Source organism: Moschus berezovskii, chromosome 20 (assembly GCF_049115385.1).
Source record: "Moschus berezovskii isolate FMDL1 chromosome 20, NW_MosBer_1.0, whole genome shotgun sequence".
In the NCBI taxonomy this organism is placed as follows: domain Eukaryota; kingdom Metazoa; phylum Chordata; class Mammalia; order Artiodactyla; family Moschidae; genus Moschus; species Moschus berezovskii.
Window position 1 is genome coordinate 62184586 of NC_142479.1, and position 135076 is coordinate 62319661.

General features: G+C 54.4%; 11 protein-coding genes and 1 long non-coding RNA gene across 20 annotated transcripts in view; 7 read left to right on the forward strand and 5 right to left on the reverse strand.

Annotated features, from left to right (window-relative positions):
* The window catches only part of DUS1L (dihydrouridine synthase 1 like), a 6940-nt gene extending 6676 nt beyond the window's left edge, over positions 1 to 264 (forward strand). The window contains exon 14 of the mRNA XM_055408293.2: positions 1 to 264. This exon is cut by the window's left edge and continues 183 nt beyond it. The gene's annotated coding sequence lies outside the window, so the exon portion shown is untranslated.
* GPS1 (G protein pathway suppressor 1) lies at positions 222 to 5643 on the reverse strand. 4 transcript variants are annotated; one of them, XM_055408290.2, is made up of 14 exons: positions 5557 to 5643; positions 4584 to 4676; positions 3844 to 4025; positions 3249 to 3413; positions 2992 to 3127; positions 2826 to 2903; positions 2585 to 2645; positions 2063 to 2148; positions 1756 to 1850; positions 1541 to 1646; positions 1378 to 1458; positions 1157 to 1294; positions 952 to 1086; positions 222 to 868 (listed from the first exon to the last, which is right to left on the reverse strand). In XM_055408290.2, exons 1-14 carry the CDS (start codon positions 5587 to 5589, stop codon positions 794 to 796), a joined length of 1464 nt encoding a protein of 487 aa, XP_055264265.2. In that variant the 5' UTR covers positions 5590 to 5643; the 3' UTR covers positions 222 to 793. The 4 variants fall into 4 exon arrangements, with proteins under 4 accessions (XP_055264265.2, XP_055264263.2, XP_055264264.1 ...); XM_055408288.2 differs by having other exon boundaries at positions 3249 to 3539; XM_055408289.2 differs by lacking the exon at positions 5557 to 5643 and adding an exon at positions 5186 to 5535 and having other exon boundaries at positions 3249 to 3539.
* Positions 5644 to 5665: 22 nt separating this feature from the next.
* On the forward strand, positions 5666 to 11702 carry RFNG (RFNG O-fucosylpeptide 3-beta-N-acetylglucosaminyltransferase). 2 transcript variants are annotated; one of them, XM_088829243.1, is made up of 8 exons: positions 5666 to 6016; positions 6567 to 6615; positions 7150 to 7252; positions 7364 to 7517; positions 7789 to 7877; positions 7984 to 8149; positions 8720 to 8805; positions 10821 to 11702. In XM_088829243.1, exons 1-8 carry the CDS (start codon positions 5729 to 5731, stop codon positions 10846 to 10848), a joined length of 963 nt encoding a protein of 320 aa, XP_088685369.1. In that variant the 5' UTR covers positions 5666 to 5728; the 3' UTR covers positions 10849 to 11702. The 2 variants fall into 2 exon arrangements, with proteins under 2 accessions (XP_088685369.1, XP_055264269.1); XM_055408294.2 differs by lacking the exon at positions 10821 to 11702 and adding an exon at positions 8879 to 9777 and having other exon boundaries at positions 5667 to 6016.
* A 28172-nt stretch (positions 11703 to 39874) lies between these two features.
* LOC129537984 (carbonyl reductase [NADPH] 2) lies at positions 39875 to 42169 on the forward strand. The gene is made up of 8 exons (XM_055397903.2): positions 39875 to 40115; positions 40633 to 40730; positions 40835 to 40989; positions 41076 to 41118; positions 41211 to 41310; positions 41433 to 41497; positions 41707 to 41824; positions 41921 to 42169. Exons 1-8 carry the CDS (start codon positions 40064 to 40066, stop codon positions 42022 to 42024), a joined length of 735 nt encoding a protein of 244 aa, XP_055253878.1. The 5' UTR covers positions 39875 to 40063; the 3' UTR covers positions 42025 to 42169.
* LOC129538587 (L-xylulose reductase-like) lies at positions 42051 to 48223 on the forward strand. Its single transcript, XM_055398806.2, has 8 exons — positions 42051 to 42206; positions 45653 to 45898; positions 46338 to 46492; positions 46590 to 46632; positions 46709 to 46808; positions 46911 to 46975; positions 47067 to 47184; positions 47304 to 48223. Exons 1-8 carry the CDS (start codon positions 42051 to 42053, stop codon positions 47405 to 47407), a joined length of 987 nt encoding a protein of 328 aa, XP_055254781.2. The 3' UTR covers positions 47408 to 48223.
* A 4015-nt stretch (positions 48224 to 52238) lies between these two features.
* Positions 52239 to 54142, reverse strand: LOC129544594 (uncharacterized). The gene is made up of 3 exons (XR_008683487.2): positions 53836 to 54142; positions 53135 to 53294; positions 52239 to 52491 (listed from the first exon to the last, which is right to left on the reverse strand). It is a non-coding gene; the product is annotated as an uncharacterized LOC129544594 (long non-coding RNA).
* Positions 54143 to 59544: 5402 nt separating this feature from the next.
* LOC129544590 (L-xylulose reductase) lies at positions 59545 to 62165 on the forward strand. The gene is made up of 8 exons (XM_055408296.2): positions 59545 to 59666; positions 59743 to 59840; positions 60280 to 60434; positions 60532 to 60574; positions 60651 to 60750; positions 60853 to 60917; positions 61009 to 61126; positions 61246 to 62165. Exons 1-8 carry the CDS (start codon positions 59615 to 59617, stop codon positions 61347 to 61349), a joined length of 735 nt encoding a protein of 244 aa, XP_055264271.1. The 5' UTR covers positions 59545 to 59614; the 3' UTR covers positions 61350 to 62165.
* A 971-nt stretch (positions 62166 to 63136) lies between these two features.
* RAC3 (Rac family small GTPase 3) lies at positions 63137 to 65352 on the reverse strand. Its single transcript, XM_055408297.2, has 6 exons — positions 65222 to 65352; positions 64558 to 64629; positions 64248 to 64365; positions 64037 to 64099; positions 63472 to 63631; positions 63137 to 63340 (listed from the first exon to the last, which is right to left on the reverse strand). The coding sequence occupies exons 1-6, from the start codon at positions 65254 to 65256 to the stop codon at positions 63210 to 63212; spliced, it is 579 nt and encodes a 192-aa protein (XP_055264272.1). The 5' UTR covers positions 65257 to 65352; the 3' UTR covers positions 63137 to 63209.
* Positions 65353 to 65810: 458 nt separating this feature from the next.
* LRRC45 (leucine rich repeat containing 45) lies at positions 65811 to 73813 on the reverse strand. The gene is made up of 17 exons (XM_055408295.2): positions 73063 to 73813; positions 72488 to 72549; positions 72038 to 72108; positions 71602 to 71780; positions 71254 to 71382; positions 70287 to 70399; positions 69882 to 69940; positions 69514 to 69591; positions 68920 to 69055; positions 68762 to 68839; positions 68555 to 68666; positions 68398 to 68468; positions 67886 to 67978; positions 67696 to 67788; positions 66996 to 67169; positions 66751 to 66898; positions 65811 to 66512 (listed from the first exon to the last, which is right to left on the reverse strand). Exons 1-17 carry the CDS (start codon positions 73280 to 73282, stop codon positions 66316 to 66318), a joined length of 2013 nt encoding a protein of 670 aa, XP_055264270.1. The 5' UTR covers positions 73283 to 73813; the 3' UTR covers positions 65811 to 66315.
* Positions 73814 to 73948: 135 nt separating this feature from the next.
* On the forward strand, positions 73949 to 77630 carry CENPX (centromere protein X). Its single transcript, XM_055408298.2, has 5 exons — positions 73949 to 74013; positions 76387 to 76438; positions 76639 to 76692; positions 76977 to 77065; positions 77154 to 77630. Exons 1-5 carry the CDS (start codon positions 73984 to 73986, stop codon positions 77166 to 77168), a joined length of 240 nt encoding a protein of 79 aa, XP_055264273.1. The 5' UTR covers positions 73949 to 73983; the 3' UTR covers positions 77169 to 77630.
* A 1171-nt stretch (positions 77631 to 78801) lies between these two features.
* Positions 78802 to 106537, reverse strand: ASPSCR1 (ASPSCR1 tether for SLC2A4, UBX domain containing). Of its 5 annotated transcripts, none has more exons than XM_055408301.2 (16): positions 106419 to 106537; positions 105448 to 105503; positions 102393 to 102507; positions 100983 to 101083; positions 95394 to 95451; positions 94322 to 94395; positions 93539 to 93974; positions 84652 to 84791; positions 84358 to 84439; positions 83930 to 83996; positions 83443 to 83505; positions 82892 to 82944; positions 79531 to 79582; positions 79238 to 79307; positions 78980 to 79155; positions 78802 to 78896 (listed from the first exon to the last, which is right to left on the reverse strand). In XM_055408301.2, the coding sequence occupies exons 1-16, from the start codon at positions 106518 to 106520 to the stop codon at positions 78883 to 78885; spliced, it is 1659 nt and encodes a 552-aa protein (XP_055264276.1). In that variant the 5' UTR covers positions 106521 to 106537; the 3' UTR covers positions 78802 to 78882. The 5 variants fall into 5 exon arrangements, 4 of the variants coding, with proteins under 4 accessions (XP_055264276.1, XP_055264274.1, XP_055264275.1 ...); XM_055408299.2 differs by having other exon boundaries at positions 84652 to 84857; XM_055408300.2 differs by lacking the exon at positions 106419 to 106537 and adding an exon at positions 105953 to 106234 and having other exon boundaries at positions 84652 to 84857.
* Positions 106538 to 121199: 14662 nt separating this feature from the next.
* NOTUM (notum, palmitoleoyl-protein carboxylesterase) lies at positions 121200 to 128115 on the forward strand. Its single transcript, XM_055397918.2, has 11 exons — positions 121200 to 121686; positions 122821 to 122873; positions 122956 to 123051; positions 123568 to 123628; positions 123884 to 123942; positions 124358 to 124460; positions 124853 to 125044; positions 125152 to 125252; positions 125803 to 125950; positions 127173 to 127220; positions 127452 to 128115. Exons 1-11 carry the CDS (start codon positions 121355 to 121357, stop codon positions 127756 to 127758), a joined length of 1500 nt encoding a protein of 499 aa, XP_055253893.1. The 5' UTR covers positions 121200 to 121354; the 3' UTR covers positions 127759 to 128115.
* Positions 128116 to 135076: the final 6961 nt, after the last annotated feature.

Consider the following 135076-nt stretch of genomic DNA (forward strand, 5'->3'; position numbering starts at 1 on the left):
CTGCTGAAGCCTCAACCCACGTCCCACTTAAGGAAACGCCTTTACTCAGGGAACCTCCTGCTACTTCACACGGAAGGACAAGCTGGTCTTCCCTTCGGCCCATGCTGGGGGCCCGGAGATGCTGCACCGAGGAGCAGGCTCCCAGGCTGGACCTGCCCATCCTCACAGCCCGCGTGTGTTCAAGATGAACGATAAACCAGTTCAAAGATGGGACATTCCCGGGCTTTTTGATACCTGAGTATTATTGGGGCCAATAGGGGCCAACCTTAGAACAGGGGAATCTTCTTAGCCATGGAGACCTGCCTAAGGGAGGGACACACGCTGACCTCAGTCCTGCAAAGCCAAGTAGAGTGTGAGGAAGGGGGCCCCACAGAGACAGGAAGGAGTGGTGCCAGGGGCTGTTCTCAGGCTGCCCTTTAATGGACTAAGATTCAACAACGCTGCAACCTCAAACGGTGCATCAATATGGAGGCTGGGAGGCAGTGCTGCCTGGTGGGGACCCCAGGTGCCATGTGGGTGGGCCCTGTTGGCTTCTCCTTCAAGGAAAGCCCACCTCCTCCCCAGGGCCCCGGCACAAGGTGCAGCAAGGGGGAGGGGGCACAAGAGTCTGGGCACATGGAACCCCAGGCGGGGGCACCGAGGACTAGCATCAGTCAGCAGCCAGCCCCCTGCAAGTGGGCCACAGGCAACACCTCCGGAGGTGCCGATGGAGCAGATGAGAGGCCCAGGAGTCCGAGGGTGGGGGGTGGGCAGGGTGGGGGTGCGCAGACCATCCTGGAGACGGAGGTTGCTCTTACATGTTGGTGCTCATCCGGGACTGGCTGTTGGCCGGTGTCAGCTCCCCTTGGCTCCCTTCCCGGGGAGGGGACTGCAGTGCAGACAAAGGCTCAGACCAGGAAGGTGTGTGTGCCCGTCCCAACCCCCAGTCCCCAGGGCTGTCCCTGCCCACACCTTGACATGGATCTGGTTGCGCAGAACGGCTGCCCGTAGGATCATGGCTTTGGCACGCCGCTGGAACTCCTTGCCCATCAGCAGAGACTTCTCAAAGGTGGTGCTGCGTTGATCTACGTCCCGGGCATACAGGATCTGTGGAGGGGCAAGGTTCAGTGGGGCCCAAGGTCCCCCTCCCACACCCCATGGCCCTGTGTCCGGCCACCTTGCTGTGGGAGTCGATGCGGGCATTGATGAGCCCCTCCAGGATGAGCTGCGTCAACTCATCCTCCAGTGCCGCCACTGTGGTGTTGAAGGCTGTGGCCATCTTGCGCATGTCAGCTGACACGTAGGGGCTAAAGTACTGCAGAGCAGAGGGCACATGAGTTACCCGAAGATGCCTTTGTAGTGCCCTGCCTCGGCCTCAGCCTCCACCAAAAAGCTTACCTGAATGAGGGCCCGGTTGCGAATCTGCGTGTACAGGGTCCTGACGTGGGGAGCCAGGTACATGTCTAGCAGCAGGTTGTCCTGGCAAGGACAGCCAGTCAGGGACAGCTTGCCCCAGGCCTTCTGAACTTGCCCGCCCTCCCGGCCAGGCCAGGCCCCTCACCTTCATCTCATCCAGCATCTTCAGGCATGAGGCATACTTGGACTCGTAGAATTTGAAGATAATGTCCCGAACCTGTGGCTCCAGCTCCAAGAACAACTTGAAGGAGCTGCAGATGCCAGATTCCTCAGAGCTGACCCTGCCCACCCACCTGCCCTGGAGGCAACCAGGGGCACAGGAGCACGGCTGCAGGGCCCAGCACCCCACCCTCCACCCACCTGCTAGAGATGACGTTGCGCTGCAGCTCCTGCCGGTCAAAGGTGGCCAAAGCGCACAAGCCGCCGTACACGGCCACGTTGCTGGGGGAGAGAAGCTGAGGAACAAGAAGGGAGGTGATCAGAGACCTGGGGTCAATGGCAGGCAGCACAGAAGTCTGGGCCAGGCCCACCGTATCTCACCCATTGTCCCCTCAGAATGCCTAGGACCTCATGAGGATGAGCCCCCAACAGACAGCCCAACTCTTGAGCCCTCAGCCTGCTTCCCAAGTCCCAGTGAGGTCTCCCCAGAGACCCTCATGCCCCTCACCTCGGGGAAGTCGCAGTGGTCGAAGGAAGCCAGCAGAAAGCACTTGGCAGCCTGCTTGTACTTGCGTGCTGCCAACTCAGCCAAGCCTGGGGGGCAGCAGGGGGAGAAAGGATGAAGCCCAGAGGAAGCTGCCCATCAACAGGCGCACCTGGACAGAAACGCTGGCGAGGAAGAGGTAACCTCATCGGCCAGCATCAGCAGCTTTCTGGGAGAGCCAGGCACCCAAGGAGGCCAAGCAGCTGCTGTTACTACTGCAAAGGGCACCCGAGCTGTTCAGCTGACGCAGTGGGAATAGGGGTGAAGGTGGGGACGGGGATGGAAATGGGGGTAACCAGCCAGGATGGCAGTTATCAGAAGGCAATGCCTCTACCCCCAACCATGGGTTACTACCCCCTGACCTCCCCAAGAAGGACATGAGTTGGGCAAGTGTCAGGTGCATGCAGCACAGGTTTGGGGCTTGTGCACTTCCTGGGCTGGGGTCAGTTGGGGTGCCCTGCTGCCCCTATGCCCCAGGGTCCTTACCTGCTGCACACTTGAGCTTGGTGAGGATGGCCTGAGTCTGGGTGTCACGCTCCCCACGCTGCTGCAGGAGAAGGTGGCACAAGTGAGCGACCCATGCCCTCCATACCTGCATCAACTCCCAGGCACCCAGCTCCAGCCTAAGAGGAGCAGAGGCAGATTCCAGGAGGATGGGACCCACCAGGGTCAGTAGTGGTCAGGGCTCCTGGATCAGGGTTTGAGGGGTGGAGAGCTATCTTTTTACCTCGGCGATTTCCGGGGTGGACTCTGCCTTGCTGACGTAGCTCAGCACATGAGACCAATTCTGCAAGTAGACGCTGACCTGGCAGGCAGGTGGGATGCACTCAGCCTGGGTGCCCCCTCCTGGTCCACTGGCACTGCTGCCCCGTGGCCACCCACCCTGGGCCCACCTTGATGACGTTGAGGCACATGTTAATGACATGCTTGGCGCTAGTGCAGTAGTCCCGGGCCCGGGAGTAACACTTGAGGGCGTTGCTGAGATCCCCACAGTCCAGATAGTGGTCACCCAGGTCATCATGTCCACGCCTGTGGGTCCGCGCACAAGTGGTCATTGGCTGGGCCATAGGACTGGCTATCCAACCCCAACTCCAAGGGCACACCTGAAGCTCTCTTGATGAAGCCCACTCCCCAGCCCCCCTGGGCATACCTGATGCTCTCCTTTATAGAATTGCCCTTGTAGTTCTTCAGATCTGTGTCCAACTTCTCCAGCTTCAGCAAGGCCTTCTTTCTCGTGGCCTCCACCCAAGCTGTGTCCAAGGGTGGGGGCTCCACGCCACTCTCAGGGATGGCATCAGGTGCGTTCTGCAGCTCCCTGAGGGAGGATCTGGCCATCAGGGGCCCACGTGCAGGGGGGGCGGGTGCCTCCCAGCGGCCCTCACCCCCATCGGGAGAGCGCCCAGTTGGCACAGGGGCAGCTGTGACAGCAGGAGCCCGCAGCCTGGCGGGAAAGCCCAGCAAGAAATAAGTCACACAGCTGTGCTGAGAAGCAAGAAGTTGCCGTCTCCACAGGCTCTGCCCGGTGTCAGAACTGCACACGCACACACACGCGTGCAGGTGTGCAGAGAGCCTGAACACTCAGCAGGGAGAGTGAGAATTTCGCCCACTGAGCCATTCCCCACCCCTTCCTGGCTTTTCAACAAGAAAGCCAGATCACTGTTCTGGAGCCAAATGCTGCAGGAGCGCCTGGGCTGGCCATACACTACACCCTGTCCCTGCCCCACCCTGCTGAGCCCTGGCCTCACCTGGCAGCCTCTGAGAGCTTGCGGTGGATCTCCTCGTACATGTCCACATTGAAAGTCCTCTGCACAAAGGACAGGGCCATCTTCAGGGCCTCCACTCGCAGCGGGGGGCAGTGGTCAGCAATGAACTGCAGTCGCTCAATACGCATCAGGCCACTATAGCTGGCTGCATACTGCTCCAGATCCTGGGGGCGGAGGTGGATTGTGCAAGCTGGGACCCTGGACCCCAAGCCCCCGCCAGTGAGTCAGGAGCTGGGACATTTGGGCACCAAATCAACCACTGTCTGAGGTCTGAGGAAAGACCACTCAGGATGGGCTAGTGCAGGGGCCTGGAGTAAAGCTCTGCCCTGGGGGTGAATGGTCACAGCCATGTGGGCAGCCAGTCACCAGGCTGAGCAATGAGGAGGCAGGGTTTCCCAAGGTGGGCCCCAAGGAAGACCTGTCCTCACAGTGAGACTTGACCTTCAGGGGGCCTGGCACAAGGTGCTTCTCCATGTGGGGGAGAAACAGCTGCAGGGTCTGGAGAAGGTCAGCAACCCGTTAATATCTAGAACTAGATATTCTAGTCCATTTGGTGGCAGAGTCAGACACGACTGAGCAACCGAACAACAACAAAGAAAGTCTAAAGGTTTCTGAGATAGAAAAAGATGTGGTCAGGGAGCCTAGCCTAGACTACCCGGCAGGACTGACACTCCAACCAGCCCCTTGACCCACCCTGGAGGAGAGCCTGCCAGACTCCATACCAGGGTGGGGTTCTCCACCACGTAGTTGACATCGGGCGCGTTCTGCGGGTCCTCCTGGGGGTCCACGTCAATCTGCATGGGCTCCACGGCCCCCTGCAACATGGGCGGTCACCTTGGCACCTTGAGGGGGAGAAGCCCAGGGAGGGCGAGAGGCCCTCACTGTGCCCAGCTCAGCTCTGCCCGCCATCTCCCAGGTGGGCGGGATCCTATCCCAAGACCCTCCCCACTGCCCACCAAGTCCAGCGCCGCCACACCAGGGATGGGGCTACTGGCCACTGATGGCTCAAGAGCTGAACGCTCGGCCGGACCATGATGGCCCATCTCTGGGGCGGGAACCAGACGCCGGAGGACCACTACCCAGGGACCCCCAAGGGTCGCTACGCGCTCCCAGCCATCATCCTGACAGCAGCCTCCTCCAAGCCACGGGGAAGACACGGGCGGCCTCGACCCCGGCGCGGCAGAGCAGCCGGAGCCGCAGCGCCGGGCGAGTCCCGTGGCTGCACCGGGCCGCAGTCGCGGTAGGGAGGCGGGAGTGGGGCACCTGGGCGCCCTGCGCGGCCCGGCGGGCGGGGTCTCCCAGCGGCCCCTGTCCTGGGAGGTACCTCATAAAGCAGCGTACAGGCCGACAGGCTGGCGCTCAGGCTGAAGTCCCCGGCCGTGCCCGGCAGGAAGAGCTCTGACCTACCGCTGGGAGGGGTGCAGTGCTCATCTGCCACTGACGACGCGGCCGCGCGGGGGGCCGGGCCACCCCGCATTCTGTCCTGACTCTCTGCACCCCCCGACCCTGACACAGAGCTGGCTGGCTGCTGAAGGAGAGAGAGCGTTAGCGCGCCGGGCCTGCCGGGGCCGACGGGCGGGACACTGCGGCCGGAGCCCGGGCGCGAGAAGGACGCCGCGCGAGGGGCGCGCACGGCCGGCCCCGCTCCGGCCCGGCGGCGGGGGCGCGGAGGGGCCGCCGGCCGCGGCTCGTTACCTGCAAGTTAAACACCTGAACCGGCAGCGGCATCTTCTCCCACCCCGCCGCGGCGCACCGTCCACTTCCGGGGCAGCGCGGCCGCGACTTCCGGGTCGCGGCGTGGGCGGGGCGGCTCTTAAAGGGGCCGCGGCGCGCCTGGCCGGGCGGTGCCCGCGGGTCCCGCGGCCGCATGAGCCGCGCGCGGGGGGCGGTTTGCCGGGCCTGCCTCGCGCTGGCCGCGGCCCTGGGTGCGCTGCTGCTTTTGCCGTTGCCGCTGCACCGCGCGCCTGCGCCCGCACCAGCCCCGACCCGGGCCCTGGCCCCCGGCTCCGGCCGGCGCGCGCCCCCTGCCCGGCCCGCCACCGCCCCTCGCCTGCGGCCCGACGACGTCTTCATCGCGGTCAAGACCACCCGAAAAAACCACGGGCCGCGCCTGGGGCTACTGCTGCGCACTTGGATCTCCCGGGCCCGACGGCAGGTGGGTCCCGCCTGGGGACCCCACCGACTTCAGAACCCCAGCTGACTCGGGACACCACCACCCCCACTCCAGCCCCCGCCTCTGGCAAACTCGCACGCCCTGAGATCCTCGCTCCTTCATCCTCAAACTTGCATCCTGCCCTGGACCCCACCCAGGATCCACCCCAAGACCCCTTACCCACAGATGTGTCCCCAGCATGGCTGTCAGACCCCAGGCCTGAGAATGCAGGGACCCATGACCCCCAGTGCCCACCCTCTTCTGCCCCTTCTCAGGCTCTAGTCTTGAGTGGGTTCTCCCAGCTGACACTGGGCTGAGACCCCAGAAACTTCTCCAGCGAGAGCACGCCTGGCCCTAGCAGCACTGGGGATGCTGCGGGTAGAGCAGGCTGTACCCGGTTCGCCACCCTCCCTTCTCCTGGATCCCCAAGCCCAGGCTTGCCTGTCCAGCTTCATTCACCCTTGCTCACCAGGCCAAGGCCCTGCCTGGCCCAGAGTCCAGTCCCTGGGGTGGGGAGCTGCCCCTTGAAACCTCACAGGCCATCTCTCTACAGACGTTTATCTTTACCGACGGGGATGACCCTGAACTACAGCTCCAGGGAGGTGAGTGCCCTCCCCAGCCCAGCCCAGCTGCCGTGTCTGAGGGGTCTGCTCAGCTATCTCTCCGTCCAGTGCCACGCAGCCCCCGGCTGTGTACACAGGTTCAGAGAAGTTAAGGCACCTGCTTAGAGTCATACAGCTGGTAGAGAACAGAGCCTGGCATCCAGGGTCCACCCTTCCTGTCACTGGCTGACTTCCCAGGGCCTCTGGCTGGAGCCACGTCCCCTGAAGAAGGGCCAGAGGGAACCATGCCTTCCAGGCCTGCCCTGATGGGGATGGTCCAGCCTCTCAGTCCTGTTTCCTGGTGGGTTTGCTTTCGTGGGATTCCACGTGGTTGTCATCTGCCTGGACCTCAAACGACGGCAACAGGGTCAACTGAGCGAGGCCAAGGCAGGGCTGCGATTGGCTCCGACATCATGGTCGTGAGCAGGACAGGCCTCGTGCTGGTCAGCCAGCAGCATTTAGCCCAACTTTAGTGGGGTGGGCTGGCAGCAGGTCTCACCCCAGCCCTCATGCTTCCGTTTCTCCAACGGGCAGGTGGCCACGTCATCAACACCAACTGCTCCGCCGTGCATACCCGCCAGGCTCTGTGCTGCAAGATGTCAGTGGAATACGACAAGTTTATTGAGTCGGGACGCAAGTATGTGGTGGCCCAGGGCCAAGGGAAGCTGGGCCCCAACTTGGGTCAGGGACTTCCCCGACCCCATCCTCTGGGCCCAGCCCCTGGCTCCAGACTTCTACACGTTCCCAGGTGGTTCTGCCACGTGGATGATGACAACTACGTGAACCCCAAAGGCCTGCTGCAGCTGCTGTCCACCTTCTCACCCAGCCAGGACATCTACCTGGGGCGGCCCAGCCTGGACCACCCCATCGAGGCTACCGAGAGGATCCAGGGAGGTGGAACCGTAAGTGCTGAGGCGAAGCGGGGAGGGGCAGCTGAGAGTGTGGAGACCCCAGCAGGGAAGGGGTGGGACTGATGCCCAGTCCACCTAGATGGGGTGTTTTGGGAACTGGGGCAAGACAGGAGGGGCTGGAGCCACAGGCAGCTGAGTTGTGGAAGCCCCTGTCCTCTCATGCCTTGGGAAGCAGTTAAGAGGCAGCTTGAGGACAACCCTCAGGGTGTCCAGATGAAGAGTTAGGGTGAGGGACCCTGACTAGTGGCTCCCTCCTTTTCAGGTGACCACGGTCAAATTCTGGTTCGCTACCGGTGGGGCCGGGTTCTGCCTGAGTAGAGGCCTTGCTCTCAAGATGAGCCCATGGGCCAGGTGATGGAGGCGTGGCGGGGGGGAGCAGGTGCTGGCTGCTGTGGGTAGGGGGTTGGGGTTCCCCAAGGCTGGAGAGGCACTGACCTGTCCCCCCTCTGCTCCCCAGCCTGGGCGGCTTCATGAGCACAGCCGAGCGGGTACGGCTGCCAGACGACTGCACGGTGGGCTACATCGTGGAGGGGCTGCTGGGCGCTCGCCTGCTGCACAGCTCGCTGTTCCACTCCCACCTGGAGAACCTACAGAAGCTGCCACCCGACACCCTGCTCCAGCAGGTAGGCCGGCTGGGCCCCTGCCGCCTCCATGGCCGTGCCTGCATGGGGGCCTAGCCCCCGTGGCCCCCCCAAGCTGAGCAGGGGCTCAGGGAGGGATTCTGGTGACACAACCGTGGGTCCCAGCATGGCAACAAAGTTTCATGGACCCTGAATCCAGGCTGCTGGGACCTGGAGTCCCAGCCGTGGGGGACCCCCAGGCTCACATGAGGGCCTGTTTGTAAAGAACAGCTGCTGCACCTTCCCAGGGGGCGGCCCTGGGCAGCAGGGCTGGGGACAGTGGTCTGGGCATGACCAGTGTTACAGACCTGGCCCAGGCAGGGGGTTCAGGACCTCTCGCCCCTACACATGTGCCAGTGGCCTCCCCCAGGTATCTGCTGTGCTGGGCACGCCTCTTAGCCCCCATCAGGCCCCATCACCTTTCGGTGGTGTTCCTGAGCTTGCCATAAGAATGCTGACTCCGGGTGGGGCAGCAGGGGCGCTGGAATCCAGGAGGCCAAGCAGCGTCTCTGTTGGAAAACGAGGTAGGAGGCGCCGGCCCTGAGAGTGACTTTGCTTCCTTTCCTCTCCCAGGTCACCTTGAGCTACGGGGGACCTGAGAACCCACATAACGTGGTGAACGTGGCGGGGGGCTTCAGCCTGCAGCAGGATCCCACGCGGTGAGCGGGCTGTGGGGAGGAGTGCTAGGGCCAGCCCACCCCTCCCGCAGCCTGACCCCTACTTCCCTCCCAGGTTTAAGTCCATCCACTGCCTTCTCTACCCGGACACGGACTGGTGTCCTGTGCAGAAGCAGAGCGACCTCGCCCCTCGGTGATCCCCCACCCAAAAGTCTGGCTCTGCTCCAGGTGCAAGTGGGCGAACAGTGTTGGAACAGTGCTGCCCCCTCCTGGGCTCAGTTGGCTACTCCAGGCGGCAACGGCCAGGCCCTCATCCAGGGAGATATGGGCTCCCAGCAGACGCGCCAGCTGACCGGCAGGCCTCCCCACAGCCCCGGGCGGGCCCGGGTGACCTGGCGCTGTGGGAGAGGAGGACAGTGCTGGGGGCCTGGGAAGGGGTTGGCATCCGCCTCCCAGGGCTCCATCCCCTCACCTGCTGGAGAGAGGTTTCTAGGCCAGGGTCGTGTGTGAGGTGCTGCCCCCTAAAGGTGACTTCCGGACGCCTTCTTTGCTGTTCTCTTGGGATGCCACCCTTCCCACACCAGGCTTGGAGCCCAGCCAGGGCCTCTGCCTCCCCAGGGAACTGCACGCAAGGGTGCAGACCCTCTGGACAGCTGTGCTCTTGGGTGCAGCTTACTCCTAGCCAGGTTGTCTCCATTCAGAGGCCACTTTCTTGGGGTCTCTTGGCCAAGAGGTCCTTCCTGAGGGATCTCGAAGACACTTTTCCTCCACTCTGACTCATTGCTCAGTACTTTACATCCTTCCCCCCTCCTGGGGGCCGCAAGTCCATGAAACAGCAGGAGCCTTTTGTTTGGGGCCCCCTCTGCAGTGAGACGTCCCCATCCCACCAGCCGACCCACACTGACCTTGACAGTGCCTTTCCACAGGAGGAGGAAACAGAACAAGGGGAGCCAGCACCTGCCTTCTGGTCTCTCACGCTGCTATTGCAACAAGCGAATAAAGGCTTGATTGTTACTCTCTGTTGGTCATTGTGTTAATTAACCAGTGACACCTGGCAGCTCAGCTCCAGGCAGGGCCACACAGCATCTAGCTCCTTCCCCTGAAGGCACTGCCCCAAGACCAGCTCCCTCCCAGGCAGATCTGTGTTCCTTACAGCCTTGCCGGCCCAGGTGAGCCTAAAGCTGCCCACTGGGCTCTTCAGTGTGAGCTGAAGAGTATATGGGGTGTGGAGGTGGGGTCCCTGTAGGGAATGATGCAAACAAGACAAACCTTGCTTCAGAAGGCAGACTGCCTGTTAAGACTTGCCTGTTCAGCATACTGTGGAATGCTGTGTGTGTGCGCCAGATGCACAGAAGCATACGTGGGTGCATGTGCCTGTGTGCATGGTGTCCACACGTGTGCTTGCATATATCTGTGAGTTGCTGTGTAAATGTATGTATGTGGGTATGAATGCACATTGCTGTGCACATGTGGGCAGGTGTGTGTATATATGCATAGGGCAGGCCAACAACACCCAGTAAGCAGGTTGGAGTCAGTATGCACTGGTGGTCGGGCCGAGCGAGGTTCCTTGAAGAGGCATATACAGCAGGTCACCAGGAAGTGTCCATGTGCAGCAGCCACCCGCCCGCATCGTGTTCCCAGATGTGGGATATGTAACAGCCCTCAAGACCTAGACACGCACTGAGCCTCCCAGACCCCAGTCCACTGGGCATCCACAGTACAGAACCAGGACAGCATCAGTTGGACCAAAACATCCCTCCCCTGGCTGGAGCCACCTCAGGCCCGGATCTCTGGGCCAGGGCCACCTCAGAGGTACAGACTCCTCTCTTACCGGGTCCAGAGGAACAGTCACCCCCAAGCCCCTGAACCACCTCCAAGGGGTGAAGGGACTGGCGGGCACCCCGAGGCTGCAGCATGGTCTGCCAGAATGGGTGGTCCATGTATTGTTCAGAAAAAAGCCTCAAAGGAAACACACAAAAATGTTTATATGTGATTGTTCCAGAAAAAAAATGCAAAATTGGTAAAAAAAATTTTTTTCTTCTTCCTTTGTTGTTCAGTTGCTCAGTCGTGTCCAACTCTTCGTGACCCCACGGACAGCAGCATGTCAGGTTCCCCTGTCCTTCACTCTCTCCCAAAGTGTGCTCAGATTCACATCCAGCAAGTTGGTGACGCATCTGTTTCATCCTCTGCCACCCACTTCTTTGCCTTCAACCTTTCCCAGAATCAGTGTCTTTTCCAATGAGTCGGCTCTTCGCATCAGGAGGTCAAAGTATTGGAACTTCAGCTTCAGCATCAGTCCTTCCAATGAATATTCAGGGTTGATTTCCTTGAGGGTTGACTTGTTTTCTCTTCCTGCTTTTTGATGTTTTACAAATACCAAAATATGTTGTATGATAGACATACACTATGTATAATCAGAAAAAGTTAAAATTTTGGTAATTAAGGTTCAGAATTAAATTGTGTGTACTTGGCCCTCCATCTGACATTTTTTTGGACAACTGTTTACTAAGCATCAGTCCATCCCACATCACTGCATGCCAGAGGAATGATGATCTGCAAAATGAATCAGCTCTTGAGGCTGGAGAGAGCCGGGGTGTATGGGATGTAACCGGTGATGCGTATGAGCTTTCTTTGAAGTGAAGTGAAAGTCGCTCAGTCCTGTCCAACTCTTTGCAACCCCATGGACTATTCAGCCCATGGAATTCTCCAGGCCACAATACTGGAGTGGGTAGCTGTTCCCTTCTCCAGGAGATTTTCCCAACCCAGGGATAGAACTTAAATTGCAGGCGGATTCTTTTTTTTGCAGGCGGATTCTTTACCAGCTGAGCCACAAGGGAAGTCCTGAGCTTCCGTTGAAAAGAGTCAATCCTCATTATACTACCTGTTACCAAATTCACTCACATAATAAAACTTATTTGTAACCCTCAAATCAATACTTACTTTCCTGGTCATTCTCAGACAAACAATGGTGAAAATTCTGAGTCATCAGATGCAACCATCCCCAGCTGAGGTTGAACTAGGTGAGGCTCCACCCCAGAGATACCCAGAGGATGAAGACAGCAGAGGGCAGTGCAGAGTAAAGCAAGAAACTCAATGGGAACTAACTTCATTCTAGAATTAGATTTTGGTGATAGTTACATAATTTTGTGAATGTAATAACAACAAAAAAACTCTAGTGAATGATACACTTCAAAACTTTACACTTTTTGATATGTGAGGGATGTCTCAATAAAGATGTTATGTAAGCCAAGATGAAATTAAAAATTGAAATAGTCCTATATTTATTACATAATTTGAATTTGACAAAAATAGTCCCATAAAAAATCTCTAGGATCAGATGGTTTCATTGGTGAATTCTATCAAACATTTGGGGGAGGAATAACATCAGTCTTAACGATCTTCCAGAAAATAGATGAGAACAGTTCCCAGATCATTTCATGAGGCCAGCATTACTCTGGTACCAAAATCAGATAAACACATCACAAAAAAATTGACCAGCTGAATCTAAATTTTACACGAGGGACTTCCCCTAGTGGTCCAGTGGCTAAGACTCTGCACTCCCAAGGCAGGGAGCCTGGGGTTTCATCCCTGAATAGGGAAATAGATCCCGCCTGCTGCAAAGAAGACCAAAGACCCTGCAAGCCACAACCAAGACCAAGCTCAGCCAAATAAATAATTTTTTTTCAAAAGCAAACTTGAACAAAGTTGAAGGATTTACACAGCCTGACGTCAAGACCTACTATGAGATGTTGATGAAAAACTGATCTGCTGATCTAAGAAAGAAATGGAAATTTTTATTTGAGCCAAATTTGAGGATTATAACCCAGGAAGAGCATCTCAGAATGCTCTGAGAACCATCTGTTAGATGTCAAGGCACAGTTATGTAAGTTTTTTGAGACAGAGGGCCATACATCAAATGACATAGTTTTTAAAAACTTATTAACTAGCCAACTTCTTTGGCTGCATTGGGCCTTAGCTGCGGCATGCAGAATCTTCATTCCGTCATGCGGATCTTTTCCTTGTGGCACAGACTTTCTAGTCCTGGTTCTTGGGCTCAGTAGTTTCAGTGCTCTGACTTAGTTGCTCCACTGCATGTGGGATCTTAGTTCCCTGACCAGGGACCAAACCCGTGGTGCCTGCATTACAAGGTGGATTTTTAACCACTGCACCACCAGTAGTTTAGTCACTAAGTGGTGTCCGACTCTTGCAGCCCCATAGACTATAGCCCACCAGACTCCTCTGTCCATGGCATTTTCTAGGCAAGAATACTGGAGTGGGTTACCATTTCCTTCTGCAAAGCACCTTCCCAATCCAGGATCAAACCCAGGTCTCCTGCGCTGCAGGCAGATTCTTTACCAACTGAACCGCACGACCAGGGAAGACCCCAAATGACGTATGATTGACAGTTTACATGATGCAGATCTAAGTGTCATGCTAGTAAGTCACGTGACCCCATGCGAGATGAAGAAGGAATGCTGTCTCTTCAGGAGTTGTCTAGTTGATGCTGGGAGAATGTTGCTCTTTATACTTGAGCCGGTATTCCTGCTGATGGGGGAGGTTTGGTTGATGCATAATGCAGACACACAATGCACAGTGAGGGGAGAACGTAGGCCAAAGGGCAGAGAAGATTTTTTGTTTAAATATCTCTTGTCTTGCCATGAAGATATGACTTTTATTTCACAAAGCTACAGTATGGGGACTGTGCTGCTGGCACTGGGACCAACAGATGGATCCATGGGACGTGCCACAGAACCCAGTCACAGATACACGCTTCGACCATCATAAGAGTTCCCAATAGAGTCATGAGAGCAATTTAAGGGGAAAAGTCTTTTCAGCAAATGGTGCCAGAATTAGTTTACTAACTAATGTTTTATAACTAAAAAAAGCCAACTTAGAGGAAGTACTAGTCAGAATGAGCTAGGCTGTGCTACAGAAAGCACTAAGCCCTATAAGTAAATTTGTCCATACCACACTGTGATATGCATGGGTGGCTCTCTTCTAATTGGCGAATCAGAAACTCAGGATGCTTCTATCTTCAGAGCCCAGCATCTTGTAGTTTAAGTCCCCCTCAGATTGTCCAGGTGAAATGGAGAAGAAAGTGGAATGAAGGCACACCAGATCCACACCACCTAAGCCCAGAAGTGACATTAATTTCCCACATTTCACTGGCTGAAAGAAATCACAGGGCCACCATAACATGGTGGAACATGCAAAGAGACCCGTGGGTTTGCTGAGCTCTGTGGCATTGATGTTACAGAGATGTATGACCAACCTCAGTCAGTTCAATTCAGTTCAGTCGCTCAGTCATGTCTGACTTTTTGTGACCCCATGAATCACAGCACACCAGGCCTCCCTGTCCATCACCAACCCCCAGAGTTACCCAAACTCATGTCCATTGAATCAGTGATGCCATCCAGCCATCTCATGCTCTGTCGTCCGTCCCCTTCTCCTCCTGCCCCCAATCCCTCCCAGAATCAGGGTCTTTTCCAATGAACCAACTCTTCGCATGAGGTGGCCAAAGTATTGGAGTTGCAGCTTTAGCATCAGTCCTTCCAATGAACACCCAGGACTGATCTCCTTTAGGATGGACTGGTTGGATCTCCTTGCAGTCCAAGGGACTCTCAAGAGTCTTCTCCAACACCACAGTTCAAAAGCATCAATTCTTTGGTGCTCAGCTTTCTTCACAGTCCAACTCTTACATCCATACATGACCACTGGAAAAACCATAGCCTTGACTAGATGGACTTTGGTTGGCAAAGTAATGTTTCTGATTTTTAATATGCTATCTAGGTTGGTCATAACTTTCCTTCCTAGGAGTAAGCATCTTTTAATTTCACAGCTGCAATTAGTATCTGCAGTGATTTTGGAGCTCCCCCCCCAAATAAAGTCTGACACTGCTTCCACTGTTTCCCCATTTCCCATGAAGTGATGGGACCAGATGCTATGATCTTAGTTTTCTGAATGCTGAGCTTTAAGCCAACTTTTTCACTCTCCTCTTTCACTTTCATCAAGAGGCTTTTGAGTTCCTCTTCACTTTCTGCCAATAAGGGTGGTGTCATCTGCATATCTGAGGTTATTGATATTTCTCCCAGCAATCTTGATTCCAGCTTGTGCTTCTTCCAGCCCAGTATTTCTCGTGATGTACTCTGCATATAAGTTAAATAAGCAGGGTGACAATATACAGCCTTGACTTACTCCTTTTCCTATTTGGAACCAGTCTGTTGTTCCACGTCCAGTTCTAACTGTTGCTTCCTGACCTGCATACAGATTTCTCAAGAGGCAGGTCAGGTGGTCTGGTATTCCCATCTCTTTCAGAATTTGCCACACTTTGTGGTGATCCACACAGTCAAAGGCTTTGGCATAGTCAATGAAGCAGAAATAGATGTTTTCTGGAACTCTCTTGCTTTTTCGATGATCCAGCGGATGCTGTCAATTTGATCTCTGGTTCCTCTGCCTTTTCTAAAACCAGCTTGAACACCTGGAAGTTCATGGTTCATGTATTGCTGAAACCTGGCTTGGAGAATTTTGAGCATTACTTTACTAGCATGTGAGATGAGTGCAATTCAAGAAAATTAGAGATACCAAGGGAAAATTTCATGCAAAGATGGGCTCAATAAAGGACAGAAATGGTATGGACCTAACAGAAGCAGAAGAGATTAAGAAGAGGTGGCAAGAATACACAGAAGAACTGTACAAAAAAGATCTTCATGACCCAGATAATCACAATGGTGTGATCACTCACCTAGATCAAGACATCCTGGAGTGTGAAGTCAAGTGGGCCTTAGGAAGCATTACAACGAACAAAGCTGGTGGAGGTGATGGAATTCCAGTTGAGCTATTTCAAATCCTAAAAGATAATGCTATGAAAGTGCTGCACTCGATATGTGCACAAATTTGGAGAACTCAGCAGAGGGTACAGGACTGGAAAAGGTCAGTTTTCATTCCAATCCCAAAGAAAGGCAATGCCAAAGAATGCTCAAACTACCACACAATGACCAACCTAGACAGCATATTAAAAAGCAGAGACATTACTTTGCCGAAAAAGGTCCATCTAGTCAAAGCTATGGTTTTTCTAGTAGTCATGTATGGATGTGATGGTTAGACTGTAAAGAAAGCTGAGCGCTGAAGAATTGATGCTTTTAAACTGTGGTGTTGGAGAAGACTCTTGAGAGTCCCTTGGACTGCAAGGAGATCCAACCAGTCCATCCTAAAGGAAATCAGTCTTGAATATTCATTGGAAGGACAGATGCTGAAGCTGAAACTCCAATACTTTGGCCACCTAATGTGAAGAACTGACTCCTTGGAAAAGACCCTGATTCTGGGAAAGCAGGAGGAAAAAGGGACGACAGAGGATGAGATAGTTGGATGGCATCATCAACTTGATGGGCATGAGTTTGAACAAGCTCCAGGAGTTGGTGATGGACAGGGAAGCCTGCCATGCTGCAGTCCATGGGGTCTCAAAGAGCTGGACACAACTGAGCAACTGAACTGAGTGCAAGTTCATGTGTCTGATACACAGTGAAACCAAACATACCAAAATGTTGGAGTCTGGAGCAAAGAAAGATGGATGGCAGGGCCAAACAAGGAAAACAGGAGGCTCATGCTCAAAAAAACCCTGAACTCCCTGATAGTTCTCCAGGAGAAGTTTTTAATAGATAAAATTTTGGGGGAAGACTGCAGGGGTGTGACTTTCTTCTGATTGGTTGGTGGTGAGGTAGCAGGACAGTGCTCCAAGAATCCTGGCTCAGCCTGAAGTTACCATCCTCTACCTGAGTGGGGGTCTTAGTCTCTGAAGAAGAGCCCAAAGATGTTGTTATGTATATTCCTTGAGGAGAAATCGGGACCCTGCCCCAGGACTGCACTATTGTTTCTTGACTGCTCCTCTACGGGCATCCTCTCCCTGCCTTAACGACTGTTTGAATCAGTGTTTTGGGACTCAGGGATACCAGGCCAAGGAGGCTGAATGAAGTCTATTTCCTACAAACAAGAAACGGGGAATAGAGAAAGGATTTGTACCTGGGAGGGCCCCACAGGGTCCTACTCTGACCAAGTGGACTGAGGGAAAGATACTGGGTCTCTGATGTTGCTGGTGCCACATTCTCATTGTGCACTTGTTATCATGACAGAAATATTTCAGCCAGTGTTAATCACCTTGTTTGCAGCTAGAACCACCCATAACTCATATGGGATGTGAAACAAGGTCCGTAAGTGTAAATTGTTTTTGGAAGGAACACTAAGGGAAGACACAGCTTTCCAGGTGGACCTCGTGGTAAAGAACCCACCTGCCAATTCAGGAGACATAAGAGACATGGGTTCGATCCCCAGGTGTGGATGATCCCCTGGAGGAGGGCCTGGCAACTCAATCCAGTATTCTTGCCTGAAGAATCCCATGGACAGAGGAGCCTAGTGGGCTACAGTCCATAGTGTCGCACAGAGTTGGATACGACTGAAGCAACTTAGCACACACACTAAGGGGAAGAAGAAAAATTAAATAAAAAAGGTGTTGGGCTGTATCCCAAAGGCCTAAGGGCTGTGCTTGCCCAGCTTCAAGACAGAAGAGCCCAGAGTCAGCAACAGAGCCATCAATGGTTTAACGGATTGAGGAGCTTCCAGGTCTGAACTAACACCCTACCATGTGCAGCTGACAGAGAGCAGGAAATGGTGGCAGTCTTCTCTCCTGGGGAATGGGGGGAAAAGGGAAGATTGCCAGTTATAGGGGAATTGACAACAGATGGGTTCATTAGTTACCAGGGAAACCAGTAAAGGGGCTTGCCCCTCACCAACCCTTTAGAAGGAACAATCACTAGCTGAGGCCTGGGGCAAGTCCGTAGGAAGGTCTTGTGTTAGGTTATACATGAAGCAGGCACTGGTTGGAAAGGGGATGTACAGAGAGCAAGAACAGTCATCTTGAGTGGCCTGACCATACAGGAGGAATATAAAAAAAGAGAAGATACGGAAAGTAAGCCCACCAGCTTGAGAGGGTGGCTCTGAGTCCAAGCTTGAACTGCTTGCTGCACAACAGGCCAGTAAACTGAGAGTAAGAATTAGCAACTTTTTTCAGAAAGCCAACAGACTGAGAAGATAGTGGGCTACTGTCCCAAAGAATCATCTTCCCAGAGTTAGAATTCAAGCTTCTTAAACTAAAAGGGGAGGGGGAAAGTTCTGGTTCTGGCCAGACTCTGGAGGGGATGTGTTAATTTCTTCCTGCCTACAGCCATTCACAGATGGGCCTAGTTGGGATATTTTGTGAGAGTTACACAAAAGTATTTTAGCTTCATGCTGTTTACCTGGGAGGCAGGGTTCCCAGAGATGGGCAATTACCCGTAATTTAGTTAATAGGCAATATCCCTTAGGTAATTAACTTGTCAAAGGATACAAGGCTCTTCCCTATTATAGCTCCTGGATGCTGCACACAGTTATAGGGGAAAGTCATTATTTTAATGTCTTTTAAGAGAAGGAGGGAGAAGCATTTGAACTTTGAAAAATCAACAAGGGCAGAAGATCCTTTGAAAGTGTTAACCAAGTTCAAGTTCGTTCTGCTCACTGCACAACAGGTCAGTGAATCTACAGATGTTGAGACAGATGGCAGACTAATGTCTCAAAACAACCATCTTGTCAGGACCTGGATGCCAGGTTCTTTTACAGAATAGAGAGGAGGAGAAAACGAAGAAGTAAAGTAAAAAGGCCATTAATCTAGCAAATGTCTCCTGAAATGGCCAATCTTGGGGAGGGGATGTATTAATTTCTTTTTTCTGTAGCCATTCACAGGTGGGCAGGGTCGGATTATCTCTCTGTGAGCTGAATAAAGGCACTTCATTTTAACAGGCAGAGTGGCAGGATTATGAGGCAGGCCATTATGTATGATTTTAACAAAAGCAACGGAAAGCAAAGGTTAAAGTCAAAGAAACAGATCCAACACGGAGTCAAAATTGGCTCTTCCCTGTAACAATCCCCCACTGTCAATATCCATTCCACATCTTGTGGAAAAAAAGAGTGACGATCCTTCTAACTGCTTCGTCAGATGGATCTTTCTGGGATTGTCTGTTATCAGTGCCACTGTTCCAAATGTTGAGATTTTTCTTCTTTTATTCCACTTTGGAAAGTGTCTACTTTATAATTGTAGACTTAAAAATATTCACAACCTAAAAGTTGAAATTTTTTTGGACTTCAAACCCAGAAGGCAACATCTCAAGTTAAGGAATTTAGCATTTTTCTATGTATGGTGTCAACTAAAAAGATGCACAACATAAGAGTTGCAAGTTAAGTTTTATCTGGGGCAGAAAGGGGACTGTAGCCCGGGAGACAGCACTTCAGATAGATCTGAGAGACTGCTCCAAAGAGGCAGTGGTGGGGAGGTCAATATATAAGATTTTGATAAAGGGGGTGTTCAGTGCAATCAAGCTCTTATTTTACAAAAGGTTTTCTGCTAATCACGAGGAGCTGATGTCACCATGAAGGGATCTAGTGCTTTTCTAGATATGAAGAGATTCGAGGATTGGGTTCATGAAATCAGTTCCTGAAAATATCTGACTATCTAAAGACCTGTTCCACCAATTTCCCTGGAGCACAGAGTGCCTCACTCTCCACCCTGAATTTCCCTCATAGGAATCAAAGTTCTGCAGCTGCAGCAGCACAGGGTTCAATCTCCGCAGAGGCAGATGGCAAATGCCCTTGTTGCTGTTGTTCAGTCACTGGCAAATGCTCTTGGCAAGTGCTGATTTGTAGTTGACAATGGAAGATTCAAGAGTCAGGGCTCATTGAAATCATTCACTTGATATGTACCCCTGGAGAGATTCCAATATATAATTATTTCTAAAAGCTCACCCAACGCTCTTATCTCATGTGCATTTTCTTTTCTTAGAATTTCTTCACATCAAGTTACTTTCCTTACTGATAAATTTGCATCGTCAAACGTTAATACCAGGTATTAATTGAATATTGTTTCCCAGTTCACATGAACCTGAAATTCATTTTAGCTTAATTTCTCTTGTATTTCGGATTGTTTAATTTGTAAGCACTTAGTTTTCTTTAAACCAATTAAATAGAGCTCTTCTACAAATTAACTGCAGCAATAACATCCAAGGCATATCCTGAGACATACATACATCCAGACAGACACAATAAGAGATCTCATTGCTTCACTGTCCAAACTTAGTCATGAATCAATATCACAATATAAAACTCACTAGTTTATAACAATTTGAATTTTAAAAATTTAAGTTTCTTCCCTTTTCACTGATATTTATGGAAAACAATTCAAGTTCTAAATTACTTGACCCTCTTTTCAAAGTTTGCATGTTAAAAAGATAGCAGAGGGCTTCCCTGGTGGCTTAGTAATTAAGAATCTGCCTGCCAATGCAGGAGACATGGGTTCAATCCCTGGTGCAGGAGGATCCCACATGCCTTGGAGCAACTAAGCCTGTGCTTCCCAACTATTGAGCCTAAAAAACTTTTGTGCTCTAAAGCCTGGGAACTGCAACTACTGAAGCCCACCTACCTAGAACCTGTGCTCTGCAACAAGAGAAGCCACCACAATGAGAAGCCTGCATTAACAGGGAAGGTTTGCGAGTTGTAAAAGAATTGCTGACCTTCACATTATTCTTGCAGTCACATTTCTGGTCCTGTATAAAGACTACATTTGTAAAACAAGGGCAGTTTTGTTTTTTCTTTTTTCAAATAACTGAGTGGCTATCTCAATGATATTGAAGGAGTGAAATACTCATATACCTATGTTGGAGAGTTTTACTTTTCCTCACTTAGCTCATTTTGGTAATCTACTTACAAACACTTTTGAGAATCTTCCCTAGGCTTCAACCAGTTATTTAAAATTTCCCAAGGAAGATACTGGAGGACAGAGAAACCTGGCATGCTGCAGTCCATGGGGTCACAGAGTCATGACTTAGCAACTGAACAACAGAAGGGCTCCCAGGTGGGAGTGGAGCCTGAGAGTAAATGCTTCCCATTTTAGCTTGAGCAGTTAGTACCAGACGTCTGTGTGTTACCAAAGTAACCAAAGCAAACCAAAACGTTACCAGCAGGAAAGTCATATTCAGAGTTGAATGGCAAAATGCCCCAATGTGACTTCCCTGTCCCATCTGTAACTTTTGTCCAAAGTGCCTTATAAACAGAATTTCCCTTCATAGGGAGAACACCCCAAATTGGAATCGAAGTTCCCCAAACAGGAGCCTGAGGTTCCCCAAATGGAACCCAATTTCCACAAATGGAAGCACAGTTCCCAAATCGACAAGGTCAAAAATGCCCTGGTAGAATCCTAATTTCCAGCTGTTCGGGTGAAAAAGTTACTTGAACATTTAGCTACAAAGAAGATCTTGTCCCTGAAAAAGGGACTGGACACTCTGACATATATAAGAAGCTATGTTGCAGGGTGAAATCCCTTAATTGGCATTCTAGAGGTTATAAAACAAATGGTTTTGAATTCCCCAGGGACTCCTGTGACTGGCATAGACTAAGATGTTTTCTGGTCCACACTGATGTTTACCACAGAATATGTGGCACCTGTATCTATTAGAAAATCAATCAACTTGTTTTCCACTGTCAAAGTGTTAGGTAGGTAGAATAGGGAAAAGGAGTCTAAAATGGCAGTGGCTAAAAGACAAAGAAGGGAAAAGCCCGTGAAAATAGAATAGAGGAAGGTCAGAGGAAGGTCCGAGGACTGGAGTGAGGACTGCAGGTAGAACAGCACTCCTGACTAAGCCCAATTTGCATAGGGCAGGCCCGGGGGAAGAAAAAACACGTAAAAAGAGGAGCCAAAGGGCTCTCGCTCTCTCTCCTGCACACTGGGGCGCTCTTCTCTTCGCGTCTTTGGATCGTTGTGCCCTCACGCCTCGAAGATTTATTTTCCTGCTATCTTCTAAATAAAATAGAGCTGTAACACTGATTTGTCTAAGAGCTATAACCTGGTCCGATCAAGACCTGAGAGCTACAACACAGTCTGTCCAAGACCCGAGAGCTGTGACACACCGAGGCGGCTTTAATGTCCATCACTCCAAATTTTTGTTGTGATGAGACAAAGAACCGAGGACCATACACTCGCCTGACAAATTTACCTGAGACTCCTCTGGAGAAATTAGAACCCAACACCACAAGTCCAAGGGTGTCACTAGGTCTCTTCATTTATTATTAGGGTGTTCCTCTCTTTTGCAAAATGCTTCTAACTGCAAGATCATATAATAATTGAATGAGCCATTCAGGGGCCATCACTGTTTTGACCTTAATATATCTAATATATGCCCCCAAAGGATTTTTCTTCCGGATAAATGGGGTATTTCTCATTTTATAAGTTTGATAACACCAAAACACAAAAGACGTAGACAAATTCCAACACAAACAAATCCCAGCATCAATGCAAAAAAATCAAAGAACTGGTTCCCAAATGGAGTAGGCTTACACCGCCCTTAAGGCAGAAAGTGAAGAGGAACTCAAAGGCCTCTTGATGAAAGTGAAAGAGGAGAGTGAAAAGGTTGGCTTGAAGCTCAACATTCAGAAAACGAAGATCATGGCATCTGGTCCCATCACTTCTTGGGAAATAGATGGGGAAACAGTGGAAACAGTGTCAGACTTTATTTTTTTGGGCTCCAAAATCACTGCAGATGCTGACTGCAGCCATGAAATTAAAAGACGCTTACTCCTTGGAAGGAAAGTTATGACCAACCTAGATAGCATGTTAAAAAGCAGAGACATTACTTTGCCAACAAAGGTCTGTCTAGTCAAGGCTATGGTTTTTCCCGTGGTCATGTATGGATGTGAGAGTTGGACTGTGAAGAAAGCTGATCGCCGAAGAATTGATGCTTTTGAACTGTGGTGTTGGAGAAGACTCTTGAGAGTCCCTTGGACTGCAAGGAGATCCAACCAGTCCATTCTAAAGGAGATCAATCCTGGGTGTTGATTGGAAGGACTGATGCTAAAGCTGAAACTCCAATACTTTGGCCACCTCGTGCGACAAGTTGACTCACTGGAAAAGACTCTGATGCTGGGAGCGATTGAGGGTAGGAGGAGACGGGGACGACAGAGAATGAGATGGCTGGATGTCATCACCGACTTGATGGACATGAGTTTGAGTGAACTCTAGGAGTTGGGGATGGACAGGGAGGCCTGGCGTGCTGTGGTTCATGAGGTCGCTAAGAGTCGGACACGACTGAGCGACTGAACTGAACTGAACCCTACAAACCAAAGAACTGGTTTCCAAATCAGACAGACTTACCCTACAAAACCAATGAACTGGTTTTCAAATGAAGTAGACTTACCCTACAAACCAAAGAACTGGTTCCCAAATCAGGAAGACTTACCTGTAAGGCCAGACCCCGGTGGCCATCTTGGCTTCTCCTTCTCCTCTTCCCTTTCCCGCCGGCAGGAAAAAGCCCCGCCGGACTCTGACTATTGTGCTCTATTCTCTCATTCCCTCCCCCCACTGCTGGAGTGTCCTTGATGTATCAGTTCCTGGTAGAAATCAACCCTCTCCTAACCCCCCGCCTCCTAACCTCCTGTCCAGAAACAGCATTCTGCCCAGAAACAGCAAGAACTATTCTGCTGCGTCAGCACAACCTTGAGCAGATCAGGCAACCAACCCAGTCTTGCCCCCCGGCTAACTGATCTATGAGGGACCACCACTCCAAATCTTGCCTAAAGCTATATAAGTTGCCTCTTGCCTTTGTTCCCCCGGACTTCCTGGAATCCCGCCCGGGGGCACCTGGCCAGTAAAGCCTGTTACATTATCTATTTGGCATCTGGGTTCTTTTATTTAACATCATTGGGCTGTTTTGACCTTACATTACCCTACAAAGGTAATGAACCGGTTCCCGAATGGGGTTGACTTACCCAACAAAAACAACAAACTGTAAGGTTGAAATGGCCCAATGATATTAAATAAAAGAACCCAGATGCCAAATAGATAATGTAACAGGTTTTACTGGCCAGGCGCCCCGGGCAGAATTCCAGGACCCAACAAAGTGGGAGTGGGGGTGGGGGTCGAGGAAGTCCGCGCGGAACAAAGGCAGAGAGCAAATTTATAACTTCACAGTGGAAATCGTCCCAAAAGAATGCAAGGTCTGGGATGGCGGTCTCTCATAGGTCAGCTAGTCGAGATGGTGAGACCGGATTGGTTGCTCCGGAGGTCTAAGAGGGAGGGTTTTCTTGTCGAAAGCTGTTTCATCAGAGGCTCTTCAACGGTCTGGCGGGACTTTTCCCGCCGGTGGGAAAAGAAGAGGAGAAGAAGAAGCCAAGATGGACACTGGGGAGGAGAAGCCAAAATGGCCACCGGGGTCCGGCCTTACACAAACTAGTTTCCAATGAACCAGTTCCAATTCAGGTACAGTCCAAAAACAATTCTCCTCTCCAACAGGGTACCCCAACCAAATTGGCTTGTCCCATAAAGGAAAAGCCCAAACTGAGGGGCGAATATGTTCCTGGTGTGCACACTAGAGCAATTTAACCTACAAAATCAAGTCTGTCAACTCATAACACAAAAGGATACACAAAACCAAGACAAACTAATGAGCTGGTTACTTAATTGGGTAGGCTTACCCTACAAAATTGAATCTGTCAGCTCGCAAAAATTTGTAGTTCCCTTGCTTCAACTGCCAAGCACTGGGGCAGTCAGTGCCACTGTAGGGAATTTTGAAGGGAAGCTCCTCAAGACAAATGGTCCCAGAAGCTGCTCGGGCCTTGCCTCAATAGTCCTTGACCAGAGCCAACTAGCTATGAGCAGCAAGCCTCCTGACTAGCTAAGCCGAATTTGTTACTGAGTCAAATCTCACTCTGCTTACCACACAACAGGTCAGTGAAACTACAGATGAGGTGTTGAGGCAAGAAATACAACTTTATTTGGAAAGCTTGCAGACTGAGAAGACGGCAAACTAATGTCTCAAAACAACCATCTTGTCGGGGCCTGGATGCCAAATTCTTTTACAGAACAGAGAAGGGGAAGAAGTGAGGAAGTAAAGTAAAAAGGCCATTAATCTAGCAAATGTCTCTTGGAATGGCCAACTTCGGGGAGGGGATGTATTAATTTCTTCTTTCTGCAGCCATTCACAGATACGCAAGGTTAGATTGTCTGTGAGCTGAACAAAGGCACTTTAGTTTAACAGTCAGGCCGAGTGGAGTGGTTCCCTGACGAAGGCCATTATGTATGATTATAATACAAAAGCATGAAAAGCTAAGGTTAAAGTCTAAGTCAGATACAAATAGCTGAGGAGAGAAGAGAAAGGCAAAGGAGAAAGGGAAAGATAAACCCAACAGAATGCAGAGTTCCAGAGAATAACAAGGAGAGATAAGAAAGCCTACTTAAATGAACAATGCAAAGAAACAGAGGAAAACAATAAAATGGGAAAGACTAGAGACATCTTCAAGAAAATTGGAGATAACAAGGGAACATTTTATGCAACAATGGGCACAATAAAGGACAGAAATGATAAGGGCCTAACAGAGGCAGAGGCTATTAAAAAGAGGTGGCAAGGTTACACGGAAGAACTGTACAAAAAAGGGTATAACCACAGTGGTGTGGTCACTCCCCTGGAGCCGACATCCTGGAGTGTGAGGTCAAATAGGCCTTAGAAAGCATTACTAAGAACGAAGATAGTGGAGGTGATAATTCAGGATAGCTCAGAATTCCAGCTGAGCTATTTAAAATCCTAAAAGATAATGTTGTTAAAGTGCTGCACTCAATATGTCAGCAAATTTGGAAAACTTAGCAGTGGCCAGAGGGCTGAGAAAGGTCAGTTTTCAATCCAATCCCCAAAAAAGGCAATACCAAAGAATGTTCAAACTGTTAGGGGAAGCACACTTACTGAAACTGCCCACCCTGGCCAGGCACCATAGTAACCATTTGCATGAATTGTTTTAGGACAAGAGGTCCTGGTAAGAAACAGGGAACTAACAAGCCACCACCAACGGGAAGAATTCAGGAAAGGTCAAAAGGAGACACCACATGTCCAACCACCTCCCAGAATCGTCACTGGCATCCATCTTGGCTGAGCAAGGCCTGCACCACCAGGAAGGACTCTGAGTCAGAATGATTGGCTAAAGACAACCCGGAAACTAATCACATCACCATAAAACCCGAGACTGCAAGCCACAAGGCAGAGCTGTTCTCCTGGGTTCCCTTACCCTACTGCTCTCCACCCGGGTGCCCTTCCCAATAAAACCTCTTGCTTTGTCAGCACATATGTCTCCTCGGACAATTCATTTCCGAGTGTTAGACAAGAACCCAGTTTTGGGCCCTGGAAGGGATCCCCCTTCCTGCAACAAAACTACCGCACAAATGCGTTCATTTCACGTACCAGGAAGGTTATACTCAAAATCCTTCAAGCTAGGCTTTAGCAGTACATGATCTGCTATACAAGCTGGGTTTTAAAGAGGCAGCCGAACCAGAGATCAAATTGTCAATGTTCATTGGATCATGGAAAAAGCAAGGAAATTACAGAAAAACATCTGTTTCATTGACTACACTAAAAACTTTGACTGCATGGATCACAACAAACTGTGGCAAATTCTTAAAGAGATGGGAATACCAGACCACCTTACCTGTCTCCTGAGAAACCTGTATGTGGGTCAAGAAGCAACAGTTAGAACCAGACATGAAACAAAGGATTGGTTCAAAATTGGGAAGAGAGTATGACAAGGCTGTATATGGTCACCCTGCTTATTTAAACTCTATCCAGAGTACATCATATGAAATGCTGGGCTGGATGAATCACAAGCTGGAATCAAGATTGCTGGGAGAAAAGTCAACAACCTCAGATAGGCAGATGATACCACTTTAATGGCAGAAAGTGATGAGGAACCAAAGAGCCTTTTGATGAGAGTGAAAGAGAACAGTGAAAAAGCTTGCTTGAAACACAGCTTTCAAAAAACTAAGATTATGGCATCCAGTCCCATCATAGGAAACTATGATTAACCTAGACAGCGTATTAAAAAGCAGAGACATCACTTTGCCCACCCACTTTCATCTAGTCAAAACCATGGTTTTTCTAGTAGTCATATATGGATGTGAGAATTGGACCATAAAGAAAGCTGAGCGCCAAAGAATTGATGCTTTTGTTTTTTTTTTTTTTTAGATGTGTTATACTTTATTCTTTTTTTTTTTATTTCTAAAAAAGAATTTTATTAAAAAAGCACAAATGCAAAGAAATGAACAGAGGAAAATGTATGCGTCGAACCTGGACTGGTCACTTATGATAATATACATGCTACAATTCCATTCTCCCCAATCATTCCACCTTCACCCTCTCCCACAGAGTCCCAAAGACTGTTCTAAATGCCTATGTCTCTTTTGCAGTCTCTTATACAGGGTTCAGGTTACCATTTTTCTAAATTCCATATATATGCGTTAATATACAGTATTGATGTTCTTCTTTCTGGCTTACTTCACTCTGTATAATTGGCTCCAATTTCATCCACCTCATTAAAACTGATTCAAATGCATTCTTTTTGATGGCTGAGAAATACTCCATTGTGTATATGTACCAAAGCTTTCTTATCCATTCATCTGCAGATGGACATCTAGGTTGCTTCCATGTCCTGGCTATTATAAACAGTGCTGCGATGAACATTGGAGTACATGTGTCTCTTTCAATTCTGGTTTCCTCGGTATATATGCCCAGGAGTGCGATCGCTGGATCATATGGCAGTTCTATTTCCAGTTTTCTGAGGAATCTCCACACTGTTCTCCATAGTGGCTGTACTAGTTTGCATTCCCACCAACAGTGTAAGAGGGTTCCCTTCTCTCCACACCCTCTCCAGCACTTATTGCATGTAGACTTTTGGATAGCAGCCATTCTGACTGGTGTGAAATGGTATCTCATTGTGGTTTTGATTTGCATTTCTCTGATGATGAGGGATGTTGAGCATTTTTTCATGTGTTTATTAGCCATCTTTATGTCTTCTTTGGAGAAATGTCTGTTTAGTTCTTTGGCCCATTTTTTGATTGGGTCACTTAGTTTTCTGGAATTAAGCTGCAGGAGCTGCTTGTATAATTTGGAGATTAATCCTTTATCAGTTGCTTCATTTGCTATTATTTTCTCCCATTCTGAAGGCTGTCTTCTCACCTTGCTTAGAGTTTCCTTTGCTGTGCAGAAGCTTTTGATTTTAATTAGGTCCCATTTGTTTATTTTTGCTTTTATTTCCAATATTCTGGGAGGTGGGTCTTGGAGGATCCTGCTGTGATTTATGTCGGAGAGTGTTTTGCCTACATTCTCCTCTAGGAGTTTTATAGTTTCTGGTCTTACATTTAGATCTTTAATCCATTTTGAGTTTATTTTGGTGTATGGTGTTAGGAAGTGTTCTAGTTTCATTCTTTTACAAGTGGCTGACCAGTTTTCCCAGCACCACTTGTTAAAGAGACTGTCTTTTCTCCATTTTATATTCTTGCCTCCTTTGTCGAAGATAAGGTGTCCATAGGAGCGTGGGTTTATCTCTGGGCTATTTTGTTCCATTGATCTATATTTCTGTCTTTATGCCAGTACCATACTGTCTTGATGACTGTGGCTTTGTAATAGAGCCTGAAGTCCGGCAGGTTAATTCCCCCAGTTCCATTCTTCTTCCTCAAGATTGCTTTGGCTATTCGAGGTTTTTTGTATTTCCATACAAATTGTGAGATTATTTGTTCTAGTTCTGTGAAAAATATTGTTGGTAGCTTGATAGGGATTGCATTGAATGTATAAATTACTTTGGGTAGTATACTCATTTTTACAATATTTATTCTTCCAATCCACGAACACGGTATATTTCTCCATCTATTCGTGTCCTCTTTGATTACTTTCACTAGTGTTTTATAGTTTTCTATGTACAAGTCTTTTGTTTCCTTAGGTAGATATATTCCTAAGTATTTAATTGTTTTCATTGCAACAGTGAATGGAATAGTTTCCTTAATTTCTCTTTCTATTTTCTCATTATTAGTGTATAGGAATGCAAGGGATTTCTGTGTGTTGATTTTATATCCTGCAACTTTACTGTAATCATTGATTAGCTCTAGTAGTTTTCTGGTAGAGTCTTTAGGGTTTTCTGTGTAGAGGATCATGTCATCAGCGAACAGTGAAAGCTTTACTTCTTCTTTTCCAATTTGTATTCCTTTTATGTCTTTTTCTGCTCTGATTGCTGTGGCCAAAACTTCCAGAACTATGTTGAATAGTAGTGGTGAGAGTGGGCACCCTTGTCTTGTTCCTGACTTTAGGGGAAATGCTTTCAGTTTTGCACCATTGAGGATAATGTTTGCTGTGGGTTTGTCATATATAGCTTTTATTATGTTGAGGTATGTCCCTTCAATTCCCACTTTCTGGAGGGTTTTTATCAAAAATGGATGTTGAATTTTGTCGAAGGCTTTCTCTGCATCTATTGAGATAATCATATGATTTTTATTTTTCAGTTTGTTAATGTGGTGTATTACGTTGATTGATTTGCGGATATTGAAGAATCCTTGCATTCCTGGGATAAAGCCCACTTGGTCATGATGTATGATCTTCTTAATGTGTTGTTGGATTCTGATTGCTAGAATTTTGTTAAGGATTTTTGCATCTATGTTCATCAGTGATATTGGCCTATAGTTTTCTTTTTTTGTGGGGTCTTTACCAGGTTTTGGGATTAGGGTGATGGTGGCCTCATAGAATGAGTTTGGAAGTTTCCCTTCCTCAGCTATTTTCTGGAAGAGTTTGAGTAGAATAGGTGTTAGCTCTTCTCTAAATTTTTGGTAGAATTCAGCTGTGAAGCCGTCTGGACCTGGGCTTTTGTTTGCTGGGAGATTTTTGATTACAGTTTCAATTTCCGTGCTTGTGATGGGTTTGTTCAGATTTTCTATTTCTTCCTGGTTCAGTTTTGGAAAGTTGTACTTTTCTAGGAATTTGTCCATTTCTTCCAGGTTATTCATTTTATTGCCATATAATTGCTGATAGTATTCTCTAATAATCCTTTGTATTTCTGTGTTGTCAGTTGTGATCTCTCCATTTTCATTTCTAATTTTATTGATTTGGTTCTTCTCCCTTTGTTTCTTGATGAGTCTGGCTAGTGGTTTGTCAATTTTATTCACCTTCTCAAAGAACCAGCTTTTGGCTTTGTTGATTTTTGCTATGGTCTCTTTTGTTTCTTTTGCATTTATCTCTGCCCTAATTTTTATGATTTCTTTCCTTCTACTGACCCTGGGGTTCTTCATTTCTTCCTTTTCTAGTTGCTTTAGATGTAGAGTTAGGTTATTTAGTTGACTTTTTTCTTGTTTCTTGAGGTGTGCCTGTATTGTTATGAACTTCCCCCTTAGCACTGCTTTTACAGTGTCCCAGAGGTTTTGGGTTGTTGTGTTTTCATTTTCATTCATTTCTATGCATATTTTGATGTCTCTTTTGATTTCTTCTATGATTTGTTCATTATTCAGCAGCGTGTTGTTCAGTCTCCATATGTTGGCACTTTTAACAGTTATTCTCCTGTAATTGAGATCTAATCTTACTGCATTGTGGTCAGAAAAGATGCTTGGAATGATTTCAATTTTTTTGAATTTACCAAGGCTAGATTTATGTCCCAGGATGTGATCTATCCTGGAAAAGGTTCCGTGTGCGCTTGAGAAAAAGGTGAAATTCATTGTTTTGGGGTGAAATGTCCTATAGATATCTATTAGGTCTAACTCTTCTATTATATCATTTAAAGATTGTGTTTCCTTGTTAATTTTCTGTTTAGTTGATCTATCCATAGATGTAAGTGGGGTGTTAAAATCTCCCACTATTATTGTGTTATTGTTAATTTCCCCTTTCATACTTGTTAGTAATTGTCTTACATATTGCGGTGCTCCTATGTTAGGTGCATAAATATTTATAATTGTTATATCTTCTTCTTGGATTGATCCTTTGATCATTATGTAGTTTCCTTCTTTGTCTCGTTTCACAGCCTTTGTTTTAAAGTCTATTTTATCTGATATGAGTATTACTACTCCTGCTTTCTTTTGGTCTCTATTTGCATGGACTATCTTTTTCCAGCCCTTCACTTTCAGTCTGTATGCGTCCCTCGTTTTGAGGTGGGTCTCTTGTAGACAGCATATATGGGGGTTTTGTTTTTGTATCCATTCAGCCAGCCTTTGTCTTTTGGTTGGGGCATTCAACCCATTTACGTTTAAGGTAATTATTGAAAAGTACGATCCCGTAGCCATTTTCTTTATTGCTTTGGGTTCAAGTTTATACACTCTTTCTGTAATTCCTGTCTATAGAAGATCCTTTAGCATTTGTTGGAGAGCTGGTTTGGTGATGCTGAATTCCCTCAGCTTTTGCTTGTCTGTAAAGCTTTTGATTTCTCCTTCATATTTGAATGAGATCCTTGCTGGGTATAGTAATCTGGGCTATAGGTTATTTTCTTTCATCACTTTAAGTATATCTTGCCACTCCCTTCTGGCCTGAAGAGTTTCTGTTGAAAGATCAGCTGTTATCCTTATGGGAATCCCCTTGAGTGTTATTTGCTGCTTTTCCCTTGCTGCTTTTAATATTTGTTCTTTGTGTTTGATCTTTGTTAATTTGATTAATATGTGTCTTGGAGTATTTCGCCTTGGGTTTATCCTGTTGGGGACTCTCTGGATTTCTTGGACTTGGGTGATTATTTCTTTCCCCATTTTAGGGAAGTTTTCAACTATTATCTCCTCAAGTATTCTCTCATGGTCTTTCTTTTTGTCTTCTTCTTCTGGGACTCCTATGATTCGAATGTTGGAGCGTTTAACATTGTCCCAGAGGTCTCTAATATTGTCCTCATTTCTTTTAATTCGTTTTTCTTTTTTCCTCTCTGTTTCATTTATTTCTACAATTCTATCTTCTAGTTCGCTTATCCTGTCTTCTGCCTCTGTTATTCTACTGTTCGTTCCCTCCAGAGTGTTTCTGATCTCATCTATTGCATTATTCATTGTATATTGACTCTTTTTTATTTCTTCTAAGTCCTTATTAAATCTTTCTTCCATCTTCTCAATCCTTTTCTCCAGGTTATTTATCTGTAACTCCATTTTACTTTCAAGATTTTGAATCATTTTCACCATCAAAATTCGAAATTCTTTATCAGGTAGATTCCCTATATCTTCTTCTTTTGTTTGTGTTGGTGGGCAATTATCTTGTTCCTTTACTTGCTGGGTATTTCTCTGCCTCTTCATCTTGCTTATATTGCTTTGCTTGGGGTGTCCTTTCCCTCTTCTTGCAGTTTGTGGAGTTCTCTTTATTATGTAGTTTCTTCGCTGTGTGTGGGGTTGGACAGGTGACTTGTCCGGGTTCCCTGGTTAGGGAAGCATGTGTCAGTGTTCTGGTGGGTGGAGCTGGATTTTTTCTCTTTCCTTTAGAAGACAATGGGCTACTTTTCTGGGAGCCTGATGTCCTCTGCCAGTATTCAGAAGTTGTTTTGTGGACTTTACTCCACGTTCAAATGTTCTTCTGATGAATTTGTGGGGAAGAGAGTGGTCTCGCCGTCTTGTTCCTTCCTCCCCAGAACACTGGATTCTTATATTCCACTTGGTCGTGGAGTATCTCTTCCCAGCTGCTCCAGCAAGGCACAGCCGCTGCACCTTACCTTGGACGAGGGGTATCTCCTCAAGGCCGCCCCTCCTGCTTTGAATGTGGATCAGCTCCTCCCGGCCCTCCGGTGCCCAAGCAGCCACCGCCTCCTGGACGTGGTACAGCTCCTCTCGGCCACCGCCCTAACCCTGGGCGCGGGGCAGCTCCTCTCATCCACGATTCTGCACGTGGTCGGTTGCGCCGGGAGCCGGGCGTCTCTCGCGTCTGCGCCGCCGGGAGCCGGGCGTCTCTCGCGTCTGCGCCGCCGGGAGCCGGGCGTGTCTCGCGTCTCAGAATTGATGCTTTTGAATTGTGGTGCTAGAGAAGACTCAAGAGTTTCTTGGACTGCAAGGAGATCAAACAAGTCAATCCTAAAAGAAATCAACCCTGAATATTCATTGCAAGGACTGATGCTGAGGCTCTAATACTTTGACCACCTGGTGCAAAGAGCTGACTCATTGGAAAAGACCCTGATGCTGGGAAAGATTGAAGGCAAAAGGTGAAGAGGTGGCAGAGGATGAGACAGTTAGACAGCCTCGCTAACTGCATGGACAAGAATCTGAGCAAACTCCAGGAGATAGTGGAGGACAGAGGAGCCTGGCATGCTGCCGTCCATGGGATCACGAAGCGCTGGAGATGACTTAGTGACTGAACAACCACAGTAACAGTCAAAGAAACGGATTCAACACGGAGTCAAATTAGCTCTAATGGGAGTTGGACAAACTGGAAGGTGTTGAGTCAGGGTGGCTCTGTTCTCCATGTGGACTGGGTTCCAAATCTCATCCCAAGCTGTCACTTCCATCTAATTTCACAGATACATCCTGGGCACCAGGTTTGCCCCACTACACACACCATATCTAATCTCTGCACCAAAGGCTGGCCGCTAAGCCTGCACCAGAGCCAAGCAGCACACCTTCTTCCCTCGCACTGGAATTAGCACTCTGGTTCCACCCACCCCTGAGGCCACTTTCCCTTTCATTCACTGAATATATTTATAATAGCTACTTTAAAGTCTTGGTTGCGCCCCCCCTCCCCCGACTTTGAGTAACATTTTCCTATTTATTTTCATGGCTAGACAGTTTTCATCGTATATGGGACATTGTGGATGACATGCCAGAGAGAGTCTGGATTTTGTTATTTTCCACTAATGTGTTCATGTTTGTTCTGGTAGATAGTTTAATTACTGAGCAATCACTTTGTACTTGTCTGGGCTTGGTTTTGTGCTTCACTGGGATAATATGTGGAAATTCTATGGCATTTCCAAGGGCCTCTAACTTAGTGGGATTCAACCTCCAAATTCTTGTCTCCTCTGTGTATTTTATCAAGGTCTCGGGGATTAGGACTGGAGCAAGTTTACCTCAACTGGTCCTGAATCATAAGGATCAGAGTTCGCAGGCCTCAGCTGGATGTGTAGAGAGTGGATTAGTTGTTAATGAGCTGTGTTCACTCTGGTGGGGCCACAACTCCTGGGCCTCTGGCCCTGTATCACCCCTAGTAGCTCCATTCTGCCCTTAATCTCTCTTGGGTGATCTCCCTGCATACACACAGCTCAGTCCTCAGCTACTGACGCAATGAACTGACACAGACCTTTGGGCATGGCCTCCTCTCTACTGCTGTGCCTTGAAGATTTCAGCTCCTTGAGCCCTGATCTGCTTCCTCTGTTCAGCAGGACCATGCATTCTGTTTGGACTCCAGTTCCCCGTCCCTCAGGGCAAGTGTCATCTGAGCTAGAGCGTATGAGGGTCTCATCTCAGGGGTTCCACCTTCCAGGGCAGGAAGTCTTGTGTTGCTTGTTATCTGTTTCCTGGGAATAACTATTGGGCCTCTGATGTCAAGATTCATGGTTATTTACATCAGGAAGGCTAGTCTGGGTGCCAGTTACAACATCCCCACTGGAAGCAGATGTCTGTGCACATATTTTTAGTTTATAGTGAGGAGAGTGTGTTGTACACCTCAGTCTGTTTTTTGACTTGTTCCTCAGCTCCCAGGGAACAAGTTATAGCAGTTTCTGGGGAGCCAATTCCATAAGGAGGCACTAGCTGGTGGGAGGGTCTGGTGGAGCCTGGGAGACAGAAATGTAGCTAATCTGGGCTGCTCCCCAGGGACATCATTGCCTTGAGGAAGGGGTCACACTTTCCCTGTGTCTGTGAGAGGCCAGGGTGTGGAGGGAGCAGACAGAACTGCAGAGGACCGAGTGATCTTAACTGCCATCAGAGAAAACCCTCCTCCCTGGACTGGAGAGCAGGGTCTTCAGCTCCAGGCTCACAGTACTTGGGACCCTGTGCCTCCAGGCTGGGGTCAAGTCCCCCGTGAGCCGCTGACTCCAGGAGAGTGTGGGGCCTCTGTTCCCCATGGTGGGGAAAGGGGCCACAGGAAAACTGCTTGCCCACAGGAAACTTGACAATCCCTCCCTAGCTCTGTGGTTCTCATCACTCAGGCCTACTCACCTTGGGAACAGCCAAGGTGGCTTTTCCCAGAGGTATCATCTTACTTCTGAAGCTCTCCTTTCCCAGGATTATTTCCTTACCCAGAAGAGCTTAGGAGAGCTCTTCGCAAGAAGAGGAAGAGCAGAGCCTCTCCCAGTCCACACCCAGGCTAAAATGCCGTGATGTTTATCAGCAGAAACCTCAGACCTTTTCCCATCAGAGAAGTTTTTGTGGGTCCTAGGAATCCAGGAGCCTTTGGGGAGTGGAATTCCTGCACAATAACCTGAGCACTTAAGCCTCCCTCTCATTTCTTCAAAACCCTGGTACTGAGCTGGGAACAAGTCAGCTTCCTGGAAGGCAAAGCCCCCAGAGAGGGGTTGGGGCTTGCAGGAGATGGCTGATGTGGGGTAGAACAGGGGCACATCCTGAGAAAGACTGAGATTCAGCAACCAGTGAGTCTTCCCCCATCCCACCAGGGCTGGGCACAGCCCCTCAACTCCTCCCTGCACATTCCCATACCCTCTGGCTGTCCCCTCTGCCCCAATAACACAGGAAGGACTCATTCTTGGGGGTGAAGAAAAGAGTCACCAGGCTGACATGGGAAGGACCAGAAAGATCACGGTCCAACAGTGACATTCCACTTGATTGGAGGTGGCCACAGGCACTGGCCTGAGGTCCACAAAGGAGGCCTTCAGGAACCCCTTTCTGTGTGGTGTCTGTGGGCTTGAATGACCCTGCCCCTAAGAGGGTGCTTGCAGTAGGAAAGGCTTGGCACTGATACTCCAAGAGGCAAGAGGCCCCTAGCTGGGCTCCTGGGGTGGCCTGAGCCCTGGATTCTACTACTGGTGGCAAACACCAGAGGCCTGCACCCAGACACTAACCTGGAGTGCTATGTCCCCCACCTGATCAGCTTGGCACCTTGGCCATTGCCAGCTGCTGGCCAGGCAAGGGCTGTCTGGAGAGCCAGAAGGACCAGTACAGTGTCCAGGAAAGTGGAGGGTCAGAAGCTCTTATTCGGTCCTTTCAATCCCCTCATAGTCCAGAAGAAAACAAAATATACCAATGAGATGGCCTTTGGCTTCTCTCCAGGAGGGTGAATATTTTCCAGCCCCCACCTATGGTGACCACAGGACCGGATCTAACTCTCAGAGTCTGGTGTGAATCTGGCCCAGCAGGATCCCCAGGAGCCCTCACCACAGCCAATATACTGTTTAGTATCTATAAAACAGCTCAAAGGATGATGCTCAGAATAATATCTTAGCTCTTGAAGAGAAACTAAAGAAACTAAACTATACTTAATGAGTAAACTATTACCATCTAGTCTCATTGGATTCTTTTCCTTTGTTTCTGCATTTTCTTACTTCTCTGATTAAACTTACTCTTTGGTTAAAGTTTTTCCACAGACAAAAGACAGGCTGAGGACATGGGGATGGGGCCAAGACCATAGGGTCCCACTCCACTTCAGTTCCACGGACTTAATCCTCAACGACAACTTGGTCACACTTGCCACAATGGTGTGTGTGTGTATTAGTTGTTCAGTAGTGTCTAACTCTCTGTGACACCATGGACTGTAGCCCGCCAGACTCCTCTGTCCATATAATTCTCCAGGCAGAAATATTGGAGTGGGTAGCCATTCCCTTCTCCAGGGGATCTTCCCGACCCAGGGATCAAACCCAGGTCTCCTGCATTGCAGGCAGATTCTTTACTTTCTGAGCCACCAGGGAAGCCATGCCACAGTGGTAAGCAGACCCAAAGCAGTGATCAAAATGTTGTACCCTCAGAGATCTGACTTTACCTGGCAGTGGAGAACAAAATAATATGGGGCAGGGGGACTCCCTGGTGGTCCAGTGGTTAAGAATCCACCTAGCTATGCAAGGGATTTGGGTTCAGTCCCTGGTTGGGGAACAAAAATCTCATGTGCCTTGGGACAGCTAGGACCACTCGCTGCAACTGCTGAGTCTATGTGCCCCAACCAGAGCTCCCACATGATGCAAGGAAGATCTCAGGTGCTGCAACTAAGACTCAATACAGTCAAATAAAATAATTTTTTTAAAAAAAAGAATATGGAGCAGTGTAGAAGATAAGCAGTAGTTATGGTCATGTGACTATGTGACCAGTTGTAGAAAGTTCAGTCACCAGTCATGTCCGACTCTTTGCTACCCCATAGACGCAGTGCGCCAGGCTTCCGTGCCCATCATCAACTCCCAGAGCTTGCTCAAACTCATGTCCATCGAGTCAGTGATGCATCCAACCATCTCATCCTCTGTCGTACACTTCTCCTCCTGCCTTCGATATTTCCCAGCATCAGGATCTTCTCCAATGAGTCAGTTCTTCACATCAGGTGGACATATTTGTGCACATATTAACCAATTTTTTTTTCTCTTCTCCCTCTCCCTATCTACCATAGTATGTGTTAATAGTGGTTATCCTTCTAGGTCAACATTGAAGTTACAGAATATATAAGAGGGTGTGGCTCCATTGGAAGAGGAATGAATATCACCCAGAGATGGATAAAGGGACTTTGGCTTCTTCTGATCAGAGGGTAACATTTGGTCGTGTTTTGGTGGTTGAATTATGTCAGGCAGTCTTTGCTATTAACTTTACTTGGAACTGAAGTTAGATGGACTGGGGTGGATCTGTAGTGGTCAGTGTATATTGTGCAAGGTTGAACCTAGGGTCCCATAGTCCTTTCTCTGCACGATTCCGAGCCGGTGTGGAACACGGGGAACATTCTGCCTGGGATTTGGGGGAAAGAGAAGTGAAGCTACATCAATCATGTTCTTTTTGCACCTGGAAGGAGACGCAGTGATTAAAATGGTGTCCTAGTGATGTCCGCTTCCATCCTGTGATAGGAGTTAACATCACCAGCGATGGGACCAATCAAAATGGTGCCAACTGGTGGGATGCTGTAAGGATGCTTTGTCACCATGGTGCTCATGACAGAGATACACAGCCTACATGATTACAAAGAAATACTGGGCAAAGCCAAATTGAGGGACTTTCTAAAAATAACTGACCTATATTCTTCAAGAGTATCAAGGTCATAAAGATCAAGGAAAGACTAAGGAGTGTTCCAGAGTGAGGGAAACTAGAGATGGGACCTCCAAAGACAATATGTGAGCCTGGACTGGACACTTTGTCCATAAAGAACTGGAATGGGGACTCTCAGCTATGCCAGACAAGCAGTTTGTAGAGACCTGTAACTCACATTTAGTACTAACCAGTGGGACTCTATGTGAGGGGGTGCCCTCACCACAAACACAAAACCAGTATGCAGGGACTTCCCTAGTGGTCCAATGGTTAAGACTTAATCTTCCAACACAGATTGTGTGAGTTCAATCCCTGGTCAGGGAGCTACAATCCCACATGCCTTGGAAGCACCCCCAAAACCCCAAAACACAGCAGAAGCAATATTGTAGTTAATTCAATAAAGACTTTAAAAAGTGGTCTCCATCAAAAAAATAATCTTAAAAAAACAACGATGGGCAAGAGGAAACTTGGGGGTGATGAATATGCTCATGACCTTGATTGTGGTGACAGTTTCCAGGTGTTTTGTCCAAACTCATTAAACTGTATACATTAAATTATGTACCCTTGTATATATCAATTAAGCCTTTATAAAGCTTTATGTTCTTTAGAAACATAAAGAACATCATTGGGACAACTTATGAAAGCTGAATGAGGGCTGAGGACACGTGGCAGGGACACATGGTGTTATTCTCCTGACTCTGATGGTTATGTTGTATATTTGTTGTGGTGGTGTGTGTTATGTTGAGATTTTGTTGTATTTATTGTATGTTTTTGTGGTTGTATAGGACAATGTCTTTGTTCAAAGGAAACAGATGCTGAGCTATCTGGGGGTGACGGAATGCTGGTTTTGCAAATTTCTCTCAAATGGTTCAAGGAGAAAAGCTCCTGCTATCCTTGCAACTGAATTACTTCAAAATAAATATTGTCTTTAGCATTTGAAAATGTGTCTAGAGTGTAGTGATGGCCTTGGTTGAATGGGGCAGGTGCTGCTAGGGTTTTGTTTGGGGTGGGGATTCATGGAGGTAGGGAGACTTTTTAAACTTATGGGCATTTGGGAGAACACTCCCCAGAAGGATCTCTGAGAGTAGATCAGGCAGGCAGTGCGGGCGGGACGGTGGGGACAGGGGTAGGGCTAGAGTATGCCACAGCCAATGGATGTTCCTTTTCATCAGGCCACCTGGAGTTTAGCTCCCAGGGCTCATGAATGGTCTGGGAGTAGGTGTGCTCTATCCTGTGGTTTGGTCCCGTGAAGAAACCTGCTAGTCACACTGTACATGAGGACTCAGCCCTCTGTTGCTCAGGGTGTCCCCTGTTGTGTATTCTTGGCCAGCTCACTCATGCACAGAATTGATTGTCAGTTTTCCACTTCCACAGTCTGCATCCCGAACCTCTTTTAAGAATGTTTCTCTAGCTTTGCACAGCAGCAGTACCACAGCCAATGAGGTTTATCCAATGAGTGATTATTGCTAATTTGAAAAGGAAAAAAAAAAGGAATGGTCTGGGAATTTCCTGATGGTCCAGGGGTTAGGACTTTCACTGCCAGGGCCCAGATTCAGTGCCTAGTCTGGGAACGAAGATTCTGCAAGCAAGGCCAAAAAAAAAAAAAAGAATGAGTTTCTGACAAGTGTGAGGGGAGAGAGCCAGGTTGGATATGTCACCTGAGTCGCTGGCAGGGCAGGGACTGCCTTCCTTTTAGTCACTAATGAATTCACAGGATCAGAAGAGCAAGCCCATCTGGGCCTCCAGGAGTCAGAGAGGTCTCAGAGAGGTGGGATGGGTTTTCTGCCAGGAGCCCTGAATGAGAGTGAGGTGTAGGTGGCTGGGGCCCACAGGCATGTCTGAGAAGTAAGAGTCCGAGGCTGGCAAGGGGCGGGTGAAGAAGATTCCCGAGGCCAAAGTGGCCCCCAGACTGGGGCATGGTGTGATCCAGGTCGGCAGGTGCAGGGGGCCAGCCTGAAGCCTAGTATTTCTTGGCGGTCACCCCAGTGCTCCAGACTCAGGGCTCGCAGGGACCAGCTCCAGGCCATCTGCTTCCAGCCAGCCAGAAAGGAACATGTTCCACACCCCAGGGTTTATTTCTAGCTTGTTTTCCAAACCCAGGATGGAGCTTCTGCCTGGCCCCTTTGGATTGTGGGTAAGGAAGGTGACCCTTTCCAGAGAGGCAGGTTTGTGTAAATAGGAAACAGAAGCTGTGTTGATGCCGGGCCCCGCCCGGTGCCCCTAGCTTCTCCTTCTCAGGCCAGCCCCACCCCAAACCACCCGGCCTGACCCAGACCCAGCCTATAAAATCCCCACACCCTCATTTCCAGTTGAACAGTGGCTTGGAGCAGCACCATGCAGCTGAATTTCAGTGGTCTTCGGGCCCTGGTGACAGGAGCAGGAAAAGGTGAGTGTGAGCCGGGCAGGTGGGGGTGTGAGAGGAACTGAGCTTAGAGAGCAAAGTGTGCAGACCCAGAGCCTAATGTTGGGGCCTGCACATTCCCTTTGTGCCTGTCACAGCCTGCCCTGCCAGCAAGTACCCCCCACTCCAACCACCGAACAAGCCAAAGTAGGCCTGCACTGCTCCCTACCATCCAGCAGGCCCCACTGGGACAGGACTCTAGCCTCTCCCTGGTCAATGCAAGAGCCCTCCTGAGAGGATAGCCCTCAGACTCAGTCTGGGCAGATGGGGGAGCATCTAGCCAAGGCCTCTTCCATGGGCCCAGCAGGAAGGGGCTGCCCTCTGGGCCTCCCTTGGCCAGATCTTGGTTGTCCAGATCCCTGCCTCCCGCCACCTCCTGGGCCAACACCCCTCTGGCCAGCACCCTCTCATCACTCTTTCCTGAGCAGCATATCTGTAGCCCCCACCCGCAGTCTTGGTCCAGACTTGTTGGGCCATCTTCCTGCCTGGTGAACCCCTGTAGGGATCGGACGGGACACGGTGAAGGCCCTTCATGCCTCAGGAGCCACAGTGGTGGCCGTGAGCCGTACCAGTGCTGACCTGGTCAGCCTCTCCAAGGAGGTGAGGTGTGCAGGCCTAGTGTGACCTGGGGCTGTGACCCTTGGGGATGACTCACAAGCCTTCCAGGATCACCCCTTTGGTCACCAGCCAATGCCTCCCCACAGTGTCCCGGGATAGAGCCTGTGTGTGTGGACCTGGGTGACTGGGAGGCCACAGAGAACGCTCTGGGTGGAGTGGGCCCCGTGGACTTGCTGGTGAACAATGCCGCCGTGGCACTGTTGAGGCCCTTCTTGGAGACCACCAAGGAGGACTTTGACAGGTGAGGAGGAGGGAAGGAAGTTGACGGGAGAGAGCTGTCCAGGACATGGTTCAGGTGTGACCATGATCTGTCTGCTGTCTCCCCAGGTCCTTCAATGTGAACCTGCGTTCTGTGTTGCAGGTGTCCCAGGTGAGGCGGTGGGAGGCTGTGGCTCAGCACGGACAGGCCCGGGGAGGTGGGGGGTGTGGTGGGCTCAGGCCGTCCCCTGTCTTGCCTTCCAGATTGTGGCCCGGGGCATGATCAACCGTGGAGTCCCTGGCTCCATTGTCAATGTCTCCAGCATGGTGGCCCATGTCACATTCCCCAAGCTAGCTGTCTACAGTGAGTCAGTCTGTCCAGTCTTGAGCCCCTATTCTGGGCAGGAGCAGTTGGGCTCCCGGGCTGGGCCTCATGCAAAGCCTGCTGAAACCTTAAGGATCCTCAGTGCTGCTTTCTCCTCACAGGCTCCACCAAGGGTGCAATGACCATGCTGACCAAATCCATGGCCATGGAGCTGGGACCATACAAGGTAGGCATGGGGGCCCTGGGTGCCAGGGACCCAGGCCTAAGAAGGCACGCAGGGTAGGGGTCAGGTGGGTGGTGGTGGGCAAGGTTGGGGCCTGGGGATCAGAACGGGGGTAGGGGGCTTCAAGGGGTGAGTGAGCAAGCTCAGTGGGGGCCGTGAGGGCGGGGTTCCTACACCGTCTGATGCCGACCCTCTGGCCCCTCCGGCCCCAGATCCGGGTGAACTCCGTGAATCCAACGGTGGTGCTGACAGCCATGGGCCAAAAAGTCACGACTGACTCTGAGGAATCCCAGAAGCTGAAGGAGCGCCACCCGCTGAGGAAGTTTGCAGGTCAGGGGGACTTCGCGGAGTGACGGGCGCGGCTGGGGCGTTTGGGCAAACCCAGCCCGGCCGAGCAGCGCTGACCCCGCCCGCCACTCACTGCAGAGGTGGAAGACGTGGTCAACAGCATCCTCTTCCTGCTCAGCGACCACAGCGCCTCCACCAGCGGGTCGGGCATCCTGGTGGACGCCGGGTACCTGGCCTCCTAGAGCGCCACGCTCTGGGCGCCAGCGGGATGGTGGGCGGCCGAGCCTGGCCTCGCTTCCACGCCCCGCCGCCTCGCCCTCAGGCCTCCAGGGCCACCAGGGGAACACGTCTCCACGCCCTAGACCACGCCCCCGACGCCGTCCACGCCCAAGCCCAGACAACCATCTGCAGGCCCGCGCCCAAGGTTTGGTCCCACCTCCACGACACACTTCGGCAGCGCCCCAACAGCCTGCAAACCCATACCTGCCCCACCCTGCCCACCCCCGAAGAGAAGAGAGAAGTCGCTTGCTGCTGCTGCTAAATCGCTTCAGTCGTGTCCGACTCTGTGCGACCCCATAGACGGCAGCCCACCAGGCTCCCCCGTCCCTGGGATTCTCCAGGCAAGAACACTGGAGTGGGTTGCCCTTTCCTTCTCCAATGCATGAAAGTGAAAAATGAAGTGAAGTCGCTCAGTCGTGTCCGACTCTTAGAAGTCGCTTAGTCGTGTCCAATTCTTTGCGACCCCATTGACTGTAGCCCACCAGGCTCCTCGGTCCATGGGACTTTCCAGGCGTGAATACTGGAGTGGGTTGCCATTTCCTTCATTTCCTTCTCAAGGGAATCTCCCCGACCCAGGGATGGAACCCGGGTCTCCCGCATTGTAGGCAGACGCTTTACCGTCCAAGCTACCAGGGAAGCCCCACCTCCGAACCAGACCACATTCTTCCACATCCACACCCAATGTGTGGGTGCCAGGAGACCAGGTCCCTGTCACTCCCACCCACTGTGTTGTCCAATGTGCTAGGGTGGATTTGCCTAAATAAATAGTTTCTCCTGGAAACTAGTAGCCTTGCCTAGGGCTCTGGATGAGCTTGCCCCAAGGGCAGGGAGGGGAGCATCAGAGACTGAGCCACACAAATTAATCTTACAAGAGGTAGAGAGGGGGCAGATCCAAAGCCAAAGGAATTCCACAGCTGATTTGAATGGCTGTGTTTCCTTGTCTTTGTTGTCCAAGCCCCTGCTACACCCAACCTTCTCTGTGCAGAGGGCAGCCTGCACCCAACTTTCCTTCTCCATGGTTCTGGCTCTGACCTTCAGCCCAGCACCCCGTGCTCTGACTAACTTTGGCTGGAGAAGGAAGAGGGTCTGAGGAGCTGCAGGGAGATGCTCTGGACCATCCCTACGGAAGATGGGCCTGAACTCTCAGCCCTGGTGTGAAGGAGGCAGGGGGCTGGTGCTGGACCATTATAGTTTCTCCAACTGTGAGAAACCCAGTTTCACCTTGGGGCACACATTCCCCCACAAGACCATCCATGAAGAGGGCAGCCCCAGATGGGGAAGTGTCCAGAGCTGCTGCCCTGCCCACTGTTCCTGGCCTGGTCCTGGACACAAGAGCTCTGGAGCTGGGGCAGCTAGAGGGTCTCCCGGGCCCTGCTGGGATTCAGCTTGCCCTGGTCAGCTTGCTGCAGGACCCAGGCCATCTGAGTGTGTGATGAGGGCCTGAGGTGGTCAGTCAGCTGGCCTGGTGCAGTGTACAACCCTGGGCAAGGGGCAACAGACAAGGGGCTGGGGTGGGGCCGTCCAGGCAATGGTAACGCTGGGTTGAGAGAGCAAAGGGTGCTTCTGCTCAGTCTCAGGGCTTCCAGAGCAAGGTCTGTGCCAAAACTGATCTGGATCAGTGCAACTGGCCCACTCTGGGAGTTGCTGATGGACAGGAACACTTGGCATGCTGCAGTCCATGGGGTCGCAAAGAGTTGGACACAGCTGAGTGACTGAATTGAATTGGTCCACAGAGGATCACAGGACAAAGAAAGGATTTGGACACCATTCTGGGGGGCCAGGAAAAGCCAGTGAAGAGATCTGAGCTGATGTGCCTCTCAGGAAGGACAGGCTGAGGACTGTCCCCCCCATTCCCTGCCCCTTGGCTTCTGGCAGGCAGATGGCAAGGTCCAAGGTTAGGAGCAGAAGGCAGGGTTAGGTGGGAGCCCAGAGGGGATGGGCAGTACCACATGACCAGGTCTGGTAGGGAGAACTCACTTGGCGATCCTCCACGGGCTCCTAAAATCTGTGCCTCCTGCTGACCCCAGACCACTGTCTCCTCCAGACAATCCACCCTTCTGGGCCCAAAGCCACATGACCCAGGGGCCCTGTAGTCACCAATTCCTTACATAATCCTGGCCAAAGAAGGCTCAGGGCAGGTTCTAGACTTTCCCACCATGATCCACAGAACAAAGTAGCTTTAACAGATGGAACCAGTGCATGCATGGACACATGAGCACACATATATCTCTAACTGACCCTAAAGCTCTGGGAAGCAATGCTTGCCCTTGCAGGCCACTGGTACCCTGATGACCCCAAGCCTAACCCATCCCAACCTATCCTAGTTTTTGAAGTACTAGTGACCTTCTGTGGGTGGGTCAGACGAGTCAGTGTTTCAACACCCTTTGCAGCTAAAGTGCACCTTTGTTGTCCTTGGCCTCTACTTCAGGCTTATCAGTTCAGTTCCATCATTCAGTCGTGTCCCACTTTTTGTGACCCCATAGCCTGCACCATCCGAGGCTTCCCTGTCCAGCACTAAATCCTGGAGCTTGTTCAAGCTCATGTCCATCGAGTCGGTGATGCTATCCAACCATTTCATCCTCTGTCGTCCCCTTCTACTCCTGCCTTCAGTCTTTCCCAGCATCAGGGTCTTTTCCAAGGAGTCAGTTCTTCGTATCAGCTCTTCTTCAGGCTTGTAGGCTTGTCCAAACCCTTTCGCTCTAAGCACTACAAGTGAGCTTTAGTGAGCTGCTCCCAGGTCTGGGAGAGGGGAGCATGTGATCCTTTTACCCAAACTTTTCTTCTCAGAAACAAAAAAAGGGTTAGCACCGCGTTCTCTTTCACGAGCTACCTTCTATCCGGTATTAATTACCAAATCTGATTTTATTACTATTTTTTTTTTTTTTGTAATGACCTACTTGGGAAGGGAAAAATGTAGGCGGGGACTGTGAAGAAAGCTGATCGCCGAAGAATCGATGCTTTTGAACTGCGGTGTTGGAGAAGACTCTTGAGAGTCCCTTATACTGCAAGGAGATCCAACCAGTCCATTCTAAAGGAGATCAATCCTGGATGTTCATTGGAGGGACTGATGCTAAAGCTGAAACTGCAATACTTTGGCCACCTCATGCGACGAGTTGACTCACTGGAAAAGACTCTGATGCTGGGAAAGGTTGGGGGCGGGAGGAGAAGGGGACGACGGAGAATGAGATGGCTGGATGGCATCACCGACTCTGTGGACATGAGTTTGAGTGAACTCCGGGAGTTGGTGATGGACAGGGAGGCCTGGCGTGCTGTAGTTCATGGGGTCGCGGAGAGTCGGACACGACTGAGCGACTGAACTGAACTGAACTGAACTGAATGACCTACTTGGGAAGGGAAAAATGTAGGCGGGGCCCGCTAACATTTCCCTCGGGTTGAAGCGCCACAGAGAAGGCAATTTGATAAACTCTGCCCCAGGGTCAGGCGAGCACCCTGTGTGCCTCACTTCGGCCGCGCCCACTCCTTTCAGCCAATCGCCCCGCGGGGAGACGCTATTTGAATATCCCCGCCCGCGGCGGGACACCACCCTGCTATTGACCCGCCGCGCCCCGCCCCGCGCCCTTCTGAACCCAGGAGCGTCGCTCAAAATTCGCGGTGTGGCCGCCGGAACATCATGGATCTGAGATTCGCCGGGCGCTCGTCACGGGGGCGGGCAGAGGGGGCCGGGGGCGGGCAAAGGTGGCCGGGGATGGGTACCCTCACTCATCCGCGCTCCTCGTAGGCATCGGGCACGGCTCTGTCAAAGCGCTACACGCGGCGGGCGCGCGAGTGGTGGTCGTGAGCCGGACCCGGACCGACCTGGACAGCCTGGTCCGCGAGGTAGGCGCCGCCCTGTCCCAGCCCAGGGGGCAGCAGGGGGGAGCTGAGGGCGGCCCAGCTAGCACCCCCGCCCTTCGCCGGACGCGCGGAAGAGCGACGATTCCCCCTGGACTTGGGAGGAGGCAGAAATGGCTGCTTTGCTGGGCCAGAGGCGCTCTGGAGCTGGGAGGAAGTAGACTGGCTGGAGGCGGGGCTAGATCCCTGGTCCTGAAGCCCCGAGTTGAGTTACCCAAAGGCCTAATTAACTCTGCCCCGACAGCACCGTGGGAGCCCCAAGAAGGAGACTGGTTCCCCTGAGACCCCTAACCCCCTACCCCTGTGAGACTGAAAGGTCACGAAAACACAGTCCCTCTCACTTGAATGGGAGAGGCCCAGCTGTACCCTCTCCGGGGCTTGGAGCCTCTGGGAGATGTGCCCCCTTACCACATAATATACACAGTGCCCAGGGGTAGAGGCCGTGTGCGTGGACCTGGCTGACTGGGAGGCCACGGAGCAGGCGCTGGGAGGTGTTGGCCCTGTGGACATGCTGGTGAACAATGCAGCTGTGGCGTTTCTACAGCCCTTCCTGGAGGTCACCAAGGAGGCATATGACATGTAAGCCAGGGTGGGGTGGAGGAACGGCCCTGGGGAAGGGCTGTCTCCTGCTGCAGCAGCCTCAGTCCCTAACCAGGGTCTGTGCATCTGCCTCCAGGTCTTTCAGTGTGAACCTTCGGGCGGTCATCCAAGTGTCCCAGGTGCGCTGGCTTCAGGGCAGGAGTGGGGACTCCTGGGTGAGGCCAGCCCTGCCTCATCCTTCTTCTGCAATTCCAGATTGTGGCCCGAGGCCTGATAGCTCGGGGAGCCCCAGGGGTCATCGTGAATGTTTCTAGCCAGGGCTCCCAACGGGGACAGACTAACCACAGTGTCTACTGTGAGTGAGCCCCAGCTGTGCCCTACCGCCACTTCCACCCCCCAGCTACCCCCCCATCTGAGCAGGCAGCTCGGGCTCCACACATGCCGTCCCTCCTCACAGGCTCCACCAAGGGTGCCTTGGACATACTGACCAAAGTGATGGCTGTGGAGCTCGGGCCACACAAGGTGAGCCCCAGTGGGATGCCTCCCATCACCCAGTCCATGTGCTCAGAGAGCCTCAGTCCACCGAGTTGACCCCCTGCCTGTGCCAGTGCAGATCCGTGTGAATGCAGTCAACCCCACGGTGGTGATGACACCCATGGGCCAGGCCGCCTGGAGTGACCCTCAGAAGGCCAAGGCCATGCTGGACCGCATCCCCCTTGGCAGGTTTGCCGGTGAGTTGGGCGGGAGCCCGGCTGGGAGTCATGCCAGTGGCCTGCTCAGGTGAGGGGTGGCAGGGAAGGAGGAAGGGCAGCTCCTTTCACCCACATCCTGAACCGCACCTTGCCCGCAGAGGTGGAGAACGTGGTGGACACCATCCTCTTCCTGCTCAGTGACCGCAGCAGCATGACCACAGGCTCCACTGTGCCTGTGGATGGGGGCTTCCTGGCTACCTAAGCCCCCCTCCATCCCCACACACCCCTGTTCCATGCTGAACCCACCTTTACCCCCATCCCCCTTCCCCATCTCTTCAGTAAACATGATTCTTCTGTCCAGCCTGCACACTCACACCTAGGCTGCAGTCGTGTGGCCGGAAGATGCAAAGCTCAGAGCTGGGCATGGGGACGAGTCCCAGGTAGAGACACCCTTTCAGCTCTCATCCTGGTGCAGTGGCAGCCTGGCTCTCCTGCCAGAGATTGTCGGGCCTGGCTAAGTCCCTGGCAGACATGTAGGAACTTCCAGAAGGCCAGCTCCCAAGGAGGGTAGTGAATTTGACCAAGGATGGATTCGGCCCTGTCCAGAGGCCTCTAGTGTGGAAGCGGTGGTGTTTTAACATGAATGTTCATTGGTATTCCTTAAGTCAGCGCGGAAGACAAAAGTGAACTGAGCAGGCTGTGCTGGAACTTCACGACTTTGTTCATGATTGAATGACTTCTTTGCCGAATCAGGTGGTGGTTTTCAATTACTGAGAGAATATTCCCTCAGCGTTGTGAGTCCTTCACCATGTACCAGGCACAGTCCAGCACAAGATCCAGCTGTAGAATTTGCCAACTTCCATGGTGACAGATTCCTTCCTGTTCGATGTCCTTGATGTGGAGCTGGCACAGAGATGTCTTTCCTCCACTTGTCCATGCTGTCCTCACCACACACACACAAAAGGCTTACATCCCACAGCACAGATAATAGTACACGTACAAAAATATTTAGGAAGTGATGGAACAAATTTTGAGTATTTGTTAATTTCATTTTTAAATACAACTGATTTCAACTTTATGTAATTCTTAACAGTGGTCACCTAAAACCTGGCTCCAGAATTCCTGAAATCCAGCAGTCCACCTCTGCACACCATTGCAGGGGAGCTGAGTGTCACTTGGCTTCATGTCACGGATCTGCCCAGAGTGGTGCCTTGCGGGCCCCAGGGGTGAAGTCCTGGTGACAGGCTGGGCCCACCCCTCACCTCCTGCCGTGTGTGCCCAGCAAAGCCAAACTGTTGACCTGTCTGCCACCCTTCCTGTCCTGTCCACACCTCCGGGGTTGTAGGACACTTTTGTTCTTTGTGAACACTCAGTTGAGTGGCCCCTGGCCTTGGCCTGGGCTCCACAGGGCCCCCTAGGGCCTGACTGCACCACCCCTGGGAGCTGCTGAGGGGTGCTGTGCCCTCCCAGAGGACAGGTCAGCACAGGAGGGGCTTGCTTTATCCAGGAGGGGCTTGCTTTATCCAGAAGGGGCCAAGCACACTCACTCCCACTTTGATCTGGGTCCCCCTATGGAGACAGAGAGCACAAGTGGCTTTGGACTGAGGATCGGGGAGTGTCAAGCTGACCTGCTTGTACCCTTGGCTGGCAGTGGTTGGGGGCCTAGCACCCCCAGGGTGCAGGAGTAGGCAGGGAGAGACCCAGGCAGGGCCGGTAATGAGATGAGAACAGGAGATGATGAAGGTTTATTGTATAAAATAAGAAGGGGCTGCCCCATTCTGGAGCACGAGGACAGAACCCATGCCCCCAAACTCCCCCATCAGGGAAGCCCATCCTGGGGCTGCCCTGGACCCACCCCTACCGCCTGAGGGAGACCCTGCTCCCTTCCGGCCTCCCATGGGGGCCAGCAGAGGCTGAAGCTGCGTCCCCACGAAGACGAGGCAGAGCAGACAGGACCCGCAGCGCCCCGGGAGCAGCAGCCTCATCCCCATGCTTCTTCCTCTTCCCCACCCCCACCGCTCCCCCACAGCAGACTCAAGGACACATCTCAACACAACAGATACAGGCAGGGAGGGGGCTGCTTCTCTGGAAGTGGGGGCTCTAGAAGACCATGCACTTCTTTCCTGGCTTTTTCACAGGGGGCAGGCACAGCACAGCCCGAATGGCCTCGTGGAACACTGTCCAGGCCCCGCTGGGTCAGGGCTGAGCACTCCAGGTACTTGACAGAGCTTGGGGGCAGCCAGGAAAGAGGAGAGGGCAGGGCCACACCTTGGCTTCGCCCGACTGGCCTGCACTCCCATACCTGCTCCACAGGCCCAACCCCTAACCAGACCACCTTCCTCCACATCCACACCCAATGTGTGGGTGCCAGGAGAACCGTTCCGTGTTGCTCCCACCCACTGTGTCCTCCAGTGTGCTGGGGTTCAGTGGCTCTGTCGTGTGCAACTCTGTGACCCCCATGGACTGCAGCATGCCAGGCCTCCCTGTCCATCACCAACTCCCAGAGTTTACTCAAACTCCTATCTGTTGAGTCGGTGATGCCATCCAGCCATCTCATCCTCTGTTGTCCCCTTTTTCTCACGCCTTCAATCTTTCCCAGCAACAGGGTCTTTTCAAATGAGTCAGTTCTTCCCATTAGGTGGCCAAAGCACTGGAGTTTCAGCTTCAGCATCAGTCCTTCCAATGAATAATCAGGACTGATTTCCTTTAAGATCAATTGGTTGGATATCCTGGCAGTCCAAGGGACTCTCAAGAATCTTCTCCAACACCACCGTTCAAAAGCATCAATTCTTCAGCACTCAGCTTTCTTTATAGTCCAACTCTCACATCTATATATGACTACTGGTAAAACCATACCTTTGACTAGATGGACCTTTGTCAGCAAAGTAATGTCTCTGCTTTTTAATATGCTATCTAGGTTGGTCATAAGTTTTCTTCCAAGGAGCAAACGTCTTTTAATTTCATGGCTGCAGTCACCATCTGCAGTGATTTTGGAGCCCAAAACAATAAAGTCTGTCAAGGTTTCCATTGTTTTCCCATCTATTTGCCATAAAGGGCTGAGACTAGATGCCATGATCTTAGTTTTCTGAATGTTGAGTTTGAAGCCAACTTTTTCACTCTCCTCTTTCACGTTCACCAAGAGGCTCTTTAGTGCTTTTTCCCTTTCTGCCATAAGGGTGGTATAACCTGCATACTTGAGGTTATTGATATTTCTCCCAGCGATCTTGATTCCAGCTTGTGCTTCATCCAGCCCAGCGTTTCATGATGTACTCTGCATATAAGTTAAATAAGCAGGGTGACAATATACAGCCTTGATGTATTTTCCCGATTTGGATCCAGTCTTATGTTCCATGTCCAGTTTTAACTGTTGCTTCCTGACCTGCATACAGATTTCTCAAGAGGCAGGTCAGGTGGTCTGGTATTCCCATCTCTTTCAGAATTTGCCACACTTTGTGGTGATCCACACAGTCAAAGGCTTTGGCATAGTCAATAAAGCAGAAGTAGATGTTTTTCTGGGACTCTTGCTTTTTTGATGATCCAACAGATGTTGGCAATTTGATCTCTGGTTCCTCTGCCTTTTCTAAATCCAGATCGAACATCCAGAAGTTCACAGTTCACGACTGTTGAAGCCTGCCTTGGAGAATTTTAATCATTACTTTACCAGCATGTGAGATGAGTGGAATTGTGCCTAGTTTGAGCATTCTTTAGCATTGGCTTTCTTTGGCATTGGAATGAAAACTGACCTTTTCCAGTCCTGTGGCCACTGCTGAGTTTTCCAAATTTGCTGGCATATTGAGTGCAGCACTTTCACAGCATCGTCTCTTAGGATTTGAAATAGCTCAACTGAAATTCCATCACCTCCACTAGCTTTGTTTGTCGTGATGCTTCCTAAGGCCCACTTGACTTCACATTCCAGGATGTCTGGCTCTGGGTGAGTGATCATGTAGCCACGCATTCTGGGAAACAAACTCACTCAGAAGGACAATGCAGATAGGGTAGTGCAGGTTATTACACCTGCAGGCCAAAGGAAGAGTCTCCTCTTAGCCAAGGACCCTGACCAGTTTTTGTGAAAACCTTATATACTCTAATGTACGTGCCCAAACCTACCTCCCTAAATTCCCTGAAACTATTCTGAACAAAGGAAAAGAAAGATACAATCAAAGTTAACCTGTGATTCATATGCCTTAGGCCTAGGTAGTTCAGTTCAGTCGTTCCGTCGTGTCCAACTCTTTGCGACCCCATGAACCGCAGCACACCAGGCCTCCCTGTCCATCACCAAGTCCTAGAGTTTACTGAAACTCATGTCCATAGAGTTGGTGATGCCATCCAACCATCTCATCCTCTGTCATCTCCTTCTCCTCCCGCCTTCAATCTTTCCCAGCATCAGGGTCTTTTCAGATGAGTCAGCTCTTCGCATCAGATGGCCAAAATATTAGAGTTTCAACATCAGTCCTTCCAATGAACACCCAGGACTGATCTTTAGGATGGACTGGCTGGATCTCAGTGGACAATTACCAATAGGCTTGTGGTCATATCCCAATAATCATAATAGAACATATGATTCTATTTGGTTACACAGATAATTAGGGTATTCTTTTAGGTGACGGAGAGTCTAGGTACGAGCCCTGGGACTCTTCCTTCTGGGGGCTGGTTTTCCAGTTGGTATGTCGTTTCCATAGACACTGGGCATGTAACTCAAAGTCCACAGTCCGGCCCAGGATGGAGTCCTGCTTTCAAGATAGAGCTTGCTCTGTCTCTTTCCTCCTTCATTCCCCGCTCTTGATGCTCTTAATTCATAGTATGAGCATCATTCATAGGGATATATTGGACCCTGACTCTCTGACCACCAATTTGGGAGAATGACACCAACCTTTGGGTTACAAAGTTCATGATACATTGTAAAATGCAGGGTCCACAAAGCAGAACTATCAAGGGAATTGTAACAATGGTAAATATAGTTTTCCACCAATCCCCCTTCACCCAAGATAGGACCGAAGTCCAGAAAGGAATGTTTTCATTTGACATTGCTTTTACCTGGTTTTTCATGTAATCTAAAGCAGCTGATACATTGCCAGATAAATCAGGAATATATACACAACATTCAGCTTTAATTATAGCACAGGTCCCTCTTTGTGCTGAAATGATGGTTGGTCCCAAGATGACACCAGCAAGTCCTTGTAGCAGCAGTTGATTGTAGAGCTTCATCTCTTCTTCTTTAAGATGATCTTGGTTTCACCGGGATCAGTGGGGTCCTTTTGTGTAGTCCACTCAGCGTCCTCCAGTCCACGTGGTATGCTCTCTTCACCCTCATGTGGAGGATCCAGGGAGTGACACCTGCAACTTTAACTGCAGCAGGGCTGGTTAGAACAACAGTATACGGACCCTTCCAATGTGGGGCCAAGGAGTCGTGTTTCCAGTCCTTGGCCCACACCTGATCCCCGGGCACAAATTTGTGAATCTGTACCCCAAAGGGGAATGGCACCCTTTCTTGTACAAACTTAGTTACCTGATTTATTACCTTACCCAGTTGTTCCATCAGCTGTGAAATCTCATCTCCCCTTACCTGAGGCTAATTTGTTGACAGCTATTTTAGTATGGGAGGGGGCCTCCCATACACAATTTCGTATGGAGAATAGCCATGGGACCGTGGGGTCATCCTGAGTCTAAGTGGAGCCATCGGAAGCAATTCCATCCAGGAGCAGTCAGTCTCTATGATCCATTTTGGAGACTGTCTCTTTAAGTGTCCAGTTAGTTCGTTCCACTATCCCAGAACTCTGGGGCCTATATGCAGTGTGTAGTTTCCATTTGATGTTTACAGTTTTGCTTATTTGTTGTACTAAATCAGTTACGAAAGGCAGGCCATTGTCTGATCCAAAGCTGGTAGGAAATACAAATCTGGGGACTATCTCCTATCTCCCTAAGCAGGCACTGGGCTACTTCTGATGCTCTTTCAGCCCCGGTAGGAAAAGCTTCCTGAGAATGTACATACCATGACCAGCAGGTAGTGTTGCTGAGGTTTCATTTCGGTGAAGTCTACTTCCAGGTGTTCAAAGTACAGCGTGCCTTTTAGCTGAATCCCTGGAGGTTTCCATCTGTGCCGAGAGGCAGCATTGATCTGTGAGCAGGCAGTGCAGTTCTGAGATTCTGTCCTGCATAGGGAAGAGAGGTGGGGAACCAAGAAATATTTTTGAATTACCTCTTCCAGTTTATCATGGCCTAGGTGAGTCGCTTGGTGTGTTTGGCTTACCAGAGTGGGTACCAGCTCCTCTGGTACCAATAACTTGCCACTTGGCAATTCCCACCATCCCTTTTCAGTCTAGATGGCCCCTTCCACTTTGGCTAGTTGGTTTTGGGCTTCAGTGTATTTTGGAGAGTCCAGTGTTAGGTCAGGCAGTTCTGCCAATATGAGAGCTTTAATAGGAGCTTCACTTGTCACCCCCAAGCCCTCGGCTGCTTGTTTCGTGGTCTTATCTGTCAGTCTGTTTCCCTGAGCCTGGGGATTATCCTCTTTTTGATGTCCTCAGCAACCCCCTTTCTGGTTCCCAGGCAGCATCTAATAGGGTCAGAATTTCTTCCTATTTTTAATCTTTTTCACTAGCTGTCAAAAGGCCTCTCTCCTTATACAGAGCCCTGTGTACTTGTAGTGTGGCAAAAGCATACCTGGAGTCTGTGTAAACTTTGTCTTCTTACCTTTTGACAGCTGGAGGGCCGGGATTAGAGCACATAGTTCAGCCTGTTGAGCGAACCAGTGTGATGGCAGAGAGCTGGCCTCAACGATGGATTCTCCCCTGACTACTGCATATCCCAACAGCCATTGTCCTTGTTTCACCAGGTTGGTGCCATTGGTGTACAGGACCAAATCTGGGTCCGGGATTGGCTGGTCTCTCAAGTCAGGTCTGCTGGCATATTTCCTTGCAATCATGTGAGGGCCCACCTTCTCCCACAGGAAGGAGTGGCCAGACTCAGGGCCTGACAAGCCTCAGTAGTAACATGGGAGTTCTCACGTAACAGTCCCTGGTATTGAGTAATCCGGGATGTTGACAGCCATTTATGGGGGTCCACTCGCAGGAGAGTGTTGACCTCATGCAGGACTTTTACGAGCAAATCTTGGCCCAAAGTCAGCTTGGTTGCCTCCCGGACCAGTAAGGCAACTGCAGCAACGGCCCGTAAGCATCGCAGCCACCCAGTGGCAACACTGTCTGGCTGATCAGAGATAAGTCACCGGTCTGTCCTGTGTCCCCATCGTCTGGGACAGCACTCCCACAGCCACCTTGTCCTTTTCAGTCACATGAAGAGTAAATGGCTTAGCAAGGCCTGGCAGGCCCAAGGCTGGTGAGTGCTGATGTAATTGTATCGGGTTTGAGTTCTATTACCAATGGGACTGTTGTTTTGCAAGCCTGGGGTGGAGGGGTTGTCTTCCGCCCAGACCTCAGGGAATTGTTAACTCTCTCTTGACTGTTTAGCGCGTCCGGTTTCCCTTCCAGGAGATCGTGCAACCTCCATGCATCTTGAGGGGTTGCTGAGAGGAAGAGTAAATAGGTGGCTGAGCCCACTCAAACAGTGGGTCTTTCGTGGGGGGAAAGGTCACTTGTGCCCCCAATTTAGACAGCAAGTCTGTTCCCAACAAAGGTACTGGGCATTCAGAGATGTATAAAATTCATGAGTCACTTGGTGCCCCACATCTGACATTTTCGGGGTAGGTTTGAGACACAAAGGCTGCATTTATCATCATCTGAGACCCAGTGGCCTCCGGATCTATTGGTATATAAACTCTATAGGCCTCACACAGTCTTTCATAGAACTCAGAGGGTGATTAGGTTTCCCTTTGAATCACTTCGGAGGGTTTTGCGATACTCATAGCTTTTCGGGTCCCCCTCGTGAGGCCTTGTAAAATAGTCGCCCGATATCTCTCTAGGGGGGCCCTCCCTTCCTTTGTGTTACAGTCCCAGTTGGGCCTCTCATCGGGGGTGGCGAGTTCTGCCCACCAATGCGGGTTTGCAGTACCCTCAGGTGCCATTTCTCTTGACCATTTTCTGGCCTCAGTTAGGATCCTGTGTCTTTCCTCAGTGCTGAAAAGGGAGACTAGTAGTTGGATTCTGTCATCCCATGTAGGGTGGTGGGTTCAAAAAGTAGTCTCGTGGCTTGTGGCTCCCCCGAGTGCAGTGGAGAGTGTCTCTGCCAGTTTAATCCATCCGTAGAGGAAGATGGCTGGTAATGATAGGCTACAGGGGGCTGGTGGTAGTGCCCCAGGCATCCTGAACCGGAGGCTGCTGTAGCTCCCTGAGGGGCATCTGTAGTGGGCTTCTTTCCCCCTGTTCCTTGGCGGAGCACAGCCTCTGTCTAATTCCTGTGTTTTCTTCCCCTTCCCATCAGTACTCACCGGGAGAGGTGGATACAATCTAGGAGGTCCAGCTGAGGTGGAATTCTGGGGGCGCTGACCAGAGGTCTCCATCTCTGGGATCGGAGCCTGCCGAAACGGTGGCTCTGTGAACTCTGGGAGAGCTGGTGGAAGAGCAGCGGCTGCTGCAGGAACTTCACCTGGCCCTGGATTGGGCATTAAGGTAGTCTCCAGTCCTGGTGGAGCACTGGGCGGCGGGCATGTCATTATCCAGTATGGGGGAGGGAGCAGGTCATCCCTGTCCAAATCCTGTAGAACTTCTTTTTTTATCATCAGTCAAGTTTTGTGCCATTAATATTTCCCCCTTTCCCTTCTGGATACAGAACCTTGTCCAAGTGAGACGGTCTTGAGCTAACCCTAGCCATGAGTCAATATATGGATATTGATCCAGGTGTCCTGGCTCTCCTGTGACTACTGTATAGACTGCTTCCACTATTTTTAAGTTCATGGTGTCCTCTGGTGGCCATCCTACTCCCACAGGGGGCCATTCGACCTCACAGAGTATGTGGAGGCGGTTAGGCGTCATACCCCATAGTCTCCTTCAAATCCCTTCTTTAAATTTTTAACACTGCACTCCAGTACAGTGCCTTAGATTCACTTCCCCCCATCTTGCTTACCTTCTCAGACTGTCTTCTACTTTTCCTTTCTGTTCTGTCTACGAAGTTCTTGGTACCATATGTACTTCTGATATTTCCACTCAATGAAACACTTAAATTGCCATTGGGGTTTCCTAATTAGGGTGAGAGGAGCCTTACCTGCCAGATCTCAGAGGGAGAAGGGGGATCAGCATGTCTTCACCTGCCGGTCAGCACTGCCAAACCAGAACACCACGTGGTTCAAAACTGTTTCTCCCTTAACTTTTAAAATCCATTCTGCCTTGGTGGGCTTGATCAGCAGCAGATGAAAACACAGATGGGTTAAATATCCCACATCCCAGGCCGTCTCCTGAAAAGCCAGTTCATACTCACTAATGTGTCCCCCTCCTTCTAGCCTGACAATTTCAAGGGGGTCAAGAATTTCACAGCAGATGGGACACCTCCTTGGGGAGGGCAGAATATGAGCACACAAAGACCAAGTTTTTCTCCTAACAATCTCCTGGCAATAGCTTGGTAATAATTTTCCCCAAGACAGCATGGGTATTACCTCCTAAATGACCTTCACAAATTTCCTTCCTAAACCCTAACACGCTCGTCAACCTCTGTACCAAGCAATCGCCACCTGCCTATTCCAGGCTGCTGTGGGTCCGTGCCCCTTCTAGTCCCTCCCAGGGGGTGATCAGGCCCCCCTTCCCCGCTGCCGGGGGGGCTCCTCCCCACCTGAGTGCTCAGTTCCCCTGCTGCCGTCCACTACCTGCTAACGTGAAAGGTCCGGGTGTTGAGAAGCAGAATCCTTCCAGAAAGGCGAGGCGCCTTCCCCTCTCTAGAAGATTCAAGCCGTGAGGCCTCAGAGTAGTCCCAAATGGGACTTGTCTCCTCAGAGTGAGGAGTTTCCTGGCCAATGCACCAAATATTGTAGCCACGCATTCCAGGAAACAAATTCCCTCAGAAGGACAATGCAGATAGTGGAGTGCAGGTTATTACACCTGCGGGCCCAAGGAAGAGTCTCCTCTTAGCCAAAGACCCCGAACAGTTTTTGTGAAAACCTTATATACCCTAAGTGTACGTGCCCAAACCCCCCTCCCCAAATTCCCTGAAACTAGTCTGAACAAAGGAAAAGAAAGATACAGTCAAAGTTAACCCCTGATTCATCTGCCTTCAGCCTAGGTAGTTAACAGTGGACAAGTATCAATATGCCTGTGGTCATACCCCAATAAGCATAATAGAATGTATGATTCGATTCAGTTACACAGATAATTAGGCTATTCTTTCAGGTGACTGAGAGTCTAGGTACGAGCCCTGGGGTTCTTCCTTCCGGTCGTTTCCATAGATACTGGGCATATAGCTCAAAGTCCACTGTCGGGCCCAAGATGGAGTCCTGCTTTCAAGATGGAGCCTGTTCTGTTTCCTCCTTCAGTCACACCATCGTGATTATCTGGGTCATGAAGATCTTTTTTGTACAGTTCTTCTGTGTATTCTTGCCAGCTTTTCTTAATATCTTCTGCTTCTGTTAGGTCCATACCACTTCTGTCCTTTATTGTGCCCATCTTTGCATGAAAAGTTCCCTTGGTAGATCTCTAGTCTTCCCCATTCTATTGTTTTTCTCTATTTCTTTGCATTGATCACTGAGGAAGGCTTTCTTATCTCTCCTTGCTATTCTTTGAAACTGTGCATTCACACGGGTATATCTTTCCTTTTCTTGTTTGCCTTTCGCTTCTCTTCTTTTCTCAGCTATTTGAAAGGCCTCCTCAGACAACCATTTTGCCTTTTTGCATTTCTTTTTCTTGGGGATAGTCTCGATCCCTGCCTCCTGTACAATGTCACGAACCTCTGACCATAGTTCTTCAGGCAGTCTATCAGACCCAATCCCTTGAATCTGTTTGTCACTTCCACTGTATAGTCCTAAGGGATTTGATTTAGGTCATACATGAATGGTCTAGTGGTTTTCCCAATTTTCTTCAATTTAAGTCTCAATTTGGACCCAGAATGGTGTCCAAATCCTTTCTTTGTCCCTTGATCCTCTATGAGCCCGTTCAGTTCAGTTGCTCAGTCGAGTCCAACTTTTTGTGACTCCATGGACTACAGCACACCAGGCTTCCCTGTTGAGCACCAAATCCCAGAGCTTGCTCACTTCATGTCCATCGAGTCGGTGATGCTATCCAACCATTTCATCCTCTGTTGTCCCCTTCTCCTCCTGCCTTCGGTCTTTCTCAGCATCAGGGTCTTTTCCAAGGAGTCAGTTCTTTGCATCAGTTCTTCTTCAGGCTTATAGGCTTGTCCATACCCTTTCACTCTAAGCACTACAAGTGAGCTTGCCTGAGCTACTCCCAGGTCTGGGGGAGGAGAGCATGTGATCCTTTTACCCAAACTTTTCTTCTCAGAAACAAAAGAAGGGTTAGCACCGCGTTTTCCCTTTCACCTTCTTTCCGGTAAAAATTACCATATCTGGTTTTATTTATTTATTTATTTTGTAATAACCTACTTGGCAGGGGAAAATTACTGGCGGGGCCCGCTAACCTTATTTCCTGCCGGGTTGAAGCGCTGCTGCTACTACTGCTGCTAAGTCGCTTCAGTCATGTCTGACTCTGTGCGACCCCATAGACGGCAGCCCACCAGGCTCCCCAGTCCCTGGGATTCTCTAGGCAAGAACACTGGAGTGGGTTGCCATTTCCTGCTCCAGTGCATGAAAGTGAAAAGTGAAAGTGAGGTCGCTCAGTCGTGTCCGACTCTTAGCAACCCCACGGACTGCAACCCACCAGGCTCCTCCATCCATGGGATTTTCCAGGCAAGAGTACTGGAGCGGGGTGCCATTGCCTTCTCCGAAAAGAGAGTGGAATAAATTTAAATTAGTAGCAATTACCTGTACTGGACATAACAAATTGCGTTCCTGATATAACCTGGCTTTCTCATAAGGCAGAGGATAACTCTTAATAAATGGAAGTATTTAAACCAAGTAAGTTCATAAACACTAGGTAAGCAAGTAGAATTCCAATTCAATGCTTCACATGGGTTTGAATAACTTTCAGATTTATTCATCCAGTTATATCTGAGCTGCCCTACTATAAATTGAACAAAAACATGATATATAAAAAAATTTCTTCTTTCACTTCCCTACAGCTTTTAGTATCACAGAAATTTAAAAAATAAATGTATGCTAATAACGCTTATTCTTGTACAGTGTACAGTTTTACTATTTTATATACATTGTCTAATTTAATTCTCATCATCATGTGAGGTAGGAACCCCGCAGAGAAGGCAATTTGATAAACTCTGCCCCAGGGTCAGGCGAGCACCCTGTGTGCCTCCCTTCGGCCGTGCCCACTCCTTTCGGCCAATCGCCCCGCGGGGAGACGCTATTTGAATATCCCCGCCCGCGGGGCGACACCACCCTGCGATTGGCCCGCCGCGCCCCGCCCCGCGCCCTTCTGAACCCAGGAGCGTCGCTCAAAATTCGCGGAGTGGCAGCCGGAACATCATGGATCTGAGATTCGCCGGGCGCCGGGCGCTCGTCACGGGGGCGGGCAAAGGTGGGCCTGGGGAGGTGGCCGGGGGCGGTCAAAGGTGGCGGGGATGGGTACCCTCAGTCATCCGCGCTCCTCGCAGGCATCGGCCGCAGCATCGTCAAGGCGCTACACGCGGCGGGCGCGCGAGTGGTGGCCGTGAGCCGGACCCGGACCGACCTGGACAGCCTGGTCCGCGAGGTAGGCGCCGCCCTGTCCCAGCCCAGGGGGCAGCAGGGGGGAGCTGAGGGCGGCCCAGCTAGCACCCCCGCCCTTCGCCGGACGCGCGGAAGAACGACGAATCCCCCTGGACTTGGGAGGAGGCAGAAATGGCTGCTTTGCTGGGCCAGAGGCGCTCTGGCGCTGGGAGGAAGTAGACTGGCTGGAGGCGGGGCTAGATCCCTGATCCTGAAGCCCCGAGTTGAGTTGCCCAAAAGCCTAATTAACTGTCCCCCGAAAGCACCGTGGGAGCCCCAAGAAGGAGACTGGTTCCCCTGAGACCCCTAACACCCTACCCCTGTGAGACTGAAAGGTCACGAAAACACAGTCCCTCTCACTTGAATGGGAGAGGCCCAGCTGTACCCTCTCCGGGGCTTGGAGCCTCTGGGAGATGTGCCCCCTTACCACATAATATACACAGTGCCCAGGGGTAGAGGCCGTGTGCGTGGACCTGGCTGACTGGGAGGCCACGGAGCAGGCGCTGGGAGGTGTTGGCCCTGTGGACATGCTGGTGAACAATGCAGCTGTGGCGTTTCTACAGCCCTTCCTGGAGGTCACCAAGGAGGCATATGACATGTAAGCCAGGGAGGGGTGGAGGAACGGCCCTGGGGAAGGGCTGTCTCCTGCTGCAGCAGCCTCAGTCCCTAACCAGGGTCTGTGCATCTGCCTCCAGGTCTTTCAATGTGAACCTTCGGGCGGTCATCCAGGTGTCCCAGGTGCGCTGGCTTCAGGGCAGGAGTGGGGACTCCTGGGTGAGGCCAGCCCTGCCTCATCCTTCTTCTGCAATTCCAGATTGTGGCCCGAGGCCTGATAGCTCGGGGAGCCCCAGGGGTCATCGTGAATGTTTCTAGCCAGGCCTCCCAACGGGGACTGACTAACCACAGTGTCTACTGTGAGTGAGCCCCGGCTGTGCCCTACCGCCACTTCCACCCCCCAGCTACCCCCCCATCTGAGCAGGCAGCTCGGGCTCCACACATGCCGTCCCTCCTCACAGGCTCCACCAAGGGTGCCTTGGACATACTGACCAAAGTGATGGCTGTGGAGCTCGGGCCACACAAGGTGAGCCCCAGTGGGACGCCTCCCATCACCCAGTCCATGTGCTCAGAGAGCCTCAGTCCACCGAGTTGACCCCCTGCCTGTGCCAGTGCAGATCCGTGTGAATGCAGTCAACCCCACGGTGGTGATGACACCCATGGGCCAGGCCGCCTGGAGTGACCCTCAGAAGGCCAAGGCCATGCTGGACCGCATCCCCCTTGGCAGGTTTGCCGGTGAGTTGGGCGGGAGCCCGGCTGGGAGTCATGCCAGTGGCCTGCTCAGGTGAGGGGTGGCAGGGAAGGAGGAAGGGCAGTTCCTTTCACCCACATCCTGAACCGCACCTTGCCCGCAGAGGTGGAGAACGTGGTGGACACCATCCTCTTCCTGCTCAGTGACCGCAGCAGCATGACCACAGGCTCCACTGTGCCTGTGGATGGGGGCTTCCTGGCTACCTAAGCCCCCCTCCATCCCCACACACCCCTGTTCCATGCTGAACCCACCTTTACCCCCATCCCCCTTCCCCATCTCTTCAGTAAACATGATTCTTCTGTCCAGCCTGCACACTCACACCTAGGCTGCAGTCGTGTGGCCGGAAGATGCAAAGCTCAGAGCTGGGCATGGGGACGAGTCCCAGGTAGAGACACCCTTTCAGCTCTCATCCTGGTGCAGTGGCAGCCTGGCTCTCCTGCCAGAGATTGTCGGGCCTGGCTAAGTCCCTGGCAGACATGTAGGAACTTCCAGAAGGCCAGCTCCCAAGGAGGGTAGTGAATTTGACCAAGGATGGATTCGGCCCTGTCCAGAGGCCTCTAGTGTGGAAGCGGTGGTGTTTTAACATGAATGTTCATTGGTATTCCTTAAGTCAGCGCGGAAGACAAAAGTGAACTGAGCAGGCTGTGCTGGAACTTCACGACTTTGTTCATGATTGAATGACTTCTTTGCCGAATCAGGTGGTGGTTTTCAATTACTGAGAGAATATTCCCTCAGCGTTGTGAGTCCTTCACCATGTACCAGGCACAGTCCAGCACAAGATCCAGCTGTAGAATTTGCCAACTTCCATGGTGACAGATTCCTTCCTGTTCGATGTCCTTGATGTGGAGCTGGCACAGAGATGTCTTTCCTCCACTTGTCCATGCTGTCCTCACCACACACACACAAAAGGCTTACATCCCACAGCACAGATAATAGTACACGTACAAAAATATTTAGGAAGTGATGGAACAAATTTTGAGTATTTGTTAATTTCATTTTTAAATACAACTGATTTCAACTTTATGTAATTCTTAACAGTGGTTACTTAAAACCTGGCTCCAGAATTCCTGAAATCCAGCAGTCCACCTCTGCACACCACTGCAGGGGAGCTGAGTGTCACTTAGCTTCATGTCACAGATCTGCCCAGAGTGGTGCCTTGCAGGCCCCAGGGTTGAAGTCCCGGTGACAGGCCGGGCCTACCCCTCACCTCCTGCTGTGTTTGCCCAGCAAAGCCAAACTGTTGACCTGTCTGCCACCCTTCCTGTCCTGTCCACACCTCCGGGGTTGTAGGACACTTTTGTTCTTTGTGAACACTCAGTTGAGTGGCCCCTGGCCTTGACCTGGGCTCCACAGGGCCCCCTAGGGCCTGACTGCAGACCGTCGTGCACCACCCCTGGGAGCTGCTTAGGGGTTTTGTGCCCTCCCAGAGGACTGAGGTCAGCCCAGGAGGGGCTTGCTTTATCCAGAAGGGGCCAAGGACACTTGCTCGCACTCACTCCCACATCACTCACACTCCACAGGGTCCCTCCTATGGAGGCTGAGAGGGCTCAACTGGCCTTGGGCTGTGGGGCGGGGAGTGTCAAGCTCACCTGCTCTGTACCCTTGGCTGGCAGGGGTTGGGGGCCTAGCACCCCCAGGGTGCAGGAGTAGGCAGGGAGAGACCCGGGCAGATAGTGAGACGAGAACAGGAGATGATGAAGGTTTATTGTATAAAATAAGAAGGGGCTGCCCAATCCTGGGGCACAAGGACAGAACCCACCCCCCAAACTCCCCCCATCAGGGAAGCCCATCCTGGGGCTGCCCCGGACCCACCCCTACAGCCTGAGGGAGACCCTGCTCCCTTCCGGCCTCCCGTGCGGGCCAGAGGAGGCTGAAGCTGCGTCCCCACGAAGATGAGGCAGAGCAGACAGGACCCCATGGCCCTCGCAGCGCCCCGGGAGCAGCAGCCTCATCCCCATGCTTCTTCCCCTTCCCCACCCCCACCACTCCCCCACAGCAGACTCAAGGACACATCTCAACACAACAGATACAGGCAGGGAGGGGGCTGCTCTTCCGGAAGTGGGGGCTCTAGAAGACCGTGCACTTCTTCCCTGGCTTTTTCACAGGGGGCGGGCAGAGCACAGCCCGAATGGCCTCGTCGAACACTGTCTTCAGGCCCCGCTGGGTCAGGGCTGAGCACTCCAGGTACTTGACAGAGCCTGGGATCGGCCAAGAAAGGGGGCAGTGTGGAGAGGTCATCGAGGGTGGCGGGGAGCACAGGCTAACGCTGTGGCTCCTAGAGCACACTCCTCTCCTCCCTGCACCAGCAGGTCTAGACGGGCCCACTCACCGATCTCTCTGGCCATGGCCAGGCCCTGGGGGTAGGTGATGGGCGCTAGCTTCTTATCCCGCAGTCGCTCGATGGTGTCCTTATCGTCACGAAGGTCCAGCTTGGTGCCCACCAAGAGGATGGGCGTGTGCGGGCAATGGTGCCGAACCTCTGGGTACCACTGTGGGAATGGAGGCTCTGATCCCTACCCCTTGGGGGCCTTGCCCTCAGCCTGGCCCAGAGCAGGCCACAGCTCTCAAGGGCCCCTTCCTTGTGCCTAGACACACACTTAGCCCTTCTTGCTTCACAGGGCAACCATTAGGTCTGGTAAAGCAATGACCAAGAACAAAAATATGCTGCCAAGAAGCTTCCAAGCTCATCAAGGCCTCTCAGTCAGGGCCCTCCTTTCTCTGAGAGCTGCACTCACCACCCCTACCCCAAGTGGAATAGGCATCTCTTCTGCCTCCAAAGGACAATTTGCCTCTGTCAGGCCTTCAAGTAAGAGACCCTGCCTCGTAAGGACAAGTTCTCTGGGCAGTCTCCACCCCTGCTAGGAAGACCAACCCGGCTTCCTGCCCTGCCCTACCTTGGCTCGAACATTCTCAAAGGAGGCTGGGCTCACCAGGGAGAAGCAGATCAGGAAGACGTCCTTGGGAGAAAGGGAAGGAAGGAGAGGACCATGTAGGAAGGGTCGAAAGGCTCTGAATGCCCTCAGCCCCCAACACACACACGCACCAGGCCCTCGGAGCCTCTACCCAAGCCACCCAGCCCCTGCAGGCACCCCTGTGGTCCCCTACAGTTTGGGGGTAGGAGAGTGGCCGCAGGCGATCGTAGTCCTCCTGCCCGGCGGTGTCCCACAGCCCCAGGTTGACGGGCTTCCCATCCACCATCACATTTGCAGAATAGTTGTCGAAACTGCAGAAACAGAGAGATTCGCCAGTGTTTGGGTTCTCAGTCCTGCACAGACCTGCAGCTCTGTCAGCACCTTGCTCCATCCCGGGAGCCCAGGCCAGGGCCACTTGGGCCCCAGCTGCAAGCCCAGGGGAGCTTCGCGCACAGGCGCCCACACCCTCTGCTCCCCACCTCTGGACCCACCCGCCTGCTCACACTGTGGGGATGTACTCTCCGGGGAAGGCGTTGGTTGTGTAGCTGATCAGCAAGCAGGTCTTCCCCACGGCGCTGTGGAGAGAGGGCGAGCCCACGTTGCTCCCAGGCCCACCTCTGCCCGCCGCTCAGCAAGGGCGGCCCCCTCCCATGGTCCCAAGGTGGGGACAGGGGTGCCTGTCCTGCAGATCCGCAGTGAACGAGGGACAGAGGAGGGGGACCTGGGCAGGTGGGCTTCGGGGACAGAGTGGTGGGTGCGGGCTGCGGCAAGTCGCTTCAGCGCCCCAGGCAGGTACCGGGAGGGTGGCACCCGCTGAGGGTTCAGCCCAGGTGAGAGCCCTGGCCCCACCCACCCGGAGGCCGGGCGGGGCCGCGGGCAGCGGGCAGCATCAGGTGGGCCTGGGCTGGAGGCCTGCGCCCGGCGAACAGCCGGGACCCCGCCCCACCACGTCCTCCCGCCCCTGCCCGGTCCCCGGACGCCCACAGGCCGGTCGGGGGCGCATCCGGGCCGCCGCACCTGGACCCCCAGCCGGGATCCCTGGCCCGTGCGCGCACCGCCCCCTCCGCCCTGGCCGCGCCCTGGAGCCGCGCGCCCTGCCCGGGAAGATCCCCTGGGCCAACCCCGCCGGGAGAGCCCTGCCGAGCGGCCTCCGCGCCGCACACTCACCCGTCGCCGACCACCACGCACTTGATGGCCTGCATGGGCGCAGGCCGGACGGGCGCGGCCGCGAGCCGAGCTGCGGAGAAATGCCCGGCGCCGCAGCGGCCGCGGAGCCGAGCCGAGCGCGGAGCCGAGCGGCCGGAGACAGCCGAGCGCCGCCGAGCGTCGGGCGCGGAGACAGCCGAGCGCGGCCGGCAGGGCGGGCGGGGGGCGCGGACCGGCCCCGAACCCCGGCCGACGCGCTTTGCAGAGAAATCTGGTGAGGGGCGGGACACAACGAACCCCTCAGCGAGTCTGAGCCCAGGCAGGCCCTCCCCGGTTCCCTGTGACCCACTTCATGGGGCGAGGGCAGCGCAGGCAGGCGGATCCCACCCACCTGGACAGGTTGCGGTCGGTAGGCACAGGGTTTCTTTGAGGCAGAGTACCCCCTGGGACCACCTACCCTCCAACCCAAAAGGCAGCCGGTGAAAACTCGGGTGTTTGCTGTCAGTCACCAGAGACCCTCAAGGCCGGCAGCCCTCTGCGCCCCCATCCCCTCCTGCCCGCTGCAGGAGCCAGACCATCCCCACCTGGTAGTAGTTAGAAGGGGTGACCCATCCACACCTGGGAGGGCCGGCCTTTCCTGCAGGGCCGGGGCTTGGGAACACAGACTGATGTGGGAGAAAGGCACTGGAACCAAAATGTATCACAAAGTGCAAAATTCTGTATTTCAGAATACCCTGGGGTGAGCAGCGGGGCCTGCAGAGCTCCTGGTTGTAAAAGGTGACTGCACCACGGTGGGTGGGGCCAGGAGAGCTCACACACTGCTCCTACCTTCTTGGGTCTATTCTCAGGCATGTCACTCCCTGCGATGGGGATGACGGAGTGGGGAAGGCCCTCTTGGCCAGCCAGGTTCTGGACCCCCACCACCACCCAGACAGGCACCCTGGTTGTAAGCTGCAGCTGTCCTGCTCTCAGATCCTGCCCAGCACTGATTTTCCACGGTACTGGCTGTAGACTGCACAAAGAGCCCAGACCTGTCAGTGGCCTGTTCCGGCAGGCGTCAGACACATGTCCGACAGATGCCACCTTCCTGCCGCTCTCAGACTTTCCCTGCCCCCTCACTTTTGGGGGCTCAAGGTCCTCAGGGGGGACCCCTGCACATAAGCCAGGACAGCATTTTGCAGGAAGCTGGCTCTTTGAGCCTCTTCATCCCGAATCCGGGCGATCTCAGCCTCTTTAAGGCGAAGCTTCTCTCGGAGAGAGGCATTCTCGCTCTCCCTGTCCAGCAGCGCCTCCCGGTGGTCACTCGCGATCACTGCAGGAGAGGAAGTTCAATGAGGACCCCGGAGGTCCACAGGGGCCTGGCAGGGTGGGGTTTGCTCAGGGTCCTCTGGGCGTAGACACACCCAGCCTCCCCTACCAGTCCCTCCCAGAGCGAAGACCTAGGCCACGCTCAGCTCTCCCGGCCCGCCTCCTCTTCCTATGGGATGGCCTAGTAAGAAAGGCCCTGCAGAGATGCCAGGGGGTGGGGGGGGTCCTGGGGCTCGGCTCGCCTTTCAGCTGGCGTTCCAGGGCCGCCACCTTCTCCTTCAGTGCTTCCTGGGCCATCAGCTCGGCCTGCAGGCGGCCATTCTGCTCTTGCAGCTCCAGCCGCACCCTTGTCACCTCAGCTACCTTTTCTTGGTCCTTGTTGCTCAGCTCCTGCCAGGCGAGGAGGGGCGAGTGTGAGGTGGTGGCTGGGGGTGGGGGTGGGGGGTGGTCCAGGGGCACCACCGGGAGCCCTCAGTGTCCCACCTACCTGCTGCAGCTCCTCCAGGCGCCGCCTCAGGCTCTCCACCTGCAGGCCCAACTGGCTGGCCCGCGCCTGGGCATCGGCCACCGTCTGCTTCTGCTGCAGGCAGGCACTCTGAGCCTCATCCCGTGCCTGTGCCAGCAGCCGCAGCTTCTCCTCCAGATGAGTCAGGTGCTGCTGCTGTGGGCCCAGGAGAGGGACAGGTGAGCTACTCTCTGGCCTGTGGCTCTGAGCTCCTGAGAGGAGTGACCCCTGTCCCTTCAGGCTGAAGGGAGCTTATATTTGCAATGTGGAAACCACTTTGTCACTACAGTTAATACATGCCTTGCTCTGAATGGGCTCAACTCGAATGAGGAGCCTCCCCTGTGTGCCAGGCTGACACCATCCTGCTGTCTGGCCCCCAGCTTCCACCAAGTGGTCACAGGCTGCACATTTGGGACAAACCCCTTCCCCAGCATGGGGAGGGAGCACACTGGCTTTTTGCAGGGGGAGCTGGAGGTGGTACTGATGGGCTGAGTGTCCTCGTCTGGCTCTTCTGCACCCCTGGAACTCCTGTTCCCTTGTTCCTCCCTACAGAGCCAGGAGACAGCCTTGGTCATGCCTACTTAAGCCCGAAGGGCTGTGCAAGCCCAGCAGCTCATGCCAGCCCCTCAGTGCTCTCTCCCCGGTGGGTGCTGCAAGCAGTGCACCGTGACCCTGCGCTCACCTCCTCCAGGCGGACTTGGTTCTTGGCCTTGATGAGCTCCTCCTCGGCTTGGCTTCGCTCACTGAGTGCCGCGGCCTTCACCCGGCTCAGCTCCTACACCACAGACAGTAACCGCCGCAGCCGTCCTCAGCCCTTGCCCAGGGACCCCTTCGAGCCACACCCAGCCTCCCGAGCCTGGCACCCAGCTCACCTCCTCGAGGGACAGCCGCGCAGCCTCCAGCCTCTGCACCCTCTCTTGCGAGGCCCTCTCGCTGTCCTCCAGGTGGCGAGTCATGTGCTCCACCTGCCCAGGTGCGGGGCGGGGACAGGGCTGGCAGTCTGGCCCCCCAGGCTTCCCCTCATGGGATCCCCATCATTGGGGGGGCAGATGAATCTTGGGGATTCTGTTCCTTCCAAGCGGAGGCTGCCCCAAGTGGCTTCGCAGGAAGCTAGGACGGAGGGCAGGTCCCAGAGCTGCACCCCAGGGGGCAGCCTGCACTGTGGCCCGGGGCACAGACAGTCAGGGTCCCTTCTAGAAACCGGTGGGGAAGGTCTGGGTCTGACATTTGCTGGGACTGTCGGAGAAATGCCATCAGCAGCCCAAGGTTGTCGAGGGAAGCCTGGCCAGGAGTCTGCTTGGGGAGCACCGTGCCCCACTGAGGTGTCTGCAGACCCTGGGGGAGCGGGGAGGACACAGCCCGGGTGACACAACTGACAAGGCACCTCCTTGAAGTGCAGGTGTTCCGCGTCCTCCAAGCTCTGCCGGGACCTCTTCTTCTCCAGTTCCAGGCGTTCTGGAAGCACAGGGGAGGCGTGTGGGTGGGACTCCTCAGGGGGCCCCTCGTTCTCAGGCCCCAGCAGCAGGCCTGGGTGTGCTGACCTTCAGCCTGGATGGCCCGCATCTTCAGCTCAGCCGTCGTGTTGGTCAGCTCCGTTTTGGTCAGGAACAGCTGCTCCTGCTGAGATTTCACCTTCCGCTCCAGCTCATCCACCTGCAAAGTTTGCACAGAGGGAGGAAGCTTCGTTCTGCTTTCCCGAAGCCCCACCCCAGGCTCCCCAGGGGCTGGCCCCACCCCCACCCCCATACCTGGTTTCGCAAAAGGAGGTTCTTTTCATTGGCAGCAGACACGTCTCTGAGGAGCTTAGACTCCCGTTCTGCAGCTTCCTGGGGGTGACGCGGCAAAAGGGCGTCAGTGGCCATCTGCCACCACGCACCCCTGGCCTGCCCGCCCCACACCCACCCACCTGCTGCTCCAGCCTGTGCTCCTTGGCCTGCCTCTGCGCCAGGCTCCGCTGTTCCTGCTCTGTGGTGGCCAGGAGCTCCCCCAGGTCCTGGGCCTTCTGCTCCGACAGAGCCAGGGCAGCCTCCGTCATCTGCAGTCTGCAAGGAGGGAAGGGCCAGCCCTGCCCCAGCCGACCTCTAGCCTTTGCTAAGGTCATTCTTGCCAGGCCACTGTCCCCGCTAGTGCCCCTTGAGCTAGTCTAGGCTCCTCAGAGACTTGTCTGCTGCCAGTGAAAAGAATTTGCTTTTGCAAAACCAGGTAAGGGGATGGTGGGGGGTGGGGCCAGGCTTCTGGGGAGCCTGGGGTGGGGCTTGGGGAAAGTGGACTGAAGCTTAACCTTCCCTCCCTCAGTGCCCGGTGCCCGGCTTTGCAAGCGGATGAGTTGGAGGCCCTCCCAGAAAGCCTTTCTCAGTAACTACCCCAGCGGTTCCCCTGACTTCCTTGTGCGCTGGGACTTGAGTCCCTATCAGGATGGTCCTCCTCTGCCCTGCGGGCCGGTCTCTAAAGTGTTCTGAAACCCCCTCTTACTCCCATCCTGCCCTCTGCCCCTCCTTACTTGGCCTTGAGGGCGTTGATGATGGAGTGCCTCTCGTTCAGGGCTTCCTGAAGCTGCCCCACACGTGCAGCCGATGCCCTGTGGACAGAGAAGAGGGTCCAAGGGGCCCAAAGCTGAGTCGTCTGAGCCCCTCCCTGAAGCGGCTGCTGCCCCTCATGCTCACACAACGCCCAGGTGTGGGCTAAGGCAGTGCTCAGTGGAGCCTCGAACCCTCCAGCCAACTCCCTCAGGAAATACAGCCCACATCCTTGTCAGTGGGGAGATGACCCGGCTCACACATTGGTCACTCCAAGGCCAGAGTCAGTACTCGAACCCCCAGGTTCCCCCACTGCACTGCCGCCCTGCCCTGGACCCAGGGCCAAGCTCACTTGCTGCTCCTGGCCATCTCTTCTCTCTGTCTGTCGATCGTCTCCATCAAGTCCATAAACTGGGGACAGAGCCAGGCAGAGCCCGTCAGGGCCCAGAGCCTGCTTGCTCCCCACAGTTGGCAAGACAGGAGGCTGACATTTACTGAGGCAGCGGGACTCCAAGGAGCTGAGCCTCATCCAAGGAGAGGGTGGCTGCTACATAGGGACGCCCAGAGGGGAAGCCCACCCACCCAGCTGAAAGGCATCAGAACAAGAGTCTGCCTCTTGGGCTTAGGTACTGGCTTCTTAGAGAGGCTCCAGGGCTCAGAGGGAGGAAAGGCCATGGCATGGGGGCTGAGGGGGGCTCTCTGTCCACACAGCCAGGGCAGGGTGAGGCCCTGCAGTCAGAGGCAGCATTGTCCTTACCTGCTTGGACTTTTCTTCCCGGAGGTGCCGCACCTCCTTGCTGAGCACCTGGGCACGGGCCTGGCTCTCCCGGAAGACGGTCTGCCGATCCTGGTTGTGGTCCATGGCTTGCTCTGTTGGAAAGAGCGAAGTTGTCTCCTGGGGACTGAGCCCCAGGAGTGGCCAACGGCCAGCCCACCCCCATGTCTTAACTGCACAGATCAGACCCCTCAGTGCACTAGCAGGTGAGAGGCTGAGGCGGTGGGGATAGGGCCTAGGGGCAACAGTGAAGCGTGGAGCCTGGGAGGCACCTGGTGGGGGGACAGGCACATGGGAAGAGGTGAAGAGGTTGCTCAACTGTCACAAAAGGTGAGCATTTGGATTCTGCCCCAAAGGTTAAAAGCCAACATGTGACTTTTAAGAGGTGAATGTCGTGCTCAGCTCCCATGTTCTGAAAGAGATCCAGGCAGCATTTGGAGAGGGGCCGGCCAGAAGCAGCCACACTGTCAACTGGGGTGACTCAGAGGCAGGTGCAAGAACCAGAAACAGGAGAGGACATGAGTTGGGCAGACTCAGGAGGTGGTAACCCCACACTAGATTCCAGCCCGAGCGTGGGCCTTCAAGGGGCTGGTGCTGCCGGTGGAACAAGTTGCCATGGGGAGTGGCAGAGTGCTCAGCAGGCCTGGGATGGAGGAGTTGAGGGTCATGACGGAAGGGACCGTGGTGAGCCTGGGCCGTCGGCACTCTGCGGGCTCCCACCTCTGCCCTTTCTTCCTTGGTGCCTGCTCCCTCTGTTTCTAATACTCTACCATTGTGATGCCATTATGGTTCCAGCCCAAGCCGCCCCTCCCTCGGTGGGTTCTGCCCCAAAGGTTAAAGGCCAAAATGTGACTTTTAAGAGGTGAGTCAGCCGATCCCATCAACAGGGAATCAGCTCTATGCACTGCTTCAAACAGTGCAAGTTGCCAGCAGCCCCATGTGCCCATACCCACAGCTCTGAGGATGTCGCCCGGGATGTTATTTCCAGCCAGCTCCAGCTTCCACAGGGTTCTGTTGCTGGGGAGACAGTTTGCCAGGGCACGGCCCCCAAGGAGGCCAATATGATTCCAGCGCAGGTCTGGAAGGAAATGTGGTGTTGCCAGAGGTGGGAGGGCTGGCCCAGCCCAAGATGCTGGCACTTCCTGTGATCGGCCAAAGATCAGGAGCCCAGCTCAGTGTGCCCCTCCTCGCCACCCGCTCCCTTCTGGGAGAGGACAGAGGAAGGATTGGGAGGGCTGAGATGCAAGACCTCCCTGCCTGCCCTGAGGATGGGGAGGGCCAGCGCTGGCATCCTCACCCAGTTGCTGGAGGCTGGCATTGCTCTTCAGGGCCAGGGCCAGCTCCTCGGCACCCTTGTGGGTGATCTGGTTGTTGCGGAGGTCCAGCTGCCGCAGGGCACCATTGGCCGCCAGGGCCCCGCAGAAGGTGGCAAAGGCTTCATCCCAAGTGCCCAGGTTGTTCCACTCCAGGGTGAGGCTGAAGGAAGGGTGGACGTGAGGTGCGTAGCCCAAAGGGCATCCTCCTCCCATGGGATCCAGTGGGCTCAAGGAGGAACGCAGGCTTGGGGGGGTCTCTGGCAGAAACTGAGTAACTTATACCCCCCACCAGAGAAGACTGGCATGAAGGTGTGAACTCTCACGTTACAGAAAACTGTCCCCTGGAGAGCCAACCCAGAACCACAGAGACAGAGCAGGGGCTGGGGGGAAAGCTGGGGGCTGGGACTGCCACCCTACCTCTGAATGGACTTGTTCTGTCGGAGGAGTTTTGCCAGTGCCTCAGCCCCTGCTGCTCGAAGGTTATTGCCCTAGGACAGGAAGAGGCCATCCAGTCACTCCCCGGCATCCTAGGCTGGGCTCTGAATACCCTGGTCAGGCAGCGGGTGAGGCCACAGTGAGCTCTGGACAGACGTGGGCTCCTTTCAGATTCTGCTTTCCCTGACCAGAGTGGCCTTCTGATGCGGGATCTTTCAGTGTGCTTGTGAGAACTCTCTGGAACTCACATTTCTGCCCTCAAAACACCAGCACACGTGCATGAGACCATGAGAAAACGGTGTGGAGCCTGTGTGCCCAGAGCGCTTACAGACATGGTCTCTAGCCACCGTGCAGACTCCTGGTCGCTGGGACACCTGTGTCTTCTCTACTCCTGCTCTCAGGTGGCATGCCCCTGAGTGCAGATCCACCCACCTTGAGATCCAGAAACCGCACGACAGTGTTGACACACAGCCCCTGCAGCAGCAGCGTGGCCCCTGTAAGAGAGCAGGGCAGTCACTCCCCACCCCTGGCGGCTCTATTTTGGCGGCAGCTCCCCAGGCACAGGGGAAGGATGGCTGTCCATGTGGCCCCCACCAGCCAGGGTTCATGCCAAAAGTCAGCCCATTTCTGTGTCAGGTTTGAAACAGCTTCCAAATGCCAAGTCAGGCTGCTGACCCTTGTGCTCATCAGCACGGCAGGACTCTCCTAAGCTGGGGGACGCTAAGGGCTTTCCCATTAAACAGAGAAATCACCTTCTGCGCCCAGATTTCCAAAGGTGTTGCTTTAATGACAGTGAAACTGAGAAACTTCACCAAAAATAAAAAAGAGATCAGGTGAGACAGTTCTTTGCTAGAGCTGCCAAACACCAAGGGCTGGGGTATATGTAGCTAACAAGCAGCAGTGCAAAAGCAGTCAGGGGAGATGGCCCTGAAGCAAAGGGCTTGAACCCAGCCCCAACCCTGAAGTTGCAAGGACTGCCCTGGGCGCTGCTGGCCCTTGGTGCCCACCTTCCTCACTCAGCATGCAGTCACTGAGGATGAGCTCCGTCAGCAGTGACTCCTTCTGCAGAAGTTTGCCCAGAGCCCTGCAGGTGTCCACTGTCAGGCTCTGTGTGGCCAGGTCCAGCCGGCCCTGCGGCAGCTGGTGCAGTTGCTGCAGGACAGTCTCCTGGGGTTCAGTTCCACTCTCCTTGCACAGCCGGCTGTAGGCGCGCCGGAACTCCTCCATGTCCCTGGAGTGCAGGAAGGGCTTCCCCCAAAATTCCTAGACAGGACTCACCAGAAGCCAGCTGGAGCCGGGAAGCCGGGGAAAAGCAGTAGGGCAGGGCCTCTCCCATGGGGGCCTACAGAGACCCCGGCACCTCAGTGGGGGGCACACAGACCCTACGTCCTCAGCAGGCGAGGAACAAGGAACAAACTGAGTTGGTCCAATAGGCAGGAGGCCCCAGGAGGGAGGGGGCAGGTGATGCTCAGGGGCCCGCAAGAGCGGGGGACCGAGGAAGTGGGCGTCCTCGGGGGCGGAGCCTCCAGCGGCAGAGCCTGTCCGGGCGTCGGATGTACCCCTGGGCCCCGGGGCCGAGGCCCTAGCCCTCGTGCCGCTGACCTCGGCTCGTTCGCCGCAGGTGTACGCGGCCTCCGCGCCCCTCAGTATCCAGGAAGAGCAGGGTGCGCCGGGAAGGCCTGCTAGAAACTACGACTCCCAGGAGGCTTTGCGGAGGAGGGCGTTCACCACGGGCCAATGAAGGCGAAGGAGCGAGCGCGCGCGGCGGGCCCATTGGTTGTCGGTGCGAGGGCGGGGCTCCGGGAGGCGCGCTCTGGGTCGATTGGCTGGCGGCTCGGGGGCGGTGCTCCAGAGGGCGCGCTCAGGGTTCATTGGCTGGGGAGGTGGGGGCGGGGGAGCTCCAGAGGGCGCGCGCTTTTGTGGCAGTCATGGAGGAAACAGGAGCCGTCTTCCGGAAAGTGAGAGAGGGCGTGCTGGCTGGGCGGGCTGGGGGCGCCGGGCGAGGTTTCCGCGGCGGGGGTACGCGCACGGGCCGGCGGGGGCCCTGCGGCCCCGGCTCCCTCACTGACTCACGTGCGGGTCCTGAGCCGGACCCCCGCTGCCATCTAGGGTGAGCCGGTTTCCAGAATCCGGCAATGACCCCCATCCCGAGCGCCCTTCGTCCTCCGTGGCCCCGTGGCCCGGTAGTAGAAGGTTGAATAGGCGCCCTGGTCTGTGGCCAGACGGATAGGGTCTGCAGAAATCGGGCAGGTGTAGGTGCTGGCACAAATGCAGGCAGGCTCAGAGAGGAGCCTGGGTCGCCGACCCCTGCGCCTCGCCCCGCGGCTACGGGACCGGCAGGACTCTCCTTCAAGGGTTTAGCATAGAGCACAGTACGGCCCAGCTCGCTGGTAGTCTTGGCTGTGTATTCTAAAGCTTCTTTTTGGCCTTTTTCCTGTCACGCCAGCCCTGTGCTTTGCGTCTCGATTTAGCCGGGCTGGCTCGGTTGTCTGGTCTGTTTGTGGCTCTACGAGTGGTCTTCTCAACAACACACCCAGCACAGTCAGGCACTGGATATGCACCAGGCATGAATTAGCCCGTGTAATGCTCAACACCCTAGGACATGGGTCCTAGTACTGTCCCTACTTGCCAGTGGGAGAAATCAGCAGAACTAGGGTCAAACCCAGGCCACCCACTTCCAGAGTGAGCCCCTTTGCCCTGCACCTGGCGAGTGCTGCTCTGGGTGGATGGATAGGGAGGCCCGCCACCTCCCACACTGCTGGCTGTGAGCGGTCTGAGTCTCACTGTGTTACTCTGCCGGAAGTTTAGAAGACACTGAGCCCTTGATGTCAGGTCTTGGTGAACCTGGGGCGGGAAGGAGCATCCCAGCCCCTTGTGAGCGCTGCCTTGTCCAGCCTGTCCTTAGTGGGGATTTTCGCTCTTTATCACCGAGAGCTGGGGTTGTGGCCATTACCCATGACCAGGGCTGTCCCCGTGAGGGTGACAGGGAGGAGACGGCGTTGTGTTGCCTCCACACAGTGGGGCTGGGGCAAAGGCTGACCATGTCCCAGGTCCCGTCCTCCCCTCTTCAAGTTTAGGGAATCTCAACTGGTGTTGATCCCTTTGTCACGACCACCCCTTGCAGCTGCCCCCCAGCAGCAATCTGACTGATTTAGCTCTTCGTCTGGGTCTGGGAGCTGGTAGAGCGGTAGAGCCTTCTGGGCCCTTCCTGGTATCTTCCAGGTACACAGACTTCCCCAGTGACTCAATTGGTAAAGAATCTGCCTGCAATGCAGAAGACCATGTTCAATCCCTGGGTCAGGAAGCTCCCCTCGAGAAGGGACTGGCAACCCGCTCCAGTATTCTTGCCTGGAGAATTCCGTGGACAGAGGGGCTGGCAGGCTACATTCCATGGGGTCGCAAAGAGTCAGACACCACTGAGTGACTAATACTCCAGGTACACAGCGAGTAGGACCAGCAGGTGGCGCCAGGCTCCCGTGGTCACAGCTGGAAGGGTGAAGCTGCTTCAGCGCTGCCCAAGTGACCGGTGGCAAGCTCTTCCCCTCCGGAGCTGGGTCGCCGGCGGGGTCCAGTCCCTCCCCTCTGCTCTCCAGCTTTGCTGAGCTGCACTGGGCGAGGCAGTGCCATCTCCATGGCCAAGACTGGAGGCCTGGTGGGTCCTCTGCTCACCTCTGCACAACACCCGGCTTCTGGGCTCCTGGGCTCCCACTGCTGCTGTCCTGCCTCCCCAGGCACTCTGCAGGCTCCTCATTCACAGCTCCTTCCAGCTGGTCCCTACCCTCAGCAACCTCCCTTGGTCCCCTACCTTGACTGCCCATTGACAAAGGAGCCTGGCTCCTGCACAGCTCTGGGGTTCTCCCACTACCCTTCCCCATTACAGGAAGATTGCCTTCTCCATGCCGTGCTGTAGGCCCCAAGGAGGGACCTGGGATGGAGCTGGCGCCGTGCTCAGAGCAGGGTCTGGCAAAGCCAGGCAGTGTTAGTGACATGGGCAGGCCTGTGAAGGGGCCCATTGTGGGGAAAGCAACTTGTCTCTGGGGGCAGGAGCACAAGACCACTCTGGATACCATGAGGACTGGAGGCCCAGAGCAGTGGGAAGGCACCTGGGCTGCTCCCTCGTGTCTGCCACACACATCTGATTTCTGGCGCTCCTGGAGGCATTCGCAGGGAGGTATCCCCCCATGCCTAGTCCTCCATCCTGGGGAGACCCAGCCCCACAGACAGCATTTCCAGCTGGAAATTACAAGCCCATCCCATCCACAATGAAATGACTAAAGGGTCAGCAGGAGGGGTGGGGGAAGTGGCTCACTGAAGTGCCCTCCATTCCCCAGGAGCTGGTGAGCAAACTGCTGCACTTGCACTTTAAGGACAAGAAGACCAAAGGTGTGTGAACCCGAAGCAGGGGTGGGGTGCTGGGACCCTGTGCTGCAGCTCTGCAGGAGCCAGGGCCTTAGGGAGGGCTGGGTGGACCAGACAGAGGGCGGAGGTCACCAGCCTGAGCATGAGCCACGTCAGAAGTGGTGAGGGCGGAGTGGGGCGGCAGGCAGAGTGCGTGCTTGTAACCTGCTCCCTTTGCCTTGCAGTCAGTGGGGATGCGCTGCTGCTCATGGCCGAGCTGCTCAAGATCTTCGTTTTAGGTGAGCAGAGGGACCTGATAGTGTCCTCTGGGGTTCCACCCAGGCTTGTCTGGACCATTCGTGATCCCTTTACATTTTTCAGTGACGCTACCAAGACCTTTTCCCCATTTTCCCACAAACACCTTGTCCCTGAAAATTTCTGTATTTCAGAAGCCCCAACCTCAGTCTTCTGAGCAGTCAGCTGGCACAGGGCTGGGGGAACATCCAGGGCTGTGGCCCAGGGGGGTTGGGGTTCAAGCCCCCCCCAGCTTTCTCTACCTTACTTCCCACCTGCATCCTGGCAGAAGCGGCCATCCGCAGTGTCCGGCAGGCCCAGGCAGAGGACGTGGCCCGTGTGGACGTAGAGCAGCTGGAGAAGGTGCTGCCTCAGCTGGTAGGTGGGCCTCTGGGAACAGGGCCTGGGCCGGGAGTGGGTGGGTGGCCCACACCCATAAGGCTCTGAGCGCGCCTCTCCCCCACAGCTTCTGGACTTCTAGGGTTTCCACCCTCACTGTGACCACCTGCTGGGAGTCGTGGCCTCTGGCTGCAGACATGACAGAAGCTGCTGACCCACAAAGTTCTCCTCCAGCTCCCAGCAAACCACCCCTTTGCCAGATCATCCCTTCTGCCTGCTGCTGACGGCCAGGATACAGCATACGGAGGGGAGGGGTCGCTGACAGGATGAGGGGCCAGGTGCCCACCCCGTTCCCCGGGGCAGCCAGGTGCCCACTGGTGTGAGAAAAGCACTCAGTCAATGGGAAGCGGGTGTGGGAGACCCGCCCACCTGAACAGGTAGCCCACATGTCCTCCTCAAACTTGCAGAATGGTGTGGTTCTGCCACTGATACCAAAGCTAGTGTGTCACCTAGCCATCTGATACTCCCCTCAAAAGATGCTTCCCTGAGCTATGTATTTGTTTTCAACAAAGCAACATCAATAAATCAGAGCCACCTCCCCAGGCACAGCCTCCTGTTGCCATTAATCACCCAAAGTCAAGTTGCTTCAAAGCTGGGAGAGGACAGGGTAACAAAGAGCATGTGTGAGTACCCTGCCGTGGGCCAGGCTCGAGGGGCTGTGAAATCAGAGCCCTTGCATGTGTGGCTGCTCGCCTGGGATGGTGCCTCTGCCATGGGGCTGCTGTGGGCGTGGGGTGCCACCGACCAGCCGGGATGCCCAGGGATGTGTGGGCAGGGCTGTTTGGGGAGAGAGGGGTCACACCAGTGGAATGGACCACTGCCCCCAGGGCCCAGGCCAGGCAGGTCAGGGCTGTTCAGGACCTGTTAGGAGCCCAGTCAGGAGGCTTGGCTGCCCTCTGGGGCCCAGCAACCACCGCCCCCCAGCACCTACCTCCCATTAATTCTGAAAGCTGCCTGGACTTGTCAACCTAGGATTGAAACACCCCAAGGGCTCTGGGCCCAGTGACCTTGGAGTCAGGACTCTCATGGAGCAGTGGGACCTGGCCTGCAGGGGAGTGATGTCTGCCTGACTGCCATAGGCACCCAGGAGCCCTGCCCCGCCCAAGGGTGGCATAAGTAGGGGGCCAGCCTGCCCGCCCTCCCTAGTTTAGCCCCGCTGGCTCCTTCCTGCACCCGTTCCCCGCCTCTGCCCCTCATCTTCCTCTTCCCCCTCCCACAGGGAGGCTCAGGGCTTCAAAGCTCTGGGCGCATGTGGAAGTAATTAGACCTGAGGGGAGAGGCTGGCGACAAGTGCCAGGGCCCGTGCCCCCCCAACAGCCACTTTGAAGTGCACTCAGACGGTGGGGCGGGTGGGGCCCCGGGAAACCCCAGGCCAGCCCTGCCCACCCCACCCTTCGGGGGTGGAGGCAACATCCTCTCTCCTGTCAGGGGCTGGGGGCCCGGCCTGAGCTGCAGCCAAGCAGGCGATGCCCAGAGGCCTTTCTCCCAAAACTTGTGTCCTCCACAGAGGGGGAATTGTTAATGTCAGTGAGGTTCAAAACCAAAGGGCAGGCAGGTCACGGAAGACACCTGTGTCCTTAACAAGAACAAGCCCCGGCAAGCAGTCTCTGGGCTCATGTTATCACCATCCAGCTAGGCTGGGGGCCTGTGACTGGGAGCTTGGCGCAGAGCGGAGGACTGAGGGACCCTCCCCTGGAAAAGATGACAAGAGGGTCTCAAGAGAGGCTCGCGTCTTTATTCCCGCTCAGGGTGGGCAGGGGTCCTGTGGCTGGCAGAGTGGGCACCTCTGGCGGCTCTCACCTCTTCCCGGCTGCAAGGCAAACACACAGGGTGATCTCGGGGCCCTGGGCTCCTGCCCACAGCCCCTCCCTGCCCAGCCAGACCCCAGGGTACCTGGCAGCTTCAACCACTTGGGCACTTTGCCCAGATCCCTCCTCATAGGCTGGGCTATCCCCCGGCTGGGCTCAGGGGGCCCCACTGCCCCTTCCTCAGCAGCTGGCTCCAACTCAAGGGGTGCAGGGTCAGGGGCTGGCGGTGGGGGTGGGGTTCCCGCAGCCCTGGACATACACCTGTAAACAAAGACACAAAGGCCGAGGTGCTGGATGGCAGGCACTGCGCCAATGGGCTCCCCCACCCTCTGCGAACACTCACCTGGCCACAAGCACGTCAGCTGCAGACGGGGAGACAGTGTGTTCCAGCAGCCTGGGCTCCAGGTAGATGCCTGCAGGAGGCCCAGTGTACCCTCAGGCCACAAAGGGGACCCTACCTGCCTACCGCTGCTTTGCTCTGGGAGGGTGTGCCCTGGGTAGTAGTAGGGTATGGGGGTATCGAGGCCACAGGCCTCCCTCCCAGACCCGAAGTCCTCTGCTCTGGGGCATCTAAGGAGCTGGAATGTGGGCCCCAGGGCTGGCCAGTGCTGGTGGGCAGAGGGGGACCCTACCCACCTGTTGGCTCCTCAGGTCCAAAGTGCACAAGGGCAGCAGGGAAGAGGTTCGCCTGCAGGGAGGGCAGAGGGGAGCTCAGGGACCAAGTGGGCACCGTGGGGCACAGGATGGCAGGGAGGAGCAGGGAGGGCTGCGGCCCACTTCCGTGCCGGCCTCACGGGCACCGCATCTGTGCGACCCAGGGCTCCACTGAGGAGGGCTACAGCCTGACCAGGCCCCTCCCATCACGCCGCCTCCTGCCCAGCTTCACCTGTTCCTCCTCTGGCACCAACCCCAGTGCGAGCCAGGCCAGGGCATCAAACCACAGGGTCCTGCCAGGGCCCAGCCCCAAGCACCAGCTGAACAGGAAGCTCTTGTGGTGTGCGTGCTCTGGCATTTTTAACTACCTCCCCTTCCTGCCCAGGTCCCAGGGTCAACGCTTAATATTATGAAGGCTGTGGCCACCCCCACCCTCAGCAGAGACTACAGGACATCAAGAGGTCAGAGGAGATGCAGATGAACACAAGTGCACGGATGGGGATGGGGGCATGGGGCACAAGGTGGCCCCCACCAGTCCCCCTGACCTCTGCTGCCTGAAGAATGGAGGGGTGGCTCTGCAGGGGCTGACACGTGAGCCCAGTTCCCCTGGGAACAGCTGGATGGAGCCGGGAGTGCCCTGTGCAGGGCTCTCCAGTGGGGCCCAGGCATGGGGAAGTGGGCAGGGGGCCTCTTGGAGCCAAGTTGCTTTGAGAGCCTGGGCTCAGAGGTGCCCCCAGGCCTACTGCCTTGACCTGAAAGCCCACATAAGGGTTTCCTGACTCGGCACTGGGCCACCTTGTGAGGCAAAGCCAGTGCTAGCGAGCGTGAAGCCCCTCCTGCAGGGCAGGGGGATCCCCACATTCTTCCTGGCATCCTGTCTGTGGGGGTGGTGGCACAAGATTTCTGCTCAAGGACTGGCCCCACCTGCACAGGACACATCACATGGGCCCCTGAAATATCCCTGGAGGCCTCCCAGGCAGGAGGCCAGACTATGGTGCAAAATCAGGGCTGTAGGAGAGGATCCCAGAGCCCCCCAGCATCATCACCTGCCTCCACTCCCGCCTCTGCATCCGAGGAAGACGGTGACTGCAACCCCCAGAGCTGGCCTGAGGAGCAGCAAGGCCACCACCCACATCCCTGTGTCCTCAGCCCTCGGCGGAAGGGCTGCAGCTGCCAGCTGAGTGTATCCTCTCAGCTCTGAGCTCTTGGAATTGGGTGGGGAGTATTAATAGAAGGAAGCTTCAAAGACCAGGAACGCTGGGATTGCAGGCAAAGCAGAGGGACAGAGAAGGGCCATGAACACTCTGAGGCCTGGGATCATAGCCTGCTGCGGAGGGGTGGCCTGGAGGGTGTTTGGGGGCTGCCCCCTGGCCCTGGAGGCACCGGAATCTGGAGGGGCTGGAAAGAGGTAGGACAGTGCCTCAACCTTTCTCAGGTGGCCCAGTGAGGCCAGCCCCTGACCTGGCCAACCCACTAGGCACTGGTAGGATCATCCCAGTGGGGCTGTCTAGGGGCTGCAGAGCTTAAAGCCTTGAAGGACCCCTCTGGGCCCCTCGAGGCAGCTCTTCCAGAACCTGGCCTCCCTGCCTGCCCTCTGCACCTGCTGGAAGCCCCCTACCCGCCAGCTTGTGTCCCAGGGGACGACCCCACTGGAGAAAGGGATGAGGAGAAAGTAGAGGACCAGCACAGCTCCAGGAGGGAGGTGCAGCCCTCTGCTCAGGCTGACAAAGTTCACAGATGGCGGTGGTCTTCAGGGCCCTCTAAGGGCATCACCGAGGGGTGAGGTTTGATGCTGGGGCTCTGGGTGAGGCAGAGCAGGGGGGCTGAGACAGGAGCAAAGGGAGGTCCCTGAGGCTCGGGGCTGCACCAGCACAAAGGGGGCTTGGGCCCAGGAAATAGGTATGACATGGGCAGTTGGGGACCTCTGTGTCCACATCCTCAACCTCATCCATCTCGCCCAACAGTCACTCTCCTGGCCCCGCGGTCAAAACAGGCAGCTAGGCTTCCAGCCCCCACACCCACCCTGAGCTGTCACTTCCTGGGGCGCAGGACTGGCCCCGGGGCAGCCTCCAGGGCAGCCGGCAGCCAGCATGCGGCCCTGCCAGGGACATGAAAGCCGGCAGCTTCCGCGCCCGCTCACCCACGGGAGGGAGGAAGGCTTCCTTCCCCGAGCCCTGCCAGCTCTCTGATCGCGGGCGGGCAGGGACGCCACCCCGAGCGGAGGCCCCACGGCTCCAGGGCGAGCTGACGGATGAAAGGAGACGGCTGCTAGTAGCAGGGGGCAGAGTGTCAGCAGGAATCAGGCCGAGTCGGCGGGACAGGCAGCACCCCAGGGTTCCTAATTGGAGGGGGGGGTGCTGGACGCTGGCCCCTCTCCATCCCAAAGCATCTTCCAAATTCAATGTTTATCAACAGGCTGGCCAAAGAGGGAGAGTTGGCCAGGGGGTGGGGGGGGTGGAGGCAGGGCGGGTAGGGATAGAAGGAGGAGGCCCAGTGCCTCTGAGGCTCCAGGGGGGTGCTGCAGAAGGGGGAGTGGGGATGCGGGGAAGCACCCTGCTCCCACCAACCTCGACTCCTTTCCTTGGTGGGCTTCCAGTCTCTCTGCTGGTCTGGCCCCATCCCCCCAAGATGGTGGCAGCCCCAGGCAGAAAGCAGATCCCCTTGCCCCAACTCAGACCTCTGCAGGGCCTGCTGGCCATTTAACAAAGGCCAGCCTCTGTTACTAATTAAAATATCTGAAGAGACTTTAAGAGGAAACCATTAGGCCAGAGGGCTGGGGAGGCCCCGGGCTGCTCTCCTGGGGTGAAGGGACAGGACATTCCTTCTGGCCCTGGACTGCAGCCCAGCGGGGCACCGGATCAACACTCCTCACCCTGGGAGCTCTGGGGGCCCCCAGTGCCCGTGGAGGGCCTGCCGTGGCATTCCCAGCAGAGGCCACAGGATCCAGGGGACAGGCAGGGGCAGGGCAGCAGGCCTGGCAGCAGCCCCTCTAGTCTGCAGCCAAACTTGCCCAGCAGTTGGCACCCCAGGGGCCTCCTGGGCGGCTGGCCACCTGAACAGAGGCCTCTGACCCTTGGTCCTTCAGGGGCTCCCCGAGCAGCCCTACGTGCCAGCCCCTTCTCACCCAGATCCAGGGGCAGTCCTAGCTCAAGCCGGTGGCAGCCAGCTAAGCAAGCCCATCCCCACTGAAGCAGGAGGCACAAGAGACTGGAAAGCTCCAAGACTGCCTTCAGAGGTGCCCTGGTGCAAGTTCACCCCTCTACAAGGCCTCATCATACCTCTGACTGTGGCCTCACCCGCCCTCCCTGGCAACTGTCCCTCCCAGGCCAGCCCCAGATGGTACCTGAAAGAGGGTCAGCGTGTGGTCATCCAGGATGGTTTTTGGAGGAGCGATGACTGCAGAGAGGTGGTTGTCTGCACCAGGAAGTGCCCTGCCCCTACCCTCCGCCCATCACCACCCCCACCTTTTTGCCCATGCTTGCCCCTACACCCCCAACCCCGCACCCAGAACAGGCTTGAGAGTGAGCCGAAGGATTTCTGAAGCAGCCTCCTCAGCTCACATCTCCCTGTCCGTCTCTCTGCTGTTGCAAAAACCCAGCCAGAAGCTGGGGAGAGGGCTGGGGGCAGACTCACCCGCAGGGGAACACCTGACCCCTCAACCCCCAGATATTCTCCAAAGGCAGCAAACAGCTCTCCCTGACACCCCCTTCCCCAGCCCCCACATTCCCCAGGGCAGGTGGGCAGCAGAGGGCCCAGGAGTACAGAGCAGAGCCATGGTCACCCTCCCTCCCCGACCCGCCAGCCCCACGCTGCTGCTTCTGTGGGAAAAGCTACTTCAAGCCCCAACTGACAGGGGTCGGGGTGGTTGAAAGGAGGTCCCAAGGAAGCACTTACACAGGTAGAACGGCAGCTCAGGGTTGCCCAGGTGGCTCCTCACGAAGTCCCGCAAATCCCCCACTGCAGGAGGAAGAGTGGGTAAGCAGGCACCCCACTCCAGGGCCATGTCCCCTCTGCAATGGGACGAGCCAGGTCCAACCCCTGTGCAGACCACTCCCCCCAGGTCACCGAGGACCCCACTCAGAACTGACGGTATGGCTGTCTTTCTTCCAGGTGAGCTGCAGTCCCAGGCCAGAGACCCTGGTACTGGGTGTAGGGGAGCCCACCTTCTCTGGGTGCCCCTCTGTCCCACCAATGCCCAGAACAGGTGGGTGCATGGAAGGCACCCAGCCCCAGAGGCACTGCCCAGCTGCTCTGCCGGGACTCTGGCGAGACCCAGCCCCCAGTCCTGTACCCACTGCCTGCCCCAGAGCCCAGACAGAAGGAGCCTGGAGGGGCTCGTGGGGCCTCCCGCCCTCCTGGCCACCCAGACGGGGCTGCTCACCAGTCTCGCTGGGGCGGAAGAAGCCCTGAAGGATGTAGCGGTCAGGAAACAGGACCCTCAAGACCACCTAGGACAGGACAAGCCGGTTAGTCAGTAGGACAGCTGGAGCCCAACACAGGCAGCCGTACCCCTGGGCCCACAATGGCCAGGCCTCCCCCACAATGGGCCAGCACCCCCTCACCTTGGCTGTCCCCTGAAACTCCTGGCCATGGCTAGACGCAAGGACCAGACAAGTACCCACGTGCACTTGTGAAAACACAGTGACATTTTTCATCTTAAAACGGGGCTGACCGGTTCATTAACAAACCGCAGCCATGCCGGCCTGGGCTGAAGTACAGGAGACCATGGCCAGTGACCTGTGGGCTGCGGGAACTGCAGGAGGCCCCAGCGCAGAGCCGTGTGGAGATTGCACCCTGCCCCCCGGGTACCTTAGGGTAGCGCTGCAGCTTCTCCTTCATCTGAGCCTCCCTGAAGGCCTTGGTCACCAAGGGCGCTTCTTCTAGGCGCTTCCTGGGGAGGGGGGCGGGCAGTGGTGAAGGTCCCAGGTCTCCCCAGCCGGAGTGGAAGCCCTCAGCGGCTAGACTCGGCTTCTCCCTCAGGCTCCATGAGCTGCTCCCCTTCACAGGGCCAGACAGGACTAAGCGCCAACTGCCTGGGCCCCCACACCCTCCGAGGTGCTGCTGAGCGCATCGGTGTCTCAGAAGGGGCCAGGGCACACCCACCGCTCACTCTTGAGCTGGGCCAGGCGTCTTCTGACGTCGTCCACGGTCACCTCGAAGAACTCGTCAGGCAGCTCCGCAGGCCAGGCCTGGAGCAGCACCTCCAGGTCAGGGTGGCACACCACAGGGTCTCGGTCCACCGGCTGGTCAGGCAGAGAGCTCAGCTGATGCAGGACCCAGGAGGGGCCCAGGCTCCCCACCTGGAGGGGCTGGGGTAGCCATGCAGACCCTGGCTGAGCCATGTGCTGCCAGCCCCACCTGTCAGCCTGTGGCCAGGGCTCCAGGGTGGGGCATGGGGCACCCGAGCCTGTCTAGGACCAGGGCCCCTCCCCCCAGGCCCAGCCGCTCAGCAATAATGATGCCGAGACCCTCACCAACAGGGCACAGGGCCCGAGGGTCTCAGCGCAGCCAGGTCAGAGGGCACCCTGACTACTGGGGGGACTTGGACAGGGAACGAACGGCAGCATGTCTGTTTGCGTTGTCTTCACGGGGGATCCCCACGAGCCCCAGGAAGCCACATGCTATCACAGTCTCCCAAAGTGGGGAATAAAACTGGGGAGTAGTACCCTGGTCAGGGCCACGTCAGGGATTCCATGGGAGGGGCAGGACAAGCAACAGCCCCTAAATTAGAGGTTTGGCAAAAACCTGCCTGCCGCTGGCCCCGTGGCGAGACTAACCCCACCTCCCCTCCCTGGGGGAGCAGTCAGCCCTGCCCTCTGCCCACCGTGGGGACACAGGAAGGGATAGCCTCTCTCCTAATTGGCAGCCGACGGCGACGGAAATTACAAGGCAGGGCTCGGTGTGCTTGCAGTGCCTCCGGGTGTAGCCCAGCTGACGACGGGGGAAGACACCTCCGCGGTGCTGAGGCTGCCTACGCAGCCCGGCCAGACAGGGGTGTCCCGCGGGGCCCACGCCAGGTCCTGCCCTCCCTTGCACGGGAGGGTGCACAAACGTCTGGGGTGAGGCCTCTCTCGCCTCCTGCTTCTGCCTGCTCTCTCCTCCACGCCCCAGCCTTGCACAGGAATCCCACCCTCTGCCTTTGACACCCAGCGCCGGGCTTGGCAGGCTTCTCTTATCGTCCCTTCCTGTACTCTGGCCTGACGCTGCCCCGCTGGCTCTAAAGGTCAGACTCACCATCCTGGGGCTGGCCAGTGCACCTGCCAGGTGGCCCACGGCTGCTCCCCCAGCCACCCCCGAGGCCCTGACTGCTCAGGCTGGCAGGTCTCTGCCATTCCTGGGTGCACAGCTGCGTCACACCTCGTAACAAAGGGCGGTGGGCTCTCGCCAGGAAGCCCCTCTGATCTTAGGGCACTGATGGCAGGGTGGCCGGGAAAGACTGGGTGAGGCCTGGGCAGTGGGGTCAGTAGGTGGCTGACCGAGGCCCCTGGGGGTTGCCCCCTCAAAGCCACAACCCTCCTGCAGCCCACAGGCAGTCCACGCCAAGCTTTTTATAACAAGATGCCAGGCGCCAGGCTGCCCCCCACAGCCACGGCGCCTGCATTCCAGAAGGGCCGAGCACTCGCCTGGGCTCCTGGGGGAGGGTGAGGGCAGACATGGATGGGCACCGCAGTGTCCATGAGTGCCAGGCCCCTGGGCGCGCGAGCACAGAGCCCACAGGCCAACGAGCAGGCTCTGGGGCCACCCTGCCCCAGTCCCGCCCTCAGAGGGCCCTGTGTGGGCACACGAGTGAGTCGCCCTGAGAATCCAGCCATCAGGTGACTTGTGGTCTGTGGCCTGGAGCTGAGCCTGACCATCCAGAAGTGCCCCTGATCTCCGGGGGACACATTGGTGAAGCCTGACCCTGAGAGCGTGGGGCCACTCTGGCCTCCTCATCCTGGGCACTTCCAGTGCACAGCCCAGGGATGACCTGGAGGGCCGCAGGCCACTAGCACTTTCCACAGCCCTCCCACAACTTCCAGAACAAGGACGTAGGCGACATCAGCCTTTGGCTTCATGCTGCTCAGGGGCCACTGACCTTCAGTCAGACAGTAAACTGACAAAAATCTCTCTGTGTTGGATCTACCCTCAATTCATGCCCCTCCTCCCACGCACGCCTCAGCTCTGCTCCAGAAGCCCGTCCGTCTGTCCAACAGCAGCCTGGAGCCAGGGTCCCACATGGGAGCCAGAGGGCCGGGAGAGAGCCACCTCGAGATGACTCTGACTTGCCCTCATCATCTGCACCTTCGGGAAACTCCCTGCTCCTGGGCAGAGGAGCCAGGGGTCTGATGCCACCCATCAGAGCCCAAACCACCCAAGTCCCAGAGCTGCTGCCCTGATCCGGCCCTAGGAGAGCCCTGTCCCAAGAGAAGAGTGGATTTCCATGGCTGGTTGGTAGGACCCATCACCCTGTCCTACCAAGGGAGAAGCCAAGGGGCTTCAAACACCTCCACACAGCCTGCCCAATGGAGATATTTCCACTCCAAAGAGGAGAGAGTCCAGAAAAGGAGAAGAGGACCTGACAGCTCCACATGGGAGGAAGTCTGGTAGACATGGCACCGGGGGAGGCCAAGCCTTGGCCTCCGCTCACTTCGGATGCTCTGCCGGCAATCTGGCCCTCATCTGCTGTTCCTTCACCCGCCGTTCCTTGGTCATGGGCAGTTATTACGCACACAGCTCCTATCCTAGATGGATTTATGGAGATGTTTTTGGAAAGAGACTAGAGATCTAGGATGAGACACCATTAGAGGAGGAAAAAGAAAGGCACACAATGGCCACTGTCAGAGGGCCTTGGTGCCCTCACCATGGAGACTGAGTTCCTGTGCGCTGGTCGAGGGCCAGAGCCCCCGATTCTGGGATGGTGCTCTAAGATGAAACCCCCTCTGTGGGGTGGCAGGCCTGGAACCTTCTCAGCACACCTGACAGCTTGTCTTCACTGGAGCCAAGAACTCCAGGTCTACTCTTCAAGAGCCTGCGGGAGCCGTTTGGAGGATGCGCCTCCACCAAGAACCCAATGTCACCAGCCCTGGGTCATCCTGGCAAAACTGCAAGTTTTCCATCATTGGCTCAGAGTCCAGCTCCTGAAGGCTGTCAGTATTCAGGGCAGAGACTGGCTCTGATTCCCCCACCCCTTAACCCCTGGAATGCCAGAGGAGCTGGTCTCTCCCCTGATGGCCTCAACGCTGTGGGCATCTGTCAGCGAGAAGATGAGTAGAATGATGAGGCGGCAGCCAGGGCCTGGGGCCCGAGTCCATGGAGTTGTGAGCTGGGGGGTCTATATGCCTGCCCATGATAGATGAGCAAACAGGCACCATTCTGAGGGGAGGCACAGCGGTGTCTGCCTTAAGGGACCCAACCCTGCAGGTGAAACACCCCGCAGGGGTCCCTCATTTCCTGCAAACACGTGACCCTGGCAAAGATTCCCCTGTCCCAGCCTCCACCAAAGTTAGTACAGAGAAGACAACACCCAGAAAACCAGAAAGGAGGAAGGTAGATGGAAACAGTGGATGAGTCAGGGGGTCTGCGAACTGGATGAAACTGGCGAGGGGAACAGATTGCACCTGGGGAGGGATGAGACCCTCTGGAGGTGGGGTGACAGGAGCACCCTCTGTGGGTGACGTTCACAGGAGGCCCCAAGCAACGGCCTGAGGTTGGAAAGACACTGGACTGACACCTGGGCCACTCGGTCATGGGGACTTGGGAACCAGCCACCAGCTGTGGATGGCCACCAGCGCCTTTAGAAAGAACCACCACCACAGTGGGACAGATCCTTTGTGGGAGACCCAAGGGGAGGAAGTGAGGGCACCGCCCACCGTCCGCACCACTCCAGGTCAGTAAGGTCACAGGCATAGCCAGGGGCTGGGCCTGGAGGGGATAGGGCACCAGGCCAAGATCTGGGCCCATGGCGTCCCCCGACAGCTGGTGGACATGCTCCAGTGGCCGCCGCATGAGTGGCTGAGGACCCACTTGGGCACAGTAGGGTCCCTTCGTGTCAGAAGCGGCCTCACTGCCCGCTGAGGTTTCATTTTCTTGACGGTAATTTTCCAGGACGTGATGACACAGGGAGAAAAAATGCAAAAACTATTTGGAGGTGACCTCAATCCCAGATTTTCCAGCTTCCCTGTGAGGGCTCTTGTGTCCCTCCTGCCCCCCCCCCACCCCGCCTCCCTCTTGCCCAGACTGTCCTCTGACAATGGTTTTTGGTAACAGGGAATGTGAAGCGTTTCCCCTTGAGGCTTGGAGCTGAAATGAATCACTATGCGGGAGGGACATGGGCCAAGCCTCCGTCACTCTCAGAGCCGGCTGCCCTCCGGAGTGTGCATCGTGCCAACACGAGGCCAGGCCTGACTGGCGAGGCCGCACTGAACCTGAGCCCCTCACCCGCTGGGTCCGCCGTGACACAGGCAGAAGCCAGGTCTGCCCCAGCCCGGGGCCGAGGTCCACACACTCTGCCCGCCTTCCAAGCAGGAAAAACCAGAGCAGATCTTTAAAAGAGAAACGCTGGGCTGCAACAGTGACACAGGCAGTTTGAAGCCAGCATCTCTCTGTGCACGCAGGGCATGACCCCCAAAGGACTGAAATAAGCAGACGCAGGGCATGGGGTGGCTCTCCTCATCCACAGGGGAAGATGCGTGTTCCAGACCAGCAGGCCCAGGGGTGGACACACACAGCGGACAGGAGCAATCCCACACAGGGAGCCCCTGGGGCCCAATCAGGATGGGGGCCCGCCAACCAGGCCTCCTGGCCCTGTGGGCAGCTCTGGGTACCAAAAGATGCGCCAGTGGCCAGGGTGCCCTGCCCGCCTGTTCTCCATCATGGCTCCACAGGCTGGGCATCTGTCTCTCCCCCGAGTCCAATCACAGTTGACACAGCACAGGGACAGCTGGAGGGCACCTGCCGGTCACCAGGCTTTAGAAACCGCCTTGAGACTCAGCTGGGGCCTTCAAAGTGGCTGACCCATCTGCCGAAAACCCTCAGAGGACATCCCAATTAAGGCCAAGGCTGGTGCCCGCGGGTATCCACAGTCACCAGCAGGTCAGGGACAGCTCAAACCCAACCCTGGGTTCACACACAGGCAACAGTGAGCTGTGCTCTTGGGGGGCTGTCATGGACAGACACCCCAGACCAAGAGAAGGAGGGTGGCAAGCCAGCAAGGGGCGCTGCTCCTGGCCCACCCCAGCCCCTAGGTCCTGGCCAGGGTCCCCCCAGTCCGGTGTGTTCTAAACTTTCCAGTAACCGGGGACAGCCAGAGGTGAAGCTGACGCCTGCCCCAAGGTGTGGGTGCAAGGTGAGGAGCAAATCCGCGGGGCCACGTCTCCAGGGGAAAAGACCACCCCCTGGAGGGTGGGGGGTAGGCAGGGGAGACCGTGGTCAGCCAGCCCTGCCTAGGGGGTTGGGGCCTTTGATCACGAACCCCTGTGCCAGCTGCGTGGGGGGACGCCTGCTGGGAGCACGGCCCAGCAGCACAAAGAGCTGCGGGGCAGCCTCCCGGGCCAGCGGAAGGACTTCAAAGGACAGGCCAGGGGCCGCCGGGCAGCCCCAACCTCTCCCCGCACCCGGTTCTGACGGCCAGTAAAACTACCTTCTAATAATTAATGTTCTGACATCAAAGGCAGGAGCCGCCCGGGTCTGTAAACCATCCTGGGCCTCAGCCGAGGACCTGCCTGTATTTCATCCTGTCTCTTCTGACTCTTCATTCAAATCCAAAACCACACACAGGCAAAACATTAATGGGAAACTTGGAAACTCTTCTTGATTACTAAAATGTACCTTTGAAGTTCCCCCAAAAGTTCTGTTTTGTTCCCTTCTCCCCTCCCCCAGGACTCGAGGGGACACAAAGCAGACACCATGTGGCCAGCCGGGCCTCCGGGTGCGCGGCTGTCAGTGTGACAAGAGGCGCGAGGCAGGCGGGCGGGCGGGGGACACTCCACAATCAACCAGCTGCTGGGGCTCCCAGATCAAAGACACGCACTGCTGGCGGCCAGGCGGACCCTCCCCGGGACCCCTCCTTCCTGGGGCCCCTGGGGTCAGCACTCGGGGATGCACTGGGAACCTGCGCCTGACAGCAACCACTACCAGGCCAGCACCAGCCCAAGCCACTCCCCACACAGCCATGGATGTCAGCGGGTTCCCAAGAGAGGCAGAGAGTCACAGGTTTTAGATTGGGAGGAGGAGACAGCCAGCCCCAGTTCTAGCTTTCCAGCCCCCAAACTCAGGGACCCCTTCCCCAAAGGGCAGGCCTGAAGGGAGTCAGGCCCCCGGCCCTGGTTCATTCCAACCACAAGGCTCTGCATTCAACCACTGATTCTGGGCCCAGGTGATGAGACTGGGGGCTTCATGCTATTATTTAATGCAGCCCAAACATCAGTGTAGAAGCCAGTGGGGTCCATGAAAGGCCAGGGTGCCACCACTAACTCCCTAGAATGGACATTCATGGGGCTTTGGGACTGGCTCAGTCCCCACCCCACCCCCAACACCCCTCTCCCACCACCGTCCATTTCAGCAAGAACACATGAAGGGTGGTTCGGGGAGCAGGAGGTCTCTGATGCCTGTTCCTCCGCAGGGACTCAGGCTCTGTTCGTAGCCGAGCTGCCCCACCTCCCCACAACACACAGGCACAGGTGCCCCTACCTTTCCACCATCCTCTGGTGTGTGACCTGGAGCAAGAGTGAGGAGGGGGCTCTAGAAGAGACAGGGTGCAGGCAGGCTCCAGCACTAACACATCAGTGCAATTGCAACTAACAGAGTAGGTAAACACATCACTCAAAGTGTGCCCTGGAATGCAAGGATAGCTTGACGGGAGAAATCTACCTAACACCACATCATGCAAATGAACTGAAGGAGACACAAGGTGTGGAGTTACCTCAATTCGGGAAAAGCAGTTCATAAAATAACCACATTTATGATACAGAAAAATTCTGAGAATTAGAAGTAGAAACCTTTGATCTGATAAAGACTTTTCATTGTCTTCAGCATCCTTCACAGATAAACTAAAACTACTCCCTGTAAGATCAAGGTTAAGACAAGAATGCTCACTAAATTTGCTATTCAACAGACACCAGAAACCCAATCACTGCTATACAACAAGCAAAAAAATGAGAGAAGGACTTCAAGGAAAAAGATAAAACTAACGTTATTTCCAGACTCCAACTGACACTGAGAAACTGCTGGAACCAGGAAAGCAGGTGAGCATCCCACCGTCCAGGTGGAGCCTCACCACCCTCACTCCAGAAGCTCCCAGTCCAGGCAGGGAATCCTGCAATGGTTCTCCATCACCTGGAAAGGTGATTTGTAAAGAACAGTTTCTTTTGGCAGCGACATCCTTCTCATCGCATAAAACCTCAAGTGGACCCTGAGTGGAGTGTGGGCTCATGGAGTCACTCTTTCTGGAAGGAAGGGGAGAGGAGGGTGGAGAACCTGGGGGCCCCGCTCGGAAGGTGCAGCAGTGTCTCAGACAATGTCCACATGCACCTGTGCAACCTCAAGGGCTCCAGAGGTGAGAACCTGCCGCCCAGGCTGCCAACCCAGGTTGGCACCACCATAAGGTCTCCATTAGGAAAGACCCTCTCCAGCCACAAACCAGAGGCCTAAGCTGGACTCTGGATGAATGCACAGAGCCTCCTTAGGGGCCAAGCCCAGGAGGCAGGGTGCCCAGGACAGTCCCAGGGCAAGACATTCCTTGGTGCCCAGGAACCCAAGACACTGAGAAATCTACAACATGCCATTCCTGAAAACAGGGTCTGTGAGCACTGCTGAGGGAACAAGTCACACAGAGGGACATAAGCCCATGGGAGCTTTGCCCTATGACTCACGAAAGCCCTACTGGACAAAGTCCCAGAGGCACTGTGAGGGGAAAGTCCTGCATCGGCATCCAACTCAAGCACCTGATCCAACAGAAGCCACGCCTGTCCTCCCTCTTAGGAGCTCTGCCAAGGCTGCAACTGACCAGGGCAGGGCTGGCCTGACCTACAGAAGACCAGAGATGGCCTTGGGGGCTGGCACCATCAGACAGCAGGGAGGGAGACACTGGCCACATGCCTGACTTCTGCAGAGGCGTTGGCCACCTGCGGGTCCCCTTGCTCAGCATGATCCAAGATGCAGGGTCCTGGCCACTGTGCATGTCTGTGTGTGGTCAGGGTAAAAGATGGGAGCGGGCTTCACTGCAGGGGAGCGTGTGAGACTCACGACAGCTCAAAGGTGCCCACAGACAGCCTCAGCATCTACAAAAGCCCCACGCTGCCCTGATGGCAGGTGTCTATGCAGTAAGCTGTACTGGGCTGGCCAAAAAGTTTGTTCTGGTTTTTCCATAATATCTTACAGAAAAACCCAAATGAGCTTTTGGGCCAACCCAATACCTCACAGAGTTGATCAGACAGGAAAATGGCGTCACGGAAGCAACCCAGAGCCTGGGCCCTTCCATTCAAGCTCAGAGAGGGCCGTGCACCCTCCTCCCAGCCGCAGCTCAGGTGTCCACCAGGAACTTCCCAGAAGTGTCCAGGAGAGGTGTCCAAGGCCCGACCACAAGACCACAACGTTTGTGGAGAGTGAGCAAACTCACCCTCTTCTGGCCAGCGATGGGACACAACGGGTAAGCTGGGGAACGCCTGGCTCAGGAGTAAAGGTGGCGTGGCACAATCAAGGCCAAACCAGCTTCACATCAACGCCAGTCAAACCCACCAGCCCAGCAGAAGGCAAGGTACCAGCTCTGGGAAGGATGGCTGTGTCAACTGTGACGTGGCCACAGGGACACACAGGTTTGTCAAAACCCATCAACAGTACATCTAAAATGGTGCCTCAAGAAAGGTAATTTCAAGCAAAACAAAACCAAAACATCACTTCCCTGAGAAGATGAAAACGTACCCAAGTGACCCTGCTGTACCCTAGGCTGACCCGCCATGAGGTCAGGTGCTGTCAGGAAAAAGGACCCCAGTGCCCAGCCCAGCTCACCCCTTACCGGCTCTGGCTCCAGCTGGGGCTCTTGGCCAGGCCTCGACTTCTTCGGCTTGGAGGGGCCTGCAGGACTGGAGAAGGACTTTGGCAGTTTGGCTGAAGATGACATCAGAGGCCTCGCAGACCCGGAGGGGCCCCCCAGTCGCTGTCCCCCACCAGAGAAAGGAACAAAAGGGGCAGGTGGGGTTTCCTTTGAGATCTGCTTCGCCTGAGCATCCGCTGGTTTCGGGCCTAGGCCGTCCACGCGGCTGGCGCCCGGGCTCACTGCCTCATCCTGACGGCTCACATCGCCCTGGCTGAGCCCCGCCGAATTCAGCGGGAGCAGAGGGCTGCTGGCTGCCTGGTCAGCCGACATGGAGGGAGTCGGGCTTCCTGGGCTTTTGCCCCAGGAGGCCCCAGGCTCCTGCTTGCTGGCAGAGTCACATCGCTTCATGGAAAACCTGAGTGGAGAAGCCCAGAAAACAAGTGAAACTCCACACGTGGAGCCCTGGGTCTCACGGTGCCGCCCCCTAGCCTCTGATGACTACCAAACTGAACCCAGTGCCCCGAAAGCACCAGACAGCCCTTCCTGACCCACCTCACCTCCTGGGGGAAGGAACATGCATGGAGTCACCATGCCAATCCTGCCAAGGGCAGATCCCCGACCTGACGCTGCACCCTAGGGTGCCCAGCTCCCCAGGCTGCGGGCGGGAGAAGCCACCGGCGAGGGTCTGGGCTTCCCCCTGTTTCCTGCTGTCTTTCCTGTAAGACCCCCGTTTTCTAGACCAGACTCAGAGACACAGCCCACCTGATGATAGCACTGCCCCCAGTAAGGCCCAGCGACTGCAGCGTTGTGCTCTGCAAGGCGGCTCTGCCGGTCACCTGTGAGGTAGGACAGGACATCCTGCTGACCCCATGCCGATGAGGCTCCCCACCCACTGAGCCCACCGCATGCTGCCTCCCCCAGCCTGGGCACTGTGTCACCAGCACTGTGGGGTCGCCCTGCCAGCCCCAGCACCCAAAAGGCCTGGGTCCAGCCCCTGCACCCCAATCTACACCTGAGCATTTGTCTGCTCATCCATGTCTGTCTTCCCAACCCCACCCCATCTGAGGTCTGGGTGGGCAGGGCTTAGGCCTGGGTTAGCCACGTCTGGCCAGCTGGCGAACCCCCTGAGGGCCGGGACTGACCATGATGGCCTCAATCCAGGCTCACGTGCCCAAGGCCCAGTGGTCTCTCTCCTGCAGGAGATGTCGTCTCCCCTCAGGTCCCTCCCACTCATAGCCCTGGAACCCTCGCCCTGCTGAGCCCTGGGTCAGGAACCTCAAGCGGGATAAACAGGTGGGTGTGGCCCATCCATACCAGGGGCCCCTCGGGGACAGTGGCCACCCCAGGCCAGGAAAGGGCACTTGGCCAGGGTTGAAACAAAAAGCCCCTGTGAGCCAGGGCACTGAGCGCCAGGAGGGTCCCCCGTCACGGGCGGGCGGGCGGGGACAGGCAGAGCCTCGGTGCCAGGCCAAGCCTGCACCACGCCACACTCGGTTTTGAAAAAGATCAAAACATGGAGCAAAGCAAATATTTATTAAAATGAAACCACTTTTGTGACTCTTGGGCTTTGAGAGAAGCTGAGAAAACAAACAGGGCTCTGAGGGAGGTTTGGGAGCAGCCCGGGCGGCCCGCGGTCGGTTCCAGCGGAGCCGGCGTCCTGCCTTTTTTCCATGAAACACATCATGCTTTCAGGGCCCAAGTCTGCCCGTCACTGCTTTGAAAGCAGGTCTGAGGGAGTGAATTTTCCAGATTGGAAAGTGGGGCTGGGCCTGTGTGGCAGCTAGGAGTGGGCGGCGGGGTGCAGGCCAGGCGGGCGGGTCCACAGCTCACCTACCTCATCCCTCATGTACACGCAGACCGGGCTGGCCTCACACGGCGGCTCCAGACACTCCCTGTGAGGAGAGGGAAGAAAGCATCAAAGGCGGTCCTTGCCCGGGGACACTTCTGCCCTCAAGACGGCACCCTGGCCAGTGCATGGGGGCCCGCCCACCCTAGCCGCCCCACAGCTGGCCATTAGCCTGGCGGAGTCAGAGCACCCCTGGCCTCCAGGCTCAGAGCAAAGAGAGGACACAGAACAGGGGGACAGGCAGCACCAGTCACCTCCCGGATGTGCCTCACATCTCTGGCAACTGTCCCCATGGTCGGTGATGACAAGTCCTGGGGGACTGTGATCTGAGCTTTTATCTGAACCTGTCCCCTGAGCAGGCTGCTGCCACCAGAAACACCAGGATCACTTGGCATGGATCTATCACATGGACTCCAAGGAGAGTGGGGTGACCCCGGGACTAACAGAGAGGCGGGCAACAGGCCCGGCCACCAATGCCCCTCCCCTGTAAAGCAGACCCCAAGATGGGAGGGAAGGGCCCTAAGGAAGCATAGCTGGGCACGCTGGAGGATGGAGGGCATGTAGGTGCACAGTCGGGCACACACTCTCAGGACAGTCCACACCACTTGCACCAGCCTATACCTCGATGGCCATCGAGGTTATAAGCACACAGTGGCCAAGCCCTGGCTTTGGATGGTTAAACTGCTGGTGGCAGGCCTGTGACAACCAACTCAAGTTCATTTTTTCATCTCTGCATTTCCTGACACATAACCGTAGAACCAGCCCCCAAATAAAGGCCCATCCCAGACCCACCGGCAGTGCCCCAGGCCTGTCCCTCTCCTCCAGGAAGGGTGATGTGCAGGAGGCAGGAGACCTGAAGCCCCCTTAGGCCATGCAGCTCAGCCCCAGCCGGGCGCCAGGGCTGAAACACAGCAGTGGCTGGGATGGGATCACACAGGTGCTGAGCTGGTGAATGTATGGACACTGGAACACTGCTTGGGCTCACCCCAGACCCGTGACAGGGGACCCATGTCTTCCGGGCGGGTTCAGCATGTTTTCTCCCATCTCTCTTGTTTGCTTTCACGTTTTACAGGGCCAGGCCTCAGGAAAACACAAGACCCCAAAGTGCCAGAGAGTCAGTCCTTGCCAGGCCCACACGCTCTTCATCCTGACGCCAAAACAGAGGAGGAGCGAGGGAAGATACTCCAGCAAACAAGATACCAGGCCCAGAGAGGAAGAAGGAGGGGGAGACACGGGGGTCCTGCTCCTTTCAACGGCAAGACAGATGGCAGCTGCCTGGGCTCAGAAAGCTGGCTGACTGCCCATCGCAAGACCAGCAGAGCCCTCTCTGCTCCTGGGGGCTCTGGTCACGCCCCTCCAAAATCCTCGCCTGCGGCACCTGAGGGCAGCCCAGGAACCGCAAATCACAAACAGGGACGAGAGCACAGCAGCACCCGGGAAGGCCGGCCTGCCTGCCTGCCGTCCTCAGAGGCCTCTGGACATCAAACAGCAGCCCGGCTTTGATGTCGGCTCCTCCAGAGGGATCGGGTTCCCGCGTGTGGGATCTGAGAGGAGGCCCATAAACATACTGAGGGGAGTGGCGGCCACGATCGCTTCCAGACTTTTCTGGCCAATTAGCAGCGTTCTCGTGTCCAGCCGATGACAGCGGACCAGGAGGTTTCAGTTCATTGGCTAGCCGAAGCCGCCACTCCCTGCCACAGGCCTCGCTGAAGATCCTCATTCTCAGAGGGAACTTAGCAGGGCTCTCCCGGGGACCCCTGTGCCCCTGAAACTGCCCTCAGCTCCCCCAGTCCAGGCAGAGCCACTGACCAAACGGGGTGGTGCTGGGGAGGATCTTGCTTCATCTAAAGCCAGCACACTTGCTCCTGGGTCTGGGCCAGGGGCCAGAGGGTCGGCCAGGCAAGGCCAAGGTCCTGCTGTTTCCACCCACCACAGAGAGTGCCACCCTACAGACGTGGGCTCCCGGCAGGGCTCCCAGGGAAGTGATGCTGCGAATGGGGGCAAGGCAGTTTATCTGGAGCCCCTTCTGTTTTTGTCACCTGTTTGGGCCTGACCAAGTGGGGCTGGTACAAACTCAGGTGCCTCTGACACAAGCCTGGCACCACAACACTCCCAGGCAAGAATAACCAAAACTGACAGAAACCAACCCAAACTAACAGAGCTGTGCCTGCAGGCTCATCAGCCCCTGAGGCCACCAGAAGGCCCAAGGGTGGGCGAGGCTATGTCCTGAGGGGCCAGGTGACTCAAACCCACCACACTGAGCAACCGGCCCAGAAAGAGACGAGGTTAGCGCCAGATGGAGCAAGAAGGACGAGGACTGGCCAGATCGCAGGGATCCCTTCCCCTGAGCAGGCAGAACGGGAAGTTTCGAGAGCAAAACGGCCTCTGGCCTTTCCAAACAAGGCTGGGGGCAGGGAAGGAGGCCCGCCTGAGACCACTGAATGAACAGCCCAGCATCTATGCCTTGTGTTAACCATCCACAAGGCCCTGGGTCTGGGCTCTGTGACCACGGCTGGTCCCTAACCTCACAGGCAGCCCTTCCCTGCAGCCCACAGTGCCTTGGGGACCATACAACCCAAGAGAACAGGCAGACGGCCTGTCTTTCCCAAGAACTCCTGAATCCCTGCTATTACTATCCACAGGGTGAACATGGCTGAGATGGAGCAGCAGGCTCAGCCACGAAATCAGGCCAGGTGCCGAGGGGCAATGGGCTTCAGGGAAGAATCGAGCCTGCATGGCAGCCCTGGAGCCTCCCTGCTGCAGACGCCTGCAAAGCAGAGAGGGGGACGGGCCAGCCCACATGTAGCCAGTGCCATCCTCCGTAGCAGCTACCAGTCCACACGGGTGCTGAGCACACACAGAGCAGCCGGCCCAGAGGGAGGCCAGCTTCAAGTGTGAGACACGGCGAATTTCAAAGACCTCCTACCAACAAAGAATGTAAAATATCTCCTTTTTCCTGTTGATTACATGTTCAGAGGATAATATTTTGGATATACTGAGTCAAGTTAATTATATTCCTAAAATTAATTGCCCCTGTTTTTACTTTTCTTTGATGTGGCTACCAGAAAATTCTGAATTACCTCCTTGTCCCACACATGTGGCCCACATGGCACATCCCATGGACAGTCTGACGCTCCAGATGCTGCCATCAGGGCCGGGCCACTGTCCACTGTGATCCCCAAGCAGAGGACCCACCGCCCGACCCACAGTGGACCCGGGATGCCAAGCTCACACCCACAGCTCCCGGCCATGCATGGCACCAGTCGCTCAGGAATGCTTACCACTTCCCCAAAGCGTCAAGTGAGAAAAACCAACTTCCTGCTTGTCTCACTCTTGGGCACATGGAGACTTGGAATTCCCAGAGCCGCCCACCCACCCAGCCAGTGAGGGAGCTGCTATGAGCCAGCTGGAGCTCCCTCACCACACTGGACCTGTCAGGTGGCCGCCCCTCTCTCCGTCAGCAGGGCCCTCTTGTGGCCCCAGCATGACCTCACCAGTTCACTGGGCAACTGGCCATGGCTTTGGGGCCAAAGCCGCCACCCACCCTCCCACATCTGAACCCTGCTTCACAGTGAGCTAATGCCAGCTTCCAAGCAAAGGCCCAGATCTGAGCTTCTGGAGATGAAGCCTCAGCATGTCCCATCTACAGGTCCAGCAATTCTGCCTCCAGAGTAGACCCTCAGGGCGGAGCAGTCAGCAGTTTGCTCAGAGAGTGCACGTGGCACACGTGACCTTGCGTGTCTAAAAATGGCTCTGTTTCATCCTCATCCCTAGAACTATCTAGCAAAACAGAGAATTCTAGAACAAATGCATCCCCTACAGTGCTCTGAAGGCACCGCGCAGCCACCATCCTGGTGCTACCACGGAGAGCCTGAGCCTGAGCCCGCCAGCCCCCTGAGGGTGCGGAACCATCCCCGCATCCCCAGCGCCTGACGAGTCACAGTGATGCTGCCAGATGGGGCCCCATTGGCCCAGGCACTGCCAGCCTGTCACTCGGAAACGCATGCCCTTCGGTTCCAGGACCGCTTCCCACCAGCTTCCTCCTGTGCTTCTGTTTTCTTTCTAGAGTTGAGGCAGCGGGAGCTGGCAGGCTGGCCTGTCCGGACTCCCTGTCCTCTGGCCTCTGGGCTTGTGCCTGGCCGCTGGCTCTGTGTTTCCTCCCAGGAGGAGGCAGGGCGGCGATTGTGCACCCCAGGTCCAAGGTCTGCTCCCACGCCTGCATGGCCCCATGTGCCCTCAGGCGTCTGCTACCAGGGGAAGAATACGCTCAGGCAAGCCGCAGATCAGCCAGACCAGCTAACCCTCAGGTGCCTCAGCAGAACAGCAGGCTCCTAGTCCACCGGCACTCCCAGACATGCAGCACACTGGCATGTGTGTCTGGGATCTTGCCATCTGATCCACAGCTGTGGCTGACCCCGGCACCCTCTACCGCGGCTTCCTGATCTGCTTCCGAGAGTTCTTGTTTCTGAACCCTCCTTTTTAATGGCATCCAGCTCCCCAGTTCCAACAGCCTCTCCATGCTCCGAGAAAAGGAACAAATGCTCTTGCCTGTCCTGACAGCTGCTGTCCCTTCCTGTTTGCACTGGACTCTCATGTTAGGCTCACACAAATGTCTGGGCTCCTTGGCTGTGAGCTCCCAATTACACTGGGGCTCTGGCCACGGTACAGCTGGCTGTCAGTAACCAGGTGGTGATCTGAGGAGCCACCCATGCCCCCAATACTAGGAGCCTCCAGAATTCTCACGCTCACCTATCCCTGTTCTTGGGACATTGCAGGCAGAGCCCCACCCTACCCAGGGAACCATCTCCAGCATCAGCAGTGTGGAGTCTGTGGGGATCTGGGACCTCACCTCCTCCAGCGCCTGCCGCGGCCTCCCCCCACCTCCCTTTTTCACCCTCCCCACCCTGTCACCGTGAGGACCCCACCCAGAGTCCTCTATTCCAGAGAGACAAACCTAGTTCTCGGCACTTGAGAAACATCAACTCATATCATCATATAACCCTTGGGAGGCCCAGAGAGGGCAAACAACTTGCCCAAGGCCACACAGCAACCACTATATCCTTCCACGGTCCCTTCCATTCTGTTGCTGGAGACCTTTAAAAGTGGACAAAGACTTCCACCCCATAAAGAAAAATCAGAACTTAAAAGACTAACATTTTGATACTTTCAGAAACAAAGTTTAAACCATTAATCACCAAATACAAACTGACCCATGGCAACTATCATTATAGTGTTTTCTTTAAATACAACCCATTCTCATGACAAGGGAGTTTTATAGCTGCAGCATTTGTCAGCTGAGAAGCCCAGCACCGTACTTTTCTATTCAATGCTCATCACACTGGAGGGGGTCTCTTGGGTCCCCCACAAGCTCTTCCAGGAGGGCGAGGCCTGGCCATCACACCACGACACCCAGTGAAGACAGATGAGCTACTGGCGTAGGCCGAAGGCGGTACCAACAGCGGCTGGTGGAGGCCGAAGCACAGCTCCGGCTTGCGGCTCTGGATCAACCCCAGTGACCGCGGCAACATCCCCACGGCGGAAGAAGGCACAGCCCAGAACCTGCTCATCAGCACTTACCTGATCTGGGCAAAGTGGCAGAGAAGCTCCCAGAGTGACTGGCCTGAGCAGAAAGTGTCTTGCAACCTAGAGCCATCGTCTAACTGCAGAGCAATGCGCACCTGAGGGGTGAGATGTCAGAGCCAGGTCAGGAAGAGGAGCACTGTCCTGGCTGGACCCCGCCCAGGTCTGGTCCTCAGGGCACAGGCGGAGGGGCACTGTGTTTGCTGAATTTTTTTTAAATAAGTGAGCACGCTGTTTTATGAGATGCTTTTAACAATTATCTCCAAAAACAGAGACATAAGTCTATAACCCACAAGGGGGATAAATTCTCTGGTCCCTCTGTCAAGTGACAGACACACTAAAGCACAAAGTCCCCAGGTGAGGACCTTGCTCAGCCCATTGCCACAGTGCAGTGACTCTCTAGGTCGCTGCGACTCCTGCCCTTCTGGCCAAGGGGCTCCTCCAGGGCACGTTTATTTACATTGTGTGTGTTAGTCGCTCAGTCAGGTCCAATCTGCGACCCCATGGACTGTACCCCACCAGGCTCCTCTGTCCAAGGGATTCTCCAGGCAAGAGTACTGGAGAGGGTTGCCATTATTTACATTAAGCCCCAATAAAAGACAAAGGAGAAACCACTCTGTGGGAAAGCATGAGGGGGTCTCCAGCCACACCCAAGGAATCCCCTAGGGAAGTCAGGGTTCCTTCCACATCAAAGGCTGAGAACCACAACTGTAATGGAAAAAGAGATCTATCAGGCTCAGCCCCAGGCGCCTGACTCCCGATGGGCTCTAGGCTGAGAACTAACACTCCTGAGGCCCTAGCCTTGTCTCTCAACCGGGATGAAAACTGCTTCCCTGCAGTGTTAGGAGGATTTGCACTTCCATTCGTAAAGGACCTGCCTGAGCACCAGAGGGCAGCTATCACCATGATTCTTGTCTCTGTCCACAGTAATCCTACTACCATCTGCTAAATCCCTAGGAAGCAAAGGTTATGGATTTGGTAGGAGGCAGGGAGCTGTGGTCGGAAGCCTTGGGCTGTGCTCTCGCTGCACACGGTCAGAGAAAGTCCGTGCCTCACCCTGTGCGTCCTCATCCCAGAACTGAGGCTGCACTGGACGCCGCACAGAGAGTCCTGCCGGCTCTAAGGTTCTTGGCAATATTCTATGGTGAATGCTGCCAGCATGCCGACATGGACACAGCGCAGCACACCCCAAAACACACTCAGCACAAAGAATGAAAAATCTCATTTCCAATCATCAGTTTGGGGAATAGAAAATTGGCTGTCGCCTGACCGAGAGAAGCCAGTATCACCCGAGGATGGGGATGAGTGCCTCGCATACACAGCTCACGCACCCCACCCCATCTGCTCGGCCCAAGTGGTCTGAACAGAAGAGCTGGGAGGCGCACTGCCACCCTGAGAGCCACCTACCATGTTCTCGGGCCCCTCGCGGCTCCGGGAGATGGGCACCATCTCCAGCTTCGCATTATTGGGCAGGTTGGCAAATCGCCACTGGAGAGAGAGGTCAAGCACATTCCTCTGAAACCTGCAAAACAGACCAGAGCCTCAGGCTGCCCCCAACCCGAACACAGCACAGCACTCCCAGGAGCAGAGTACGAGCAGACACCCATGTCTGGCCAGCACTTCCACAGTCCCTGGCGGCAAAGCTGCAAGAACTGAGGGATGGCCTGAGAGCCTGCAAAGACAGGGTGGGTCCCTGACTCCAGTAGCGGGTCTTCTGAAGGAAAAAGAGTGAGCGTTGATACAATTCGAGCAAGAACAGTGAGAACACAGACAGGTCACCCCTGGGGCAAAGCAAGCGCCTGCTCCCTCAGACCATGAAGCAGTCATCAGTCCAACTACAAACTCAGAAGATGAAAGCACATGTGGGCACGACTGAAGGGCACGCACCTTGCTCTGCACAGAAAAGTTCTAATGGAACAAAGCCCTGTTGCTACTGCCCGGAGCTGCAGCACTCCAGCCACTGCGGCCACTCCCCTGTACTGCAGGCCACCGGCCAAAAGGACCTGCTCCCGTCCCCCCTGCTTCCTGCCATCCTTGGAAGCAGGGCCACAACCCCAAAGACCAGTGACAGAGGCAAAGGTTTTAGAGAATCACAATGGAATGACCTGACCTAAAGTCCCTATGGAGAGCCAGGCCCTCACAGCGGCTGGAATATGGGGATAAAGGGCTGAGACCATGATGCCTGGCTCACAAAGCCAGGTCCTCCAACCCTGGAGCGGCCCATCGTCTCTCTGTCCATGTCCTGCATGTTTTAGAGCTGGGGACCTGGCAACTTATAGCCTGCAACAGATGAGGAAAACGCCCACGTGGGCCCACAGCCTCCTCTGACCCTCATGCACAGAGCTCCTGGATTCAAAGAGGGATGGTTCCTGGAAGGAACTGGTGGGAGCAAAGAACTGGTGAGTCAGGAGGGAAATACCCACAGCCAAGAGGACAGGTAGAGAATCCAGCGACCTCCGAGACACCTGCTGGTCTCCACTGGCAGCCAGCCCTCCTGGGAAGCATGGCCATGGTTGTGATCAGCCTGCTTTATGAACAGGAAACCCAGATGTGAAGTACCTACAGGTAACCCAGGCCACCCAAAGGCAGTGCTAGGACCACACTGTACAGCTCCTGATATCCAGCTCAGATCACATCTCATCTGTGGACTGAGAGAGAGTCAGATACCACACCTGACAAGAGGAGGGATAGAAAGGGGCTTGGGACTTGGAGGCCTTGACACTGTCTCACCTGGGTGAGGGCAGGGAGGGTGGCAGCCAGGTGGCCCTGGAGCCTGCCTGACCCTGGGCCCTCTCCTCCTGACCCTCTCCGTTCCCATGAATGCTGTGGAAAGGAGAATCACCACTATTAACCCTGCAGATCACTTGGGAGTGAGGAAAGCTCTTGCCCATAACAGAAAACAGTACTGCCACGTGGCCATGATTTTATAAGACACAGACAGTGGCCAGGATGAATCACCAAAAGAGTGAATAAGAGAACTTATTTACGCCTCTCAGAAGTCAGCCTGTGAGCTCCACTTCTAATGAAAGTTTAGGGGGAGTCGGGGAACTCCAGCATTGGCAGGAGAACATGAGCTCTGAATACACAAGAAAGTGGTCACCCAGCAGCACGAAGATCAAGATGCCTTTGGAAACAGTGGTTTTCTGAACATGCAAAGGGCATCTGGAAGACCTAGGAAAGAAAGAACTTTGATACCCATCTTCAACACTTTAGAAATTGCCACACAACTTCAACGTTAAGTGCGAGACAGGACAGCAGAGCTACGGAAAACTCGAGAAGGGAGGCGCTCGGAGCCCTGAAGATGAGGGGAAGGGGCCTCATGAAGTACACACATGCACGTGGGCAAGAGGCTGCCTTCCTTGGCAGGAGCAGCAGTTTTTAAACAAATTACACAGTCAGTGGATACACAGAAAACAAAAGAAAAATCAATACATGTTGTAAGAGTCCAAACAGGCACCACATGGAAAGCTCAGGCAGGTTCAGGGAGAGCAAAGAAAGAGTACATTGCTCTGTGACAGGATGCCAGGGGAAGGCCCATTACAGGCCCTGGGATTCTCCATGGCTGGGCAGGAGGCAGGGATCTGGGATGATACGGAGGCATGCCTGCTCAGACCTCCTCTATAGAGCCCCACGTGAGAGTCAGCGCGAGCCAGGTCTAGCAGAGCAGTCTCCCACACCTCGGGCTCCTGTCTACCCCTGATGTGAGGACAGCCATACTGTGAAGGATATGCTGCTAAGGTAGGAAGCTCCCCACATGCGACAGAAACCCATACCCACTCGTGTGGAGTTTTGACTCTTTCACTGCCCTAGGTCCCAGAACCTGGTAAAAGCCCTCTCTTTGGAAAAATGCCTGCACACGAAGACTGGTGCACACAGCTCCAGGGCCTGAGGCCACCAGAAGCTACCCACAGTTTGCAGGTTTCTTCCCATTTCTCCATGATCACCTCTTCTTGCCCTCAGAGCCCCACCAGGAACTTACACAACCAAAGGCCCAAAGCCCTCTGCCGTGGTTGGAATGATGGCCCCTAAAAAGATATATCCATAGCCAAACCCCCAGAACTCATGAATGTAACCTTATTTAGAGACAGGGCCTTTGCAGATGTAATTAAGAATCTCGAGATGAGGTCATCCTGGGTTATCTGCTAGGCCCTAAATTCAGAGACAAGGCCCTGATAAGAGACAGAAGAGGAGAGACACAAACACACAAGGATCAGAGAGGGAGAGACAAGAGGGAGGCAACCACAAGCCCAGGAACACCTGGAGTCCCCCAAAGCTGAAAGAGGTAAGACAGGGTACTCGCCCAGATCTCTGGAGGGGATGCAGCCCCACCAATCCCATCGTGTGGGCTTCTGGCCTCCAGGGGGTGAGAGAATAAACCCATGTGGGCTGAAGCCCCAGCAGGGCCCTGGGTGAAAGGTGGATTATGGATTTGGAGCCCATGGCCTGGCCAGAGAAAACTCACTTCAGGTCGTACTCGTTGGGGTTGAAGTCCTGCCGACGGCACGTGTCCTCCAGGACCTAAGGGTGAGATAAGGGTGTGAGCCACTGTGTCAGGCCTGGTTGCCCCAGGCAGGGGCAGGCAAGTGCCACTGAGGCAGCTGAGGGCACAGAGTCCACCTCTTGCAGAGCCCGTTGGCTCCGCAGGACAAAGCCTATAATACAAGTGGTGGACCATCCACTCAGCAGCTCCACACACCTCAACTGCAAATCCTGCTTACTCCCTCCTCACTGGGCCTGCTGTGTCAACTCAGTTCTGCGGGACCTTCCACACCAGGCCCTCAACAACTGGCCACCACAGGTATCTTCCTACACACTCAGGGACGCCCCTCCGCCACCAGAGAATAATGTTCAAACTCCAAAGAGAGCCAGCTCAAAAAGGTCTTGGGTTCCCCACTGGACGGAAGCCCCTCTTTCATCATGCTCTGCACACACTGAGTTGCATTCATCGGCTCAGTCCCCTTCCCCACCGTGTTTTCGCGCCGGCCCCTACAGGGCCCAACAAGCATTTCCAACATAACAGGTTCGACACGGGCCAGCTGTCGGGTTAAGGGCAGCAAGTGACTCAGCACACGCCGCCACAGTGCACCGAGCCGGAGGGTGACCCTAGAGTGGAGACATGCGACTGGGACCCTCGGAGCTGAGCTCGAAGCGCCGCGGGCTCGGATGGGGGTAGCGAGGCCCGCGACACCAAGCTCCCCTCAAGGAAGCCAGCCAGCCCCCATCCCCACGCGCCCGGAGCCCAACGCGGAAGAGGGCGGGCCCGCCGCGCCATGAGGTCGTTCATTGGCCGCAACAGGCCCCGCCCCGAGGTTCCCTCCCGGCCCCGCCCCCACGGCCCTAGCAGCAACCGCAGGAGCGGCCGGCGCCACGTCCCCGCTGCCGCGTCCCCGCCGCCGCGTCCCCGCCTTCCGCTCGCCCGCTGCCCGCCCGCACCTGCAGCAGCACGGTGCTCGGCGTCACCTTCACCGTATGGCGCCGCCCATTCGGGGCCAGCACCGACACCGCGGAGCCCCCGCCGCCTGCCGGGGCCGCCATCTTCCGCTCACGTGACCCGCCCGGCGTCAAACAACTTTATCCGCAACAGCCGGACGCACAGCCTCGCGGCTTCGGGGGCGGGGCCTGGGATGGGGCGGGACTAGCGCGCCTCCGGGTCCGCCCCTGCGTGGCCACGCCCCCGACGCTTTTGCTGGCCCCGCCCCTCCCACCCCCGAGCGCGCGCCCGACACCTGAGCGCGGTCACACCAGCCGGGCCACCTGTCCCTGGGTCCGGGCTTGGGGTTCCCTGGGCTCCCTATCCCCTCCGGCCCGTCTTGGGTCCCACTGCCCCCTTTCCTGCCCCCTACGGTCCCTAGGGGTGAAGCCAGGCTCCCGCACCTCTGTGGAGTGAATGCCTGCCGGCCGTGCAGGTAATGTGAAAGTCTGGGAGCAGCTTTGGGGAAGGGCCCGCCGAAACTCCAAATCAGAGAGCAGATTCGGTGAAAGTCTGCGACGAGCATTCTGACTCTCCGTGCTCTCACTCTGTCCGGTGACAGAACTTGTCCTCCGATTCCAGCTGCCCAAGTCAGTGGAAGGTACAGGGAGCAGGGGCATGTGGATCCTTCCACCTCTCAGGAGTGGGTGCTGCAACGCGCCTTCGTGTAGCTGACACATCCATCTCACCAGCAGCTTCATACTGACAGCATGTGTATGTGAGAAAACAGGAAAGCTTCAGGGTAGCCCCGGCTCCAGAGCCACCCAGTTTGCCTTACAGTCCTATTGCAGCCTCAGTGCCTCACCCAGCCCACACATTGGTCCCTATCAGCCAGCCCCCTCTGGGGAGAGGAGCCACACAGGATACAGGGCAGAGAAGTTTTCTGGCTCAGAGTCAGCTTCAGTTGACCTGCCCTCCCCTTCCCACCTGCTCACATGGGTCACACCACCCATGTGTAGCTGAGTACACAAGACCTTGGAGCAGACTCCTGGGGGGCACTTCTGATCACTGCCTGCAAGCTCTCTAACCCACCCTTCAGCCCGCCAGGGCCCCACATGCAGTTCTGTGGCAGCCAGGTCCCTAGTTGCCTCCAACCTGGCCTCTTCAGCACTACAGGGTTTCCTCAGAGCCCCATCTGCTGGGACAGGCCTTTCGTGCCTGCTGACTTGTTTACTGGCTGTCTCCACCCAGGGCAGCCCTGTCTGCCTGGCTGTCCACTGGCAGGCACGCAGACCAGAGTCTCACATGGGGCGGGAGTTCTGCAAACATCTGTGAGAGGAATGACTGTTGATGGGGAGACAAACGTATGCGCAGTCCCGCCACATGTGCTTTCTCCGACTGCTGCCGCCCACCAGGCAGATCAGGGTGCCCCATGCTCCACGGGGTCTGTGTTCTGGTGCTGGCATTAGGAGATAGGAGAGACAGAGCAAACCTGCTTCCCTTAGTAGCCTGACTGGGTATGACCTTTTGAAGACCAAGCACAGCAGACCAGAATCTGTGAGGCATCCATGAAGCAAGCCCCGGAGCCGACCTCTTGATGCTGGACACAGCTTGAGAAGCCTCCAGAGGCAGGAAATGCCCAGCAGAGGCTCCCCTGGGACAAGGGATAATTTCAGGCCAGGGGCAAAAATTCAGGCTTGACATACCAGCTCCACACCACAGCAGGCAGGACCCTCACCTGTTTTGTGGCAAGTTTGCCACAGATTAGAACTCACAAGCCTGAGTCAGAACTCCATTTGCTCCATGGGGAGGCTGCCTCCTTGGGCTTGCCTTCCTGAGCTCCTCACTGCAACTTGGCACCTTCCCTCATGGCCTCAAGGCCTCCTACAGGGGGTCTGGTTACAGCCTTGAGAGTGTGATCACAACAGAGGTCACAGAGATGACTGTGGGGTCAAAGATTATCTTTGGGAAGCATGCAAGGTCCTAAAGGGGAGTCCTTTCTTGGTGCTCATAGTTCAGTCTCTTTATGCAGCTCTTATTTTTTCTTTCCAAATTTTCCATTAAAAAAAAATGACATATCTGTACATTAACATTCACAGCAGCTTTATCTAATAGTCAAAAGCTGGAATGAACTTAAATGTCCTTCAACAATGCAGCACATCCACACATGGAGCACTGCTCAGAAATCAAGGGAATGAATATTGACTGCAACCTGGGTGAGTCACGCTGAGGGAAAAGAGCTGGTCCTGGAATTTCTTGGTGGTCCAGTGGTTAAGACGCCACACTTCCACTGCAGAGGGTGCAGATTTTATCCCTGGTTGGGGAATTCTGCATGCTGCATCATGCGGCAAAAAAAATAAAAAAGAGCTGGTCCCCAAAGGCTGCACATTGTATGATACCATTATGGAAATGACAGTGTTTGCCTTTTTCTCTCTGTAGTAATATGTGCATACGTATTTATATTTTAAAGTAAGTTGATGAGGGACTTCTCTGGTGGGCCAGTGGTTAAAGAAGCCACCTTGAAATGCAAGGGATGCAGGTTCACTCCCTGGTCAGCAAACTAAGATCCCACATGCTACAGAGCACTGCATTCACTGAGCCTACATGCTCTGGAGCCCATGTGCAACAACGAAAGATCCCAAGTGACACAATTAAGACCCGACACAGCCAAATAAATAAGTGGATATTTTTAAATAAGAAAGTAAGTTGATGGTATCTAGGCCCTTTCTCCCCAAACACTGCAGCAGCTCCTCCTAAGAACTAGGACCTTCTCCTGTTTAATCATAACCCGTCACCACATGCAACAACCATGGATATAATGATATTATCTAATGATATATCTACACAGTCCACATTAGAATTTCCCTTGTCTCAAAATGGTGCTTTATAGCTGGTTGTCACATTGTATTTGGTTGTTGGGCCTGTTTACACTCCTTTAATCTACCACAGTTCTGGGAATTCCCTGGTGGTCCAGTGGTTAGGACTCTGCACTTTCACTACTGAGGGCATGGGTTTGATCCCTGGTTAGGGAATTAAGATCCCACAAGCTATGTGGCACAGCCAAAAATAATAATAATAACCACAGTGCCTCTGTTTTTTGTTTTGTTTCTATTTTCATGACATTCACATATTTTAGAGCCCACAGGCTGGATCTGCATGATCTTTTCCTGGAGTTAAACATTCAGGGCAGTGAGGCAGTGTAGATGACAGCCTCTCAGGAGCTCCAGGATTTCAGTTTGTCCCATTAGCAAGGATGCAAAGATCGAGCCTCCCCATCCCAGGTCCCTTGTAAACTGAATAAGCTTGTGTGGAGGTAATTCTTTGAGAGCACAAATATGCTGTTTTTCTAAGAACCACTGACCCTGTGGTTTTAGCACCAATTGATGGTCCTTGCCTGAATCCATCATTACATTTATGATGCAAAATCACAGTCTTCCAACCTTATCATTCCCTCTATATTTAACAGGCATTTTCTGACTAAGAATTTTTTTAAATTCCTAAATGTTAATATGAACGCATGGAATCTTTTTTCTTCATTCAGTTATTCTTTTGATGCTAAAATTTGATCCACATTTGACCAGTTAGACCCTCCTTTAAGCTGGCTCCTGTGCTTGTTTGGGGAGGGGAGGACGGTGACTTTATTTTCATATTATTTCAAACTTCGAAGTTGCAAGAACAGTACAGAAACTAACTCCTGCATGCAAACCTCCTAGACGCACCATTTGTTTACATGTTGCCCATTTGCTTCATCATTATCATTTCTATGTATAATTTTTTCCTCTCTTTGTCACTATGTGTATATATATCTTTTTTTTTTCTGAAACCATCTGAGATTAAGTGGGGACATTATACACCTTTGCCACTAAATACCTCAGTATGTATTTCTGAAGAAGAAAGGTAATCTTACTTCACCACCAAACTATGATACAACATTGGGAGATCTGTAATTGATACAACAATTCAAGCTACTCTGCAGTCACCTGTAGCACTCACACCTTTCCTGCGTCTTTTTGATGTTTCTGTTGTTCTCTGAGCACTTCCTCACTTCAGCCACAAGAAGGTGTCTTAAGCTTACCCAAGATGTCCCTGCCCCAGCCCTGAATGCCATTTCCCAAGGAAGCCCTAGTCCCTGTTAGAGGGGAGTGGGATTTAGCAACCAGGGTCTGGAGTTGAGCGTCTTCATTGCTACTGGGATGCCTCTGTTTTGTAGGCCCCTAGGAGACAGAGCTAGCATCCTGAATTCACCACCCCTCAGTCTTCTTCTTCTTCCCTCCTTCCATATTTGTACTTGGTTGAACTGTATGACTGACTGGTTCCAAATAGGAAAAGGAGTATGTCAAGGCTGTATATTGTCACCCTGCATATTAACTTATATGCAGAGTACATCATGAGAAATGCTGGGCTGGATGAAGCACAAGTTGGAATCAAGATTGCCAGGAGAAATATCAATAACCTCAGATATGCAGATGACACCACCCTAATGGCAGAAAGTGAAGAAGAACTAAAGAGCCTCTTGATGAAAGTGAAAGAGGAGAGTAAAAAAGTTGGCTTAAAGCTCAACATTCAGAAAACTTAAGATCATGGCATCTGGTCCCATCACCTCATGGCATATAGATGGGAAACAGTGGAAACAGTGTCAGACTTTATTTTGTTGGGCTCCAAAATCACTGCAGGTGGTGACTGCAGTCATGAAATTAAAAGACGCTTGCTCCTTGGAAGGAAAGTTATGACCAACCTAGACAGCATATTAAAAAGCAGAGACATTACTTTGGCAACAAACGTCCATCTAGTCAAGGCTATGTTTTTTTCAGTAGTCATGTATGGATGTGAGAGCTGGACTATAGAGAAAGCTGAGCGCTGAAGAATTGATGCTTTTGAACTATGGTGTTGGAGAAGACTCTTGAGAGTCCCTTGGACTGCAAGGAGATCAAGTCAGTCCATCCTAAAGGAGATCAGTTCTGAGTGTTCATTGGAAGGACTGATGTTGAAACTGAAACTCCAATACTCTGGCCACCTGATGTGAAGAGCTGACTTATTTGAAAAGACCCTGATGCTGGGAAAGATTGAAGGCAGGAGGAGAAGGGGATGACAGAGGATGAGATGGTTAGATGGCATCACCAACTCAATGGACATGGGTTTGGGTGGACTCTGGAAGTTGGTGATGGACAGGGAGTGCTGCAGTCCATGGGGTTGCAAAGAGTTGGACACGACTGAGCGACTGAACTGAACTGTATGAATTTGTCAATATTCAACCATTTTCAATCCACAAAAAAAAAAAAGGCACAACCAAATAAATCCTTATCCACAGTAAGAACCCTTTTTCAGCAGCATCAACATATTAATTTACTCTGTTCAAAAATGATCTCCAAATAGTTTTGGAATTACTATAACAATCCTGCTACTAACCAAATCTACTAAGGAAATCTCAAGATCTCTTTGTAATTATTTTTGTCCTCAGAATATATCACACTGAAATTCAGAATATGGTGTTCAAAGCTGTTTGAATTCTCTTTTTTCTGTGTGGTTATGTTGATTTGATATACAATAAATGAATCAAAAATCATTTATTACTGAATTTTAGGGTCTTTTTCATTCTTTTTCTATTTAATATTATATTTTGATTATGGAAAATATTCATTTATTTGATTTAAATATTATTTGATTCAAAAGTTATAAATATAAAATGGCACATAGCCAGAAAAGGGTCACTCCCTCTTCATCACTGCGACTGTCACCCACATAGGAAGTAATCTTCCAGTTCTGCAGTAGCCCTCCTGTTTTTCTGCAAAGATGAGCATATGCATGTATCAGAAGCTAAGTGGACAGAGATGCAAATTCTCTCCTTCCTTCTTACACAGCAGGTGACACAGAACATACCCTCATTTGTTGTCTTCTCTGCAGCCTGTATGACTCACTCTGGAACCTCGTCTAACTCTGCTCCACTCCACAGTACGGTACACCCAGAGCACAAAGTCCTGGATGTTATATAGGTTAGACAGTGGTCAGGGCTTGGGGTCCAGGCTCCCCTACCCGCACCAAGCAGAGCTTTGACATCTCCTGGCTGCCTGGGCCGCGATTCTTCATCTGTAAAGCTAGACCCAGGGAAGTGGAGGCTCAGTGCAGGTGAGCCAGACAAACATCACAGGCAGCAATTCCACTCAGTGTCTGTGGGAAATCTTGAGCCAGGTCAGAAGGTGAGGCCAGAGTCCTCACCCCAAGCTGCCCAGACTCCCTTCAACATTGGCCCAGGATCCACCTGAATGCTGGGGTGAGGAGGCAGTAATAGGAGTTATTTTCCCCAGTGCCCCTGATGGGACCAAGGCTGTAATTTCCAAAGAAACAATGTCCCAAACTAGTTCTCTTAGAACTTCGGGTTGTAGGTTAAGGTTTAAAAGCCCCTGGCTGGGCTGACCTGGGGACTAAAGCTCCTTCCACCTGTCTCTTTGGGAAAGTTGTGGCTCTTTCTCAGAGTAAGTGGCTTCTGAGGCTCCTCTGAGCCGCACCTGGGAAGGCTCAGCCCTGCCTCATGCTCTGCTTACACTCCAGCTGAATGAATTTAAAATACACATAAAGATATATATATATAGAGAGAGATAGATATAATTGTAGTAAAGTTGCAGTTTAAATTTAATAAGTTTAAAATCTACTTTCCAACATAGATTCTCTGGGACATTATCTGTATTATCATTAAGGCTTTCCACTGCCAAAGGGAAAAAAAAAGTGAGTTCCTGGTGGCGGCCTGCTGTCCACCCTCAGCACTCTCCACCTCATGGCCTCCCGCTCAGCCCATTCTCCAGGCCTTTCCTCAGCTCCCTCCCATCAGAAGGGTGATGCCCACAGGTCACCTGCTGGGGGCTTCCCTGACAGTTTCCCACCTGCTGCCCTCTGACTGGTTTTCTCGTTTTCTGTCCACTCCTGACCTCACATTATGGAGTCCCTTTAGCAGCTGTTTCCATCATCTGCCCCCTTACCCTCAGCAGACAAGCCTGGGACAGGGCTCCGGTGAGTGCATGTGAGATCGTCAGGGACCCCCATGCCCCCACCACCATGCATGGAGCTGCCCCACATCTGGTCTCAGTTGGTGGCCTCCAGGCCGGGCAACCTGGACAGGTAAGAATCTCGGCTCCTACTCACACCTGCAAAGGAGATCACACTGTTAATTTCATGAAATGAGTTCCGTTTCTAAGCTGCCACCCTACCGGCTGGCAGAAGAATCAACACCCTTGACTCAGGAGTTTGCTGGGCCCTCAGCGTGTCCTGTCCTCCGAGAAGTGGATCCTGACTCCTAGGTGGAGGGTGGTGGTGCTTCTGCAAGATGGTGTGAGGAAAGTGCTCATCATAGTCCCCACCGCCCTGCCCTCTAACCAGTTCTGTAAGCAAACACAGTGGGATCTGGAGAGGACAGGGAAGCCACCTTCCTGCTCCTCCTCACCTCCTCGTCCCTCCCATGCAGCGGCTTGACAGCTGTTCCCAGGATCTGCTTTGAATTAAAAAGTGGCGTAGCTCTTTAAGAAAAGCATCCGCCGCCCCCGCCGCCCTGCCGCCCCCTTTGAAGTTGCTGGCGCTGAAAGGTTCCCAGTGGCAGATCTGAGGGTTTGTTTCTGCCTCCCCAGAGGCCACGTGCGGATCACAGGGTGAGAGGGAGGGAGGGCCGAAGGTCACATGGCCTGCAGCCGCTATTGCAGCCAGCGCTGAGGACCAGCAGGCTGCTCGGATGGGGACCAGCCGGCTGGAGCTCATTAGGGCTCAGCAGAGCCAGCAGCTGGAAAAGCTAAGGAGGAGCTGTCTCTGGCCCTCTCCATGGGCCTGGGGCAGCCTGACCTCCCCCATGCCCTCTCACCTATATATTGAGGAGCATGCCCTGGCACTTTGCAGACACTCTGGTGACACCCCCAAGAAGCCCCATCTCCACAGATGTGTAGGAAGCCCCTCCCATTCCCATCACCTTCCTCCCCGCAGCTTTGGAATGTGGCTAGTCCCAGGGGGACCCCGGTCGACCCTGACACTCCACATTTAGCCCAGATTAGCTGTGGGTTGGCATCGAGGATAGTCCTTCAGCCAGGATTGCTCACCAGCCAGGTGGGGCTGTGTGGGGAGGGTGGACTGGGGGGTCAAGCCTGGGGCCAGAAAACATTACCAGTACTCTGTTCACAGGCATGGGAGGGCGGGGCTTGCAGCCGAACGACAGGCACATCTGGTACTCAGCTTCCTCCTTCAGCCCTAGGGGCTCTCACCCCTAAGTCAAGGGGGTTCTGATTCCCACGTGCTCCCAATCCTAGGGTGAGGGGTGTATGGGTCCTTTCTGCAGGTGACCCCAAGGCTGCTCAGGCCACCAGCAAACAGGAGAGGACAACTTCTGACATCATGCCTCGGAGTTGTCTGTGAAGCCTGGAATTGACCAGGTGACCCCAGCCCCATCTTCCCCAGCCCCTGCACCAGAAGGTTCCAGGTGATGGGCTTTTCTCAACAAGGCCCCAGGATGTGAAGTGAGGGGTGTTCCTGCTGATGGAGAGGGCGCTTGGGTAAACCAGGCAGATTCAAGCTCTGCGATTGCATGACCTCAACTTGAGGCCCCTCCCCCAGCTCAAAGCTAACTGTGTGCTATTAGCTGGCTGGGGAGTAGGGCCTCCATTCAGGGCAAGCCACTGGTGGGGGTTGTGGTGGTCTGCCCCACTTTCCTGCCCTCTTGGGCCTCAGAGGCCAGCAGCTGGGATGCAGAGCCGCCCAGGTGGTTGTGCAAGGCGGGGCGGCTGAGGCCAGCAAGGAACAGCTGGGCCCCAGACGGCAGGCAGCAGCTGCAGCCCAGAGCAGCCTTGTGCTGTTGGAGCCCTGGGCTCAGGGCCCTCGGGGATCCCCAGGAGGGAGCCGGCTGTGTGATATGGGGCTGACCCAAGTCCAGGTAAGGACACTGGGTCTGGAGCCGCTGGACATCCTGAGACCCTGAAGGCCCAGTCCAATAGGTGGGATCCTCTGCACCACTGACTGCCCCCCCACCATACATTACTCCCCAGGGCCTGCTGGCCAGCAGGGACCCCAAGCCTCCCCCAACTCGGGCTCTAGCTCTTGTTTCCCAAAATGTTCCATCTCTGTCGCCCCCTTCTCAGAAACTGGGCACATGTGGACGCATATGGACAGGGCTTCCTGGGTGGCTCAGTGGTAAAGAATTTACCTGCAATGCAGAAGCTGCAGGAGATACCGCAGTTTCGATCCCTGGGTCAGGAAGATCCCTTGGAGGAGGGCTTGGCAACCCACTCCAGTATTCTTGCCTTGGAAAATCCCATAGAAAGAGGAGCCTGGCACTCGACAGTCCATAGGGTCGCACAGGGTCAGACACGACTGAAGTGACTGAGCATGCACGCATGCCACATATGGACCACAGGTCTCATCGGTTCCTTCTGTGCTCCCTCCCCTATAACTTCCTCCCCAAAGAGCCAGCCCCTGAACCCCCATCCTGTATCTAAAGATGGCACTTCAAAAGAGGCAGAGGCTCCCCTCTGGGCTCTCATTTTCCTAGGCCTCCTTGCACCTGGGCATGCATAAGATCTAAGCTTGGCTAGAAGCACCTATCGCCTACCTGAATGGGAACCAAGAAGCCAAGAGACGGGAAAGATGCAGAAACTACCTGGACATGGCAATGGTTTGGGGCGGGGTAGGCAGAAGGCTGAGTCCCACGTCCAGTGTATCTGGTGTCCATGGGCCATTGTTCCCGCTTTTCCTCATCAAGCTTGAGTGTCAGCCCTCCAGACATCACACAAGCCCCCTGTGCCCAGGACCACAGTCTGCCTTGGTTCCTGAAGAATGGTTGGCATCCACTGGGGAGCAGCAACTATCATTGATCACGTACTCACTGGCTTATACAAGTCCTGCCCCATTTCATGCTTCTATGACCCTGGAAGGCAGGTAGTATTCTCGTCCCCACCCTACAGATAATAAGCCTGAGGTTCAGAGAACCAGCTGCAGGCGCAGCAGGGGCAGATGTAGGCTCTCAGCCCCACGGCTACATCTGTTATTGTGTGGGTCCCATAGACATCTGTCTAATAAGTGAATAGGGTCATGCACATCCCGTGTCCCAACAGAATCTCCAGGGTGGGACCAGCCCACCACTTTCACTCACCTACCCTTCTTCCCTGCCAGTTACCTGGTGCTTCAGGCCCAGCCTGCTGACCACCACCGGTCAGACCCTTAAGTATTTGGGTTTGTTTTTTTTTTTTTAGGTAAAATTAATAATATAGAACCACTTTAGGGACTTTTCTGGTGGTCCATGGTTAAGAATCTGCCTTCCAAAGCAGGGGACATGGGTTCGATCTCTGGTCGGGGAACTCAGATCCCACATGCCACAGGGCAACTAAGCCCATGCACCACAACTAGAGAAGACCCCATGGGCCACACCTGAGAAAGCCCAAGTGCTGAAAGGAAGAGACCATGTGCTGCATTGAACATCCAGCATAACCAAAACCAAAACAAAAACAAAAGCAAACAAAAAAAAACCTTAAGGTGCACAATCCCAGGGCATTTAGTAAATTCACAGTGTTGTGCAACCATCATCACAGTCAATTTTAGAACATTTTCATCATCCCAAAAAGAAGCCCTGTACTCTTTAGCAGTCACTCCCTGCTCCTCCCTCCCCTGGAAATTAACAGTCTGCTTTTCTATCCCTATGGGATTCCCTGGTGATTCAGAAGGTAAAGAATATGCCTGCAGTGTAAGAGATCAGAGTTCAATCACTGGGTCGGGAAGATCCCCTGGAGAAGGGAATGGCTACCCACTCTAGTATTCTTGCCTGGAGAATTCCATGGACAGAGGAGCCAGGCAGGGCTACAGTCCATGGGGTCGCAAAGAGTCAGACAGGACTGAGCAAGAAAGGCCTTTCTATCTCTGTTGATTTGGTTACTCTGGATATTTCATGTGAATGGAATCATAAGATATGTGGCCTTTTGTTTCTGGCTTATTTCACTTCACTTCACTTCAGTTCAGTTCAGTCGCTCAGTCGTGTCCGACTCTTTGCGACCCCATGAATCACAGCATGCCAGGCCTCCCCGTCTATCACCAACTCCCGGAGTTCACTCAAACTCATGTCCATCGAGTCGGTAATGCCATTCAGCCATCTCATTCTCTGTCATCCCTTCTCTTCCTGCCCCCAATCCCTCCCAGCATCAGAACCTTATTGTTTTTAATGTTCATCTATGTTGAAACACGTGTCAGCACTTTGTTCCTTTTCATGGCTGAATAATAGTTCATTGTGTGGATGGACCACATTTTCTTCATCCGTTTTATTCATTATGGACGTTGGACTGTTTTCCCCTTTGGGCTACAGTGAGTACTGCTGCTGTGAACAGTGATGGTCAGGCTTTTGTTTGAACACCTGTTTTCATCTCTCTTGGGATTATACCTAGGCGTGGAATTGCTGAGCCATGTGATAATATTGTATGTAACTTACTGCACAGCCACCAAATTGTTTCCATAGCAGCCATACTGTTTTATATTCCTGCCAGCAATTCATGGGCTCTAGTGTCTCCATACCCACACCAAGGCTTGTTGTTTTCGATGTTTTCCTTTGTCTGTTTTTGTTTTGGCTGCACCACACGGCTTGCTGGATCTTAGTTCCCTGACCAGGAATTGATCCCAATCCTTGGCAGTGAAAACACTGAGTCCTAACCACTGGATTCCCAGGGAATTCCCTGCTTTCCATATTTATTAATACAACCATTCTAGTGGGTGTGAGGTGTTATCTGAACTTCCACTGTTCAGTCCAGGGTCCCTGTCCTCCCACGTGTCAGGGCCACGGCGGCCTCTAGGCTAAGTGCAGGCAGCCTGGAAACTGAGGTCAACCTGCTGTCCTGGGAATCTCCCTCCTAGATTTTGGGAGCTGAAGACTGAGTTGGAGGAGTCCGAGGTGCAGAAGGTAAAGCTGGCCCCTGAGAGAAGAAGGAGGTATGATCAGCTCCAGAAGGTTCTCAGGAGCTGTTGCCCCCAAAAGATGGGGTCTGGGGTCTAAAGCTTTAAAGAAGAGGATGTGGGAAAGACAGAGACACGGAAGGACAGGGAAGTTCTGGGGAAAGCTCTTCATTACTGCTGCTGCTAAGTCGCTTCAGTCATGTCCGACTCTGTGCGACCCCAGAGACGGCAGCCCACGAGGCTCCCCCGTCCCTGGGATTCTCCAGGCAAGAACACTGGAGTGGGTTGCCATTTCCTTTTCCTCATTACTGCTAGTAGTGTTGAATAAAGCAAACAGGAACTCATTTTGGTCAAAGTGCAGGCTAAATCTCATTACAGCAATGCCAGCGAGTGCAGCATGCAAGCTCCCCCCTCATGCTGGAATTCCATTGGCAGTCATAACTGCCGTTCCCGCAGCGCTGAGCACTTTCACGCATGGGCTCCCGTAATCCCACAACAGCCCTCTGATGGAGGTACGGTCGTTGCCCCGCTTTAAAGAAAAGGAAACAGAGGCACACAGAGAGGTCATGGAGCTTGCCCAGGATCTCCTGCCAGGAAATGGCTCAGAGCCAGGTCCATGTGAAGCAGAACCCTACGCAATCTTGCCATCCGGCTGGAAGCAGCATTTCCCTGCCTGGGACTTAGAATAACAGACTCTTAGACGGAGAAGGTTCCTGGGGCACGTTCTCCCCAATGCCTAGGAACACCTTCAAATGGGGGAACCTGTCTTTGAAGTGCCTGCCTCTGGCCAGTCCTGTGGAGGGCCTGTATACAGACCTGACAACCGCAGCGTGGCAAGCGTGGGTTTTTGAATGAACAGAGCTCACACTCAGCTCTTCCGCTAGCACTTCTGAGTCTCAGGTCCCCTCAGCAGGAAAATGGGTGCCCAGCTGCCCCATGGGTGCTTGTGGGGAGGCCCTCTGTCACATTCTGCCCTCTTCTCCACTGAGTGACTCCAGCCAAGGCTGACCTCTGGGGCACCTCAGCCTGATATGAGGCTTCGAGGTTGAAGTTACAGCTTCAACCTCACAGAGAAGCTCTCAAGGGCCCTGTCTGGTCTCTCACTGTGTCTTCTGAGAGACCGCTGGAGCAGCCTGCTGTGTGTGTGTGCAGGGTGGGTGTGGTAACTGTTTACCCCACAGCTCATTACCCAGCCCAGGGACTGGTGAGGACGGTGCTCGGGGCCAACAGGGCAGGAGGGGAAGGCAGGGGCAGGGGTCCCTGGTGTGGCCAGAGGCTCTGGCAACCTCTCTTCTCCTGCCTCAGAGGGGCTGCAGGTGCCTGCCTCCCTGGGGACACACCTTCCCTACTGCCTGGAGTCAGGAGGGAGCTCAGGAAGCTGTGCCCCAGCTCTAGACCCCTGTCCCAAAAGGCAAGGTCTATTTCTTATCTTTGAAATGGCTTAATGACATCCGCAGAGGTGTGCCTGGGAGGGAATGAGAGGTCTGTCTACCAAAGCTGTCTATGGTGCTTTGTGTATGTTGTGTGTAGGGCAAATAAATGCCCCCTTTTTTCTTTCGTCTGTCCACCCAGCCCGGAACAAGTCCCTAAGTAAGCAGCTCCCCCCTCACCCCATTTTGGTTTCTGAGGAGGACTCTCCTTCCGTCCCCAGTGAGGTGCGCTGGGAAGGTGAGATGAAGGGGCAGATACTCTTTATTGCCCAGAGGTCACTGAACAGAGACCAAGCCGGCAGCTCTTCCATCCCGGCCCACGCCCCGGTGTCAGCTGGGGCGGGGAGAGGTTCTTGGGGTCCCTGGCACGGGATGCAAAGCCAGAGCACACGCGGGGAGGAACCAGGACGCCACCCCGAGGCCCACCGACCTCGGTAAGTGGCGGCGCCCCCTCTGCCTCCATTGCCTCCGAGGGCCGCCCAGAACCTGTCCACCCAGGCGCGGGACAGGGTGACTCCCCCGTGGCGCCGTGCTGCGGCGCCCAGTCCCTCCCGCAGGTCGCCGAGGGCGCCGGGGCCTCGCGCCACACCTGTCCGCTCCTCCGGGAGGCCCCGGCGCCTCTGCTGCCGGCCCCTCGGCGCGGAGCCCTGTGTCCGCCGTCGCTTTGATCCCGGGGGCCCCGCTGGATAAAAGTCCCGGGCGGCTCCGCGCCAGCGCCAGAGGGGAGGCAGCCGAGCCGGGCGTACAGCGGGCTGGCGCTGGGCGAGCGACGCCAAGGAGCCGGGGCCGCGGGGCCGCCCGCGCGGGCCGCGGTGAGCGCGGGGCTCCGGGCGGGTTCGGGATGGGGGGTGCCGACCGGGGTGCCAGTCGCCCGCCGCTGCTCTGGGCCTGGGCGGCGGGAGCGAAGGGCTCCCAGCGGCTCAGGTGAGCGCTCCCCTTGCGCCCCCGGCCCGTCGGGCCGACCCGCCGCGTGGCCAGCCGAGCTCCCCGCGACGCGGAAAAACCCCGCTCCTTCCCCGCTGGCCCCCGCCCGCCGCCCCTTCCAGCCGCCCGGGGGCGGGGGCGGCGGCGCCGGGCTGGCCGCGGTGAATGAGCCGCCGGGGCCGCCGGGCCGCGCTGCCCCCCACGGAGCCGGGCCGGGAGCGCCTCCGGCGGCCGCGGCGGGGTAGTCCAGGCCCCTCCGTCAGGCTTGCGGTTTGGGAAGAAAAGGCGATGCCTCCGCCAAGAAAAGAGCGAGCGCGGCCCCCTCCCCCTCCGCCGAGCCCGGGCGGCGGCGGCGGCGGCACATCTAACGCGCGGGCACCCGGGCCGCCGCGGCCCCCGCAAACTACGCCCAGGCTCGGCCCCCGCCGCTCATTGGCGCGGGCCGGAGCCAGCGCACCCAGACCCTGCGCTGCCCTCGGCCGGCCGCGCGCGGAGTCCCAGCTGCCCAGGCCGACGGCGCCCGGCCCCGAGAGCCTCGACGCCGAGCCGCCCGCGCCTCCTCGGCCGGGCCCAACGCGGGGAGCGGGGCGAGCGAGCAGGCGCGGCTGGCGCGCCGCGGCCCGGGCGCCCCCGGCCTGGCGCCCTCGCCGCCGCGCCGCCTCAACGCCTCCTGCTCTCCGCAGGTGGCCGCGGGCCCGAGCGGTGCGGCCATGGGCCGAGGGGTGCGCGTGCTTCTGCTGCTGGGCCTTCTGCACTGGGCCGGGGGCGGCGAGGGCAGGAAGACCTGGCGGCGCCGCGGCCAGCAGCCACCCCCGCCGCCGCCCCCGCCGCGGGCCGAGGCGGCCCCGGCAGCCGGGCAACCGGTGGAGAGCTTCCCTCTGGACTTCACGGCCGTGGAGGGCAATATGGACAGCTTCATGGCACAGGTCAAAAGCCTGGCGCAGTCCCTCTACCCCTGCTCGGCGCAGCAGCTCAACGAAGACCTGCGCCTGCACCTCCTGCTCAACACGTCGGTGACCTGCAACGACGGCAGCCCGGCCGGGTAAGGCCTGCACCCGCCCGCCGCGACCAGCGCGCCCCCGTCGGTGGCCCCGGGACTGCGGGCTCCCTGGTCGCCAGAGGGTGCACACCACCCTCCTCCCTGTTCCCGCTCAGACGCACGGAGCCTGCATTGGACCGTCCCTGCTGGTCGCAGCGGTGGTCGCCCACAGGGGAAAGGGCTCCCGTCGGGCCTCGGAGGCGCTGGCTCCGGGTAGGGCCCTGCTAGGCGACTAGCTTCGCGGGGGTTGGGGCAGCGCTGGTCCTGGGCCAGCCCCGGGCACTGACCCTTTGGCCACCGGTACCCAACCCCTGTGCTCGCGTTCTTCGTTCCCTGGGCGGGGAGATGGCAGTCCGCGAGTGGCCCTGACTCCAGCAAGAGGAGGTGACACAGGGGGGCGGGGAGACCTCTGCCGTCCGTACCCCCACCCCCATCCCAGCTCAACTCGCCCCGTCTGTTCCGTGCTGTTGCTGGGACTGCCAGAGATCCAGCCAGCCGGAGGGATAGGCAGGGGGCGCAGGTGGGACAGAAGGACCTGGGGTGCGGCTTTCACCCGCTCTCCAGCCCCTAGCACATAAAAGAAGGATGCGAGGCTGAGGCTTGGGGAGGGGTTAGGCGTGCCATGACTTCAGTGACTCCACAGCCTGAGGAACACGACGTTAGGTCCGGCCTTCATAGGAAGGATGCGACCCCGCTTCGATGGCACCCGCTTCCCTCCACGCCCGCCTGTGCGACCCCGGTGCCGCTGCCCCACTCACGCTCGAGAGTGCTTTTCACTCTCCAAGCCCCCCTGAGCATCCCAGGAGTATCTCGAGCCCTGGCGAAGACCCCCCCCACCCCGCCTGGCCGCTGGCGCCGAGGTTACAGCGGGTCCCGCGCGGGGCGGGCCGTGGGGATTTTCCACGCACCACAGCCCCCTCGCCGCCCTTCCCCGCCTCGCGAGCGCCACCTCCCGGGACTGACCGCCGCTGGCCGGGCCGGGCGCGCTCTGCGGGGGCCTGTCCGCTGGCGCCCCCGTGCGGCCGGCGCGTGCCCGGCGACAGGTGGAATGACCCCTATCTCCCGGGAGCTAGACACTGCAGCCCCGCTCGCCCCCCACCCCCCCATGACCACGCACTCTGCCCACTTCCCTTGCAGCTACTACCTGAAGGAATCCAAGGGCAGCCGGCGATGGCTACTCTTTCTGGAAGGTGAGTCTCAGTTGCGGATGCAGCGGGGCAGGAGGAGGGTCCCCTCGGCACTGGACCCTCAGGTTGTGGGCTGTTCCCGCAGGAGGCTGGTACTGCTTCAACCGGGAGAACTGCGACTCCCGATATGACACCATGCGGCGCCTCATGAGCTCCAAGGACTGGCCCCGCACTCGCACAGGTCAGCGCGCCAGGGTTTGCCCAGGAATCCCCAGGGGGCGGGGGGGGGAGGGGAAAGGGGCTCATAATTGGAAGTCCTGAAAGAAGCCTCTTCTTCATTCCCTAGAGCCCCAGAGAGGCCCCACCCCATCCATCCCCCACCCCACCAAGGTTAGGGAACATTCTCTCTAACATTTCATTCTTATTCCACAGGTAACTTCCCAGGGCTCACCCTGGCTACACAGTACAGAGCTGGTCCCTGGTCAAAGTAGCTGGTGAAAGGGGGGAGGTTGAGGGTCATGTCCAAAAGTCACAGCCCGGCTGGGCATCCTGGTCATGGAGACTCCTTGGAGTAACTAAACCCATCCATTCCCCACTTCCCCGGCAACCTTAGTTCAGGTGGGTGTCACCACCCACCTCCTTGCTGGAGGTTAGTAGGATCCCTCCATATCCGCTTAGCTTCCTGTAGTCCTCACCCCTGCCTGCATGCCCTGCTCCCACCAGAAAGACCCACTGCCTCTGTCCTTCCCTGCCACAGGCACAGGGATCCTGTCCTCCCAGCCAGAGGAGAACCCCCACTGGTGGAACGCCAACATGGTGTAAGAGGGAGCCAGAAGGTCCTTCCTTGGGGGTGGGGGGTCCTGTCTTGGGGGTCTTTTCTGGAGGCTCCTTCCTAAGAGGTTCTTAGGGGAAGTCCATCCTGGGGGATCCTGTCCTTAAGGGGGTCTGGTCCTGGGAGAGGTCCTTCCTAGGGAGGTCCTGTCCTCAGGAGTCCTTCCCGAGGAGGGTGATCCTTCCTGGGGTCCTTGGGCAACAGAGGAGCATGGCAGGCTCACACCATCCATGTGTCACAGCTTCATCCCCTACTGCTCCAGCGATGTGTGGAGTGGGGCTTCATCCAAGTCTGAGAAGAGTGAGTCCCATGCCTTCCCCCCACCTCCCCACCCCCTTCCCCCCAACCCACAGAGGCAGGGCAGGGATGACAGCACTTCTGGGGAAATACAGACGTTCAGCCTTGTGACTCCCTCTAACCCTTCGATAGAGTGTCCCAGGGTGCCTGCCCCCAGCACCCACTGCCTGGCTTGTCCATGGCTGGCCTGACCCTGGGGGAGGGGGTTCCTCACTCCTAGGTGTTCCCCGAGGAAGGGCCCCCAGCACAGTCTTGTGTACCTGACCCACCTTCCTCCAGTCTACCCTTGCCCCTGTTCCCATCCCATGGAAGACCCTCCAGACACCCAGCTATACCTGACCTCCTTCCAACCTGGGGATGGGAGGACTGGCTGGCTGTCCAGGCCACCATTTGAAGCCAGCCCTCCTTCTCTGTGCAGACGAGTACGCCTTCATGGGCACCCTCATCATCCGGGAGGTTGTGCGAGAGCTCCTGGGCAAAGGGCTGAGTGGGGCCAAGGTGCTGCTGCTGGCAGGGAGCAGGTGGGCTGGGCAGGGGCTGGGGTGGGAGTGTGGAGACTCCCATGTAGGGGACTCAGGGGTCATCTAAGGAATGGGCAGAGAGGCCTGGCCCACAGAGTTCACCTTCACTTTCAGATAAGGGAACCGCGTCAGAAAATGAGATGGGGGGAGAGGGGGGAGGGGGGAGATGACCCAACACTGAGTTCTGCGTCAGTGCCTGGAGCTCTGCCAGCCCTTCTGTGCCTCCAAGACCTGGAAGGGCCCAGGGGCCTTACACACGAACACAGAACGTGGCAGCTCAGAACGCTCTTGGCTCCCTGTGCCCTGGGGAATGGGCTGGGGCTGGGCAGGCCTGGTGGGTGAGTAGTGTCCTTCCTCAATCTGCCCGGCTTGACCTCCCACCTTCCCTGCAGCGCGGGGGGCACGGGGGTGCTGCTGAACGTGGACCGCGTGGCCGAGCAGCTGGAGGAGCTGGGCTATCCAGCCATCCAGGTGCGGGGCCTGGCTGACTCCGGCTGGTTCCTGGACAACAAGCAATACCGCCGCACAGACTGCGTTGACACCGTCACCTGCGCGCCCACAGAGGCCATCCGCCGGGGCATCAGGTGCCCCGGGCGGGAGGGCCCGTCCTGTGCAGAGGGCCTGGGATTGGGTGGCATCGGGGGCTGGGTGGGAGGTGGGTGAGCAGCCTAACCTGTAGTGTGTGGCCTAGGTACTGGAACGGGGTGGTCCCCGAGCGCTGTCGGCGCCAGTTCAAGGAGGGCGAGGAATGGAACTGCTTCTTTGGCTACAAAGTCTACCCAACTCTGCGCTGTGAGTGGGCATGCAGGGCAGCGGGGCGGGGGGTGTCCAGCCTTTCTGTGTCTCCTGGAAACCCAGCCTGGAGTCCAGTCCTCAGAGGCTAGGCCCAGAGACCACTGCCACACCCAAGAAGGGTTGACAAAGTCATCTAAGCCTGGCCGGGACTTTCTCAGTTTTAGCACTAAAAGTCCACTCGGCTCAAGGCAAACTAGGATGGTTGGTCACGCTGACCACACCCACGGTGAGGAACGTGCCTTGGAGTTGAATCCCAGTGCTGTCCCTGTGTGGGGCCTTGGCTGTCCCTTGCCAGCACCACACTCGAAGCAACATAATCGCCATGTCTTGGTCAAAGCGAAGTCCTGGGAACCAGGCCAGGGTGGGAGGAGGAAACAAGGCACCTCTTCGAGGCAGCGTGCCAGGGGGACTAGTCGCCAGCACTCTGCAGCCAGAGCCTGGCTGGCCTGTGAGCCTGCTGTGGAGCTGGCTGTGGCCTCTGCCCCTGGAGCCTGGGGTGGGGGCAGAGCTCTGAGGCGAGGCCCAGCTGAGCCATCATGCCCCCCAGGCCCGGTGTTCGTGGTGCAGTGGCTGTTTGATGAGGCCCAGCTGACTGTGGACAACGTGCACCTCACGGGGCAGCCGGTGCAGGAGGGCCAATGGCTGTACATCCAGAACCTGGGCCGTGAGCTGCGGAACACACTCAAGGATGTGCCGTGAGTGTGTGGGGATCCCACTTGGCCCCCCAGATACATAGTAAACCACTTGACTTGAAAAGAGAGGCTGCAAAGATGGAAAACAGGAAGCAGCCCAGGGGTCTTTGAGGTGATAAACTGTGGTCAATGTAGACAAAGGGGTACTAACCAGTGCTAGAGAGGAGTGAGCAGCTGAGCCGTGAAAAGAGGAGGAACTGTAAATTCAAGTTACCAAGTGAATGAAGCCGATCTGAAAAGGCCACACGTGGTGTGATTCCAACTCTATGACATCGAACCCAAGTCTTTTGCATCTCCTGCATTGGCAGGCGAATTCTTTACCACTGTGCCACCTGGGAAGCCCCTATGACATCCTGGAGAAGGCAAAACTATGGACACAGCAAAAAGATCAGTGGTGGCCAGGGATTGGGAGAGACAGGTGTAAATAGGTGGGGAAGGGTAGATCGTTTAGGGCTGAGGAACTGCTCTGTATGGTACCACAGTGGTGGACACATGTCAGGACTGTAGCAGTAGTGTTAGTCGCTCCGTCATGTCCGACTCTGCGACATGTAGCCCGCCAGGCTCCTCTGTCCATGGAATTCTCCAGGCAAGAATACTGGAGTAGGTAGCTGTTCCCCTCTCCAGGGGACCTTCACAACCCAGGGACTGAAGCCTGGTCTCCTTCATATAAGCAGATTCTTTATCATCTAAGCCACCAGGGAAGCCCACATGTCATTATATGTTTGTCCAGATTCATAGACAGTACAACTCCAAGGATGAACCCTGATGTAAACTACAGACTCTGGGCGGTGATAATGTGTCATCTAGGTTCATTGATTGTAACAAACATACCAGCTGGTGGGGGATATTCATGATGGGAGAGGCTGTGAATGTATAAGAGCAGGAGATGAAAAAGAATCTATGTCTTCCATTCAATTTCAATATGAACCTAAAACTTCTATGAAAAATTAAAGTCTATTAAAAAAACAAATATTCACCTGTCCAGCAGATCCCCCACTCTGAGCAGGATTTGGAGGCAGAAAGGGACAGGGGTTAGTAGGGCACCTGGGAGCCGGTGAGGATAAGGCCTGGGGGAGCCACTGGCCAACACAGCAAGCGGCAGGAGGGAAGTAGGAGCCAGGTAGGGGACACTTTCCCAGGAGAGGAGCTGTGACCTGTGCGCTTCAGGGTGGGGAAGGAGCTGAGGTGGAATGTGGTTGCTCACAGGTTGCCTTCTCCCCAACAGGGCCAGCTTTGCCCCCGCCTGCCTCTCTCACGAGATCATCATCCGAAGGTCAGTGCCCCCTGGCCCCAGGACAGCTTGTATCCATGGCTCTCGATCCAGACATCTGCAACGTCTCCATCCCCAGCAGGCCCGCCCACCAGCCTCCCCAGCTCTAGCTTCTTCTGAGGGTTTTCAAAACCACTTGCACAACCAGCTGTGTGGCAAGAACTCAGTGGTGGCAATGCCGTCCCCTGCTTTGGCCACACCCGAGTGATCCCCAACCTAGGTTTCTGTCTGCAGCCACTGGACAGACGTCCAGGTGAAGGGGACCTCGCTGCCCCGGGCGCTGCACTGCTGGGACCGAAGCCTCCACGACAGCCACAAGGCCAGCAAAGCCCCCCTGAAGGGCTGCCCCATCCACCTGGTGGACAGCTGCCCCTGGCCCCACTGCAACCCCTCGTGCCCCACCATCCGGGACCAGTTCACAGGGCAGGAGATGAATGTGGCCCAGTTCCTTATGCACATGGGCTTTGACGTGCAGACGGTGGCGCAGCAGCAGGGCCTGGAGCCCAGTAAACTGCTGGGGATGCTGAGCAGCGGGAGCTAGGGCCCCTCATCCTGGCCAGCTCCCTTCCAGGCCCTCCTGCCCTCCAAGGACCACAGGGCCCCGGCCGTCCCTACCCTGGGTCTGGATGCCCTCCCCTGGCAACCTTCACTGTCTCTCTCCTATTGCCTCTGAGGGGCCCCGGCCAGAGATGGTGGACCTGCCATCAGCCTGGCTGTGGTCCTTGGCCCCCTCCCACCCTTCCCTCCTGACATCCCCCCATCCCCATCCCCTCATTCCTACCCCCCTCTCCCGCCACTCCCTCCACCTCCAACCCATGGTAGGGAGCCAGAAGCACTGGATTCCTCAGCCTCCAGCCCAGCCCCCCAGCCTCTCCCGCCCTTTTGTATTATTTTATAAAGTGACTTTTTTATTAATTTTTTAAAAAAAGAAAAATAAGCAAGAAATATATAGTGAATGATATTGTTTTGTAACATATTTTTTTTAAATAATGAAGAAAAGATAACAAAAGAGCCTCACCCTGTAGATGTGTTTATTTGAGGGGGCACTTTGCCTGCTGCACACCCCAACCCGACCTGGACCACCTACAAACCCAGGGCAGCAGGAAGAAGCTGAGAGGGACTCTGGGGCCTCCTGACCTCCAACCCCTGCTCCTTCTGTTCATCTTTTCCACACACAGCAGTGACGGGCCTGTCTCAGACAAGCCCCCAGCGTGGTTTTAAGCTCCCTTTCCTCTTTATTTTGATCTTGGGGTGACATTCAGGCCACACCCCCTCCATTTCTAAGGGCATGACTCGGCATTTGTACATCTACAATGTTGTGTCTCCAGCAGCAACCTCCACTTTCAAAACTTTGTCACAAAACACTCCCTACCCAGCTAGCACATTCTTTGAAGTTTGTGTTGTATTTATTTTCACAACATCACACAGGCACATGGTCCAGAATTAGAAAGAGGAAGAATTTTGGAGGGTGAAAATTCTCCCTCTAGGCCAGCCCTTGGCTCTGCTTCTGTGGTTAGTCCCATAGGACACAGCCTCCCCATAAACACATACACACACACACACACACACACAATCTTGTCCTTCCACGTGTGACTGTACTCCACACACTCATTGCCTGGTTTCTACCTCCCGCTGCAGCTTGGGGCTGAAGAGAACATTCCCAGTCTTCAGTGCACAAAGGGCGCCGCGTGACTAGTCTGTGTCAGCGCCACTGCACACGGGCTCACGGGCAGATATCTCCATGGAGGCATCCCGAGGTGGCATGTGCTTCGAAGATAGTGAGACCCTGTGGGTTTTGTGACATACTGATAAGCACTCCCTCCGAAGGTGGCCAGGTCATGACTCTCCAACGGACCTGGCTTCCTCAGCGTTCCCTGCACTAAGTGCCCCCCCCACATGACACCCTGACTCCCCCAGGTGCCTGGCAAGTAGGTCTTATTACAAACCTCAATTTGCAGATTGGGATACTGAGGCCCTGGGACTTCCCTGGTGGTCCAGTGGTTAAGAATCTGCCTCCCAATACAGGGGACACGGGTTCGATCCCTGGTTGAGGAGTTAAGATCTCCCACATGCCTTGAGGCCACTAAGCCCCCACCTCCCCACCCCCAGCCACAACAAACAATCCCACATGCTAAAACTAAGACTTGATGCAGCCAAATATCTTAATAAATATTAAAAAAAGAAAGAAACTGAGGCCCAAAGAGGCGCTATGCAAAGGGACAGAGGAAGGATTCATGCCTGGACTCTGCTCCTAGCCTCTGACCACCCAGCCTCTCTCAGGCATCCTGCAGCTTCAATCCCAGAGTAGGGAGAATCACGGAGACCCCACCCTCTTAACATCCCCCCAAGACTGGGAGTATGCCCTGAGGTCTGACCGGCTCTGGACCCACCAAAGTTGGCTTCCCCAAAGGGAGCTTAAATGACCCATTTGTGGTTTCCTCTGTGGATGGCTCCCGTGGGAGGTCACAGAGTCTCACTGACCCAGGGAGACAGTGAGGTCAGGGAGGGGTGTGACCAAAGGCTGGAGATGACCCTGGGGTGGCTGCTGGTTTGGGGAGCAGCCTCTTTGGAGGGGCATGAACAGGGTTCCCAGCGTGACAGTGGGCTTCCAGCAGGAGAGGGGGCTGGGAGGACCCAAAAGTGTCCTGGCCTTCACCTACCAGGGGAGACTTGCATAGAGGGAGGGGTCCATGCTGTGGTCAAAGCTGGGCCTCTGGGGAGGGACCCCAGAGGCGCTGGCTGGAGGCCAGTTCTTTGTGTGGGGAAGGGTGGTAGGTGGTGACATCGGCACAGACAGATGCCTTACTCTGTATGAGGTAGGCTGAAAAGAGTAACAGGGTGGCTTTGTGTGTCTCGGGCGTGCCAGGCCCACTGAACATTATACTTGTGGGTTAGGCCTGATGGGGTTTCACCAAATGAATAAATCCTTTCTCCCCACATTCCTGATAAAGAAGAAAGGAGGCTTAGCTCACCTCCGGAGTCTGTGCCTTACTGTGAGTGTTGTTCAGTCGCACAGTCATGTCCGACTCTTTGCAACACCATGGACTGAGCACGCCAGGCTTCCCTGTTCTTCACCATCTCCCAGAGTTTGCTCAAACTCATGTCCATTGAGTCAGTGATGCCATCCGACCATTTCGTTCTCTGTCGTCCCCTTCTCCTCTTGCCTTCAATCTCTCCCAGCATCAGGGTCTTTTCTAATGATTCAGCTCTTTGCATCAGGTGGCCAAAGTACTGTGGGTACCATTGGCAAAATGAGGCTGGGACCCATAAGGAGAGTGGGTGATGCCAAACCTGTAGTGTTCGGTGCATGATCAATGTGACAGGCGGAACTGTCTACCCTGACGTCCCAGCTTCTTTCCTTTTTCTTTTCTTTTTTTGGCTGAGTCACATTGCAGGGAAGATCTCAGTTCCCCAACCAGGGATTGAACCCATGCCCTCTGGAGAAGAAGCGGCCAATTCTTTTTTTTTTTTAATTTATTTAATTTTTTTGGCTACTCTGAGTGTTCATTGCTTTGCTCAGGCTTCCCCTAGTTACAGCGAGCAGGGGCTACTCTTCACTGCGGCACTCAGACTTCTCATTTCAGTGGCTTCTCTTGTTGCAGAGCATGGACTCTAGGGCCCAAAGACTCCAGCAGTTACTGCTCCCAGTCTCTCGAGCACATGCTCAGTAGTTGTGGCATGTGGGCTTAGTTTCCCCGAGGCATGTGGAATCTTTCCAGACCAGGCAATGAACCTTTGTCCCCTGCACTGGCAGGCAGATTCTTAACCACTGGACCACCAAAAAAGTCCAGATCTTGGTCTCTTACACAGTCTCCAGTAACAGGAACCAGGGCTTCTTGGAAAACACCTGGTTCTAAGGCTGACAAGAAATGTGCAGGATGAACCTGGGGTAGCTTGCAGTGCCTGCAGTGAGGAGGTGCTGAAAACAAGCCCCAACCCCCATTGATGAGGTATGTCAGGGGACACTTGGAAGGCTTTGAGCAACAGAATAAAAAATGTAGTTTTGGATTATAACCCAAAGTGTAAAATGAATGTCCTCAATTTGATCCTGATATAAGTAAATAATGGAAGAAAGTAAGTAGGGGAGAAAAGACCAAACTCTTTGCAGCATTCCAAATAATTTATGTCGATACTCTCCCCGCAAGAAGGGGGAGAATACACTCCCTTTAAGTGTGAGCCACAAGTGTGGGTCCCCTCCCCAGAGAGAACAGGATGGGAAGGGGGAGAAAGAAAGAGGAACTCCTCAGAGGTGACACTGACAGACACACCTCGGCCGAGTGACCAAGGGCAAAAGGTGAGGAGTCACGCTGAGAGCACGGCCCTGACAGGACTTGATGAGAAGGGCACTTTCCCTCTGTGGTCTTCCTCTCCAAACCCACAAGCCCAGACTAATAATGAGAAAAACGTCAGACAGGCCAGCAGAGGGACAGTCTGTGCATCCCTGCCCAGCCATCCTCCAAACTGTTGGGGTCATTCAAACCAAGAAAGTCTGAGAGACCCTCCTGGCCAAGAGCAGCTGAAGGAGACGTGAAGACTACTCGTCATGTGAGGTCGGGACAGGTCCTGGAGCAGCCGGAGGGCATGAGGTTAAACCTGAGGAAGCCTGAATAAATGCTAATAATAATGTATTGATATGATATGCCCATGTTGTCTCATTAATTGTAACAAATGTTCCGAAAGATGTTTTCCAATAGAACACACTGGCTATGAGGAATATAGGAGCTCTTCCAGTCAATTTCTTCTGTGTGCCTACTGCTGTTCTAGAAAATAAAGTCTATTTTAAAATTTTGTAAAAGCAAGTTTTGGGTTTTTTTGGCCACACTGTGTGGCACATGGGGTCTTAGTTTCCCGACCAGGGCTTGAACCCATGCCCCCTGCAGTGGAAGTGCAGTCTTAACCACTGGACCTCCAGGGAAGTCCTTTATTTTTATTTATTTATTTAAAAAATTTTAAAGCAGCTTTTTAAAATTTATACAAGAATATAAACCTAACCATGTTTAGAACTGTAGCAAAATGTACTTCATTTATTTTTTAAAATTATTCTCTTTTCTTGGTTTAGGAAGTAATCGCTATTTAGTTTAAAACTGGGAAAATACCGAAAATCCAAAGAGCAGACGCACCCTGCCCCACAGCTTGGAGGGGATGGCAGGGCATTCTCAGGCGTTTACCCAGCCTTTCTATCTTCGGATGCATATGTGCCACGGGTCCTTTAGTCTTCCACACTGCCCCTGTGATCTCCTGCCTTGTCACCCTGCTCTTCTACAAGGTGACCTCAAGGCAGCCTAAGTGTACCTCACACGGATGTTCCCTAGTCTACTCACCAGTCCCTACTGTTGAACTTTAGGTGATTTCCAACCAAACTCACTTAAAATTTTGTTGGCATTTCCATAGTATGAGAAGCTGTCAATCTAGAATCACTGTGCTTCTGTAATTGTGACACATTAGCAAAATCTCCGGAGAAGGCAATGGCACCCCACTCCAGTACTCTTGCCTGGAAAATCCCATGGATGGAGGAGCCTGGTGGGCTGCAGTCCATGGGGTCGCTAAGAGTCGGACACGACTGAAGCGACTTAGCAGCAGCAGCAGCAGCAAAATCTCAAAAGCAGAAGACATTGTCACCAAGCAGCCCAGTGGCCAACCAGTTGGGAGTTGGTGTCTAGAACCAGAAGCATGGCCCATGGCAGGGTCCAGGGATCCTCACCACTGGTCCAGCCATGAAGCACCTCTCTAGATCACGGTGGGGCCCAGAGCTCCCCTGGGGTCTCGTGGGTGGGCAGAACCCGACTGGCAAAGCAAAGAAAGATGACTTTGCTGTGATTTGTTCTCAGATTCTCAAGGCCTCTTTCAGAAAAGGAGCTGATACTTTTTTTTAATTGAAATATAGTTGATCTACAATGTTGTGTTAGTTTCTGGTGTACAGTAAAGTGATTCAGTTATACATTTATGTATGTATTCCTTTTTATTTACTTTTAATTTGAGGATAATTGCTTAAAATAGTCTATTGGGTTCTACTATATACCAACATGAATCAGCCATAGGTATATGTATGTCCCCTCCCTTCTGAACCTCCCTCCCACCTCACACCCCTCTAGGTTGTCACAGAACACCAGATTTGAGCTCCCTACATCATACAGCAAATTTCCACTGGCGACCTAATTTTATATATGGTTATGTATACATTTGAAAGCTACTCTTTCCATTTGTCCCACCTTCTCCTTCCCCCGTGTTTGTAATTCTGTCCTCTACGTCTGTGTTTCCATTGCTGCTCTACAGAAGGGTTCATCAATACCACCTTTCCAGATTCCATATATATGCATAGGTTCATCCACCTTATCAGAACTGAGTCAAATGCATTCCTTTTTATGGCTGAGTGATATTGCACTGTGTATATGTACCACTGCTTCTTTATCCACTTATCTTTGAATGGATATCTAGGTTGCTTCCATGTCATAGCTGCAATGAACACTGGGGTACCTGTCTTTTTCAATTATCATTTCCTGAAGGTACAGGCCCAGTAGCAGGATTGTTGGGTCATACGGTAGCTTTATTCCTAGTATTTTTAAGGAATCTCTATACCGTTCTCCATAGTGGCTATATCAATTTGCATTTCCACCAACAGTGCAAGAGGATTCCCTTTTCTCCACACTCTCTCCAGCATTGATTGTTTGTAGATTTTTTGATGATGGCCATTCTGACTGGTGTGAGGTGATACGTCATCATCGTAGTTTTGATTTGCATTTCTCTAATAATGAGCGAGGTTGAGCATCTTTGCGTGTGTTTATTAGCCATCTGTATGCCTTCTTAGGAGAAATGTCTGTTTAGGTCTTTTGCCACTTAAAAAAATAATTTTATTTGTTTGTTTACTTTTGTCTGTGCTGAGTCTTCGTTTCTGCACAGGCTCCTCTTTAGTCGCTGCAAGGGGGGCTACTCTCTAGTTGCACTGCACGGGCTTCTCACTGGTGTGGTTTCTTGTCGTGGAGTGTGGGCTCTAGGGTATGTGGGCTCTAGAGCACAGGTTCAATAGTTGTGGCACACAGCCTTTATTGCTCTGCGGCATGTGGAATCCTCCCAGATCAGGGATCGAATCTGTCTCTTGCATTGGCAGGCAGATTCTTTACCACTGAGCCACCAGGGAAGCCCCTTCTGCCCACTTCTTGACTGGGTTGTTTGTTTTTCTGGTACGGAGCTGCTTGTATATTTTGGAGATTAATCCTTCCTCAGTTGTTTCATGTGATATTATTTCCTCCCATTCTGAGGGTTGTCTTTTCACCTTGTTTATAGTTTCCTTTGCTGTGCGAAAGCTTTCAAGTTTAATTCAGTCCCATTTGCTTATTTTTGTTTTTATTTCCATTGCTCTAGGAGGTGAGTGATAGAGGATCTTGCTGTGATTTATGTCATGCAGTGTTCTGCCTATGTTTTCTTCTAAGAGTTGTATAGTTTCTGGTCTTTAATCCATTTAGAGTTTATTTTTGTGTATGGTGATAGGAGGTGTTCTAATTTCATTCTTTTATGCATAACTGTCCAGTTTTCCCAGCACCACTTACTGAAAAGCCTGTTCTTTCTCCATTGTATATTCTTGCATCTTTGTCAAAGATAAGGTGCCTATGGGTGCCTGGGTTTTACCTCTGGGCTTTCTATCTTGTTCCATTGGTCTGTATTTCTGTTTCTGTGCCAGTACCATACTGTATTGATGACTGTATGTATTCTTTTTCATATTCTTTTTCCATTATGGTTTATTACAGGACATTGAATATAGTCCCCTGTGCTATACAGTAGGACCTTGCTGTTTATCTATTTTATATAGAAAGAGCTGATAATAACTGAGAACATGGGAAACAGGAAGGACACAGGCACCAGGG

Excerpts from the sequence above, each read along its gene's own strand:
- GPS1 (XM_055408289.2), bottom strand. The coding sequence starts at position 5,338 with ATGCGGGGTGGCCCGGCCCCCCGCGCGGCCGCGTCGTCAGTGGCAGAT. Across the intron at positions 1,295-1,377 it reads GCAACCGGGCCCTCATTCAG|TACTTTAGCCCCTACGTGTC; the intron begins GTAAGCTTTTTG and ends TCTGCTCTGCAG. Across the intron at positions 869-951 it reads GCAACCAGATCCATGTCAAG|TCCCCTCCCCGGGAAGGGAG; the intron begins GTGTGGGCAGGG and ends TCTGCACTGCAG.
- RFNG (XM_055408294.2), top strand. The coding sequence starts at position 5,729 with ATGAGCCGCGCGCGGGGGGCGGTTTGCCGGGCCTGCCTCGCGCTGGCC. Across the intron at positions 6,616-7,149 it reads TGAACTACAGCTCCAGGGAG|GTGGCCACGTCATCAACACC; the intron begins GTGAGTGCCCTC and ends TCCAACGGGCAG. Across the intron at positions 7,253-7,363 it reads TTTATTGAGTCGGGACGCAA|GTGGTTCTGCCACGTGGATG; the intron begins GTATGTGGTGGC and ends ACACGTTCCCAG.
- LOC129537984 (XM_055397903.2), top strand. The coding sequence starts at position 40,064 with ATGCAGCTGAATTTCAGTGGTCTTCGGGCCCTGGTGACAGGAGCAGGA. Across the intron at positions 41,119-41,210 it reads CTGTGTTGCAGGTGTCCCAG|ATTGTGGCCCGGGGCATGAT; the intron begins GTGAGGCGGTGG and ends CTTGCCTTCCAG. Across the intron at positions 41,498-41,706 it reads TGGAGCTGGGACCATACAAG|ATCCGGGTGAACTCCGTGAA; the intron begins GTAGGCATGGGG and ends CTCCGGCCCCAG.
- LOC129538587 (XM_055398806.2), top strand. The coding sequence starts at position 42,051 with ATGGTGGGCGGCCGAGCCTGGCCTCGCTTCCACGCCCCGCCGCCTCGC. Across the intron at positions 45,899-46,337 it reads TGGACAGCCTGGTCCGCGAG|TGCCCAGGGGTAGAGGCCGT; the intron begins GTAGGCGCCGCC and ends TAATATACACAG. Across the intron at positions 47,185-47,303 it reads CCCCCTTGGCAGGTTTGCCG|AGGTGGAGAACGTGGTGGAC; the intron begins GTGAGTTGGGCG and ends CCTTGCCCGCAG.
- LOC129544590 (XM_055408296.2), top strand. The coding sequence starts at position 59,615 with ATGGATCTGAGATTCGCCGGGCGCCGGGCGCTCGTCACGGGGGCGGGC. Across the intron at positions 59,841-60,279 it reads TGGACAGCCTGGTCCGCGAG|TGCCCAGGGGTAGAGGCCGT; the intron begins GTAGGCGCCGCC and ends TAATATACACAG. Across the intron at positions 60,751-60,852 it reads GACTAACCACAGTGTCTACT|GCTCCACCAAGGGTGCCTTG; the intron begins GTGAGTGAGCCC and ends CCCTCCTCACAG.
- RAC3 (XM_055408297.2), bottom strand. The coding sequence starts at position 65,256 with ATGCAGGCCATCAAGTGCGTGGTGGTCGGCGACGG. Across the intron at positions 64,366-64,557 it reads GGAGAGTACATCCCCACAGT|TTTCGACAACTATTCTGCAA; the intron begins GTGAGCAGGCGG and ends CTGTTTCTGCAG. Across the intron at positions 63,632-64,036 it reads TTGAGAATGTTCGAGCCAAG|TGGTACCCAGAGGTTCGGCA; the intron begins GTAGGGCAGGGC and ends CCATTCCCACAG.
- LRRC45 (XM_055408295.2), bottom strand. The coding sequence starts at position 73,282 with ATGGAGGAGTTCCGGCGCGCCTACAGCCGGCTGTGCAAGGAGAGTGGA. Across the intron at positions 72,550-73,062 it reads CTGCATGCTGAGTGAGGAAG|GGGCCACGCTGCTGCTGCAG; the intron begins GTGGGCACCAAG and ends GCTCTCTTACAG. Across the intron at positions 71,383-71,601 it reads TGCCAGCCTCCAGCAACTGG|ACCTGCGCTGGAATCATATT; the intron begins GTGAGGATGCCA and ends ATTTCCTTCCAG.
- CENPX (XM_055408298.2), top strand. The coding sequence starts at position 73,984 with ATGGAGGAAACAGGAGCCGTCTTCCGGAAA. Across the intron at positions 74,014-76,386 it reads CAGGAGCCGTCTTCCGGAAA|GAGCTGGTGAGCAAACTGCT; the intron begins GTGAGAGAGGGC and ends TCCATTCCCCAG. Across the intron at positions 76,693-76,976 it reads GCTCAAGATCTTCGTTTTAG|AAGCGGCCATCCGCAGTGTC; the intron begins GTGAGCAGAGGG and ends GCATCCTGGCAG.
- ASPSCR1 (XM_055408299.2), bottom strand. The coding sequence starts at position 106,520 with ATGGCGGCCCCGGCAGGCGGCGGGGGCTCCGCGGTGTCGGTGCTGGCC. Across the intron at positions 94,396-95,393 it reads GCGTGTACATGAGGGATGAG|GTGACCGGCAGAGCCGCCTT; the intron begins GTAGGTGAGCTG and ends CCTACCTCACAG. Across the intron at positions 84,440-84,651 it reads GCCCAGCTCAAGAGTGAGCG|GAAGCGCCTAGAAGAAGCGC; the intron begins GTGGGTGTGCCC and ends CCCCCTCCCCAG.
- NOTUM (XM_055397918.2), top strand. The coding sequence starts at position 121,355 with ATGGGCCGAGGGGTGCGCGTGCTTCTGCTGCTGGGCCTTCTGCACTGG. Across the intron at positions 123,052-123,567 it reads CTGGCCCCGCACTCGCACAG|GCACAGGGATCCTGTCCTCC; the intron begins GTCAGCGCGCCA and ends TCCCTGCCACAG. Across the intron at positions 125,253-125,802 it reads AGTCTACCCAACTCTGCGCT|GCCCGGTGTTCGTGGTGCAG; the intron begins GTGAGTGGGCAT and ends CATGCCCCCCAG.